The sequence below is a fragment of the Pelophylax lessonae genome, assembly GCF_965119305.1.
Source record: "Pelophylax lessonae genome assembly, chromosome: 3".
Classification (NCBI taxonomy): domain Eukaryota; kingdom Metazoa; phylum Chordata; class Amphibia; order Anura; family Ranidae; genus Pelophylax; species Pelophylax lessonae.
Genome location: NC_138770.1, coordinates 265,133,190 through 265,277,368, shown reverse-complemented (window position 1 = coordinate 265,277,368; position 144,179 = coordinate 265,133,190). Strand labels below are relative to the sequence as shown.

General features: G+C 43.2%; 2 protein-coding genes across 3 annotated transcripts in view; both read right to left on the bottom strand.

Annotated features, from left to right (window-relative positions):
- CLDN11 (claudin 11) overlaps positions 1–12,187 on the bottom strand; it is a 54,677-nt gene extending 42,490 nt beyond the window's left edge. Inside the window, exon 1 of the mRNA XM_082251899.1 lies at positions 11,868–12,187. Within this exon, the coding sequence (XP_082108025.1) occupies positions 11,868–12,093 (226 nt within the window). The 5' untranslated portion in view covers positions 12,094–12,187. The remainder of the gene's footprint in view (positions 1–11,867) is intronic.
- A 36,225-nt stretch (positions 12,188–48,412) lies between these two features.
- Positions 48,413–124,784, bottom strand: SKIL (SKI like proto-oncogene). 2 transcript variants are annotated; one of them, XM_082252437.1, is made up of 6 exons: positions 123,553–124,784; positions 88,698–88,792; positions 67,837–68,081; positions 56,894–57,051; positions 54,038–54,262; positions 48,413–49,074 (listed from the first exon to the last, which is right to left on the bottom strand). In XM_082252437.1, the coding sequence occupies exons 1-6, from the start codon at positions 124,660–124,662 to the stop codon at positions 48,913–48,915; spliced, it is 1,995 nt and encodes a 664-aa protein (XP_082108563.1). In that variant the 5' UTR covers positions 124,663–124,784; the 3' UTR covers positions 48,413–48,912. The 2 variants fall into 2 exon arrangements, with proteins under 2 accessions (XP_082108563.1, XP_082108564.1); XM_082252438.1 differs by having other exon boundaries at positions 67,975–68,081.
- Positions 124,785–144,179: the final 19,395 nt, after the last annotated feature.

Genomic DNA, 144,179 nt, shown 5'->3' with positions numbered 1-144,179 from the left:
TTGCTTAGAACGTTTGGTTTAATATAATGTTAAGATCACTGAAAGAACCATGCAAGCAATGTAATACTTTTGAGGATTACTTTGGGGAAAAGAAGAAATCTTATATAGCACACTCATCCATCAGAAAACTTGGGTGGGCCTCAGAGGCACATACAGTGAGGAAAAAAAGTTTTTGATCCCCTGCTGATGTTGTACATTTGCCCACTGACAAAGAAATAATCAGTCTATAATCTTAATGGTAGAGTTATTTTAACAGTGAGAGACAAAATAGAAACAAAAAGATCCAGAAAAACCCATTTCAAAAAAGTAATAAATTGATTTGCATTTTAATGAGTGAAATAAGTATTTGACCCCTTCGCAAAACATGACTTGGTACTTGGTGGCAAAACCCTTGTTGGCATCACAGAGGTCAGACATTTCTTGTAGTTGGCTACCAGGTTTGCACACATCTCAGCCGGGATTTTGTCCCACTTCTCTTTGCAGATCCTCCCCACGTCATTAAGGTTTCAAGGCTTTTTAAAATGCAAATCAATTTATAACTTTTTTTGAAATGCATTTTTCTGGGTCTTTTTGTTGTTAATCTGTCTCTCTCTGTTAAAATAAACCTACCATTAAAAATTATAGCTTGATAATTTCTTTGTCAGTGAAGACAAAACCGCAGAGCGCCTCTAAGTGCAGGATTTAATGTAACAATAAAATTACAATAAGTAGTAACTCACACATAAGTATAAAGTAGTAGGCATAGATAGCTCCGGTGATCCGAGAAGGGTGGAAAGAGTCCAAAAAAGTCCAGAGGAGTGGATTGTAACCAGCCGATGCGGTGGAACCGGTAGGCGGAAAGAAGCCGGCCGAAGATTCTTCCTCCTTCCGGGTTCGGCTGATGCCCGGGGACCAGATTGGAGCTAGTGGTGACACGACGTGTTTCAGAGCGTGCGCAAAGCTCACTCTGGGCATGTGCGCTCTTTTTTCAAGTGTAAGTAAGTACATTTCTTTGACAGCGGGCAAGCGTACAAAATCAGCAGGGGGTCAAATACTTTTACTCCCTCACTGTAACTCTTTTAACCACTTGCCGACCGCCGCACGACTATTTACTGCGGCGGTCAGCCCCTCACAGGCAGAGTGACGTAGGTCTACGTCGCTAGCCTGTGATGGTCTAGGGAGCGAGCGCGCGCCGCCGGAGGCGCGCTCCCGCTCCCGAGTGGTCACGGACCCCCCCCCCCTCGAGCGTGTGACCGGCGGACCCGATGTCCACCGGTCACTCGGCTATCGTCGGGGGAGAGGGAGAAAGGCAGGCGGCTATGCTGCATGGGAGAGGAACTAGGGAGGGAAATTAAAAAAAAAAAAAGTTGCACAAAACACATAACACATTTTATATTATATATATGCATATATATATATATATATATATATATATATATAAAAAATTATATTATTATTCGATTATAATTCATGCGTTATATATATATATATATATATACACACACACACACACACACACATATATATATATATATATATATATACACACACATATATATAATATATAACGCATGAATTATAATCTAATCAATAATATAATTTTATTATATATATTATATATTATATAATAAAATTATATTATTGATTTGATTATAATTCACGTGTTTGTGTTTCAAATTTATCACATATGGGATGTCTACTAGAGTCTTGTTTTGGTCAGGTTTAAGTCAGTAATTACTAAGAATTGTAGGCCTATAATACATAACGCCAAATTTCCATGAAAAGAATTGTACCGCTTTTGGTACAGAATTCCTGACAGAATCATACCGCCAGGGAGGTTAATGAAGATCATACGGTTCTACTATGTAGAACCGATGATCGCTGTTCATACATCTCAAGCCACAGCCAATCACAGTTAGAATCACGCCCCTAGGGACACACATAGCCCCTCCCTCTCAAAAAAAATTTAACCCCTTCACTGCCAGTGTAATTTTACAGTAACAGTGCATATGTATAGCATTGATTACTGTAGAAATGTCACTGGTAACCCCAAAAGTGTCAAAAATGTCAGTCAAGGGTCCGATCTGTCCGCCGCAATGTCGCAGTACCGCAAAAAAAAACGCAGATCGCCGCCATTACGCGTTAAAAAAAAAACAACAAAAATGACAAAAATCTTTCCCTTTGTTAGTAAACTTTTGCGCAAACCAATCAAAATACGCTTTTTGCGTTTTTTTTTTTTTTACCAAACATATGTAGCGTAAAACAAATTGGCCGAAAATGTTAAAAAATTTTGATTTTTACTTTTTTTTGGGGGGGAATTTCATATAACAAATAATGTGAAAAATATTGTTATTTTTGCAAAATTGACGCTCTTTTTTGTTTATAGCGCATGATCAAAAAATCGCACAGGTGATCAAATACCACCAAAAGAAAGCTCTGTTTGTGGGAAAAAAAGGACGTCAAATTAGTTTAGGTACAGCGTCGCACAACCGCGCAATTGTCCATTAAAGTCACGCAGTGCCGAATCGCAAAATACCCCCTGGTCTTTTAGCAGCCAAATCCTCCGGGGCTTAAGTGGTTAAGGATGGGCAGAGGTCCCAGCACCCATTTTCTGCTAGTTAACATCTATGTATTGATACCCATAGAGAACATGAACTCAGTATGGGCAAAGTGCTATAGGAAGTCACATCAACAACAGGGTGATGGTGTGTGTGGACTATTGTTTAAAGTGCCACTAATAAAATACTATATTCAAGTATGTATTTTTAAGTCAAAAAGTACCTTCCATATCTCTCAGCCTCCTCCAAATCTCCAAATTCCTTTTCACCTGCTGTGATGTGATGTCCTGTTAGAGGGTGGCTATGTTTGTTCTCCATGGTCCTACTGTATGTAGGAACACACCACAGAAAAACCCCTAGACAGTAAAACCTAGTAGGATTTTACAGGTACCACATCAGGAGTAGATTAAAAGTTAGTAAACTTTATTAAACCATTCCATATAAAATATTTAAAATAGCCCCCAAAAGGAGATGCGAAAAAAGAATATTGCATTTTGGCATGTAACAAATTTCAGTCATAGTACAAATTTTGTAGGACACTGACAGATAATATTGCCACAAATATAATGTTTCATAGGAGATTTCAACATCTTCTACATGTTTAGCAGGAGAAAGCCTGCTTCTTCTGTTGTGTGCCCGTTGCACATGCTGAAAGTATATATGCATTTTTAAAAACAAAGGTTGCTTCAGCGAATGCCACTTGTAAACAGATGGAGCGCTCAGTGTCTCTCACGTGGTTGCGGAGAGAGCTATACATACAGAGTCATTTTTGGTCATCACTAGTAAAAAGGAAGATTTCACCAGGTCATAAAATCACCCATGATAATATCCTCAACTTTCCATTGATGTTGCACCATCAATCCGGAGACTTGGCCTCAAAAAGAATGTCCCAGTTTAGAAATATAGAAGTTTTCAGTGACATATTTTAGAGCTGTTTAACTGATCTTTTAGTACTGTGTGAGTCACAGACCTGAAAAGTCAACGGGGACATTTATCAATGTTGCTTCATTCACTGTGTCCATAATTCGATTGTATTGTAGAAATTGATCGCAATTTCTTGACACTTACAATTTGAGAGCTTGTTGCATTACCATTATATACATATGCAACGCCACATGTGACAGTTGTATTTCCTTGCAGATGAGCAAGCTCAGGAAGCCCAGCAAGGGGATAGTGTGGGAGCCTGGGCAGGAGACAGTTTATGAGCCCTGCCAGGAGATAGTTCAGGAGCCTGGCCAGAAGACAGGTAAAGAAGAGACCTGCCAATGGACAGTTCGGGAGCCCAGACAGGAGACAGTTCAAGAGCCTAGCCAGGAGACAGTAAAGGAACCCTGCCAGGGGAAAGTATAGATGTCTGACCAGGAGACAGTTCAAGAGCCTAGCCAGGAGACAGTAAAGGAAACCTGTCAGGGGACAGTATAGATGTCTGACCAGGAGACAGTTCAAGACACCAGACAGGAGACAGTAAAGGAAACCTGTCAGGGGACAGTATAGATGTCTGACCAGGAGACAGTTCAAGACACCAGACAGGAGACAGTAAAGGAAACCTGTCAGGGGACAGTATAGATGTCTGACCAGGAGACAGTTCAAGACACCAGACACGAGACAGTAAAGGAAACCTGTCAGGGGACAGTATAGATGTCTGACCAGGAGACAGTTCAAGAGCCTAGCCAGGAGACAGTAAAGGAACCCTGCCAGGGGACAGTATAGATGTCTGACCAGGAGACAGTTCAAGACACCAGACACGAGACAGTTCAGGAGCCCGGCCGGGAGACATTTTAGGAGCCATGCCAGGGGAGAGTGTAGAAGCCCAAGAAAGAGTTTAGGAATCCTGCCAGGGGAAATTGAAGAAGCCGGGCCAGGAGACAGTTCAGGGGACAGTTTAGGAATCCTACAAGGGGATATCGTAGAAGCCCAGCTAGGAGACAGTTTAGGAATCCTGCCAGGGGACAATGTAGAATCCCAGCCAGGAGATAGTTTAAGAGCTTGGAAAGGAGACAGTTTAGGAGCCCTGCCAGGGGACAATGTAGAAGCCCAGCCAGGAGTTTAGGAATCCTGCCAGGGGACAATATAGAAGCCCAGCCAGGAGTTTAGGAATCCTGCAGGGGACAATATAGAAGCCCAGCCAGGAGACAGTTCAGGAGCTGAGAAAGGAAACAGTTTAGGAGCCTTGCCAGGGGACAGTGTGGAAGCCTGGCCAGGAAACAGTTCAGGAGCTCTGCTAGAGAACAGTGTAGGAGCCTGGCTAGGATAATCATAAAGAGCCTAGCCAGAAGACAGGTCAAGAGCTTGACCATGAGACAGTCCAGGAGCCCATCCAGCAAGCCGACTAGGGGCTTGCTCCGAATCCCATGTGGCAGACAGTAGAGGAGCCTGACCAGAAGCTCTGGCCGTAATCCTGACAGAAATCCCACCAGGAGTACTGTCAGTAGCCCGGAAGGAATCCCTGACAAATAAGAAACTTGTGTTACGGATTTTAAAAAATCTATTCACTGTTGTTTTATAAAAATACAAAAAAAGTTGGAAAAAATTAGTTTTCGGGTCCATGCTGCTTATACACGAGTTTGGGGGTTTTTCTTCAGCCTGTAGAAGCAGCTCCATGGTAACCCATGTGTCCATGCATATTAGGCAGTTTACAGGCATATTTTCAAAGGAGCATTTAGAGACAAAAAAAAGCCTTCAGAATCAAGTTTTAAGAGGAGCTTTCGGGCAGAAAAAAATGGTTAACGTTCATAAACACCCCTAAACGCACATAGACGTGGGAATGTTTTGGAAAAAAAATGCTTATAAAAGCAAATGCCCGTAAACTCTTGTGCAATATAAGCCACTGTGAGCTTTTTTCTGCCCGAGGTTTTGGCATTTTTTTCTGCCCCTAGTGTGCATGGACCCTTAAATATATTAGGATGAGCATAATAACATCTTGAAACATGCAACTTCAGCTTCTATATTTATTATATATATTATTATTACTATATACTATATATATATATATATATATATATATAAAATTACTATATATTTCTATAGTGTTCTGACAGGTTCCTTTAAACCTGTTCATACATCTGCAGATCAGGCCACCTGAAACTTCTGCTTGTCAGCAGACAGATGTAGGGGGTACAGGTACATGCAAACCACTTCTATTATGCAGGAGATGACACCAATGGTTGCCCGAGTACTGTGGACATCTGCTACTATATATACACATCTTCCCTCCTATAGGTAAACATCTTCCCTCCTAACAATAATCTCAGATTTAAAGAGAAAGCTAGGGCTCATTCACACAGAGGGCTGGGGGGGGGGGGGGGGGGGTGGTAAAATCAGTTTGTTAAGCCGCTGTTTTACCGCCCCCCCCCCCCCCCAACTGCCTACCTAAGGAAGTGCATGCAGCCCCTGAGGGCTGTACACATGGCATGACCGTAATGCTCTGCAGCAAAATTTAAACAGTATGTTACATTTACAAAATGATATGTTTGTGCAGCTGATGTCTAAATTTCCTCTCACTCCTAGCTGCTAGCATTACTTCACAAAATTAAAAAGATAAAAATAAATGTATTTATTATTTTAATTTTATTTTTTTAAGCATGTTACTTTTGGCTGGAGGTACAGGGTGTAAACCCATTTAGGTTTATAGCCCTGCCACAACCATCCTGCAATCATGTGTCATTGTTGTAGTGCAGTGAAACAGCATTTACATGGTTAAAACAGGTGGTGAAGAGGTCATATATCACCTCCTCCACGCCTGTCAAACACATCTGAAGAGCAATCCACTGCAGATCACTTTTCAGTGGGACAGCAAGGGCTGCTGCATGTATGAACGAGCCAGGGTTTGGGAGAGAAGACATAACACACAAACTTATTTAAATAAACCTGTTTGTAAATAGCCCAAACACTTAAACTCACTGCGCACGTTACAATCTGACTTCACAATCTTCTTCATGGTGACCATATATGCTTAGATTTCTTTTATCCTATCCATGTGTGATTGGATCTAAGTGATCAAATAGGCATAACTGCCCTTCAGACCGAACTTAGACTCAATTTAGATAGGATTTTATCAAACTGAGTTAATTGCCAAGGGCAATCAAAACGGTTGGGTATTGATTGGCAGCAATGAGATACTTTTTCATGAACTGAATCATGTTTTGATTGATAAGATTATGGGATTGCATAGGGAAAACAGGAATGTGATCGATAACCTTGTATCCTGAAATCATCAATTGAAATCCACTTTCCAGTGTGTGTCATATTGACTGAATGGGTTGTCAACTATACGTGGATTATTCCCATCAGGAGTGATAGGTCAGAGTATCATTCCAGGTTCAAACTTGAGCTGGAGCATTCTCCATATATTTTTCTAAGTGCTTCTCATCACGCCTGTGCATGCGTTTTTCAGGCTTGATTGTTTTTGTTTTAGCCAATGGAAAGCTAGATACTGTGCGTGTTTACAGGCTCTTTTTAGACACTCCCATTGAAGTCTATAGGACCCAAAACACACATCTCTTCCCCAAAGAAGCTCATGTGCTTTTCTGAGCTTTGAGTAACAAGCTTTTGGTATGATACTCAGGTGTGAACAGGAACTCTAGGACCCAATAGGAATCCTCATGTTGAGTGTTGAAGCTCTTCTAGAACAGTGAAAGACAACAACCTTGTGCATTACCACTAATGACATTGTGGACGCCATCACGCCATCACGCCATCCAGAAGTGTTCTGGAGGCGATTGGTTCCTATTTCCTACATGCATGTATACATCTTACATTTGTGAGTATAATGTATGCTACCTATCTGGATTTGAATAAAAATTTTTAGTGGTAATGCACAAGGTTGGTGCTGCCCTTCTCTTGTTGTTGTCTTTCAGTGTTTTTGGATACCCTCGGGCCTGAGGGGGCAGCAAGACCACCTCATCTGTGCTAAAAAGACCATTCAGACCACTCACCTTCCCGCATACCACCTGAGCGCAGGAGAGATACTGTTTTTGGAATCTTCTAGAACAGTGCCTAGGTGTGAACTGAACCTTGGAGCTATCAACAAACTTGTAGTCCAAGCACCTTCCTAAATGGATGCCAATTGGTGGGATACTTTAACCGGTTGCCGACCGCCGCACGACGATATACGTCGGCAGTCAGCCCCAGCCAGGCAAAGTGACGTATATATACGTCACTAGCCTGTCACTTGCTTGGGAGCCAATAGCGGGCGAGCGCGCGCCCGCGGAGGCGCGCTCCCGCCCCGGCTCGTTCCCCAGCAAGTCCGTGCGTGTGACCGGCGGACCCGATATCCGCCGGTCACTCGCCGATCGTCGGTGCAGAGGGAGAAAGTCAGGCGGCTGATGTAAACAAGCCGCCTGTCATTCTCCCCTGTGTAGAAACAGTGATCATACGGTTCTACTATGTAGGACCGTTGATCATTGTTCCTACACTTCAAGCCACAGCCAATCACAGTTAGAATCACGCCCCTAGGGACACACACCACCCCTCCCTCTCAAATAAAGTTAACCCCTTCACTACCAGTGTCATTTTGCAGTAACAGTGCATATGTATAGCACTGATTACTGCAGTAATGTCACTGGTAACCCCAGAAGTGTCAAAAACGTCAGTCAAGGGTCCGATCTGTCCGCCGTAATGTCGCAGTACCGCAAAAAAATCGCAGATCGCCGCCATTACGCGTTAAAAAAAAACCACCAAAAATGACAGAAATCTTTCCCTTAGTTAGTAAATGCAATAACTTTTGCGCAAACCAATCAAAATATGCTTTTTGCGATTTTTTTTTTCTACCAAACATATGTAGCAGAAAACAAATTGGCCAAAAATGTTAAAAAATTTTGATTTTTACATTTTGAAAAATGTTGTTTTTGCAAAATTTACGCTTTTTTTTTTGTTTATAGCGCAAAAAGTAAAAATTGCACAGGTGATCAAATACCACCAAAAGAAAGCTCTGTTTGTGGGAAAAAAAGACATCAAATTCGTTTAGGTACAGCGTCGCACGACCGCGCAATTGTCCATTAAAGTCACGCAGTAAAAATCGCAAACAAAAACCCTGGTCAGGAATGGGGTAAAATCTTCCGGGGCTTAAGTGGTTAAGTAGATCATCATATTACATAGTTTTGGTACTGTAGATCTACAGTTGAGTGTACAGAAATTGACCGAGTTTGAAAAAGGTTCCTGCACTACTTTTCTGTTAAATGAAGTCACATGTCGCAATTAAATCGCACTGGTTGGCAGCTTCTAAATTGCGCTAAAGTAGAGCAATTTTAAAGCCGCACTGTTGTGAACCAAAGCTAAGGGTTATCCTTATTCTCCAAAAATAATCTATACACATCCACTACTTGTTGACTGTAATTTATGAAATAGTGCTGTTTTTCTGCCTCCTGGGAACATCTTCTGTAAGCTTCTGAACCTCTCTTTTTCCCCTCATTTCCATTTGCTGGAAACAAGCTTTACACTTTAGCTGCAGCCATGTGCACTGCTCTGTGAACATTACAAATCCCATAGTCCGCAGTCCATCTCAGGAGTGAGCAAGAGAAGGTGACTACATTCCTACATACAGGGGGACCATGGAGAATGAACACAGCCACCCACTAACAGGACATCAGATCATGGCAGCACAAAAAGGGTTTGGGGATTTGCAGGAGGCTCAGAGCAATAAAAAAGCATTTTTAAGCAAACATACTTGAAGAGAATTTAATTTGTTTTGTTTTTTTAAACCAGAGTTTGGTGTCATTTTAAACACAGATTACTACAACCTAAATCACAGTGAACCCATGTAACTTAAAAAAACTCTCTTGATATTTATCTTAATCACATACAATTAATACTGTTCTTATTACTACTAAATATAAATAGGAGAAATAAAATATAGCAAACTATACTATATAAATAATCTATGGTATTAATAGGAGTAATAATAGTAATAAGTAGTAGAAGTAGGAGCAACAATAATAATAATAATGGTACTTTAAATAAATAGTTTGAGAACATATCATCCAAGTGTTGTGTTAGTTTTCAGCACAATTACATGTGATTATTATTATTATTATTATTATTATTATTATTATTATTATTATTATTATTAATAAATATAAGTAAGATAAATAAACTATAATATAAATATAACATTTAGTACTAATGGGTGTAACAATAATCACAATTAGTAGTAGTGGGAGCAATAATAATAATATTAATAATATTAATAATAATTATTATAATAATGGCACATGAAATAAATAGTTACAAAACATAAGATCCTAGTGCTGTCAGTTTGCAGGTCAATTACATGTGATGATTATTATGATTATTATTATTATTATTATTGCTCCCACTACTACTAATTATGATTATTTTTACTAAATATAAATAAGATAAATAAACTATAATGTAAATATAATATTTAGTACTAATAGGTGTAACAATAATAATAATTAGTAGTAGTGGGAGCAATAATAATAATAATAATAATAATAATAATAATAATGGCACATGAAACAGAACATAAGATCCTAGTGCTGTGTCAGTTTGCAGGTAATTTCCATGTGATTAATATGAATATTACTAAATATTAATAAGATAAATAATAAATAATTTAATTATAATATTTAGTACTAATAGGTGTAACAATAATAATAATAAGTAGTAGTGGGAGCAATAATAATAATAATGGCACATGAAAAAAAAAAGTTACAGAACATAAGATCCTAGTGCTGTGTCAGTTTGCAGGTAATTTCCATGTGATTAATATTATTATTATTAAATATTAAAAAGATAGTACTAAATATTATATTTATATTATAGTTTATTTAATAGGTGTAACAATAATAATAATTAGTAGTAGTGGGAGCAATAATAATAATAATAATAATAATAATAATAATAATAATAATAATGGCACATAAAACAAATAGTTACAGAACATAAGATCCTAGTGCTGTGTCAGTTTGCAGATAATTTCCATGTGATTAATATTATTATTACTAAATATTAATAAGATAAACTATAATATAAATATAATATTTAGTACTAATAGGTGTAACAATAATAATTAGTAGTAGTGGGAGTAATAATAATAATAATAATAATAATAATAATGGCACATGAAAAAAAAAAAAAAGTTAAAGAACATAAGATCCTAGAGCTGTGTCAGTTTGCAGGTAATTTCCATGTGATTAATATTATTATTACTAAATATTAATAAGATAGTACTAAATATTATATTTATATTATAGTTTATTTAATAGGTGTAACAATAATAATAATTAGTAGTAGTGGGAGCAATAATAATAATAATAATAATAATAATAATAATAATAATGGCACATAAAACAAATAGTTACAGAACATAAGATCCTAGTGCTGTGTCAGTTTGCAGATAATTTCCATGTGATTAATATTATTATTACTAAATATTAATGAGATAAATAAACTATAATATAAATATAATATTTAGTACTAATAGGTGTAACAATAATAATTAGTAGTAGTGGGAGTAATAATAATAATAATAATAATAATAATAATGGCACATGAAAAAAAAAAAAGTTAAAGAACATAAGATCCTAGAGCTGTGTCAGTTTGCAGGTAATTTCCATGTGATTAATATTATTATTACTAAATATTAATAAGATAGTACTAAATATTATATTTATATTATAGTTTATTTAATAGGTGTAACAATAATAATAATTAGTAGTAGTGGGAGCAATAATAATAATAATAATAATAATAATAATAATAATAATAATGGCACATAAAACAAATAGTTACAGAACATAAGATCCTAGTGCTGTGTCAGTTTGCAGATAATTTCCATGTGATTAATATTATTATTACTAAATATTAATGAGATAAATAAACTATAATATAAATATAATATTTAGTACTAATAGGTGTAACAATAATAATAATTAGTAGTAGAGGGAGTAATAATAATAATAATAATAATAATAATAATAATAGGAGAAATCAAATATAATAAACTATAATATAAAAATAATAGTAGTATTAATAAAAATGATAATAACAATCAGTAGTAATAGGAACTATTAATAATATAATTAATGGTATATGAAATAAATAGTTTGAGAAGATAACATTCCAGTGCTGTGTCAGTTTGCAGCTCAGTCGCATACAGTTATTAGTAGTAATATTATTTCTAAATAAAAAAAAAAAAAATTAATATAAAAAAAAAAAAAACAGTAGTAGTAATAGGAGTAGCAATAATAATTATAGGTAGTAGTAGGAGCAATAATAATACTAATAATGGTACATAAAATAAATCGTTTAAGAACATAAGATCCTGGTGCTGTCAGTGTGCAGTGGGTGACTGGGGTGGGAAGTACTTACCGGGTAGGGTGAGTATGTCAGCCAGGGGTTTGCAGTGGTACAGACCTATGGCGATGACACAGTCCGCCCAGAGCCCTCTGGAGCCCAGCTCATCCAGCTTCCTGCAGGTATTGATGCTGTAGTCGCATGTCAGCACCCAGTCATTAGTGGCAGTGGCGATCAGCACCCCGATCCAGCCGACAAAACTTGTGATAAAGCCAAAAAACTGCAGACAAGTGCCGGCCATGTCCTGTGCGGTTCCAAGGAGCTCGCAGACCGGAATGGAGAGGAAGCTCGGAGTGATGAAGAACCCCGGTCACTGCTACTGGATGATCCCCACTCTACACTCAGCGCATCCCATTCCTCTGACCCCGCCCACGGTCACCCAAAATACACTCCTAACCAATCACAGGACAGCAGGGGCAGCAACCAAGTGTCAGTGCTTCTGCAGAGCACCCAGTGGAGGGGGGGGAGGGGGGTCATTGAACTTGGATACAAGTGTACAGATGTGTCTGCCCTGTATTCAAGCATTCGTTTTATTCAATTCTATTTCTGTTCATCATAAATAAAAAATCATGTCTAATAATTTAGCCCGTGTGTTCCTTCTCAGAGAAATTCTGAGATTTGGACTTTTTATCTTCCCTCTTTATATAAAGCATTGCTAAACTGACAGAGGTGACAACGTCATGTGTCCTGAAGGGATGTCTATACACAGCCATGGACAAACAACGTGCAAGTGGAGACAACTAGTGGTCATTTTCTGTAATGCATAAAGATGTCAGTAACTTAGATGAGTAAGTTGCATCAGTCGGGGTCAATTTACTAAGATAAATAAAATACTGCATTCATGTTTTAGTTAAAATAACTCGTGCTGTATTTATCTCAGTAAATTGACCCCAATTTATACCCCAATTAACCCCGAAAATACCACATTCATTTTTTAGTTAAAAAAAAAACTCATGCGGTATTTATCTCATAAGTAGTACAATTCACTCAAAAACATCCCTTGTTTACCAAATGCGTTCCATATTTATGTTTTTTAATATTATTTATTCACCTAAATTTAGTGTTAGCTTTGGCATTTTGTTCACTTTTTTATATATATATATATATATATATATATATATATATATATATTCATTTATTTATTTTTATTTTTTTTTCACATGCCACACTGCACCAGAGTAAGATAGATCTGTAGAATGCACAAAGAAATATAATGAAACTGTGAAAACATTCTAACTGCTTTCAGGCTTTTCAGCTCATAAAACGCTCATCTCTGAAGTCTCAAAACGCCCAACAAGCAAAATTCCATTCGCCATTCAATTCATTTTGTCTCCTGAAGCAAAACGCCTGAAACTCAAAAAAGTACACGCGCTTCTTTTTTGTGGCAGATTACATGCGTTTTTGTTGGATGTCAATGCCTGCCTCCAAACACCTGCAAAAAACGACTAAAAAACTCCTAAACAAATGCCTGAAAATGATACGCTCAGGTGTGAACGGAGCCTCAGTCACAGAATGATCTCCCTCTGGTAAATGTTACAATTTATTTCCATTCCTGAGCTCAGAGCAGAACATTTCCACACTGATACATTGTATACATTGTATATTTTCAGCTTGCCGCCCAGTGCAGAGTTCCCCTAATTGTTATTTTGTACTTTGCTAAAATACCGCCTGCCTACTGGCAGGTAATACATATCCAATGTGTGTGTTCTTTAGGCTGCATTCACATGTCAGCGTATGATCGCGGGCAGAACCGCCGCGGTTCCGCCCGCGATTCGGAGATTTATTGCAAATCGCGGGACGCCTAGCGTTGCCCGTTGATTTGCAATAGCCCCCCCAAACGCCGAGCGATGTTGCCGCGATTTACGCCCGCCGAATCGCGGCAACATTGCGCAAACAAAATCGCGGGACGCAATACGCTCCAAAAAAGTACAAGAGCTTCTTTGGAGCGTATTGCGTCCCGCGATTTTGTTTGCGCGATGTTGCCGCGATTCGGCGGGCGTAAATCGCGGCAACATCGCTCGGCGTTTGGGGGGCTATTGCAAATCAACGGGCAACGCTAGGCGTCCCTGCGATTTGCAATAAATCTCCGAATAGCGGGCGGAACCGCGGCGGTTCTGCCCGCGATCATACGCTGACATGTGAATGCAGCCTTAGTGAATTGACTTTACCCATTTACCTACCTTCACCCCCTTCCTTCCCAGGCCAATTTTCAGTTTTCAGCACTTTAAAATGACAATTGCACGGCCATTCTACACTGTACCCATATGAAATTCTTGTCACTTTTTTCATACAAATTGAGATTCTTTTTGTGTTATTCAATCACTATTAGGTTTTTTATTTTTGCTAAACAAACAAAAAAAGACCAAAGATTTTGGAAAAAAAAATTCAGTTGTCATAGTTTGTTATAAAATTGTTATGCAAACAGGTAATTTTTCTCCTTCACTGGTTAGTGCTGATGATGCTGCACTGATGGTCACTGATAGATGGCACTGGTGGGCTCTAATGGGCATTAATATATTGCACTGGTGGACACTGATGAGGCACTGATGATGCTGCACTGATAGGCAGCACTGATGGGCACTGAAGGGCACTGATAGGTAGCATTGATGAGCACTGATATGTGGCACTGAAGGGCACTGATGGGCACTGATTGGCAGCACCGATGAGCACTGTTTGGCAGCACTGAAGGGCACTGAAAGGCACTGGTAGGTAGCACTGATGGGGCACTGATAGGCAGCACTGATGAGCACTGTTTGGCAGCACTGGTGGGCACTGATTGGCAGCACTGTTGGACACTAATTGGCAGCACTGGTGGGCACTGTTGGGACTGCACTGATAATCAGGGCACTAATAATAGGTGCCCTGATTATCAGGGTAGATGTCCCTTTAACAAAAGTCGGTTATCGCCTCTCTTCTCCTCTCCTCATGCTGTCAGCGTGAGGAAAGGAAAGTCGATAACCAGTTTGTGTTTACATCATGATCACCTGTCATTGGACAAAGCTGATCATGTGGTAAAGGGCTGCTGTGATTGGCCCTTTACCTCAATCTGTGATCAGCTGGGTCCAAAGGACTCAGCTATCACAGAGCATGCAGCCTGCACACCGCAGGGGGCACATGGGCAGCGAGATCACAGGAGGACATTAACCTACACCCTCCCAGCAATGTAAGCCGGCGTTGTAGCCGTCTTTTGGCTATAGCCCAGGCGGGAAGTGGTTAATAATTTATCTCCTTATTTTGGGATTTTGTAATTTTTGTTTTATTCAGTTATAGAGAATTTTCTTTTTACAAGCATTGCGATGATTATGCCGTGGGGTCACTATGTTGGATATGATGGGATGTCTGCGGTGGTCTGAGCGCCTCTCCTGGGTCCTTCATTGAAACTCCTACTCTGTTCTATCTACATGCAAGTCCATGACTGACTGTACTATTGTGTCCTGGAACACCAGGGGCCTGAACTCCTCTGTGAAGAGATCCCTGGTTTTCCAGTTTCTGAGTACTCATAGGCCCCAAATTTGCATTTTACAGGAGACCCATTTGGTGGGGAGTAAACTTCCCAGCCTAACAAAGTCCTGGGTGGATCACCAGTATAACTCCACATACACCAATTATTCCCGTGACGTTAGTGTACTAGTCCACAAATCCGTCGCCTTCAAATTGTTGGCACTGGAGTTGGACTCAGATGGCCGCTATGTCATCTTGTATGCCATGTTAGACAGACTGGAATTAGTTCTGGTGGGCCTGTACCTACCTCCTCCCGCCTCCATAAAACTACTTAACCAGTTAATAGCAAAGGTTATGTCTTAATCTGCTGACAATGTGTAATGTGTACTAGATGGTTTAATATGGTCCTGAATGCTGGGATGGACAGATTTTTCCTGGTGGCGGGTGCCCTTTTTGAATTGGCCGCCTGGGCGTAAGCCTCAAATCTTATTGATATATGGAGATGGCATCACCTCAAAGTGCGGGCCTACATGTGTCGTTCAGTCACGTATAAGACCTTCTCCCCCATAGACCTGGTATACGCTGAGGGGTCTGTCCTTTCCAGGGCCCAGGATATCTCAATTTTACCAATTTTAGGTATTTCGGAACATGCGCCACTTGCTCTGAAACTAAATGTGTCTACCGCCCCAGTGGATAGTCTGTGGCATCCGTCTCGGTTCTAGGTGTCCGACTCAAGGGTCCCTGAACCACACAAGTCTGACATGATTCTGTACTGGAATGACCTAGACCAATCTGTTTTTATATCCATCCATTGGGATGCCTTTAAGGCCTTCTCAAGAGGCTGTTTCCAATCCCACATACATCAGGTGCATTGGACCCCTCAGCCTCGGGGAAAAGTTGTAGAGAGCAAAGGGGAGGGTCACTGCGCTTGAATTGGAATACTCTTATACAAGGGGCCCTCCGGGTGTATACCTTATTTCAGGCCGCACTGTGGGATGTCCTTCTACTTCGTACTTCTGCCACCAAGACTCAATTACTGCATCAATCACAGTGCATCTTTGAGCAGAGGGAGAAGAATTGGCGTATGCTGGCGTGGTTGGCTAGGAAAAAAACATCATCCGTGTCTATCTCTTGCAATCGTGACCCCATTAAGGCAATACTGACTGACCCCACTGCTATTAATGCCTGCTTTGCCTCGTTTTATCAAGAGCTTTTTAGCTCCAGGATGGTGAACATGAATGAGGAGTTGTGTGACTATTTAGAGGCAGTTGAACTCCCTTGCTTAACCTTTGCAACCAGAGACAGGTTGGATAGTTTTATTATGTTAGAGGAGCTTCAGAAGGTGGTGGTCTCCTTGCAGGCGGTTAACCACGTCCTGATGGCCTTCGTGCTGAGTTCTTTAAAACATATGGGGAGGAGCTTCTTCCTACATACAGAGCAATGCTCCTATTGTCATTGGAGGTAGGCTACCCCCCCCCCCCTTTTCATGTCTGAGGCAGTTGTGGTGGTCCATCTCAAACCTGGCAAGCCCCCGAGACAATGTTCATCGTACCAGGCTATTTCCCTCCTTAATGTTGACGCCAAGATTCTTGCTAAAGATTTGGCCTGTCAATTGAACTCAGTGATCCCTCCTTTGGTTCATGCAGATCAATCCGGATTCATGCCAGGTAGGGGTACAGACATCAATATCCATCAGCTCCTCACCCATCTTTCTAGGGCTGATGGGAATGGCTCGGGGGTAGGCGCCTCTCTAGATACCTCTGGGCCGTCCGTCGTAAATTTGGGTTTGGTCTCTATTTATTGCTTGCATTCACCTGCTGTATTATAATCCTAGTGCCAGGGTCTGCACTAATAATGCTATGTCAGCTTCTTCCCCTCTGACTTTGGGTACCAGGCAGGGCTGCCCGCTCTCCCCCGGTCTTTTGGCCCTATCTATGAAACCTTTGGCAGAGCGGATTAGCTCCAAAAGAAATTTACGATGCTTGGCACCTTCTCCTGTGCTCAGAGACAAGGCTCTCATACTACTTCTGTCATGGGGAACATACTTGGCATCCCCAATGGCTAGACCTTGTTGCCCTCTACGACTGGGGTGGTCAATATAACACTGCAAACACAAACACAAAAAAGGGCACACCAGCCTTGCGCATTATCCTCAGTAAGGCTCTGAGGAAGAGACGTTGCCTCAAAACGCGTTAGCCAACATTCAAGACTAAGATTGTGGACTCTAATATCATGGACTTTGTTAGTCGGATCTGATGTGCTGGTTTACATCACCTGTTTGTGAGTAGACATCTTTTAATCTTTTATAAATAAAAGCCTTACTGAGGATAATGCGCTAGGCTGGTGCGCCCTTTTTATGTTTGTGTTTGCAGAGCGGATTAGGACTGCTTCATTGGTTAGGGGAATCCAGGTGGGGGTGGTGGAAGACAAGATATCCTTATGAGCTGATGATACCCTCCTGTTTCTGAAGGATACTACCTCCTACTTGCCCGCGGCCTTACAGATTATTTACACCTTTGGGTCCTACTCGGGTATTAGCATTAACTGGATCAAATCCATTCTGTGTCCTTTACACCCCTCTGGCCCTCTTCCTGACACTGGTACCCCACTGGCCTGGGTTACCGAATTCAAATATCGGGGTGTGAGGGTGCGGGCCCTCTTGTCTTTCTACTTTGAGTTAAATGTGCTGCTGCTAGTTAGGACTTTCTCCCAGAAATGTATGGCCTGGTGGTCTCTTCCTCTCACCCTAGTGGGAAGAATAAACTTAGTAAAGATGGTATATTTGCCAAAATTCTTATACTTTTTCTGCAACTCCCCTCTGTTGCTCCCAAATTCCTTCTTTGCTAACTTGAATGGCATCATATTTTCCTTTGTGTGAAGTCGGAGACTGCCTCACTTAGACCTCTCTACGCTTCAATTGCCTCTTTCACAGGGTGGGCTGTCTTTGCCCAACTTTCAGGCCTATTTCTGGGCAGCAGTCTTGGTGAGGGTAAGATGGTGGTTCTCCCAACCCAAGGATAACCCCGCTGTGAAGCTGGAGACAGCGATCATGGGCTCATATTTCACCTTTAGCAACCTGATATTTCAGGGAGCTGGATCTCATCCTGGAGTTACTAGCCTGTTGCACACTACTGTTTCTGTGTGGCATAGAGCTAGAGCCTGTTATCGCTCTCCAGGGACATACTCTCCTCACATTCCTAACTGGGGTAATCAAGCTCTCCCTCATATGTGTATTATCCCTGACCCACAAGTGTGGACTACCGGGGGGATAATAAGGTTAAAACACATAATCTCAGATGGCAAATTGCGTTCGTTCCCCGACTTGAAGGCTGCTTGTGCCCTACCACAGTGGATGCAATTCCCTTCCTTGCTCAATATAGAATCCGACCCAGTTGAGACATTACTCACGGCCAGGGCACTTGACAAACCTTTATCCTCCCTATACTTCCACTTATTCAATGCACCCGCTTCTAGATTGGCAAGGACCCTTGGCAAATGGCAGACAGGCCTTCCTGGCCTGACGAAGAAGGTGTGGGAGGACTGTCTAACCTTGTTTATTACTAATATGTTCTATGCCAGGGACCATTTTCTCCAACTAAAATGTATACATAGGGCCTACTTGACCCAGAAACGATTAACGGCTATAAACCCCTCCACTCCTGTGTCGTGATCTAGATGCGGCATGTTGAATGCCTCATTTCTATACATTGTCTGGTCATGTCCAATGTTGCGCACATATTGTACTACGGTTCTGGGTGATATTAGTTAAGTCACTAATTTGACCTTCGAGTCGGACCCCAGGGTTCTACTATTGAATATTTTTGGTGCTCTGGTTATAGGGAAAAAATACACCAAACTGTTTATAGGTTATGCACTTTTTATGTACAGATGGAGCTATTTCCCCAGTGGAAAGCTGCTACACCACCCTCAGTTTCCACTGGCGCACAGTGTTAAACTCTGTTCTTCCACTGCACAAGATTATTTATCTTAACCAAAATTGTCTGAAAAAAGTCTGGTCGGGCTGGATAAATGCTGTCTTGAATCATACTTTTCCTCATACTGTATGTTAAAAAACATTGGTGATTCCCCCCTTCGCCTACCCTTACCTCTTCCCTTCTACTCTCCTAGACCCCCCTTCATCCCTTGTGATGTTTTACCCCCCACCCACCCTAAAAGCTGAGTGTCCTATATGTGGTATTTATCTATCTGTTTTGCCTCCTTGCTCCTAGAATATTCTGCTGGTCTAAACAACTGGTGATCTCTTTATCAAGAATGTAGCAAACATGATTCATGTTTGTAGCACATTTTTCACACATTCCAGGAACGCACACAGAAACATATGTTTCTGCATGCATTCTCAGAACGCGCAGGTGTGAATGGGACCTTAGGTTGCATTCATGCTTGAGTTGAGCATCTTTGTTCATAGTGCAGGCTATTTTATCATTGTTGTTACCAATGTCTGAGACTTGAGCTTTTTTTCTTTTTTGTATCATACACTATAGGACTGTAAAAGACCTAGGACACCTTTGGGTGCCCCAAGGAGAGTAGTAATGTGGCGTGCGCAGAGAGCTGTGGCAATTTATAGGGTGTGGTCAAATTGTGTTAACAGTGGTAGGGGAATGATTAAATGAAAAAGAGCATTCTTGTATCCATAAAATATGCATATAAAACAAATGTCAAAACTATGAACTTAGCCTATCTTAAAAATGGACAGTGTCAGCCAGTAGAGCAGTAGACGGTGGGTGGATAGGGTAAACAGGGCGGAGGGTGGTGTGTGGACAGTGTCAGTAGGGCAGAGGTTGGTGTCAGTAGAGCAGTGGATGGTATCAGTAGAGCAGTGGACAGTATCAGTAGGGCACTTGACATGTCAGTAGGGCACAGGTTGGTGTCAGTAGGGCAGTGGATGGTGTCAGTCAGGCCCGGATTGGCTAATCGGGAGCACCGGGACTTCTCCCGGTTGGGGCGGTCGGTGCAAGGGCCGTTCTGATTCCTGTTATTAGTAATTCACAGCATATTATTTTAAGGCTGGAGGGGCGGAATTCATATGTCCTGGGGAGGCAGAGCTGTAGAGAAGAAGGCTGGAGGAAGCTGGAGGGGCGGAATTCATATTTGCTGGGGAGGCGGGAGGCGGAGTTCCGATCAGTTGCCTTAGATTTAAAAATTGCGCCGCCTGGCGCCAACATGTCACCGTGCATGCGCCGCCGCCGCTCAGGAAAGGCTGCACACGTTCGGCTATTCCTGGGAAAAGCCGAACGCATACAAGCTTTCCCGAGTGGCGGCGGCGCATGCGCAATGACGTGTTGGCGCCGGGTGGCGCCTTTTTTAAATCTATGGCATCTCTGGAACAGGTAAGTGAGACTTCTCCACAGTCGCACTACCTGCCATTATGCGGGGCTGCAGGCATACTACAAGAGATGCAGTGCTGCGGGCATAGTACACCTGTACCATGCCCACAGCACTGCATCTCCTGTAGTATGCCCGCAGCCCTGCATTCTCCTGTACAATGCCCGCAGCCCTGCATTCTCCTGTACCATGCCCGCAACCCTGCATTCTCCTGTACCATGCCCGCAACCCTGCATTCTCCTGTACCATGTCCGCCACCCTGCATTCTCCTGTACCACGTCCGCCACCCTGCATTCTCCTGTACAATGCCCACCACCCTGCATTCTCCTGTACAATGCCCACAGCCCTGCATTCTCCTGTACCATGCCCGCAGCCCTGCATTCTCCTGTACCATGTCCATCACCCTGCATTCTCCTGTACCATGTTTACAGCCCTTCATTCTCCTGTACCAAGCCCACAGTCCTGCATTCTCCTGTACAATGCCCACAGCCCTGCCTTCTCCTGTACCATGCCCCAGCCCTGCATTCTCCTGTACCATGTCCACAGCCCTGCATTCTCCTGTACCATGTCCGCAGCCCTGCATTCTCCTGTACCATGTCCGCAGCCCTGCATTCTCCTGTACCATGCCCGCAGCCCTGCATTCTCCTGTACCATGCCCGCAGCCCTGCATTCTCCTGTACTATGCCTGCAGCCCTGCATTCTCCTGTACTATGCCTGCAGCCCTGCATTCTCCTGTACCATGCCCGCAGCCCTGCATTCTACTGTACCATGTCCGCAGCCATTGCAAATTTATATTCTGAGGTTTTAATTACATTATTTTAATATAGTCAGTCGTGCACTAAAGTGGGCCGGTCTAAGGCATGAAACTCCAGGGCTGAAAATTAGTCCCTCTCCCACCCTGGTGTCAGTAGAGCAGTGGACAGTTTTAGTAGAGCTGCACACTGTGTCAGTAGGACAGTGAATGGTGTCAGTAAAGAAGCAGATGTGTCAGTAGGGCAGAGGTTGGTGTCAGTAGGGCAGCGAATGGTGTCTGTCAGCACGGTGTCAGAAGGTCAATGAACTTTGTCAGTAGGGGAGAGGTTGGTGTCAGTAGGGCAGAGGTTGATGTCAGTAGGGCAGAGGTTGGTGTTTGTACGGCAGTGGGTGGTGTTGGGTTTTCTTAGGAGTTTCAAGTTTATTTTTTATTATTTTTTTTACAACATTTTTTAAAATTATTTTTTACAATGTTATTAGGAACCCTTTTATTAGGAGCTTTGGTGAAATATCAAGGGCCTGAACAGACCCCTGATGTCTCACTTTTAAGACAGAGAAAGGGACTGAGGACAGAGATTCCCTAGTTCCTTTCTCTGCAGCCTCAGCTGCACTGGACAGTGAATGAATGGAAAGTGCTCTGTGCCAAGCTGCTTCCTGTTCATTCACAAATTAAAACATAGTAAACACAGTTTACTATGCTTTAGTTATAATTGAAAATAGTGAGTGATTGCTACTAATCACTTACTGTGTTCATTCAGAAAAGGAAGGGGTGGTAAATTTCATTTTACCAGCCCCTTTCCCTGCTCTCTATTCTGAGACATCCCCGTGTGGCAGTAGCAGCAGGCAGTGGGAGAAGAGGGAAGTTGGCAGCAATGTGGGGGGTGGGGGGGGTACACAGGGGAGGGGGTCCCAGAATCAGAGAGAATCTGTGCTGCATGTGGTATGTAGAGTGTGTCCAGGCACACCCCATGCGCACGCCTATGCTTCGGGAGCCACAGTCAGGTCTGAATAATGCATCTGGGTTTCAGGCAGTCTGAAACTTGGATACATGATTCAAAACCCAGACTGTCTGGGTGAATCCCAGACAGGTGGCAACTCTAGTCTGGATATTGACTGTAGGACTGACCACTCCTTTTTATACAGGCATATACTAGCAAACAGTAAGCCTGGGTTCACAATATTGCGAACACAGACATTGCATGTGATTTGCACCGCATTGCTTTACAGATCACATGCGATGTCTGTGCGATACATATTTGGCCTTTTCCCTGCACTAGAATCAGATCGCATGGGTGTTCCTGTCCGAATTCACAGTTCGCATGACATATGGGGATGTCATTAACTTTGCATTGATATCCGCAGCGGTTTGCAGAGGGCTGTGTGAACTGCCTGCGAGGGAGATGCGATGCAGGACCCCGTACTGGAATAGCGCTGGTTCCCACATCGCAAAAGTGTGAACCCAGGCTTAGTCCTGTTTCACACAGGCTTCAGGTTATATAAGGCTCCATTCACATATTGGCGTCCCGGATCATCCGAATGAAGGCAAATCGTAGGATGCCTGCGCGATTCCAGTCACTTCCAATGGCACCCCACTGATATAAGGGCTTGTTCACACTTTTGCAGTTCAGCATTTAACAGTGTCATTTTATGAGGGGGATCTGTGATGAGGGGGGTCTTTGATGGGGGGGGGATCTGTGATGGAGAGGGGTCTGTGATAGGGGGATCTGTGATGGGGGATCTGTAATGAGGGGGTCTGTGGTGGGAGAGGATCTGTGATAGAGAGGTGTCTGTGATAGGGGGGGGGGGGGGCTCTATGATGAGATGGTCTGTGATGAGGGGGGTCTGTGGTGGGGGAAGATCTGTGATGGAGAGGGGTCTGTTATATTTTTTTGCTTAACTTCTTTCTTCATCACATAAGGGACCAAAAATCCCCCATTTGATGATTTTTAGGTAACAGGTTAAAATGCTATTTTTTTTGGAAAAAATACACTTCACTGAATTAAAAATAAACTAAACAGTAAAGTTAGCCCAATTTTTTTGCATATTGTTAAAGATAATATCAAGCCGAGTAAATAGATACCAAATATGTTACAGTTTAAAATTGCGCACACTCCTGGAATGGCGACAAACTATGGTACCTGAAAATCTCTATAGGTGACGCTTTAAAAATTTTAATGGTTACCAGTTTAGAGTTACAGAGGAGGTCTTTTGCTAGAATTATTGCTCTCGCTCTGATGATGGCGTCGTAAGCTCACATGTGATTTGAACACCGTTTTCATTTGCAGGCGTACCTTACGTATGTGTTTTATTTTGTGCGCAAGCTCACAGGGACGGGGTGCTTTAAAATGTATTCATTTTTTTCCTATTTATTTTATTTAATTTTTTGTTTTTAACACTGTTTTTAAAAAAAAAAAAATCTGATGACTTTTATTGCTGTCACAAAAAATGTAAACATCCCTTGTGATAGTAAAAGTAAAAGACACCAGACCCTTCCACTGCACTTCAAAGTATTTAAAATGCCAAAATCTGCATTTTTGACTACTGACAGTTTTTTAAATCAGCGCCATTGGCAGCCGAGTAAACCAGAAGTGATTTTGTGACATCGTTTCTGGGTTAAATGATCCCGGCCACTCTAAAATGTGCAGTTCCACTTTATTGGGGGGTCCGAAAACCAGTCAGTATCTGGTGTGACCACCATTTGCCTCACGCAGTGCAACACATCTCCTTTGCATAGAGTTGATCAGGTTGTTGATTGTGGCCTGTGGAATGTTAGTCCACTCCTCTTCAATGGCTGTGCGAAGTTGCTGGATATTGGCAGGGCCTGGAACACGCTGTTGTATACGCTGATCCAGAGCATCCCAAACATGCTCAATGGGTGACATGTCCGAGGAGTATGCTGGCCATGGAAGAACTGGGATGTTTTCAGCTTCCAGGAATTGTGTACAGATCCTTGCAACATGGGGATGTGCATTATCATGCTGCCACATGAGGTATTGGTTGTGGATGTAGGCACAGCAATGTGCCTCAGGACCTCGTCACAGTAACTCTGTGCATTCAAAATGCCATCAATAAACTGGACCTGTGTTCATTGTCCATAACATATGCCTGCCCATACCATAACCCCACCGCCACCATGGGCCACTCGATCCACAACGTTGACATCAGCAAACCGCTCACCAGGGCCGGCCTTTGGGGTGTGCGAGCTGTGCGGCCACACAGGGCGCCATGGGCAACAGGGGCGCCGTGCGGCCATCACAGCTCGCAGATGATCAGGCAGCACAGCGGAAGGTAAGCGGCGACTGTGTGGGGAGTCTCTGGTGTAAGGGGGGCTTTGTGTGGGGGGCTCTGTGTGGGGGGTTCTCTGATGTAAGGAGGGGCTTTGTGTGGGGGGTCTCTGATGTAAGGGGGGGCTCTGTGTGGGTGGTCTCTGATGTAAGGGGGCTCTGTGTGGGGGGGGTCTCTGATGTAAGGGGCGGCTCTGTGTAGGGGGGGCTCTGTTGGGGGTCTCTGATGTAAGGGGAGCTCTGTGTGGGGGTCTCTGATGTAAGGGGAGCTCTGTGTGGGGGTCTCTGATGTAAGGGGGGCTCTGTGTGTGGGGGTCTTTAATGTAAGGGGGTCTTTGATGTAAGGGGGGGCTCTGTGGGGGTCTCTAATGTAAGAGGTCTTTGATGTAAGGGGGGCTCTGTGGGGGTCTCTAATGTAAGGGGTCTTTGATGTAAGGGGGACTCTGTGAGGGTCTCTAATGTAAGGGGGGCTCTGTGAGGGTCTCTGATGTAAGGGGGCCTCTGTGAGGGGTCTCTGATGTAAGGGGGGCTCTGTGTGGGGGAGTCACTGATGTAAGAGGAGGCTCTGTGTGGGGGTCTCTGATGTAAGGGGGGCTCTGTGGGGGGGTTTCTGATGTAAGGGGGGCTCTGATGTAAGGGGGGCTCTGTGAGGGTCTCTGATATAAGGGGGGGCTCTTTGAGGGTCTCTGATGTAAGGGGGCTCTGTGGGGGGTCTCTAATGTAAGGGGGGCTAAGTTATTAGTGATCATAAAAAAGAAAAGTCAAATAAAGTGCAAAAAAGGTGCAAGAAAATGTGCGGGGGGTCACGCGCACGGTGCGTGGGGGGGGGCCCACAGGATTAGCTCGCACAGGGCGCCTGAACACCTAAGGCCAGCCCTGCCGCTCACCCACACGGCGCCATACACGCTGTCTGCCATCTGTCCTGTACAGTAAAAAACCTGGTGTCATTCGTGGAGAGAACACCTTCCTGAAGTGCCAGACGCCATGGAATGTGAGCATTTGCCCACTCAAGTCGGTTACGACGAGGAGCATGCAGATGAGCTTCCCTGAGACAGTTTTTGACAGTTTGTGCAGAAACTCTTTGGTTATGCAAACCGATTGTTGCAGCAGCTGTCCGGGTGCCTGGTCTCAGACAAACCTGGAGGTGAAGATTCTGGATGTGGAGGTCCTGGGCTGAGGGGTGGTTACACGTGATCTGCAGTTGTGAGGCCGATTGGATGTACTGCCAAATTCTCTGAAACCCCTTTTGAGATGGCTTATGGTAGAGAAATGAACATTCAATTTACAGGAAACAGCTCTGGTGGACATTCCTGCAGTCAGCATGCCAATTGCACACTCCCTCAAAACTTGCGACATCTGTGGCATTGTGCTGTGTGATAAAACTGCACATTTTAGAGTGGTCTTTTATTGTGGCCAGCCTAAGCCACACCTGTACAATAATCATGCTGTCTAATCAGCATCTTGATATGCCACACCTGTGAGGTGGATAAATTATCTTGGCAAAGGAGAAGTGCTCACTAACACAGATTTAGACAGATTTGTGAACAATATTTAAAAGAGAAATAGGCTTTTTATGTACATAGAAAAAAAATCTTAGATCTTTGAGTTCAGCTCATGAAAAATGGGGGCAAAAACAAAAGTGTTGCGTTTATAATTTCGATCAGTGTATGTAATAGTTCCCATTTTCCACCGCAGCAGACAGACTTGCAGTTCACAATAGAAAATGAGTGTAGCAATTACCACACTCTTAGGCCTCTTGCACATGATAATCCTGTTTGAGCACTTGTTTAACCACTTAAGCCCCGGAAGATTTTACCCCCTTCCTGACCAGGGGGTATTTTGCGATTTGGCACTGCGTGACTTTAACGGACAATTGCGCGGTCGTGCGACGCTGTACCTAAACAAATTTGGCGTCCTTTTTTTCCCACAAACAGAGCTTTCTTTTGGTGGTATTTGATCACCTGTGCGATTTTTTGATCATGCGCTATAAACAAAAAAAGAGCGTCAATTTTGCAAAAATAGCAATATTTTTCACTTTTTTTTATATGAAATTCCCCCCAAAAAAAATGTAAAAATCAAAATTTTTTAACATTTTCGGCCAATTTGTTTTATGCTACCTATGTTTGGTAAAAAAAATCGCAAAAAGCGTATTTTGATTGGTTTGCGTAAAAGTTATCGCGTTTACTAACAAAGGGAAAGATTTTTGTCATTTTTGTTGTTTTTTTTTTTTAACGCGTAATGGCGGCGATCTGCGATTTTTTTTTTTGCGGTACTGCGACATTGCGGCGGACAGATCGGACCCTTGACTGACATTTTTGACACTTTTGGGGTTACCAGTGACATTACTGCAGTAATCAGTGCTATATATATGCACTGTTACTGCAAAAATACACTGGTAGTGAAGGGGTTAACTTTATTTGAGAGGGAGGGGCTGTGTGTGTCCCTAGGGGCGTGCTTTCTACTGTGATTGGCTGTGGCTTGAGCTGTAAGGACACTGATCAACGGATCTACATAGTAGATCCGTGTGATCAGTGTCTTTACACCGAGGAGAATGACAGGCAGCTTGTTTACACAAGCTGCCTGACATTCTCCCTCTCCCCCGCCGATCGCAGAGTGGCCGGCGGACATCGGGTCCGCCGGTCACACGCGCGGGGGGGTCCATGACCACGCGGGAGCGGGAGCGCGCCTCCGGGGGCGCGCGCTCGCTCCCTGGACCCTCACAAGCAAGCGACGTAGCCCTACGTCACTTTGCCTGTGAGGGGCTGACCGCCGACGTAGATAGTCGTGCGGCGGTCGGCAACTGGTTAAGCGACCTGTGTGCATAGGCAGATTACAATTAATGGGCTGTATTTTAGCTCAACAAAAAAAAAAATTTGTACTGAGCTTTTTCAAACTGCAGTGTGAAAGACGCCTTAATTCTTTGACATTTCCTTCAGCTATCTAACTGAAAGCCCGTATCTCTGACTGGCAAGAGAGCTGAAGAGTCTGCAGGAGCCTGGCATTGCACCTGCCATCCACTGCAAATACATGTACAGTAAAACCTTGGATTGTGAGCATAATTAGTTCCGGAAACATGCTTGTAATCCAAAGCACTCTTATATCAAAGCAAATTTCCCCATAAGAAATAATGGATACTCAGATGATTTATTCCACAACCATTTATTAATAAATCCTTTAGTTTATAGTCCACATAAAGGATTATAGCAACGTTATAGGTTGTGTAACCATATAATGTCCATCCACAAAAAGCAGCCTCCACAAAGGGGATTAGACGCAAAATTCAGGAGGGACTACAGTGATACCTCGGTTCACGAACTTAATTCGTGAACTGACTCTGGTCGCGAACCGAATTGGTCGTGAACCGAGGCACATTTTCCCATAGGGTTCAATGTAAATCCGGTTAATCCGTTATGACCTTTTTTTTTGGTTTTTGAAGCACAAAAATATGAAACAAATTACAATACACATTAGTACAGTATAGTAATGTATAAAGAGAGAACGCTAACCTCGCTTGAGATGACTTCTGGCATGGAGGAAGGCAGGTGGGAGGCTGTGAAATACAATACAGTAAGTACAGTATTGTACAGAAGTACTGTACAGTATTGTACAGTACAGTACTGTATGTGCTAAAAAGCACACCAAAAAGCAAAAAGTGTCTTCACTGTACTCACAGTACTTCTTTCTGCGTCTCTTCTTCTCTCCACAATCTTCCTACAGGAAGTCACGACCATGTGACAGCCTGGAAATAGCATTAAAATGGCCACGGCTCCTGTTCATGAACCGAAGCGGAATTCGTGAACCGGAGCATATTTTTATGAACTTTTCTCTTCATGAACCGAGTTGTTCGTGAACAGAAGCATTCGTGAACCGAGGTATCACTGTACAGTGTATAAAAGAGGCGCCTCTAAGTGTAGCAATATGGTTACATTTAATGGAGGTTCAACATTTAGCAACTCACATGCTTGATGATTAAAAGAGGCACATCTAAGTATGCAGGCAACTGGGGTAAAGCTGTCCACATAGACCGTCCTCCACACCGTCAGCTCTCACCGCCATCAGTCTGCAGTCGTGACCGTGACCGGGAAGTCTACCCTGAAGTAGAGCGATGTGAAAGCGAGCCGTGGAGTGCAGTGTGAAAGGGATGACGCTGACGGCAATGGGGAGGATGGTCTATGTCAAAGATCCTCAAACTACGGCCCTCCAGCTGTTGCAGAACTACACATCCCATGAGGCATTGTAAAACTGATATTCACAGCCATGACTAAACATGATGGGAATTGTAGTTCCTGAACAACCGGCGGGCCATAGTTTGAAGAGCCCTGGTCTATGTGGACAGCTTTACCCCGGATGCCTGCATACTTAGATGTGACTGTTTTAATCATCAACCATGGGAGTTGCTAAATGTTGTACCTTCATTATTGGTAACCATATTGCTACACTTAGAGGCGCCTCTCTTCTCTTTTATACGCAGTTGTGACATGACGCTACTTGTATATTAAGACATCACTCATTTATCAAGTCAAAATTAAAAAAAAAAAAAATAATTAGCTTGTCTTGCAAAACACTCTCACACCAAGTTACTCTCAATCCAAACTTTTACTGTACCTTAAATTTTTTGACCCAGTTCCTGAACAATTTTTATGTATTAACCACTTAAGCCCTGGAAGATTTTACCCTCTTCCTGACCAGGGCCTATTTTGCGATTCGGCACTGCATGACTTTAACAGACAATTGCGCGGTCGTGCGACGCTGTACCCAAACGAATTTGACGTCCTTTTTTTCCCACAAACAGAGCTTTCTTTTGGTGGTATTTGATCACCTGTGCGATTTTTTTTTGATCATGCGCTATAAACAAAAAAAGAGCGCCAATTTTGAAAAAATAACAATATTTTTCACATTTTTTATATGAAATTCCCCCCAAAAAAATGTAAAAATCAAAATGTTTTAACATTTTAGGCCAATTTGTTTTATGCTACCTATGTTTGGTAAAAAAAAAAAAAAAATTGCAAAAAGCGTATTTTGATTGGTTTGCGCAAATGTTATTGCGTTTACTAACTAAGGGAAAGATTTTTGTCATTTTTGTTTATTTTTTTTTAACGAGTAATGGCGGCGATCTGCGATTTTTTTTTTTTTGCGGGACTGCGACATTGCAGCGGACAGATCGGACCCTTGACTGACATTTTTGACACTTTTGGGGTTACCAGTGACATTACTGCAGTAATCAGTGCTATACATATGCACTGTTACTGTAAAAATTACACTGGCAGGGAAGGAGTTAACTTTATTTGAGAAGGAGGGGTTAAGTGTGTCCCTAGGGGCGTGCTTCTAACTGTGATTGGATGTGGCTTGAGGTGTAAGAACAGAGATCAACGGTCCTACATAGCAGAACCGTATGATCTCAATTCTTACACAGGGGAGACTGACAGGAGGCTTTGTTTACATTAGCTGCCTGCCTTTCTTCCGGTGTAACGGACGATCGCGAGTGCCCGGCGGACATCGGGTCCGCCAGGCACACGCACGGGGGGTCCTTGACCGCACGGGGGGTCCTTGACCGCGCGGGAGCGCGCCTCCAGCGGCGCGCGCTCGCTCCCTAGAGCCTCACAGGCTAGCGACGTAGTACTACGTCTCTTTGCCTGTGAGGGGCTGACCGCCGCAGTAAATAGTCGTGCGACAGTCGGCAAGTGGTTAAAATGCATAAGACGATATGCTTGTTTGTACCTACAGACAGGAACCACTTTGCAGACATCCCAAGCACCTGACTGAGGAGAAACTAGAGGCAACAAGCTGGAGAAAATCTGGTTGATTAACTGTGTATGGAAAGCTGTGTATACCCTGCTGCCAGGACACTGTATGAATCAATGCTGCTCATTCTAAAGATACTTATGTTACCTGGTTGTGTTTTCCCAAAGAGCACAGATTGCTGGTTTCAGTAGAGACCTTTACCTCTGTATGGACTATTACCAAAGGTCTTGGATTTCCGTTTTCAGTATCTTGTGCCCTAACCCTCTCTTCTTTAGTTTGTTGTGTCTTAACCACTTGCCGACCGCCGCAAGTACATATACTGCGGCGGTCAGCCCCTCACAGGCAGAGTGACATATCGGTACGTCACTAGCCTGTGAGGCTCTGGGGAGCGAGCGCGCGCCACCGGTGCCCGTGCGTGTGACCGGCGGACCCGATGTCTGCCGGTCACTCAGCGATCGTCGGGGGAGAGGGAGAAAGGCAGGCGGCTAGTGTAAACAAGCCGCCTGTCATTCTCTCCTGTGTAGAAACAATGATCATACGGTTCTACTATGTAGGACTGTTGATCATTGTTCCTACAGCTCAAGCCACAGCCAATCACAGTTAGAATCACGCCCCTAGGGACACACACACAGCCCCTCCCTCTCAAATAAAGTTAACCCCTTCACTGCCAGTGTAATTTTACAGCAACAGTGCATATGTATAGCACTGATTACTGTAGAAATGTCACTGGTAACCCATAAAGTGTCAAAAATGTCAGTCAAGGGTCCGATCTGTCCACCGCAATGTCGCAGTACCGCAAAAAAAAAAAAATCGCAGATTGCCGCCATTAAGCGTTAAAAAAAAACAACAAAAATCTTTCACTTTGTTAGTAAACGCAATAACTTTTGCGCAAACCAATCAAAATACGCTTTTTGCGATTTTTTTTTTACCAAACATATGTAGCATAAAACAAATTGGCCGAAAATGTTAAAAAATTTTGATTTTTACATTTTTTTGGGGGGAATTTCATATAAAAAAATGTGAAAAATATTGTTATTTTTGCAAAATTGATGCTCTTTTGTTTATAGCGCATGATCAAAAAAAAAAAAAAAAAATCGCACAGGTGATCAAATACCACCAAAAGAAAGCTCTGTTTGTGGGGAAAAAAAGGACGTCAAATTCGTTTAGGTACAGCGTCACACGACCGCGCAATTGTCCGTTAAAGTCACGCAGTGCCGAATTGCAAAATACCCCCTCTCACTGGCTCTCTGAAAGGCTGAGCCGGGTGCCGGTCCAGGCATGTGGCTTCAGCCCGCTGTCTGCTGAAAATGGGTCACAGGAATGCAGAACGAACTGCACTCCTGTGGTCCATAGGAGAAGTACAGCCAAACGAGCTTTGGCTGTACTTCTATAATTAGCACTCTTAAAAGTAACTGGCACCCAATATCTTCCTACTAATGAAGAGTCCAGGATTCTGTCCTGCAGTTTGAAATGCTAGCCCATTAAACTACCCAGAGGTCCCACTAAGCACTCATGAGTAAAGAGCGGTTACAAAAGGTACAATTGGTCTAAAGAAGATGTCTCCAAACTCGGGCCCTCCAGCTGTTATACAACTTCATGTCCCATCAGGCATTGTAGAACTGACATTTACAGACATTACTAGGCATGATGGGAATGGAGGTTCCTAAACAACTGGAGGGCCAAACTTTGGAGACCTCTGGTCTAAAGCTTCTTGAATGAATATAGACCCAAGATGCTTTTAGAAATACCCTTGAAATGTTTAGGAGTGAATCAAAGATAAAAGGATTCTAGAGAAAGGAATGTATTTTGAGAACTTGAGTGTTGGGTTTTGTCTGGTAGTTTTTTTGGTCACCGGGCACAGTGATCACTTTGTGACGCCCACCTTAGCACACCTACTGCAGTGTTTCCTGTTCTGTGCCATCATCTTTTTTTACACAGCCATAGAAGCTACTTTCTCATCCTCATCAGAGATCTGGCAATATTTATTCTAGTTTAAATCTTGCCATGGTTTTGGCTACATCAGCATCAACATTTTTCTGACATTTTGTACCCACTGAAAATCGTCTCCTGTCCAGAGTGTTGTAGGTTTCTCAGAATGCTGCAAGTCAGAGTCTCCTAGAAGTAATTTTATTATTTCAGATTTTTTTTCCCAATAATAGATATTCAGCCAGCGACTAATGAGCTAGTAGTTAAGGAAAGATATGTTTCGGTAAAGTCTAGAACCTGGTGGATGTTCAGGGGATCCAATTACAACCTTCATGCTCCCGTAGTAAACTAGAGGAATAGCCCCACTGCTCAAAGCCCTAAGAACAAATAAATATAGAGCGAACTATTCTGACAAGTGTGTCAGTGTATGCTTCTTGTGTGCACACATTATTCTGAAATTAGGCCAGGGGCAGATATAATCTCGGACTGTTCTGGTCCCAATCCAAAACACAATGTCACAGAGGAGGATGCACTTGTTAATATGTGATATGTGATGAGGTGGGCCATTCTAGTATAGACCATGCAGATGTGGTGGTCTCTCTCTGCCCAATTCAACCCTTTTTATGAGAACAGGAAGCTTTGACAAAAGCATTTGCGGAGCTTTCGGCAAACTTTGTTGAAGCTTTAAAGTACCATTCAACTCGAGTTTGTAATGTCGAACACAGATCCTAATGGGAGTGCTAATTGCCACTTTAAACAAGCTGCTAGCAGGCTTCAGCACTTCTTGACACTTGTTGAAAGCCATCTAACAGCTTGTGTAAAGTGGCAATCAGCATTCCCATTAGGATCTGTGTTCAACATTGACAAACTGGAGTTGAACCCTACTTTAAAAGTTTCAACAAAGTTTGCTGAAAGCTCTGCAAATTCTTTATCAAAGCTTGCTGTTCACACTGCTCTTATGCAAGCTGAAGTCCCTGTGAAACAGACTTTATTAAAGTAATTTGAAAGGATGGGGAGACCAAAGCAGCTACCTTGCCTAGAGCCCCACCTGGACCTACCTGTAGCAAATAGTCAGGGTGTTAAAAAAAAAAAAAAAAATATATATATATATATATATATATATATATATATATATATATATATATATATATATAAACACCTAACTCCTCAGTGCACACACAATGGAAAGAGGACTTTCCACAAACTAGAATGGTAAGGCACCTTTGGAAGTGCCATTACGCTTTATAGGAAGCTCACCCTTCATTACTAGGCATATGTCGGATGCAAGGTCCATGAGCAAGAAGTGAAAACTGCAACAGCTGCAGTTGCTAAAAACTTGGCTTTATACAATAACATGTTTAAGGGATCTAAAAAAGGGGGAGCAGTAAGCGCCCACTTTCATGGGATTGTGACCACCCACACTATGGATTTGTGGTTAGCAGCATTAGGCTCAGAGCAGTCAGGCAGAATTAGGTAATTATGAGGTTAAACTGCCTACTAGTGCTGGGGCAAGGAACAGCCAATGGGAAAGCATGTAAGTTTCTGGATCCCAGGGGTAAGTCTATAAAAGCCTGTACTGGTCTGGAGTGCTTCCTTTTGCAGCTGAAGAGCAAAGAAGAAGTTCCCCGCTCCCCCTCCCTTCTTGTCGCGAGCACCTTTGTGTGGTTGGGTCACCCTGGCATTCTAGGGGGGGCATTGTATTTTATTTGTTATATTCAAATTGCTGTTGCTCGAGTTCTAATAACTGAGCAATTAAATTTCATCTAGTTATTTAAAATGAGATTATTTTGAGTCATTTTCAAATGTTGTTTGATGTTTAAGAATGGATAAAACCAATAAAGTGTGCCGCAGCCTTTTTTTCCCAAAAATACTGCAAGTCTTTTGATTTATTTATTTTAATTAGTGTATCAGGCCCATTTAGGGCGGGAGAGTGTGGTCTACAATCCCACTGGGGTGGGGACTATTCAGATTTTGTGGGGTAAACGTCAAGTATACTTTTAGGCATAAGTTCACCCTAAAGGGGAGATTACACTTTATGCCTTCCTCTTCTATTTTTGGCATTTTTTTGGGAGGGGGGACCTAGTTATGGCATGTAACCGATGCCGAGAATCTGAAGACCGGCGAAGAACCAGTTCAGGTGAAGAATGCACTGGACCCCTGGACAGGTAAGTGTCCTTTTATTAAAAGTCAGCAGCTACAGTATTTGCAGCTGCTATCTTTATTTTTTTTTTTTCTATTAACCACTTGCCGACCAGTCACGTTGACTGCACTGCAACAAAGTGGCTCGATTCCGTCCAGCCTACGTCACTGGACTCCTCCCCCTGTAGGAGGCACGCTCCCGCTGTTTTCAGTCACAGCGTGACTCGGGCCAGGGGAGGAGCGGCGGCGATCGCCGCTGCTCTTCTACGATTGTCGGGGAATCGAGTTTGGAGATCCGCCCGCTTGTGTAAACAGAGCGGGCGGATCTCCTAAGTGACAAACAGTGACAGATTGCAGGGTTCAGCATAGCTGAACATGCGATCTGTCCCTGTGTCACTCAGTCACCTCCCCCCACACGTTAGTAAGCACCAGGCATACATTAACCCCTCCCTCTCCAATAAAATTAACCCCTTCCCTGCCAGTGTCATTTTTACAGTAACAGTGCATATTTATAGCACTGATTACTGTAGTAATGTCACTGGTACCCCCAAAAATGTCAGTCAAGGGTCCGATCTGTCCGCCGCAATGTCGCAGTCCCGCAAAAAAAAAAAATCTCAGATCGCCATTACTCATTAAAAAAAAAAAAAAACACCAAAAATTACAGAAATCTTTCCCTTAGTTAGTAAACACAATAACTTTTGCGCAAACCAATCAAAATACGCTTATTGTGATTTTTTTTACCAAACTTAGGTAGCAGAAAACAAATTGGCCAAAAACTTAAAAAAATTTTGATTTTTACATTTTTTGGGGGGGAATTTCATATAAAAAAATGTTAAAAATATTGTTATTTTTTTGTTTATAGCGCAAAAAATAAAAATCGCGCAGGTGATCAAATACCACCAAAAGAAAGCTCTGTTTGTGGGGAACAAAAGGACGTAAATTTTGTTTGGGTACGGCGTCGCACAACCGCGCAATTGTCAGTTAAAGATGCACAGCGCCGAATCGCAAAAAGTGGCCTGGAAGTAAGACAGCAAAATCCTCCGGTGGTAAAGTGGTTAAACATGGTGAAGAACCGCTTTAAGAAATTTCCTCCCACCTTCTCTTCCATAACAAGGGGACAGGAATGTGCCCCCAATAGACAAACAGTTTTGTCTGGGGCAGAGCTGGTGCATTTTCAGTTATTGTGTTGTGCAGGTTGTATTAAAGCTTACAATAAATACAACAGCAGAGTCACCACATCATGTTTTATTAAGATTTTAATCCAACATTGGTCTTCATTATGTACAGGAATGACAATGGAAAACAACACAAAAATACATTTTGAGGTATAAGCAGAAAGCACAGTATGTAATGTTGCAATATATATCTATATATATTTTTTATTTCCCACATTTTGTAAACTGATTGACCAGATAAATGCATTTTGTCATTTCAAACCATATAAAACACCTGTTAGTTTCTTGTGAGGTAGAGGACAGTTCTGAGTCATGTAATTCACAATCACAGTTACTTAAAGCATGATATCTATTTACATCATTGGCAAATATTCTAAACCGCAGAATCCCGCCGCCAGTGAGCAGCATTTTTCGTTTTAGACATTTTGCAGTCATGACAAAGTCTGCATTTTTTTTTTTTTTATACATGCTCTTTATTCAGTAGTTCACATTTTACATTATGTTATCATGCAACATAAATAACTTTGAGGAGTATGCATGAGAACTTAATATAGGTTTATGGAAAAATAACATCTTTCTTTATCTTCACTCTGGAATAGGTCTCTTGCTAAAAGGCATACACATTGAAATCATTTATGATGAGCTACTGAGTAATTCTATGTGTGCATTATTTAATGCAGGAGTGCCAAGTACTTGTGCAAATGTGCGTTAATCTGCGGGTTTAATGGGTTTTTAGGCTGCATACAAGAAAAGGTCTGTTGTTCATGGAACACAAAATATGATGAGTTTTGCTCAGCAAGTAGCTATATAGAGCACATGCTGCAAATGATCTGCGCTCTCCATGGCAGGCAATACAAATACTACCCTTTCTTATTACCAATGCAAAAAGGAAAGTGAGAACTTGAATTTTGCTGCATGGGATACACAGACACTACTGCTATTTTTATTGATTTATCTAATAAACCAACACACCATCTTAATGGTAATCACAGTATGATCTCTATACAGCCAGCTGCTGAACAAAGATCAGGTTGAGCACATTACAAATGCCAACCAGCTATTGTGCGTGCACAATAGAAAAGCAAAGCAGCAAACTGTATCCATATCTTAACTATTTAACAATAGCAAGGAAAAGCGGGGTGTGAACTATGTGGTCATATTGCACATCCATATTTATACACATAATCCTGTAACTACCATATTATCAAATATCTTCAAATCAGAAAAAAATATACATTAATTAAAATAATATGCCTTTGTATTTCCAAAGGTAAAATATCAAATCACATTAAGATAAAATAAATAAACCAAATACACATTCAATATATTCTATAATAAAATAGACAAGAAAAAAAAAAAAAAAAAAACTTACCACCTCCTCTAATATGAATTATGGCTTTAAAATTTAGGTGTGCTACTCCATGTCATGTTTCTTAATTATTCTCTAATTGAGAAGCGTTGTGAATGTGTATGCATGTGTTGTCTTCAGTTCATGTGAATAGCCTAGCCGTCCTAGGTCATAGGTGCAGATTTTCTTTAAAGGCCTAGTGCACACTGGAAGTTATAAAAACGCCAGCAGCGTTAGCTGTAGCGTGAGTTTTTCAGTGTTTTAGCAATAGCGTTTTTCAGCTTTTTTTTTTTTAAGCAATGCTATACTCACATAAAAGCTTATAGCTCAAAAAAGTCATAAGCTTAGACCTTGCACACTGGTCGTTTTTACAGTTGCTGTTTTTGGTGTCAGATGTTTTTTTCTGCGGCCAGTAAACTGCACAGCATGTTATCCTATGTGTCCATGCACATGTAGGCTATTTTGGCAGGGGCATTTTCTGGCTGGAAAAAAAACAAGAACTAGTGGAGTTTTTTAGCTGTAAAAATTCTCTAACTCTGATAAAAGCTGAAAAAAGCTTAAAAATGCCAAAAAACGTAAAAGACTCTGCAATTCGGCATTCATCAGCATTTTTGAGCTGTTATGGGAGTAAAGTTTTGCTAAAAAAAAAAATAAAATAAACGCTACTGCTGAAAAAAAAAAAAAAGCCAAAAACTGCTACAAAGCGCTGAAAAACGCTACTGCAAAAATGCTGAAAAGCTCACGCTACGGCTACAGCTTTCCACAGCCAACGCTACTGGCTTTTTTAGAATGTCCAGTGTGCATGAGGCAGGTTAAATCTGTTGAAGTCAGTGTATCTATATATACATATTTGATAGCCATCTGAGAAGTAGCAGAAGAGGGACAGCCCGATTCAATAAGGCAACGCAAAAAAAAAAATGATGTGCAAGGTACAGTAATCCAAGATAACCAGCTTCCGTTATGCTGCGAGCATATCTGATTCTTTCTGGCTGGCTGCTATGCCGCACACTGCATTGTGCTATATGCTGTTAGGATAGGGTTTGTGAAAACCCACTAGTGGTCCTGGCTGGCACACTGCTAAATGTTTACCAATGGTTTTCATATGGTAGTTGCCAGTTCCAAATAGCACCATGTTATTTACGCAGCCAAAAGCAATTCTATCTATTTGTTTTGTGTCATTTGCTGATGAACAAGAAACAGCACCATGTTTGGGTGGAAAGATTCAGAGGGTTACTCATTAAGGCAGGACAAAAAGCAATGACTGCATGCTAAGTTCAGTTGGCCATAGCAACCAATCAGAAATCATCTTTTATCAGATAGATTAGAGATGGCTTCCTGAACTTTCATCATTCGTCCTAGCACACCTAATGAAATGATGTTATCCAAACACTCAATGCAAATTACATTTTAGTAGCTTGAACTGAATAACGCACTTAAACTGTATTCATTAGGAAATCATGTGATTTTGCTGCTGTTAAATCTAGAACACACGAGCTGGCAATATAGCGTATTTAAGTTGTTTTTTTTATATTAAATCATTCCAAATTTTAGAAATCGTGACCATTTAAGCTCAACAACGTAGTACAAACTACTTGAATAGAATTAAATTGCTACAATAGCATTCCTGTTTCACAGTCCTACCACATGGGCTTCACCAACAAGCCTACCAGGCCACTGTCATTTAGCAAGACTGAATGAGCACTGTATCTTGAATCACAATAACTGAGGTACAAGACAAGTATATGTCTGGGTGTCATTAATTAGGGGAAGAACATTCTAGCAAACAACGTAATGCCTCAACATAGGTAAGCAAATGCACAAAACTAATTTGTGAATACACTGCTTTTAAAAATGGAAGCACAGCATAAAAAGGAGGAAAATGTCAATTAAAAAGAGGTTTCTTTTCTTAGCAGCACATACAGTATCTATATCTTTAATAGCAGAGTATTGGTCTCCAGTATAGTCCTGTATTTCCTATTTTCATTCATATTTGAATAAAAAGACCACTGTGCAAGAACATGTACTCAAGCATCGGCTATTTGTACGATGCCCCACAGTGGCAGTCTATGGTATAACGGTGAAATAACCGAATGAATATAAGATATAGTTTTTTTATATACTGTACAAGTCTTCAGAAAAATGAAAAAATAAAAAATAGTTATAATCTGGCTTTCTTGTGTATAATAACCAACAGGGGGTTAATACATTCTTCACTTTAGGAACCTTTGTCCGTCCACAAAACGACACAAAATATGTATTAAGAATAAAATGCATAGAATTGCATATTGTAGAATCCTAGTATCTTTACTAAAAAAATCGGAATATTGTGAATACTGGAGCAAACATGGTGCTAATACCTATAACAACTAAATTCCTTGTTCAACTTTACAAATGATACCTTGCTGCATGCTGTAAGTAATAGCTCCACTTTCCACATTTGTTCCATGGAATTCAATCATATACACTAATGCTAGTATTTTTTACAGGCTAGAACTATAAGGAGTTCAGAAACAAAAAAAAAAAAAAACAAGTACGGCTTAAAAGCAACATATTAAAATAGAAATAAGAGAGCTACCTTGCTGAAATGTTTTTCAAGGTTAAGGAGACCGTCATTGTGAATCGCATCTCTCACCTAGAACAATGTGTACATATCAGTTGTCCCAATGCTTCACTGGATGCATGCTGGTTTAAAATGAGTGAAATACTATGTAAGAACGATACAAATGACAGCCCTGCAGCTCGAACTTCCAAAACAGCAGCTGTAACACCCCTATTTTAAAAAAGTCACTAAAAAAAGTACAAAATATATATAAAAAAAAGGCTAATAAATCATGTTAACTTATGTCAGATTTTTTTTGTTTTGTCAGTGTTTTTGTCTGCTGAAGACTTGTAATTATCTGTTTTGTCTACACCTTTGTATAACTTGGTTAATTCTGAAAGCTTTAATAAAATATTTGAACAAAAAATAATGTCAAATAAGTAAAAGAATATGTGGCCTGAGCTGCTGCGTAATCTATTTTGTAGTTTAGTGAAACAAAATGTACATACTGTACCAAACTAAGGCCTCATACACATAACGTCTTCTAAGCTTGGCTGTAAATGTAATGTTACAGTTCTATTTAGCACAACATAAATCAGTCTCTCAACCAGAGTAGCATGTGAGTGTTTAAAAAGTGGTCTGTCCTGGGTGTCAAATACTCAAACTTATCATTTTTATTTAAAAATTGGTACCTTCCCAACTAATTGCTAATTTACCATGAGCAGTAATTACATTTTAGCAGGGGTTCCCAGAGACCTCAGAATTACTTTTTTTTTTTTTTGGGGGGGTTCTTACAGGGTAAAAAGGTTGAGAAAGGCCTATCTAAAGCAAGCTTGTGCACTGGTGAGTTGACCACAAGTAGAGGGACTAGTACTAATAGGAGTTCCAAAATCTATGGTAAAATGCAGAAGACACCAATTTTGGTGCCCAAGTGTACGAGGCCTACCAGTTCTTGAAATAATCTGATTATTCTATAAGTCTACGACCACTACAGATAAAATAGGGACGACATATCATAAGACAAACATTGCTTTGTGCACAGACCTCAAATATATCCATTGTCTCCTATAAATATTGTGTCTGCCTAAAGCAGGACCTTTTATTTGAGTTTATGCTACAGATTTTATGCAATAGGGAAAACATACAGTCATACAAAAATAAGTACATTTAAATTGCCCCCATTCTTCTTAGCGTGCATAGTTGTATTTCTAAAATATTGACTTGAAAAATTATAGTGTGGGTAGCAGCCATTTCACTTAATTTGGGAAATCAGCTCAGGCAGTGTCATTTGTAGAACTAGTTAGCACTACATGTGTAATATATGCATTTATATCATACTATTTGGCCAACAAAAACAGCCACGTGTATGTAAAGAGGGCATTGTGAAGCTCCCGAAGCTGAAAGGCTGTCTTATTCAAACCGTGGCTCCCAAGATTTGTAATTTTACTAGTCTCAGTGTGGCCTATGGCAAGAAGAAAAGCTCAGGTGTTCCCTTGTTACAGATGGCACAAAACAAGAGATGATAGGAGTCACAACAGCTCTGCCACTAGTGAGCATGAGGTTGATCAGTGGCTAGGCCCTATTTGTAACACAACCTACAATTGTCCAAAAAGGTGAAGTCACTAAAATCTTTCCTTTAGTGTACAGAACAGTAGGCCTAAGAAGGAGCTAGCCGTAGGCTAGCAGGCCCTGTCTACGCTACAAGAGGGTGCTGCCGAGAGCACAGACCCAATAAAAAAAGTATGCAGCTTTTATCTCAAGTGAAAAAAGGACACTACTTCCACTCATTCTACAAGATTACATAAAATGCTGAATAAAAATTCTGTTTTGGTATTAATGTAAAAACTACTGAAAACTACAAACCACCAAGTATTAGCAGCAAGGGCCTGTTCATACAGCCCCATTATACTAAATCAGCTTCAAACGCTTGCACAACTATCTTTTCTTCAGGTCTCCGAAGAGGCACCTTACAAAAAGGAATCCTTCAAGAAGAATTTCAAAAAGCAGGAAGGTCAAGGGCTGACTGGCCATGGGAAGCTCTGACGTTACATTGGTGCTAACAGCTAATTAGCAAATTGTCAAGTAATTTTAGTGGGCATCAGTCACGGGGCAGTTTTGATGCCTTCGCAGCCCAAGATTCATAAATTTTATTAGAACATTACACCATCCAATATGGTTTCCTTTTAATAGAATATTAATATGGCTAATCTAGATCCAAATAATTTTCACATTAATAAAAATTTTCATATAGAAGTATATTTTGAGGACACAAAACGCCTCACTGAATTATAGAAAAATAACCGACTTTACAACATAGCAGACAACAGATCTGTCCTATATTATTATCTGAAGCCTTCAAAGGCCAGTATTTAGGATGTTGGAACACATGAAAGTGCTTATTTCCTGCTTCCCTGAGTAAATAAGTCAGTCAGTCTGCTCACTGCACAGCCTCTGATTAACCCATATTGCAGTGCTTTATTGCCATTGCCGCCAATAGTGACGTCATTTTTTTTTTTTTTTAAATCTTTTTTTATTTTTTTTATTTGCCTAAGTGAACTCATGTCCATTAGTGCAGTTTAGATTTCCTTTCTAATCTAAATGTCTGGCCAAAAAACGATTAGAATACCCAACTTTTACTGGGCAAAAACACATTTCGCAAACAAGCAAGCTTATTCATACATTTTTTTATAAACTCCTGAAACTAAAATATGTATGTACGCATATTGCCAGAAAAGTATATTAGGTGGTCATTAATACCCAGCAATATTAAATCTCATCACTTATATATGGAGGGGAAAAAAAACAAAAATGGCACATCTGGCTGAAAGTATATGGTGTGTCATTTAGTTTTAAAAAATCAGTGGCTAAATATGAAGTTCTGGGGTGTAACAATAGCCACAGCGAACCCCCACAACACTGTTAAGGGTCCCAACTACACAGAGTACATACAAAGGTCGCAGTGGGGTAACTTATTCAGTGTGGTAAGGGATGTAAAAGGCACAAAAGCCTTATGATCATGTGTCTAAAGAAATACCAGGGTCTCATTTTCACTCTGTTACTTTACTAGAGTAAACAGAGGAAGAATTTGGTTGCTACAGACAACAAAAACAGCAAGGCCACCAAAAAAGGTCCGCTGTCATATGTGGGTAAAAGGATGAGAAGGTTGGGATTTCATTTTTTTTTTTTCAAGCATGAATTTAAAATTTGAAATGGTTGTGTATCCTTCTTCCTACCTAGTCACCTTTAAAGACAACAAAATGATCATGACATTTCAAGCCTCTTCCCAATTCGGGCTCGTCAAACCAAACGGTTTTATAAAACAAAACTAAAGCACTGACAGAACTTTGCATTGGTCTTGAAAATACTGAATAAAACCATTTCCACTTTACACAAATATACAAAAAGAAGCATGCTATAACAAATACACCACATAACGATATAGCCAATATTGTCCTTACAGCTGGCATATAAATGTGCCTGAGGCGAATAAAACACATAAGCAGTCATGGTATGGTCTGACGCTTTAAGAGCAAGGTCATCTCAATCCAGATAAAACTTTATAATATATACAATTTTACAAAGGCAAATAAAATGTTAATCAACAAGGAAATTAAAACAATGGCACCTATATAAGTTCAAAAGGATAATTTGTATATAAAAAAAAAAAAAATAATGACAATAATTCACATTATTATGCTACAATAAATCATTGTGTATATACAGAAATTATTGTAATAAATAGTACAAAAAATAGTATTCATATTTGAAAAGGGAAACAATGCACGGTGTAATATTGTAAATAGACTAATAATATTTAATAAAAGCAGTAATAAAAGAAAAGGAAGTAAAACTGGACTGGGTATAATAAAACGTATGCAAAGAGCAATGGCTAATATTGATTAGTACGTCTTTTTAGCCGCAAACACTGCTTAGCAACATTTTCAGCAGTCAAATCAGGTTTGGTTAATGTAATTCTGGTTTTGAGTAATGAAAGCAAAACTAATGGGTTAGTATTGGCTATCATTTTTTTTTGTTTCACTTATAATATAAGGGGGAATATCAGATAAATTCTTTATGCTAGTCTAAACAATAATCTTAAAAGGGAATAAATATGATGTTTTTCTAATTGTATTTAATGCTAAAAGTAAAATATTAAAAGAAAAACATTTTTTTTAATGGATAAATATATAATATTTTTTTTCTATTAGTTTATTTTTACCATTTTGCAAAAAGCAGGCAGGCAGTTACTTTCTCCAGTTCATTATAAAGCTCTGCTTTGAAATAGCCAGGAGATGAGAAGAGACAAATTTCAAAGTTAGAGGCAGCAGAGACACACTCCCTCTCTGTACTAGCAGAAGCAGGCTGTTTGGCCTGGTCAATTTATGCAAAACATTTCATTTTACACAGCATGCTTTGCTAAGTGTCATTGGATATATTACCGATAACCTGGTCATTTGTGAAATAAGGATTTTATAACCAAACTGACACCAAAGGCAAAACCTGTTTCTTTAGTTTTGCACAAAGTGGAGAGGGATTAGAACCCCTGTCATTTTTTTTCTTGTGGTCTGTGCACCCTTTAGGGAGGTGCACACTCTCAAAAATGAAGTAAAAGAAAATCCCAAATTTTGGTTTGAAACCAAAACCCCTGTTTTTAATGTGAACTGTTAGACAGGACAATTCGGGCTTGTTACAGGCTAGTTGGTAAATTAAGCTGGGAATTTTTCTTTGTTTTTGTTTGAGGTTAAGGCCAGTTATAGGTTGGGGCAGTTGCCATTTGTCTGTACCGTTTGACACCAGAACAGTGGGAAAACGTTCCAATGGAGACACTAGTTCTGGTGACCCTGTTGGCATCCCGGGAATCCCTCACTTTGGAGGAATTTCGTCTCTCTTCCTGCTTTGTTTTGGGACAGAAGAGATGAGAAATCCCCTAAATGTGACACAGATGGTGGAAAAAAAACTGACAGGGGTTATTATCCTCCATCCAAATTAAAAAAAAAAAAAAAGTACCTTTAGTTATACGACTTAAAAACATGTAACATTGGGTTATTGAAAAAAAACAACAAAGAGTAAAATAAATATTTTCCCTTAAAAAACAGCAAAGGCTGTGTTTTATCATATCCTTACTTATTGTGCGAATAGAACAAAAAACATGGCCAGTCCAGTCCTAAGCCTAGAACACACGAGCCGGATGTCAGGTGGCATCGGCTGGTTCAAAAGAAACCATCCGGCATTAGTCCAGTGTGTATGGCAGCCAGTCTGACAGAAGCTGGCCGTGCGGCCGGCCGAAAAAGGTCTCCTGACTGGCTCCCGATGATCGAGAGCGCTGACCGGAGTGTTCTAGTGGGGGAGGGGGGGTGTTCGAACACAATAGCACAGCATGAGAGATTGCTGCACTAACAAACAAATATCGGATTGTTAGTAAAGTGGCTCCGACCTGAACTGTTAGGCCCCTTTCACACGGAGCAGACCGTATTGCGATCCGCTCCGGCACTTTTTTTTTTTTTTCTCACGGACACGGATGACATTTGTGTCATCCGGTCCGTATGTCTGCATATCATCCCATCCGTTTGCGGATGATATACGGACATAATGTATTCCTATGGGGATTGTGGATGTCAGCGGATGACACCGCTGACATCCGATTTTGCGTCCTTTCCGTTTTTTGAACGGAAGAAAAAATAGGGTTCTGTTCCGTTCCAAAAAACTGAACAGAACTGAAAGGACGCAAACAGGATGTCATCCGCTGACGTCTGCAATCCCATTGACATGCATTATGTCCGTATATCACCCGCAAACGGATGGGGTGATATACGGACATACGAAACGCCCGTGTGAAAGGGGCCTTAATTTTTTTTTCTTTCGACTGAAAAAAATAAAAAAAAGTGGTGTGTATGAAGCTTTAGTGGCTGCAGATCGAATCAAGCAAAACCCGACTGTGTGTAGCCAGCCTAATGCCCATCTGATATCACCTTGGAGTTTAAACTTAGTTGTACACAGACCTGTTTGGAAAGAGCTTTCCAGAGACAGTATTCTAATGAGTAGGACAACGGCCAATAACCAGGTACTAAAGAGTTGAGGTTTGGTAAGGTAGAATATTAAAGAGACTTTAAGATTAGCAAAGACTTATACCAGAGTCAGGAAATTTAGCATAGAATTACACTGGAGTCAGGAAATTTAGGTATATTTTATCTAAATCCAACTGTTAATTACACCCAAACATCATCAGAGCACCTGTCTTTTATGGTACCAACAGACAACAATCTTCTGATATGGTTATCTTTTGTCAGACTGGGTGACTATTTGTCTGTGACCAGCTGCTCACTGCTGGAATAAAACAGTTGGTCTAGCAGGTTGGAAAACCCATCCCATTCCATACAGTTCCACTGCTAAGAACCTGGACTCAGCTCTCACTCTCCTCCAACCCACTCTAATGAGGATAATTCATTGAGTTCCAATGAGCTAAACCTGCAAGTTTGGAAGGCAAGTGACAGCTTTATCGAAGTGTGACTGGATCATGCCTGCATGATCAAACATCTGAAGGCTATTAACAGCTTTACAGATAAGAGAAGAGCCATTTTGTGACTTGAAACCTCAAGGTGCATGTATAAGACAGGTGCTCCTTTTGGTGTCACTGGTGCTCCTTATGCTAAGAGACTGGTAATTACTATCTGGTTACAGTGATGGCCAGACACTAAAATGTAATAGCAGCACGACTCGTCCTTTATATATGCCTGTACCTTGTTTTTGTGTTTTTTGGGCTCTGGGAGAGCATTCAATGTCCAACTTAACATCTCTTTAACATGTCTAGCACCAAATACCCTTACAAATGAAGTGTCTTGTGCCACCACATCCATGAATCAGGATGACTGTCAGCAGATCAGTGAAGCACAAAATAAGGTAAGGAAGACTTAATTTTGTGAATTTGGCATGTCCAGCACCATGTTTCCAAAACATGGTTATAATTATCTGATGGAGCTGGGGTTGTCATTTGCAGAATCGCTGTCACTTTGCTTTGCATAGACAAGATGAAAATGTCTCTTTAAGCATAACCTGTAAAGGCCTGCACAAAAGCATAATCAACTTTGATTACTTCAGATAATAAGTAAACAATGTCACTAAAAATTATGTCTATAGCCATTTTGTGTATTGTCAAAAAACGGCAAAGATTGGTCATAAATTATAGATGCATTTTTTAGTGCATTTATTTTGTTCCTATAACGCAATTCAAAGCAGAAAAACTGGGTGGCACACTATTATCAATGCACTTGTATATATTTTGTGTTCTTTTTATTGGGTTACTTGGTAAATTAGGCAGAGCAGCCCCAAAATAGCCATGACATAAATTTCACTCTCTTATTTATTGCGAACTTCAGTGCAGCAGTGACAATAAACTGGTTCTGCAGACAGTCTTCCTATACACAACACTTCAGTGATATTACTTTATGTATGTATTCAGCACAAAGGCAAAAGGCAGTGATTTTTCTTTTTGTAAACCAGAGTAATCCTAGGGCTAGATGGTCAATTTCTATTCTTAGAAACTGAACAAAATCTTCTAGTGCAAAAAAAAATTACTCTTTTGTGCTACTACAGAAGATTGTTGGGTGATAAGTCTCATGAGATTGATCTCGCTGTATACACGTAAGTGGCAAAAATTGCCCAAGAATCTCCTAAATGAATGATTGCTAAGCAACATTGTGCAATTGTGAGAGATTGATTATTCAGTGGGGATACTAAAAATCTCCTATGTAGCAGCCCTCATTAAATTGATTGTGATATAAGCAGAGATCAATCTAATCAGATTTTAGTAGTGTGACTGAACTAATAAAAGATCATCCACGTAGCCCTAGGGTAGGAGGTTCTCTATTTAAGAGTGAATCCTTTCTCCAATGTCCTCTTTATGAAGGGGCCCCCACCTGCCACCTGTTTCTGAAAAAAACGTTTGATCCCAGTTAACTCTCCATTGAAACACAGCTATAGAGTGTCATTCATATAAGAGTAGACACGTTTTAAAACAGGAGATAATGATTGCTACAGGCAGAGGTTTTTTTTTTTTTTGCAGTAGTATATTTTTTTAAAGCTAAACTCCAAACCACTATTAAAAAAAAAAAACCACCAGATTACTGCATTTTTTTTCATTACAGCACATAGATTGAAATATTGAGGGGCAGCTCTAGGAGCCAGCCAGGCCCTGCTGTGGAGCACACATGTCGACAGTAGGAGAAAGCAAATTTGATGAAGTCTTCAATTTGTTTCTGATCTTTCATTGTCCAATTAGCAGGGGCTGTTTTTCGAAACTAAGCCGTATTGTTGCTGCTGGAGTGGGCAAGTATCTGGTTGGGCCGTGTGACACAGGTGCCTGGATTGCAAGACAGGCTGAATGGAATTACAAATCCTTTGGTAGGTAAACAGCTTGCATATAAATGCATTTTAATTGTGTATTTAACCTCTGTCCCTGGAGTTCAGCTTTAAAGTGCAACCTCTGTAAAAAGAAGTCATTGAGCATAAATTTATACATTTGTCTTAAAAAAGTCCAGGACTGCAACAGAAACCATAAAATATAAATACCCAAGTTACTGCATGATAGAAGGAGCCTGTGGCAAACAAGTTGTTGATCACTTCATTATAACATCTGAATGTGAAGGATTACATGGTGTACAGGGTTAGTATGGCCTACTCCTAGCGGTCATTATAAAACATTGGAAGATGTCTATTGTACTTTTATAAATGCATACAAGCCCATTTGGCTTTCTGAGCTGGAGAAGAACATGTCTCAAAGAAAAAAACATTAAAGCACCCCATACATTTGGACATAGTCAATGAAAAATTTTAGGACTTCTTATATCAGGACGAAAAAATTAGATCAGCAAAAAAAAAAAAAAGAAGAGAAATCTAGTAGCAGCAATATGTCATGGCTGGTCTAAAAGAAAGTGGGACTGTCCAGTAGCTGCCACACATTTGGAAAAAGAAAGTGCACACAGGATGCAATGCTGGAGTATATGGATCCTAAGTCTCATCTGGAGAGCACAAACCAGTAGTCGCCCATTTGAACTATGTTGGGTGCTGCAACTCTGACAATATCAGGGATAGGCTTGTGATGCCAGAACTTTACTGCACATTACAAAGAGCAACACGAAGAGAAAAAGTGGACAAGGTTCTTTAGCTAAGAACAGTTGAAAAATACTCATGAAACTGGCAAGTATGCCAGCCTTAGAGTAGTTAAGAACCATGTATATTTCTGATGTCTTATTTCTAAGTGGCAGTAACCCCTCTATTACGGTACACAGCAAAAAAAAAAAAAAACTGCTCACATCCTAGTCCACATCAAAATATAAACCCTGTTTCAAATATGACTGGTCTGTAAGCTGTGCATCTACTCCCCGTTAACAGTCTTAGCTGATTTCAATATCTGAAGCTTCAGATCTTTTATCATGAGCTCGAGCTTCTCCCTGGCTTCCCGTTCTCTACGCAGCTCATCCTGCAGCTCTCTCCGATCAGCTTCAGCTTGGTCCAGTCTCTGTCGCAATTCTAAAAGCTAAAAGGAAGATACACAATGTTATTGTAAGTAACCATAAAAGTTTCTAGCTTGTATATTAGGCAAGGGGCTGTGAAAAAAAAACATTACTTTTTACTATGGTAACAGTAAAGGGTTAAGTACCAGCTTATCAGTAATCTTTTAAATCACAATGAGCCTCATTTACAAACAAAACTGAAAATAGCAGCTCTCCATATTACCCATAGGTACCAGACAGTCTCATTCTTCCAGTCAAGGGGGGAAGAATAGAGAAAGAACTGGCTTGGTTGTTAAGGGCAGACTCTAAAGCCTAGTACACACGCAACGATTTTCCGCCAACCGGTCGTCCGTCTTTTGTCCAGAGTGGTGTTTTGTTGGTTGGAATGTCGACCGACAAAATTCTACTTCAGAAGTGATGTCATGTGTTGGTTTGCTATCTTTGTGTTCTTTCTTCTCTGAGCATGCCTAGTCTTGCTCATAAGATTTTTCCCTGTCTAAATCTGTACTGACAGCACGAAAATCGGCCGGGTTTTGACGGAGGACAAAAATATTATAGCCTGCACACCAGATTTTTTCGGTCGAAAAGTCGGAGTCGGTTGTCGGAAGCATCATACTAAAAGCCGAAAATCGGCAGATCGGTCGTCGGACGAAAATTCCCTGCCGAATTTCGACGTGTGTGTACGAGGCTTTAGTGAAGGCCCACGGTCATACATATTCGCAAGTAAGCTTTTTAATTGTAAATGTGGGAATATAGATAACATTAAAAGCAGAGGACAAAAGAAAACCTAATGACAGTATGCAGCTTGAATATTTGACACTTCCATGCATGCAGCTCCTTATAAAAGGACCCCTCTAGTGGTCAGAAATAGGCACTGCATCTGACCTAATGTAATAACTTAATTCATTACAAATGTTGCTCATTTATTAATCTGACTGTATGGTCATTTTAATTTATTCATCATTTCTCAATAGTAATGACTGTATTATAATGACTAATATTGTATTTATTTTGACATAAAAGAAAAAAAATCATGTTTAGAGAATTTGTTTTCCTAAGTTTTATCACATTGAAACATCTGTGGCCAGTCCACACAATTATATTCAATATTCACACACTAAAAGAACACTTTTCTTTCCTAATCCTACATTACAAGAAACAGGCTCTCTAAATTTTAGACCAATGGGATATCCAAATTAGTGTAACGGAGGGGTGGGCAACACAGCAATCAAACGCCAATAGGCCCAAGTAATAAATGGGTCAAAAAAGGGCTCAAAGGAACTGAGAAAGCGGCTTAAAGCACCTTACGAAAACCAGCATCTGAAAAGCTGGGAAACGTCCACTTCATAAAAAGTGGCTGCTTTGCAAACCTGGGAAACAGAGGCCGGATGCTGAAAAGATGAAAAAGATGTAGTGGAATGTGCACAGACAGCAAAGGGTGAAACCTTACCCTTAAAACTATAGACTTGAATGAGGAGACAGTGAATCTACTAGGAAATAGCAGAGCAGGGTGTCCGCTACGGTGGCTCTTAGAGTGAACCCAACTGTCTAAAATAATCTGTAGCAGAAATATAGACTTGAACAGCACAAACCACCTCAAGACAGTGAAGAGAAATTTCCCTGGGATGTTTGGGAGGACAGGAAGAGGGAAGCACAATGAGCTGGTTAAGGTGGAAGGAGGAACCCACCTTAGGAAGAAAAGAGGACTCATCACAGGATAAAGCACACAGAGGTAATCGCAACCGAAAAGGCAACCTTAAAGCCCCTTTCACACGGGCAGACCAATCAGGTCTGCCTGTCAGCTTTTTAGGCAGACCTGATCGGTTCTTTCAGTCTCCTCTATTGAGTGGCAGGTGTCAATGGACATTTCTTTATTTACTTCCTGGTTTTCATGCCTAGAAAAATAATGTCAAACATCCCAGAAGTGCTCAGGAAAGGAGGAGGGGTTTTCCCAGCTAAGCACACCCTCCTGTCTGTATGCCTTAGCTAAGGGCTGATGGAATCCAGGAAGTAATTGCTACATGAATCATCTACCCTTACTTTAGATGTCCACAGCCAGGAATTCTAGGGGGGTGTTTTTCTAAGTGATATAAAAGCATTGAGACCTAGATGGACGGGGGGTTTGCTTTGAATATTAGAAATTATTTTTTAATATAGCGCTTTGGGCTATATTAAAGTGTAGTGTAGTAAAGTGTAGTAAAGTGTAGTTCTGCTTTAAATATGAGTTCTAAATAAACCCTTGCAATCAGATTCAAAGTACATTTCAGGGAAAATCTTGCTAAAAAATATGGGGCTATCATGACTGACCTTTTGGAAATGATAGTTGGAGGTCACACCAATTCATTGGCATGAATACTTTGAGTGCCTGACCAAGTAGAAGTAGGCAGATCAGGAGTTTTTACTTCAAACTAAGTTTCCAATCTGCATACTTGCTTGGGACAGAAAATACAGAAGTGAGAGACAGCAAGTTTCCTGAAATACATTAGTCCTCAAAACTAAAAAAGCTAATTCAAAAAAGGAGACTACATGTTCAACATTTCCAGTTAGTAAGTAATATAATTCATTCTCTGTAACAGCTTCCAAGTTCTGTAACGTGTATAATTTACATCTGATTCAAATGTACACATCTCCAAGCAGTGCATTAACACTCCAGAGGTTACACTTTCACACACTGTCAGCTGTTCAGAAAGTGTAATAAGCAGACTTTAATTCTAGGATGCAAGCCCAACAAAAAAAAGGCATATATTGTAAAATTGCTTTAAAAGCAAAGCTGTACTCAATTCCCCCATTTCTAGCAGTGGGCATACATCCCAAATCTTTTGCCGAAGCCCAAAAACTGATGCTGTGGTTGGATACAAAAAAAGAAAATTTATACACTTATGGGCCATACACACTATAAGATTTTCTGAAGACTTTTTCCTTTAGACTTATCAAAACTAGGGATGCACCGAAATTTCGGCCACCAAAATTATCGGCCGAAAATGAGCCTATCCCATTTCGGCCGATAATGGGTTAACATCGCCGAAATGAATATGGCCGCCGGGAGAAAGGAGGAGGGCGCAGCGTAGGGCAGGTTTTAAAAGTCCCGCCTCTGGCCGGCCGGCCGCCCGCCTCTCAATGACGTCCCTACTACGATCTGTGCATGAATGAAGGGACATACCAGGCGAGAGGGCGGGGCGAGCGGCCGCTAATAGATACAACTATGTGAGCCTTCACTTCACTTCCCTGTCAGGCATGTATCTCCTCTGACAGGGAAGTGAAGGCTCACATAGTTGTATCTATTAGCGGCCGCTCGCCCCCCCCCCCCCCCCCGCCCAATGTCAGGTCAGTTCTCATTCACACACAGTACCACTGAGCTGACAGGGAAGGATCACATAGTTATATCTATTAGCGGCCGCTCCCCCCGCCCCGAGTGTCCGTTCATTCATATACATCGTGCCGCTGACAGGGAATTGAAGAGAAGTGAAGCTCACATAGTGACAGCTATTAGCGGCCGCTCGCTCGCCCTCCCTCCCGCCCGGTGTGTCACTTGATTCATGGACAGATGGTAGTAGTAGTGACATCACCGGGAAGCGGGCCGCCGGCCAGAGGCGGGCCTTTTGAATAATGGACACCGGAGGAGCTGAGTTAGTAGGAGAGGGACGCTGAGGCTGATGCGGGGGGGGGGGGGGAGGGAGGAGGGGTGATAGCTGAGGCAGCTTACGATTGGTATTAGTATTAATTATGCAGCATGAGGGGGTTAATGTATTGTCACTGCTGGATTAGTGACCGACCAGTGGCAGTTAATTAACCCTTTTGTGCTGCAGTAGTGCAACCAGTATCAGTGTTAATTAACACTGATACTGGTTGCACTAATGCAGCACAAAGGGGTTAATTAACTGCCACTGGTCGGTCACTAATAGATGAGTGACCAGCAGTGACAATACATTAACCCCCTCATGCTGCATAATACAAATACCATTGGTAATTAAATTAACCTATTGCCAACCCATCACAGTACATATACTGCGACAGGGTGGCAGCGACAGGTGTACGTCGCTGCCTGTTTTTGGTGTATACCCCTGTTCCATCTAAAATTATTTGGGGGAAAAAGTCATTTTCGGTTTTCGGCCAAGGGCATCCTGCATTTTCGGTTTCGGTCTAAAATTTTAATTTCAGTGCATCCCTAATCAAAACCATATAATATGAGGTCAAACCTAAACACTTTCAATTTGTATGCAATCTGGCAGGCCCTTGCACTACATAGAAAAGGTAAATCTGAAGGAAATCTAACCACAAACGTTGGATAGTGTGTATCCAGCTTTAGGCTGGCCATAGATGGATCGAAATCGAAATTCAGGCAGTTCAGCAGGACCAGCCAAATTTCAATCCAACTGTGGCCCTTCCCGTTCAAGAGAAGTCGTTGTTATGATCGACTCCTCTTGAATGGGACTGTTGGTAAATTTTCATTTAATCAGCACTTGCAGTCAATCGGCTGCAGCACTGATCTAAGAACATCTAAGAATAACAAAACCATTTTGGGTAGACTAACCTTTTAATTCATTTTCTGCTTAGAACATAAAATGACCTGTGTATAGAGGAGAGGAGATCCCATCCGCTGGACTCACAGACTCTATTTTAACACCGTTTATAAAATGGAGGCTGTGGCATGAAGCATGTGGTGTCTTTTGAAGTTCTCTCTGCCTAGTACGGCAAAATTAAATTTGTAATTGAAGGGGAGGCCAGTTACATGATTTTGACAGGTTATGTGACCAGGCTTTCCTCCTTTCAGCTTCCCCATCCCCCATGCATTCACTCAAGTGGTGATTCCGTAATAACTGCATTTGAAAAGCACACAATGGTGCCTTATACATGTGCTGTTTTTTTTTGTTTTGTTTTTTAAGCAGCAGTCTGGCTATGGTAAAGCCATATTGCTACTTTATAAACTTAGCCCTAAATGTTCCAGAGAATTCTCTGAACTGTTGTAGTATTCTCCTCTTTTCTCACCTGGTTTGCATATTGGGTTTCCTTATCCCTCTCGAAACTGGAATCACACAAGCACTTCTGCTTCTTTACTTGTTTTAGCTTTTCCTCCAAGTCCCGCTGCTCATTATACAATTCCTCCATCTTTTGCATATGTTCAGTCTGCAAGCACTCAAACTCCTTTTGCAAATTCTGCTGCTCAGTCGTCAGTTCTTTCATAGTTTTTGAGTTACTCAGCATTTCAACCTCCTGCAAAAAAGGTGACAACCAAAACAGTAAAGATGCATGCTCCCACCATTCAAAAGAATTGCTGCTGATAAAGAACTAGTGCGCATACATGCCAGATTTAGCCCAAACACGCAACACACGTAAAAGCAATATATTTTTTTACACCATATAATGTTTTCTATGCATCCTTCATTGAGGTCTCTTCCTGCACAACTCCAACCTGATTTGTCATGTGCACCAACAGGCAAACACTGTACTATTTTTTCCAAAACAGGTAAGCATTGATGAAAAAATTATCAATTCTCCCTAAGCAGCCAATTTAAGCTGACTCTAGATTGTTAAAATTTCAGCAAGTTCACCAGGGACCAGTCGAGATTTGAACCATCTATGGGCAGGCTGATTATACCCAAGTGGATCCATCGATCAAGCATGCAGACCAGCATGACAGATATTTACATGTGATTATTGCCAGCAGTAATAGCCCCCAGCAGTAATCACAGTGTTCTCCCAGCAGAGATGGCTCCCCGTGCCCCCCCCCCCCCCCCACCCAGAGAACATAATAGCTTTGCGGGAGGGATTCTCTCATCACCACTGAGCTCATAAGAGAAATGAGTGATTTTCTATCCCGCACCACATGGCTTTAACCTCTGGCAACAACCGCATGTAAATATCCAGCATGCTGGATGGATCCACTTCGGTACAATCAACCTGCCCATAGATGGTTCTAATCTCGGCAGGTCCCTGCTGAACTTACTTCTTATTCAGTTTTTTGTGTGCCTCTTCTAAATCAGTGTTTCTCAACTCCGGGCCTCAGGGCACACTAACAGGCCAGATTTGCAAGAAAACTGAAATGCATCACAGGTGATATTTGCTGCTCAGTGATTGCAGTACTCTAGTCTGCATCTTCCCAAGGTAATACTCTGGCCTGTTAGAGTGCCCTGAGGACCGGAGTTGAGAAACACTGTTCTAAATAAAAGGAAGCAGGATTTATTTTAGCAGCTCAGCTGTATCTTCTGGTGCCAATACACATTTCCCTTTTTAATAGTTAGGTTCATCCAGACCCATGGTCTCCCTTCCTCAAGTGAATCTGAAGAATTGGAGGCTTTCAGTTTGACAAAAGTATAATCAGACAGCCTCATTCAAGACTGCTAAGGTATTAGCGGCTGAGTCTTTAAGTCTGAAGTCCAACATACCTTTAAAATGAACCTGTGGCCAGGCTATGTAAATTCCATTATGTACACATTCTTAACCAGTTTAAAAATGAACTTTAAAACAAGCCCTCATTGACCTCCTGGTGACAGGTACTGTAGAGCAGTAATTCACAGTGCTAAGGTCCTTCAAGCCCTTCCCCCCCCCCCCCCCCCCCCAAGCAACTCAGCTTACCCTGCTCTCCCTCCCAGTAGTGACTCGGCAGCCTGCTATTCTCTCATTTAAATACAGAGCAGTACTCTTCTCTTCCTAACTGTAACAAGATTGGATCAGCCACCTCACCTTGCCAAGTCACTGTCTGACAAATGGTATGGGCAAAATCAGGTACAATGTTATCAGCAATAAGGCAGCCCATAGAAGTTATTTTTTTCATTCAACCAGTGGGTTGAACAAAAAAAAATGAACCCAGTTTCCCCACCCACACATTCAATCCTCCCTGCTGAGTCACTATATTCTTACAGCGGGGGGACTCAGAATATACAGATCAGCTTTGCAGGCCTGCAGCGTTGATCGAGGGGGGAAAATCCAACAGGGCAGCTGTACAGAAGTCAATCAATGGATTGACTTCTGTACAAAAACAATGCTCATAAATGAATTGAAATTTGGCTGGTCCCTGCTGAACTGGTCACAATTCAATCCATGAATGGAGATCTTAAAGCGGAGTTCCACCCTAAAAATTAACTTTCCACCGTCTGTTAGCTTAAAAAAACCTGAAAAAGAATAGGAAAATTAAAATTTTGTTTTTTGTTTCACTTACCTTGTTTTTAATTAAAATAAACTTATCTTCCTTCCTCCCTCTGCGGCCCCTGACGTTGCTTCCTCCTTTGCATTGACTCCTGGGAGATGAGCGTCATCAATCCCAGGAGTCAATGCGCCTGCACCGGTGTCACTCGTCACTTCCGGGGCAGGCGCATCATTCCCTGCTCAAAAGCTTCTGGGCATGCGCAGAACCAGCTGCGGGATGACGCGTCTACCCCGGAAGTGACGAGCAGGGCATTCTGGGACTCCGACATCACCGAAGAGGACATGAAGAGGGACGCTCTGGCTTCAGCTGCCCACACCTGAGATGGCAGTGCTGGACAAGACATTTTCAAGGCAAGTATTTCTTCTTACAGGTAAGTCAAACAGGGGACAGCTCAGAGGCAATCGTTGCTTAAATGCACTAGCCCCGACTGTCCTAGGGGTATTTTTATCTAAAAAAAAAATGTTTTGCCCGGAACTCCGCTTTAAGTATTTCAATGGAGTTCTGCAGTGAAAGGATAGCAAATTTACAGATAGTCTGCTCTATAATTGTCCCTCCAAGGATGTCTGCCAGACACACAAATTACAGATGATTTGCTCGGCTGTTTTATGACAATAAAGCTCAAACTTTCAGAGAATGATGGGGAAATATAGAGGTATAGCACCTGGTAAATTACTATGCATTTACACAAGCTTTCTTACCATCTGGATTTGTTCTTTCTTCTGTAAAATGTAATTCAATTTTTCTTGTTGCTTGAGAAAGGTTTTCACTACCTCTTCCATGATCTGACCCTTGTCATCCTCGCACAGTTTGTCCTTGCAGGGTGTCCCCTCTTTCTCTCTCTCTCCAGAGTCACGGTCTGTGGCAAATTAAAAAAAAAAATCTTGGTTTTAATATAGTGGAAAGTATGTGACACTACACATTTACATATAAAAGTGGCATAAAGGTACAGGGGGTCTGGCGTTTAAAGTTGTCTGAAAGTGCCTTAATTATGCCGGCCATAGACAGATTCCAACCGTGTATGGGCAAGTTGAATGTACCAAGTTGATCATCCAATCAACTTGGGTACAACCAGCTTGCCAGATTTTATTTGTGATTATCACTAGCGGCTGCAATAGCCACTAGCAAGAATCAGAAGAGGCAGCCTCCCCCACCACCCAGCCCCCACGCTGGCAGGATACAATGTCTCGGCAGGAGAGATTCCCCTGTCAGCACTGTCTGTGTTGATGGAGGAACCTGTGGTTGTAGAAAGGAAATTCGCACGGTCTATGGCCTGCCTAACTCACAGCAACAAATATGATTATTCAGCTGCCATGTGCAATTAAATACTAAAAAGATTATCTGCTATGAAAAGTAAAGCAGAGTTTAATGTTTCAGACCAAATATTTAAATATCTCAGGACAATCTTTTTGCACAGACATACAGTATGCATACACTTACTTTGCATCAACAAAAGTTAAATACAATGTTACAACACTTGACTCTTGCATTGAACATTTTAAAATAGTGTAAATCAGGCTAGGGAATTGGGGTAATCTTGCTAAAAAGTGAAAAGCTCTTTATAGAAGGGTCATCATTAAAATCTTTTACAGATCTGCTCCTCATGGTACAAAGTACATGTAGTACTTTGTGCTATGTTTTAAAGAGGAAGTAAACGCTTCCGTTTTTTTTCCCCCCTGCAAAGTAAATGCATAATGTGCTAGTATGAATCGCATACTAGCACATTATATGACACTTACCTGCAATGAAGCCCGTGTTGTCCTCGCTGGCGGTCCCATCCATCTTCACCTGTCTTCCTTCCTGATCTGCGGACTGCGGCTGTCTGGTCGGAGCCGCGTGACATTACTCCCGCACATGCGTGCGGGAGCCGCCGGTCACGGCACAGGGCTCTGAAGAAACAGCACGGGCAGCCGTTTCTTCAGAACGCATGTGCCGATGATGTCATTGGCTGCATGCAATGTAAATATCTCCTATACGGTGCAAGTTTAGGAGATATTTACAGTACCTATAGGTAAGTCTTATTAAAGGCTTACCAATAGGTAAAAGTTATAAAGGTGGGTTTACAACCACTTTAAATGCTTGCTAACCCTAGTTATGAGTACTGCCCTCCCCATCCACTCTCCTGCAATGGACAAACCGACATTAGCTATAAGTCAATTCATAGCTGCACCTTCTCTTGGCTGTGAACACTTTACTGAGACAAGCAACGGCAAGAGCAATGCAGAGGGAGGGGGAAGTGTCATTCTCTGCTTTCCTTTTGTCCTTGCTTGTCTTGGTATCAACTGTCTTTCATAGCAGTGGTCAGCAGAAAGGGGCAGGGCGGATGCTTAGCTAGGGTTAGAAAGCACTTAGAAACAAGGATACTGCGTGTGCTTTGTTCCATGGGAGAAAGAACGATAAATGAGATAAAGTGCATTTAAATCCAGTCACTAAAATCTAATATAATAAAGTGGAACTTTTTTTTTTTTTTTTAATAGGCAAAATTGGAAAAAAAGTGGAAGTAGAATTTTAGTCAGAAAATTAAGTTCTGCTAGATTATATCAGGGTAGCCCCTTTCGCAGGTATAGCTATGTAAAACATAAAAAATAAGTGCCTATACCAGGGGTCTTCAAACTATGGCCCTCCAGTTGTTAAGGAACTACAATTCCCATCATGCCTAGTCATGTCTGTGAATATCAGAGTTTTACAATGCCTCATGGGATGTGTAGTTCCGCAACAGCTGGAGGGCCGTAGTTTGAGGATCCCTGGCCTATACTGTTTAAAACCCAGTAATACACTGTCTCACCCTGCTCTGCACATGCTCAGTTGCTCTCAATTTTTTGGTGCTGTGCCTAAAATGTAGAGGCTGATCTGCTGACAGCCTAAAGATTTTCTGCTGCTCAGGGACTCTGGGCTTCAGTAAAACGGCAGCCTCCAGCAAGAAGAAACCGGAGCAATGCTGGAGGCAATTTACACCCACACTAATTTTTGTTGCATAATTATTAATGTGGAATGTATGTTCTCTGCTAAAGATCAATATTTTTTTATTAAATTGTGTATGGATAAAGTTCATCTTTACCATATCAAAGTAATTTTGAAAGTCCTTTTTTATATTTTTAAATCTAAAGGTTTCAATAAAATAATATCTGGCATTTCTGCCATGAAAGGGATTTTTAAGACACTTCCTGTTAGAGTGACAACGCTCTGTCCCTGTCTCCCAAGAACATTACTGCATTATCACCCTGACACATACGCTTTCGGTGGAAACTATAAGCAGGTGTGCCAATGATCACTGTATAAGCATTTTTCGCTTTTCTCACAGGAAGCCTGCACTTAGCAATGCCAAGCAGCCTCCATGCCAAGCACATAGCTCAGGAAAGGCTTCCAAAACACTGGAGAAAATTAGTACCAGTGATGAAAAAGGTGAAAGCATTTTCCAAAAAAAATAGAAAATTAATCCAGTGTTTACATCCTACAGGAATGCCTGGCAAATAAATAATACCTTTTAGTTGCCTTACTGGGCAATAAAGAAGTAGCAAAACACAGAAGAGTCATCAACTCTGCTCCCAAAATTCTCTTCTGCTGTCAGAACATGCGCATGCAGCAGGGTATGACTGCCTCCTAGTGCTGCCCGTCCCTTTCCCAGACTGATGCTGAGCAAGGATCAACAGAGGCTGATATTCAGACAGATTCTATATACTGTATATATTACACCACATATATTTAGCCGTTTGGCTGCAGTTAAACCTAAAATGTTTTATAGGGTTCAGATTTTGAAAGGATTACTATGAACATAAAGGGCAACTCAAAGCAGCACATTTGAAACAAATACTTCTAAATAACCAAAGTAATTTGATAATCCTGTATTGGTTGAGAAGCAAGGCTGAGCAGCAGCTGTGCTTGAGAAGGGGATATCGGGAAGGCAATAAAGGAGAGATGTTGGGAGCAATACATTCTCTTCATCTTTTATAGCCTGTGATTGTTTAATAAATCTCTTTCAGACACATGCCTGAGATCATAAAATGACCACAGACTAGGAAACCTGTATTTTATCGTTTACGATTGCCAAGGGTACAAGAGGACAGTAATAATGCAGGCAAGGCTGTGAGGCCAGAACGAGGCACTAGAATCAGCAGGCAGCTTATACTTAATCTCTGCTAACTACCCAGACAAACAGCATTTGTGTTTTATCATTTGTGAGCCTAGGATGTTCCAATCGTCATTTCTGCTGCCAGAGAACTCACAATACCTCTCCTATGACATAACACTGCTAAACCATGTCATTGTTCCCAGATCAGGACTAACCCTGGCCCATAAGCAAGCACATCACTTGCCAGATACAACAAAAGATCATATTAACCCGTACAACATACAGGAGGTAGCGAAACATCTTCCCCATCTTTAAGTTTCCCCAAGTTACTACTGACTAGTATACAGTTATCTTCTGAACTGGAAGATTTTCCCCCTTAATGACCAGGCCATATTTTGTGATTCGGCACTGCGTTACTGTAACGGACAATTGCGCGGTCGTGCGACGCTGTACCCAAATAAAATTGACGTCCTTTTTTCCCACAAATAGAGCTTTCTTATGGTGGTATTTGATCAGCTCTACGGTTTTTATTTTTTGCGCTATAAACAAAAAAAAAAAGTGACAATTCTGAAAAAAAAAAATTTTCACTTTCTGCTATATAATATTCACCAAAAAAAATTGAAAAATCAAAACTTTTTAATATTTTAGGCCAATTTGTTTTCTGCTACATATTTCTGGTAAAAAGAAAAAAAAAACGCAATAGGCGTATTTTGATTGCTTTGCGCAAAAGTTATCACATCTACTAACTACAGGAAAGATTTATGTCATTTTTATTGTTTTTTGGGGGTTTTTTTTACTAGTAATGGCGGCGATCTGCGATTTTTAGCAGGACTGTGACATTACGGTGGACAGATTGGACCCCTAACTGACAATTTTTACACTTTTGGGGGGACCAGTGACATTACTACAGTAATCAGTGCTAAAAATATGTACTGTTACAGCCCATTCACACTGATCCAACTTGGACCGCGACTTGGTCAGCCTGACAAGTCGCGGTCTGTCGCGTCCCATAGTGTAGTACAGGAACGGTTCTAATAGGAGCGACACAAGTCGCTCCGAGTTAGAAAAAGGGTCCTGTACTACTGCGGGGTGACCTAGAGCGACTTGCATAGACATTCATTTTATGAAGTCCGTGCAAGTTGCGCCGAAGTCACGCTGCACGCGACTTCACAGGTCCCCCCGAAGTCGGATCCGACATAGTGTGAACGGAGTCTTACTGTAATAATAACACTGGCAGGGAAGAGGCTAACACTGGGTGGTCATGGGGTTAAATGTGTACCTAGGGGCGTGTTTCTAACTGTATGGGGGTTGGGCTTGTGAAATTATCACAGAGACCTGTGATCCTATATAGAATCCTCGCTGCCGTGTGGGGGTGGGAGCGTGTCGCAGCGCTTACCCCCTAGCTGCAGGCGCGCGACCGACATAGACCTACATCGTTTCGCGCAGGAGAGCCACCATGCCGCAGTAAATTGGCGATGGGCGGTCCGGAAGTGGTTAAAGGCTCATTTAAAGGCAACATACAGTGGTTTGAAATAGTGATTGACCGATATTGGTTTTTTGTTGCCGATACCGATATTTTGGCAAATTCATATCGGCCGATATTGGCCGATATTTTTGAACATTTAAAAGACTTTTTTTTTGATAGGTACTTTTGTGGAGGGATCTGGGGGTCTAAAAGACCCCAAACCCCTCCTCTGCACTTAAAAGCATTCAAAACGCCAAGTTTGGCTGTTTTGAATGCGGTCATTTTATTTTAACCTGGAGCCAGACAGTACCCGGAAGTGATGTCACTCATGACATCACTTCCGGGTTTTTGCATGGAGACCCGATCAGAGCCGAATGTGGCTTTGATCGGGTCTTCGTCGGCCATGCAGGCTGGTTGCCCAGGTCTCCCGGTGGGACAGGAGACCCGGGCGAGCCGCGGTAGGGGGAACGTCCCCTCCCACTCCTTGTAATGACAACCGAGCGGCTTTTCAGCCGCATCAGTTGTCATTACAAGACAGCTGATGTTGGCTATGGACGCCGGTACCGGAGTGATGCCTCTAGCTGCAGGCATCACTCCGGTACAAGCACTTTCCCAAAATATTGGCAATATCGGTCACCTTGGTGGCCGATTCCGATATATCGGGGAAAGTGCATATCGGTCCTCGATATATCGGCTTTGCCGATAATCGGTCGATCCCTAGTTTGAAATGTATTTTATTTATTATAGACAAAGTTAACAACACATCAATTTTTTTGTTTTGTCTAGTATACAGTGCATCTGGAAAGTATTTACAGCGCTTCACTTTTTCACATTTTGTTATGTTACAGCCCTATTTCAAAATGGATTAAATTCATTATTTTCCTCACAATTCTACAAACAATATTCCATAATGACAACGTGAAAGAAGTTTGTTTGAAATATTTGCAAATTTAATAAAACAAATGAGCACACAGCCAAGTTAACAAAGGAATGGCTACGGCACAACTCTGTGAATGTCCAAAATAGGTGTGCCAAGCTTATAGCATCATACTCAAAAAGACTTGAGGCTGTAATTGGTGCCAGAGGTGCTTTAACAAAGTATTAGGAAAAAACGGTGAATACTTCTCTACATGGGATTTTTTTTGTTTTTTTTATTTTTAATAAATTTGCAAAGATTTCAAGCAAACTTCTTTTATGTTGCCACTATGGGATATTTTTTGTAGAATTTTGAGGAAAATAATGAATGTAATCCATTTTAGAAAAAGGCTGTAACATAACAAAATGTGGAAAAAATTAAGCACTGTGAATACTTTCCAGATGCACTGTATATGAACTATTGCAAAATGATTATGTTGTCTTCCATAGAGCCAGAGTTTTACAGACCTGTTTACTTAATGGGACATTACAGAAGTGACTCATCTCTTATCAGGTGGTTTATGCTGCATTCATGTCACATTATTAATTTACAGGATTTATATATCGCCAACAGTTTGTGCAGCGATTACAATGAAATCATCATCTTGGTACTTCTGCATGTAATATGCCATTCCATTTATGAGCACATCCTGTGAGAATCTGTCTAACTAATCACTGTGCTTTGTGGAGAAGAAACAGAATGCTTGTTAATGCTAGGGGACCGAGGAATAAGGTATAAGACCCCGTTCACACTGGGGCGAGCTGACTTTGCCGGGCGACCTGTGAAGTTGCGGTGCGCAGCTCGCACCGCGACCTCGGAGCGGCCGGCACGGACTTCATATCATTGAAGTCAATGCAGGTCGCTCTGGGTCGCCCCAAAGAAGCTCCGGACCCTTTTTCTAAGTCGGAGCGACTTTTGTCGCTCCTATTAGAACGGGTCCACAGCTTCACTATGGCAGGCGACCTACGGCGACCTGTCAGGCGACGACCTGTCAGGCGACCAGGTCGCCTCAGTGTGAACTGGTTCTCTAATACTCACCTTATTCCTCGCTCTGGTAGCCTCCAGGAACTCTCCCTTTCTCCCATATGCTCCAAGTTGTAGGCAGTCCCTCACCATCCCTATGCACAATACAGGGCTATTCGTCAGTGTGCAACCACTGGCCAGAGCGTCTAAAGCTGGCTACATATTATAAAACGTTCTGCTTCAATTTTTCTTAAGGCTACGTTCACATCTAGGCGTTGCTATTTTATAGGCGTTTTTCAGGCGTTTTGATAGGCGTTTTTACAAGCATTTTACAGGTAAAACGCCTGTAAAATGCTATATATCGCCTTTCCAGCGTTTGCATTAAGTCTATGGGGCATAAACGAAGAAAAGAAGCGTTTTGCTCAAGGCGTCGGAACGCTCAGATGTGAACAGGGGCCGTTGAAATGAATAGGATTTGTCTTGTTGGGCGTTTTTTTTTGAGCTGATCCTTAGAGTTGAAAAATGCCCCAAAACGCCTACATGTGAACTTAGCCTTAGATATACCAAAACCATATAATAGGTCAAACCTAAATACTTACAAATTGTATGCAATCAGGCAGGACCTTGAACTACATAGTTGAAGGTAAATCTAAAGGAAATTGAACAATAAAAATGGTATAGTGTGTAGACAGCTTAAGAGTATAAATATACACCTTGTTCCTCTGCCCCTTAACAAGAATTTAACCCTCGCAATGCATAAGGGCCCGACTAAAAGGGTAATTTCCGGAGTTTTGATAACGATGGAAGGTTGTATTTTTCGTATTTGCGATACCATATGAGTGCAGCAAAATTTACAAAAAATTGTAACCAGACAAAAGGAGAGAGAAAGCAATCTTTATCTGCTGTGCTGGCTCCTTAGCCAACTCATAGTGCTTTAGAAAACCTTTGTCATAAATGTAATACATTTTATTTTGTAAAAAAAAATGGATATGATGAAACAAAAGATACAAAACAACAGGGAAACCAAACTAGAAAGAACAGGGAGGAGTGATAACACTATTTTGGAAAGAAGTTAAATAGGAATAGTTTGTGCATGAGGGTCCAGAAAAGAACATCTTTTTTACTTGTCTAGATGCTTTGATGTAATGTCCAGATCAAAGAGGCACTACTGATCTGCTCATAAATAAAATACAATAACACTGTTGCTGGGCTCCTGCACACCGCAGCTTTAAAAAGCTCAGTACCAGGGATTTTTTACTGATCTAAAATGCAGCTCATTGTTTATAATGTGTCTGTACGCACAGGTGCGTAAAAAAGCACTGCGTATGCTCCAGTAAAAAATAGAATAATCTGCGTTCCCAGTCAGTATTTTGCGCTGGTACGCGTGAATGAGCATAATTATTAATACATTTTCCCCAGGAACATACTGTGCACGCAAATACGCGCACAAATATGCACAAATATGCTCAAAACAATATGCCTGAAATTATATCCAAAAAAGCAGATGCTCAAACATCAGTACCATGGACAAGAGGCCTTACAGGGTTCATTTACACAAGAAGTGCTGACTACACTCCTTTGAGGTATGCCAAAGGTAGTTAGAAGAGATGGTTTGGCCATACATTAATAAGTAAAGGAAACAAACACTCCGTTTGCAATCACATTGTCTCGCTTCTGTAAAACCCAAATTAAGTTTTGCAACTTTAGTCCTTCACCAGTATATTTTGTGATTTTTAACAGACTTTTACTTGGAAATGCCTTGAAAACCTTTTCCTATTCATGGAAAAGGTCTTACTGCCAGTTCTATATGCTAGCATAGCTGAGGAGCAGCCACACCCTTAGCACACGTGTCCTTACACAGACCTGCAGGGCCCATTCACACCAGCCCAGTCAGCTACAATGTATTAAATGCATGCATGTCAACGCGTTTCATTAGGCCCCTTTCACACAGGCGCACCGCCCGACGGAGTCCGTTCTGCTAAGCGGGGGATCGATCCACCGATCCCCACTGAGCAGGAGGATGACAGCTCCGTCTCCGCTCTGTGTGCAGAGACGGAGCTGTCAGATCCCCGCTGTCCTCTATGGGGATCTGACAGCCCTCTTTAGGGTTTTCCATCCATCTGGCTTTCACGGACAGAATCGGAAAGCAACGGTGTCAGCGGGGATTTCTCCGCTGACACCCACTGCCCCATAGGGGATGCATGGAGCATCCGATCTGGTCCGCCTGAAAAACTGACAGGCGGATCGGATCGCCGTGTGAAAGGGGCCTAAGGGTAGCCCATTCATTTTGAAGGCTTGCCCAATGTACCACGATTAACTAAAAGTAGGGTTCTCGACATTTTCAGCAGCACACCACATTCTAGTGCGCTTCCACGCATTGCGCAGAAACGCATGTGCGGTAATGTGTGTTTGGGTGTAATTCAGAAAAAAATGCCATGTGTTCCCACCCTGCGATGGTGTGAACTTACCAGCCATGTAGAGAAAAAAGGGGCCCTGTCTGACAAGTTATGTTAGATTAGGGAATGCAGAGAGCAATGCATCCATTTTGGTGCCTACTGGACTGTACAGTAATTTTCGACACACAAAGCAAATGTTAGAACAGGGACATGGAGGTAAGACTATGAAAATTAAGGCCACTGCTAAAATGTAGTTCTGTGACTTAAAAGAATTAGAATCAAGGCCATCTTACCGAATGGGCATGCTGGGCAGTTGCCCGGGGGGCCCCACCTGCCCAGCCCCCCTGCCAAGCATTAGTCCCGATTCCCGTGTGCATCCCGCCTCCAAACTTAGCAGGTGGCAAGCGCCTGTCAGGCCTGCGCTGCTGTCAGGCCACTTGGGCCATGGAGGGGGAGCCCACAACTGCAGGAATGCCTGTCCACTGCCAGAGGAACAGGTGCACACAGGACAGTGGAGTCTGAGTCCCATCCGTGTGTGTTCACCGGACCAAACCGCCGAACTTGGAAGCCGTCATTAGCCTGGCACTGCCGTACCAATAAATATTGCCTTATCGATAATTTGCATTTTTATTCTCATGGGTGATTGTGTAGGCAGGGCCCCAGTGCACTGCATTGCCTGGGGCCCTTTAATGCTCTTGAGATGGCACTGATTATAATTGCAACTAACACTGATGGAAAAGATTACTAACATTTGATCTCTCATTCATGCATATAAAAAAAAAAAAACACTTTTGCACCGTTCATTATAGACAATTTACACAGTCTGCTGACAAAAACACCATAGATATTTTATGGGAAGCTCACTTATAGGGGGTCCTTTACAAGTCTAGATCACATGAAATACACTTTCACCTGAAGATGGTCGCCAGGTATTATCTTAGTTGCATTCTTACATTGGTACCGCTTGGACCAATGCAAACAGTCATGTTTTTCTACCTATGCGGTCACATTTGGGAAAATCCCCCTATATGTTTGTTGTGTGTTCCCATTCATGCACACATTTTTTTTTTTTTTCATTTCTAACCTTTTAGATGTTTCTCAAGGGAAAGTGTCATGGGTTACTACAAAGTTTTTTAAACAATGTTAGAGTGAGTCTGTCCCAAGTCTGTCTTCATTAACATACAATGCAAAAAGACTAGCCCTTAAGCTTTCAAACCTTTGTTAGGACAGACTCTGTTGCAAATAAGATCTGTCTGCACAGTACAGACAGGGGTAATTCTAATGAACACAGCTGCCTAGTCCCCTCTTAAACAAAGAAAACTACCTAGGATTTTTCCTCGTGAGAGGGTCAAGGAAAGAACATTTAAAAAAAAAAAGGTAAGTTGCAATTTTTAAATATTTTTTAGTTATGCTATGTAAATATATAAAGTAGGTGGTATCCTAATATGGCTTCAAAAGTGAGAATACACTTTAAAACACTCATTTAGACATGGCATCTAGGGGAACTATATCTGCAGACATTTTCTATGATAACCAGGGTCAGGTTCTTTTTTTTACATTCAGAATTTATTGCAAAATAAAGAAATACACTGTAAGGAATATAAAAGAAAAAATCCATTTGGAAAAGGTCTGCAGAAATCCTTTAGTTGTTGTTACAGTGTTCACTGGGACTGCTGTACAGCAGGTTTAATGTCTTATCATAGCGTTTTATCACATCCCCAGGGACAACAACGCAATTAGGGAGATAATTCCACATATCAACAGAAAACTAAGCAGTTTATCAGGACATCTTGCCTTAGTCCTGGCAGGAGGAAAGGTTCACATGCTTTACTTACGCTGTCTATTACTGCTTTCTGTATCGTATTTGTGATCTACTCTCTCCTGTTCCTCTATGGAGAGGTCAGGGTGTGAGGTAACAGATTTATGTTTGGTGCTTCGGGCCTGAATCTCCGACTCTGCCACAGATTGCTTACTTGTCTCAGTCTCTCTTCTCACAGGCTTGGAGTCCTTGTTTTGTGATAATGCAGCAGAAAGAGACACATTTGGCGCCACCACTTTGTCATACATGTAGAGATAGTAACTGCATAAACAGAGAAATAAAAATAATTTGTTACAATATGAGAAATCAATAATAAATACGGAATCAAAAGCCAACTTAACCACTTTAAAACCGGGATTTTTGACACTTGGTGTTTACAAGCTAAAATCATTTTTTTTTTTTTTTTTTTTGCTAGAAAACTACTTGGAACCCCCAAACATTATATATATTTTTTAGCAGAGACCCTAGAGCAGGGGTGGGGAACCTACGGCCCGGGGGCGGCATACGGCCCTCGAAGTCATTTGGTCCGGCCCCCCGTGCAGCTCAGTCTGTCTCTCGGCTGATCTGTCAGAACGGAGCCGATGCTTCCTGTATAGTTACGGCTCTGTTCTGACAGTCTGAGTGAGGCACAGGCAGAGTGATATCAAGTGCACTCCGCCTGTGACCAATACAGGAAACATCGCCTCTTCCTCCAGCCAGCATTTCTCACCAGCAGCACACACAGCAGTACCAGCCAGAGCCAGCTGTACCAGCCAGAGCCAGCAGTACTCACAGCAGTACCAGCTAGAACCAGCAGTACTCAAAGCAGTACCAGCCAGAGTCGGCAGTACCACCCAGAGCTGGCAGTACCAGCCAGAGCCAGCGGTACTCACAGCTGTACCAGCCAGAACCAGCAGTACCAGCAATACTCACAGCAGTACCAGCCAGAGCCAACAGTACCCACAGCAGTACCAGCCAGAGTCAGCAGAAGCCACAACAGTACCAGCCAGCAGTACCTACAGCACAGTACCAGCCAGCAGTACCAGCCTGAGCCAGCAGTACCCACAGCAATTCCAGCCAACAGTACTCACAGCAGTACCAGCCTGAGCCAGCAGTACCCACAGCAGTACTAGCCAGTAGTACCAGCCTGAGCCAGCAGTACCCACAGCACAGTACCAGCCTGAGCCAGCAGTACCCACAGCAGTACCAGCCAGCAGTACCTACAGCACAGTACAAGCCTGAGCCAGCAGTACCCACAGCAGTACCAGCCTGAGCCAGCAGTACCCACAGCAGTACCAGCCAGCTATACTCACCAGCAGTACCCGCCAGCAGTTCTTTTCAAAACTTACCACCACAAAGTCGACTGCGCTCCAGACTGACCGACGCAAACCATGAAAACGAGTTGCAAGTAGCAACATCATCAATACCAGCTAACATCACACACCTCACCAAAGAGAAGCAGTTGCAGCCATCACATTAGGGGTGAGTTAATTACATTTTTGACCAAATATAACAGGCACATTTTTAAGTTAATAATTTTGTACGGCCCCCAAATGATTTTAAAAATACCCAAATGGCCCTTGGAAAAAAAAAGGTTCCCCACCCCTGCCCTAGAGAATAAAATGGAGATCGTTGCAATATTTTTTATCACACCGTATTTGCGCAGCGGTCTTCGAAGCGCAATATTTTTTGGGAAAAATTCATTTTTTTTAATTAAAAAATAAGAAAACAGTAAAGTTAGCCTATTTTTTTTCCATAATGTGAAAGATATTGTTACGCAGAGTAAATAGATACCCAACATATCATGCTTCAAAATTGCACACGCTCGTGGAATGGCGACAAACTTTGGTACTTAAAAAAAAAAGGGCTCAAATTATTGCTCTCGCTCTAACGATGGCAGCGATACCTCACATGTGTGGTTTGAACACTGTTTACATATGACTTCCGTATGCGTTCACTTCTGCGCACGAGCTAACTGGACAGGGCGCTTCAATTTTTTTTTTCCTATTTATTTTATTAATTATTTTTACACAGTTTTTAAAAAAAAAAAAAATGTTGATAATTTTCTATTCCTATTACAAGGAATATAAACATCCCTTGTAATAGAAATAGGCCTGACAGGACCTCTTTATTGTGAGATCTGGGGTCAAAAAGACCTCAGACCTCACATCTACACTAAAAAAGAAAAAAAAAAAAAACAAACGGCCTTTTAAACCGGTTTGGTTTAAACCGGTTTAAACGTTTGGTCCTCCAAGACCATAGAGTCAAGTGAGGGCCATCTTGCCCTCACTCGACTTCCTGTCTCTGAGGATCCGGGACCGGATCGTTTTCCCCGCTGCCGGCGGGTCCGGTAAGCGGGGAAAACGGCCGGGATGAGGCGGGGTGGCACCTCTTCCACCACACTGTAAGGGTGGTCCGGCGAATCTGCCACTGAGACCACCCTTATCTGAAAGCCGATCGTTTGTCGTTTTCAAAAATATTGGGGTTATGGCAACTATTTGCTGCCATAAAACCGGTATTTAGCGTCAAAGGTCCGATGTAAAACTGTGGCGGGTGGTCGGTAAGTGGTTAAGAGGCCACACATACAAGTACTGTAACATCTTGAATTGAGAGCGTTTTGCAAAACAAGCAAATTTTTTCTTTATAAATTTTGACTTGATAAACAAGCAATGTCTTGATATACAAGCGTCATGTCACAACTGACTATAAAAGAGAAGAGAGGTGCCTTTAAGTGTAGCAATATGGTTACATTTAATGAAGGTAAAATGTTTAGCAACTCACATGGTTGATCAATAAAATAGGCACATCTAAGTATGCAGGCATCCGGGGTAAAGCTGTCCACATAGACCATCCCCCATACTACCATCGACATCATCCCGTCCACGCTGCATTCCACGAGCGATTGAAGCCTTGCTTTCAGATTGCTCTACTGCAGGGTAGTCTTCCCAGTCATGACTGCAGACTGGCAGCGGTGAGAGCCAGCGGTGGAGGATGGTGTATTTTAGCGGTTCTCATCCTGGGGATCGAATGACCCTTTCACAGGGGTCACATAAGACCATCAGAAAACACGTTTCCAATGGTCTTAGGCAGGGAACGCACCGCAGCACCTGAAAAAAAAAATGGCTGCGGCCAGCCCGACAGATACAGTGCACATGCGCCGGCGCTGCTCGGGAAAGTCCGTACACGCTCGGCTATTCTCGGGCAGATGGCACATGCACGGTGACGTGTTGGCGCCGCCATTTTTAAGTGCAAAGCCAAGGCGCCTCACCAAACGGTAAAGTGAGACCCCTCCGCAGCCCCTGCATCTCCAGTGCTGCGGGGAGAATCTCCTGTACCATGCCCGCAGCACTGCCTCTCCTGTACCATGTCTGCAGCTCTGCATGTACCATGCCCACAGCCCTGCATCTCCTGCACCATGCCCGCGGCCCCTGCATCTCCTGCATCACGCCCGCGGCCCCTGCATCTCCTGCACCATCCCCGCGGCCCCTGCATCTCCTGCACCATGCCCGTAGCCCCCGCACCATGCCCCTGCACCCCTGCACCATGTCCGCAGCCCCTGCATCTCCTGCACCCATGCCCACAGCCCCTGCATCTCCTGCACCATCCCCGCAGCCCCTGCACCATGCCCCTGCACCATGCCCGCAGCCCCTGCATCTCCTGCACCATGCCCGCGGCCCCCTGCATCTCTAAGCACCATGCCCGCAGCCCCTGCATCTCTAAGCACCATGCCCGCAGCCCCTGCATCTCTAAGCACCATGCCCGCAGCCCCTGCATCAATTTGTAAAAATGAAAATACATCCTGCATATCATATATTTACATTACAATTCACAACAGTAGCAAAATTACAGTTATGGAGAAAAATAATTTTTTGGTTGGGGGGGGGGGGGGGTCACCACAACATGAGGAACTGTTTTAAAGGGCCGCGGCATTAGGAAGGTTGAGAACCACTGGTCTATGTGGACAGCTTTACCCCAGTTACCTGCATTCTTAGATGTGCCTGCTTAGACCCGTTTCACCCTACTCCAACTTGTCAGGCGACTGGGTTTTCCAGGTTTTCCACTAGAGCAGAGGAAGACTCCGCTTGCAGAAGGAGATCGTACAAGTAGCCCATCTACTTCTTATGAGCGGAGAAGGAAGGCCCACATCTGCAACGAGGTTCCTTGCCCTTAGTAGCCTGCTGAAGAAAAGTACTCTTCTCCCCTGTGAGATCTTTTTTTTTTTTTTGAAAAAGATTTTTATTGAAGTCCAACTTAGGCACACAGTGCAACAGAAACATTACATAACCAGCATAGCACAACAGCCTCCAAGGGGTAAACATCCAGAAACAAAAAATGTTCCATAACACATATGGTATACAGTAAAAAAGGCAAAAACCCCTCAGACAGCCGCCGATCAGCTCGCACTAACCATGCGCCCAGTAGGACCCCAAGTTTTGCATTTTTAAAGAAAAACAACATCCCGGAACCCCCCACCCCTCAGCCCAGAACCAAGAACCAGGCCTCCCCACCCACACTCCCTTAGGAGGAGCAGGCGAGCTGGCCATCTGAACAAACCCCCCACAGGTGACAACCCAGAGAAACCCCCCATACCAATCCACCAGGTCCGTGGCAGAGCACACCAATCACTCAACAGTCACACATCAGGGGAATGATCTAAGCCTCAATCCGCCCCCCATATCGCTCCAGACCCATCCTAACCATTAACCTGCGGTTCCACTAAAGTAGCCTCCGAGTCCACCCATCGGTACCACACCTTCCTAAACTTCTTAGGTGACCCCCTAGCCTCATAAGTCATCCTGTACAGTACAATGTCGGCATTCACCACCCGTATCCACATCCCAAGAGTCAACTCCGCAGTATAGATCCAACTCCTGGCGATCAATTTCCTAACGCAGAAAAAAAGAATGCGGAGAAACAGCTTGGTGGCCATATCTAGACCCTCCACCTCCACGACCCCCAGTAAACACACCAGGGGAGAACAAATATTCGGGAGACCAAAGCTATCCGCAATAAATTTCGTAACCTGAGACCACAGTGGTCGCACCTTAGGGCAGTCCCAGACCATATGCAGAAAGGAGCCTCGATCTCCCGAACACTTGTGGCACAAATCAGTATCCCTCTTACGCATAGAGAACAGACGAACCGGAGTATAGTAGGTCTGGTGTAGATATCTCAGCTGTATCATCTTGTCGGTCGAAGAAATAACCGTGCCCAAATAATTCTCCAATACCTCCTCCCACTGCTCCTCGGTCAAGTCAGGAATAAAGGTCACCCACCTAGCCCTGGCCCTATCCACTGCCCCAGAACCCCCAGGACACAGCGCCCCGTAGTATCTGGAAATCCGTTTCATCGGCTCCGGATCCATTAACAGAGCTTCGAGCGAGGGGTTAGTCAAAACCACAACCCCCCCCCCAAACTGCACCCGCACCGCGTGCTGAAGTTGTAAGTACCTGAAGCGCCACGTCCCGGGGATCCCAAAGGTCTCCCTCAGCTGTGTGAAGGACACCAACCTACCCTGATAGAAGAGCTGATGTAGGTACTTCAGACCATATCTAGCCCAACTACCCCCATCTTGCATACGGACAAACTCCTTCAGCGCCGGATTAAACCACAAAGGGCTATTCGGCGAAGTCACCAAAGAATCGTCCCCGATCCGCGCGGCACAAAGCCGAAAGATTTTCCCCGGCAAACGCATCACCGACCCCAGGTCCCGCCCAGGAGCCCCCCCCCCGATATAGGACATTAATCAGCGATTCAAAGGAGGAGGCCAGGGCCGCCTCCACCTCAACCGCTGCGTTAGGCACCTGCGGAAAATATCTCCAATGTAGGAAAACCAACTGCGAAGCAAAATAATAAGAACGCAGATCCGGCACCGCCAGTCCCCCTCTCGCCACCGGGCATTTGAGCACCGACAAGGCCACTCTAGAAGGTTTATTACCCCAAAGCAGAGTAGTAAGAATAGCATCTATCCTCCGGAACACCCCTCTAGGAACATAGACCGGGGCATTAGAGAGTACATACAAAAATTTGGGCAAAAATATCATTTTAAAAATGTTAACTCTGCCCAGCAGCGAGAGGGGGAGCGACCGCCACCGCTCCACTCTATCCCTAAAAGCATTCACTATCGGAACAAGATTATTCTCCAGAAACCTGGAGATCGGGAGCTGAAACACAATCCCCAAGTACTTAAACGAATCGGTCAAAGGGATGGGGCACCCAGCCGGAGCCACAACCCCTTCGTCCAAGGGAAACAAGGAAGATTTGGTCCAATTGATACAAAAGCCCGAGAACTCCCCGAACTCCTGAATCACTCGGATGGCATAATTCAAAGAAGGCCCCGGATCCTGCAAATACAAGAGCATGTCGTCCGCATATAGAGAAACGCGCTCTTCCATGTGACCCACCCGCAAGCCACGAAAGACCATACTCTCCCTCAACCTCATAGCCAAAGGTTCCATAGCCAGGGCGAACAGCAGGGGCGACAAAGGGCACCCCTGCCTGGTCCCCCTATGCATCCGGAAAGATTCAGAGATCTGCCCATTCACCCTAACCCTCACCGTAGGCTCTGTGTACAATAACCGCACCCACGACCGAAAGATAGGGCCAAAACCGTACGCCTCCAACACCCTAAAAAGATATTGCCAGTCGACGGAGTCGAAGGCCTTTTGTGTATCCAGAGAAGCCACAACCCTCTCCCCAACCACGTCGTGTTTTGCCTGAAGGTTAACAAAAAGTCTCCGCACATTCATTTGCGCACACCGCCCCGGCATAAACCCCGTCTGATCCGCCTTAACCAATTTCAGGATAACCGTCTGTAACCTTAAAGCCAGGACCTTCGCCAAAATTTTGGTGTCTACATTAATCAGCGAGATTGGTCTGTACGCCCCACATTCCCGGAGATCCTTCCCGGGTTTCGGAATAAGGACCACCAGCGCTTCCCTCATAGAAGGGGGAAGAACCCCACCCTCCCTCGCAGAGTTATACAGAGACAGCAAACGGGGAGACAAGACATCCCGGAAGGTGTGATACCATTCCGACGGCAGACCGTCCAAGCCGGGGGATTTCCTGGGGGAGAAGGACGCAACTGCCTTCTCAATCTCCCCCACCGAAAACCCCCTATCCAAAAAGCCCCTGTCCTCCTCCGACAACTGCGGGAACTCAACACCCTGCAGATAATCATCCAGCTCCGACTGCTCCCTAATCGAGCAGGACTTGTACAAGTCCTCATAATAGTTGGCAAACTCCCGGAGGATACCAGCAGGATCCGTCACCTCCCGTCCCTGTTCCCCCAGAACACACCCCACATGCACCGGAACCCGATCCGAGCGGGCCAGGAAAGCCAACAATCGCCCATTTTTGTCCCCAAACTCAAATACCCTCCTCCTCTGGGCCAACATCGTCCTAGTCGTCTGGTCAGTCAGGAACAGTTGTAAGTCCCTAGTCGCCTGTCTCCACCTAAGCAACCCAGCTGGGTCTGGAGCATCCACATAGTGCTCTTCCGCCCCGGAAACTTCCAACTCCTTCTCCACCCTCGTAGAGGCCAGCTGACGTTTAAAACTTTTTAATTCAGTCATGTAAACCCCCCGCAAAGTAGCCTTAAACGCCTCCCATTGAAGCGGGACCTCCCCATACCCCCCATTCTCCCCCCAATAGGCAGCTATGGCTTTGGAACAGGCTATTTTTATGTATTCCTCCTGCAACCAACTGGCCTCCATCCTCCACTGACGAACCCCATCCCGAAAACCCACCCGAAGAGAGAGGGCCAGGGGGGAATGATCCGAGTGAACTCTAGGTAAATATTCCACCGAGTCCACCAGGCCCAACCCCGCCTCTTCAGCAAGTACCGTGTCCACCCGAGACAACGATTTATGCGTCTCCGAGTAGCACGAGTACTCTCTAGCCAACGGGTGCGCATATCTCCACACATCCCGAAAGCCATAAGTGGTCAACCACCCCGCAAGGGGGGCCGGAGAACCAGCCACAGCTCTCAGCCTGTCTAGTTCAGGATTCGAGACAGCATTGAAATCCCCCATAAAAAACACCAGACCCTCCGCCACCTCCATAGCTGCTTGAAATATCTCGTCAAGGAGAGCCAGGGAGAATGGAGGAGGCAGATACACATTCACAATAGTTAGCACCCTCAGGCAAACCTTAAAAACCAGAACGACATATCTCCCAAACACATCCGTTTTAACAGTGCGCACCGTTATGGGCAACGCTTTTGTAACTAAAATGGAGACCCCCCTAGCATAGGAAGAATAAGTAGAGTGATACCCCTGAGCAATATGTGCCCTTTTTAGGGAGAGGATCCTGGAGCCCTGCAAATGAGTCTCCTGCAACAGAATCAAATGAGGCTTATGCGTTTTCAAATAATCAAAAATCAACGAACGTTTGAACTTAGAGTTCAAGCCCCGGACATTCCAGGACACCAATTTCAGCCGCTCAGCCATCATCTGAATGTACCGCAAGCAGAAGGCTCCCGCCCCTGACCCCATCCAGGGCCCTACCGCCAAGCAAAAGCTCCAGGAACCTCACCCCCGAGCCCCAGAGAACCCCCCAACACAGCATCACAGTAATCATATGCCCCCCCACAAGTCCTGGCCACAGTAAAGCCTCCCTGGTCACCTGAAATGAAAAAAACAAAAACAAAACAAAAACCCGTCCCAACTCCCTTCCCACCCCCCCCCCCTGCACCCAGCCCCAACCCGCCAAGTGCCTCATCCCGTAACACCCAACAGTACAAACAGGCAGAGTCCCTCTCCTAAAAGAGGACCATACACCCCAACTCCAGTCCCAAAGACCTAGTAACCCAACATAGGCAGTCTCTCAGTCTCCGAAAAAAAAACAAAAAACACAGCCGGTCCCCTCCCCCCCTGCAAAAAAAACTACAGGGAGACCAGGGGCGGCAAAGGGAATGGCCAGGAAAAGGAAAAAAAAACCCTTCTCTTTTTCCCCGACCAAAAAATCCAACAATACAAACCCCCCCAAAAAAAAAGGGGAAGGGGAGCAGCAAAAATCGAACCAACCAAAAAGAGTCCGTCTGTCCGCCTGCAAAAAAAAACAGTTCCACATGTAGGTGCACAAACTCCAGTTGACAAGCTTCAGTCCCAATCAGCCTCCAGACCAAAAAAACAAAAAACTCCTTCAGGATCCCCTCGCATCCAGCCACTCAGTCGCCTCCATAGGGTTGTTGAAGAAATGGGTCTTGCCCCCATCCAGCACCCGCAGCTTAGCCGGGTACAGCACGCTGTACCCCAAGTTGAGCTCCCTAAGGCGCCTCTTCACCGGCTGATAGCTAGCACGCTGCTTCTGCGTAGTCGCCGAAAAGTCAGGATAAATGGAAATGCGGTAGCCATTATACTCCAACGGAGGGCCATTGCGTGCCACCCTCAGAATGTTCTCTCTGTCCCGGAAGTGTAGCAGCTTCGCAATCAAAGAGCGAGGGATAGCCCCCCTCGGGGGAGCCCTGGCAGGTATCCTATGGGCCCTCTCAATGGCAAACAGTCTGGTAAAAGTAGCGGAATCCATGTTCGCCTTTAACCATCCCTCCAAAAAGTCCTCCGGCTTCCCAGCTTCCGCACCCTCAGGAAAACCCACAAATCTGAGATTATTGCGGCGCATGCGATCCTCCATGTCAGCCAGCTTCAATGTATGATCAGATATATGTTGTTTAGAGACCTGCACCGTTGTCTCCATAGGTCTCAGTACAGCTTCCACATCAGTAATCCTCCTCTCTGCAGCATGAGTCCTGTCCCTCACCTTTGCCACATCTTGTTTGAGAAAGGAGAATTCAACCTTAAGGCTATCAATTTGTTCAGTAAGGGAGGACCTGCAGAACTGTATGGCCTCCATGATCTGGGACAAGGATGGTTCCCCGGGGGCCGAGGGGGGGGAACCCGGCAGCCCTGCACTCACCGACTCCACATGTCTGTCCAGCGATCGCCCCCTCTGCTTCCCTCCCTTCCTAGGAGGCATAGGAGCGGGTATAGGAGCCACTGGATCATCCCAGACATCCCTGCCAGGGTGCGCATCGTCCCGCGCCATCGGCGCCTCCCCCGCCCGATGGCCGGCGCCATCTTGAGCTCCCCATGCGAACCGAGCCAGCCTGTCCCCCGGGGCCGCTGGAGGCACCTTCCCGTACTTCACCATCACAGGAGTCACCCCGTCGATTCCAGGGAACCCTCCCGAGCAGCCAGCAGCAACTGAAGCCAAGTTTGTGCACAGGATAACAGCAGGATCACAGGCACACAGACGGAGCTCTCCCCCTGTACGTCCTCACATGCCGGCCGTTGGCTCCGCCCCCCCCCCTGTGAGATCTTTAAGGATGTAGCTCCAAACAGGCAATCTCCTTGGAAAGAAAGAGCAGTCAAGGCCTTTTTTGATGTCTGATCCGCAGACCAGCACTTGAGCCAAAAGACACGCCAAAAGGACCACCACCAAAACAGAGGCGAGCCATCAGGGGAGCCTCATCCAAAGAGGCGTCACAGATAAACTGCAGTCCCTGGACCAGCTGGTCCACCAGCTCGGCAAAGGCAGGGGGGAGCGGTTCTCCCTCCAGGTGTAAGAGCTTAGCCCACTTGGTCAGAGTTTGCGACACTAGAGCAACGGTGAATACCGGCCTCCGCCTTCTGGTCAGCCGAATCCTTCAACCAGAATCATAGTTGCCTTGTTTAATCTGAAAACTGGAGGGTCCACCACCGGTAGAACAGTTCACTTCTTAAGAAGGGGCTCCTGGTAGGGGTAGTAAAGCGCTTAGGAACCCCACAGGGACGCTTTGGTTGTCCCCACTCTTTAGCGACAATTCTGCCAAAATAGGCAGGGAAAGGAAACACCTTTGCCGCTTTGGATGGCTTGCGAGTGCCAAAGGGTACCTGCACCTCCATCGCAGCTTCAGCTGCGTCCTCCATCTTTAGGACTTACGCACAGATACAATCAGGGCACCCACCAGCGCCTTATCATGCGTGGTCGCAGATGTGGAGGAATGATCCTTACTATCAGAGGATTCCAGGTGCATGGTTGCAGACCCATCAAGGTGACCCACGTCCATGATGGCCAAATCAGATTCAGGATTTGATGAGACAGGGGAAGGCAGGGGGCTTTTTGCTAGCCCGATGCCCGAAAGCCACCTCAACCTGTGACACAAGGGACTCCCAGACCGCCATCAGTGCATAGATAGATGGTTGGTACCCGGAGGGACCCACAGCCTCAGAGAGGGGATCAGGTGGGGGAAATGTGCTCCAAAGACTCTGAGTTACCAGGGGGATCCCTCAAAAAGGTATTTCCCTCTCAGCATCTCTCATTTCCCTCTCAATCCCTCCCAATGCAGGAGGGATTTTCCTCTCAGCACTGTATGTGTTGATGGGGGACTCGTGAAAATTTCTATCCAGGAAAGAAATTAGCTCTATCGCCAGCATTAGGCCCCTTTCACACATACGGACCGTCCGTCAAATTTTCATCCATCCGTTGATGGATGACAAACAGATGACAACGGATGAAAAACTGATGACAAAGGAAAAAAAACTGATGTGAAACTGATGGTGACTGAAAAAAAAACTGATAACAGAAAAACGTGACTGAACTGATGAAATGAATGGTCTGTATGTGTGAAAGAGGCCTTAGGAAGAAAAAAGCCTTGTAAAAGGAAACTAAGGGCTCTTTCACACAGGCGGACCGTTCAGATTCGCCTGTCAGTTTTTTAGGCGAATCTGATCGGATGCCCCATTCAGCCCTATGGAGCAGCGGATGTCAGCGGTGACATGTCCGCTGACACCCGCTACCATCCGCATCCGATCCTGTCCCTGAAATCCGGACAGATGGAAACCCTATTTTCCATCCGTCCTGGGGATCGGATGAGAGCGGACAGGCGGTACGCTCTCATCCGATTCCCCATAGAGAGCAGCGGGGGCTGTGACACCTCCCTCTCCGCACTGCAAGCGTAGACGGAGCTGTTGTCTGCCAGCTCAGCGGGGATCGCGGATCGATCCCCGCTGAGCAGCACGGATCCGCCTACGGAGGCGGATCGTGTGAAAGAGCCCTAATGCAGCCAACACATTCAAGGACTGGTAAGCTGCAGTACATTACATTTATATTTAAGTTAGGGCTAGACAAAATAACAGGCAGTCAACACTTATATTTTTGCAAGTGCAGTACTATTTCCCTTAAAAATCATTGCGTGTAAATAGCGTAAAATTTGCACGGTCTATGACCAGCCTAGGAGTCTGTAGATTGTCACTATGAAACTGCTCCCTTTGTAGCTGAGGCAGCAAGATGTCACTCCTGTCACTAGCGATCAAGATTCAGCAGTGTTCAGGCCAGCGACACAGCAACATCCCCCTGCATCTGGCTATAGGAGGTAGCAATTCCTCTGTGTCACACAGTCAGCCTCTTTAGTACTCCAGATTCTGGTGAATTGTCTCTAGTGGCAGAATCGCCCTTCTGACATCAGCCTTACTAATTAGAGTTTGTCATCTTCTGTATCTTTATTGTATGCCCTGGTGCACAGTTACCTATAATATAATATAGCATATATTGAGAGCATCAAAAAAAAAAAAAAATCGATTTTAAAATATTGGCAAAACCATTTGCGTCCACTTTCACAGACACACAGCAGACAGGTGAATATAGAATATCAATCGTAGCTGTCTGAAATCTGACAGCCCTGTTTCCGAAACAACCATCCCTAAAATATACAATACCACTTCAAACATGCAGCCACATGTTGGTTAAATACAGGTAAATAGTAATTTTCTTCCCCAGACATCTCCAAAAAGACATGATTCATAATTGGGTTATGTTCGAATGGAGAGGAAAGTATTCATACGCCTTTTAAACATGTAATCAGATTTAAATATTCATTCAAGCCATTATAGGTACAAGAAGACATTTCTTCCAAAGCGTTTGTATCACTTCAGGTGGTCAGATGTAGAAGCTTTCGCATCATTTACCAAGGGAAACACAAAGGGAGGGGAGAGAGGGAGAGAAAGCAGACGTGAACTGAAGAAAGAACAAGGTTTAGGATAGAGGAAGATACGGAATATGGACGACAAGAAAAGGGGGGGGGGGGGAAATCAATCGCTACCACCAGCCGTTTTATCACCAACATCAAAATGGATATTCAATGTAGACTGTTCATGGTGGGGTTTTATTATATTTTTTTCAGCTTTCATAATTCATAAATCTATTTGGGGGGGGAGGGGGGGGATATAAAATTAATTACCTACTATTCAAAGGGGATAGATAAGAGGTCATCAACACACCAAAAAGCTTGTTTCAAAGTGCAAAGCTCCTTTAGAGACGCAAGATTTAAGGACTAAGCAGGGACCCTATGGCCTCTTTCACACGGGCGTTGTGCATTTCCGTAAATCATCCCATTTTTTTTTTGCGGATGAAATATGGACATAATGCATGTCAATGCGATTGCGGATGTCAGCGGATGACCATCCGCTGACATCCTATTTGCGTCCTTTCAGCTCTGTTCCGTTTTTTGGAACGGAACAAAACCCAATTTTTTCTTCCGTTTAATAAACGGAAAGGACGCAAAATCGGATGTCAGCGGTGTCATCCGCTGACATCCGCAATCGCATTGACATGCATTATGTCCGTATATCATCTGCAAAAAATGGGATGATATGTGGACATACGGACCGGATGACATCCCTGTCCGTAAAAAAAAAAGTGCTGGAGCGGATCGCAATACGGTCCGCTCCGTATGAAAGAGGCCTAAATCAGGAACGGGATCACATTTATTTTATTAATTTATGTATTACAGGTATTATATAGTGCTGCCAACTTACACAGTGTTTATATTTGTCCCTGCCCTCAAGGAACTTACAATCTAAGGTCTCCAACTCACATTCATATATACACACACTAGGGCTTACTTAGACACGAGTCAATTAACCTACAAGAATGTCTTTGGAGTGTGGGAGGAAACCAATGCAAACTCCAGGCAGGTAATGCCAAGGTTGGGATTGCAACCAAAGACCGTAGTTCTGCTAGGCCTAAGTGCTAACCACTTAGCCACTGTGCTGGGTCCCAGCACAGTTCTTCTCTATGTGATCATGTGATAAAAAGAGATTTTCAGTTTGAAACAAGCTTGCTCATCATAGTTCTGCAGTCAAAAGTCGTAGCACCCTTTTAACTACACGGTCAATTCCAGTATGGTGTGCAATAGGAAAAGAATACATCTTCTATTCAATGGACACCCTAAGGTCAGCCATAATCACAGTGCTCTGGTAAAGACGAATTGCAGGCAATCAGATGAAATACATACACGAAAGCGGTTTTACTTGCCAAAGAATTTCTATTTCCAGCCATCCATTCCTGAGATGTACACAGATCTTGCCCACCCCGACCTTGTGATTAAAATGTGAAGGAGATTCACAATCAAGCAGACTGATATGTAAATCTCTGTGTCACTTTGCGGTCACCTAATGTCAGCATGCTCCTTGCGCTATAGCAGATCCAAAAAGCTCCTTGAGCTGCTTCTCCCTTGTCCTATACACTGTACAATACGCTGCAAGAGGCTGATACTTAAAAAGGACAAGTACAGCCAAAGCTCATTTGGCTGTACTTCTCCTGTACATCACAGGAGTGCCATTCATTAAGCCAACAGCGGGCTGAAGTCACAGAGCCCGTCCAGGCTGGGGGGGGGGGGAACAATCCTGACCAGGGGATCCCCCCAGGAGCCTGGACTGACACCTGGCTCAGCCTGTTAGCTAGCACCCGAGAGCCTGAGCCAGCCGTCACAGTTGCAGGAATGGAAATCCCTTGATGCCCCCCCATCAAAACAGTGTTAATGTGAGAATCCCGATCATGGAGCTACTGTCTTTTCTAAGGGGGGGAGGGGGGTGCAATACCATTTTAAAGCACAGTTATGTTTAAAATGTGCCTTTAGAAATGCTTTAGGTCATGGGTGTCCAACCTTTAGGTCTCGGGCCGCATATAAAATATATACTATAGTTAAGGTATATAAGTAATAAAATGCTGCTGCGCCCTTCCCGCGCCGCCGCGCCCCCCACACTAATTTAACACAACTAGAGGATGATCAAATGAAATGGAATCAGTATACAGAGGTTTACTTATTCTGAGCGATAATAAAGGAACACTCTAACCACCATGACCACTTCAGTTATTTAAAGTGGTCATGGTGGTAGGAGTCAGAAACACTGCACATGCTCGCCTCCCCCCTCTGAGGCAGCCTCTGCCTACCGTTAGTTGGCAGCTGCTGTGGCCGTGCCCCCGACCTGACTTCCTCCCCAGCAAAAAAAAAAATTGTCAGGGGGCAGTGGGCCGCATTGCCTGAGGTTCCGGGCCGCATGTGGCCCCCGGGCCGTAGGTTGGACATGCCTGCTTTAGGTCATTGCTACAAGATGGATCAGGAGTGTCAAACTCAATTTCACTGCAGGACGCATCAGCATTATGGTTGTTCTCAAAGGGCCAGTTGTATCTGTAAAGCTAGATGTCCAGAGCACTTCACTCCGCCTTACATCGGATGTCAAGATCCCCCCCCCCCCATCCCTTAAATCAGAGTGCACCCCCTGATGGAAAGATGCTGGGGCAGAGCTGGGAAGAGGAGAGTGTAGGGTCTGGAGGACGACCAGAAGAGGGCTGGAGTCAGCTACCGAAGCCTCCTAAATGTTGAGACAAGGGGGTGCTGCGGAGAACTGCAGGATCTGCTTGAGGAGTTATGTCCTCTTCTCTGCTGCCAACTTCTGTGACAAGGTGGAGGTGAAGATGAGGGTGGTGGTGCAGCTGCAGGAGAGATGCAAGGGCCACATGAAATGGTCTGGCAGGCCGAATTCGACCCGCAGCAGGCCTTGTTTTTACACATGTGAGATAGATGATAGAAATTCACCAAGAAGTCTAAACACTGGTATATCTTGGCACTGCCTGCCTGTAAACTCAGTGCCGAGATGCATGCAGCAAGCAGAAGAAAACAGGCATTAGGTTAACTCGTGCAATACTCAGCAGCCACATCTTATTAACCCCATCCACTTGACAGGACTGCAGTGATCACAGGAGGTGCAGCTGTATCTGGGCCCCTGAGGCTGGAGTTGGACCAAGGTAATGTCTCCACTGTGACACAAGGACAGTCTGGGAGTACAATAATAGTACGGCAGCTATACTGGAGCCCATCAGGCAGACTGAACACTACGGATTTTCACACATCAGTAAGCTATACTAATCCTGACAACTAGAAATGTGTCAATGCAATTATTTACATATATAAATGACTCTTACTATGTTCAAATTGAAGGGCTTGTATAATGTAACAGAATTAGAAGTATGCCACTTAAAAAAAAAAAAAAGTCACATGTGAAGTCTCTGAGACATGCCATGCTCCCAATTCAGTACAGGTTTAATAAGGCATTCCACGCAGAAGACCAAGATGGAGACATTGATGGACTAGCAAGTTCTCTATCAGTTTTGACAGGTATTGCTCATTTTCCCTAATGCATTTTAATGCATGATCTAAATATATGACAATGTGTGCGTAGAGGAGAGATTAAATTATAGCAAGCACAGCAGTTATAAAATGAGAGGTGTTATCCCACATATTAATGTATTACCAGAGCTCAGACATTTGACACATACCTTACAATTGTAAAAATGCGTGCAATGTAACTACCGAGTTCAACATTTTGCAGGCTTGCTGACCCCCCTCCCCCCCCCCCCCCAAAATGAAACAAAGAGCATAGGAACAAACATTATTAAGCTACTCCCCAGGCACATTATGCAAATATGTCAGTCCTGATCTAGAAAACGGGCTTCTGGGTAATACCATTTACCTACAGCTTCCCACAAGCACAAAAAACATTTAGTGCAAAGATGTCGCTGTTCCCTGTCAATGCTGTGGGTAGCCTGCAGAGTGCAATGATACAGTAAAAGATAGGGGTGTCAGGGGACATGGGCTGTACTGATGAAAATAAAAAAAGGACTCAAAAATGTAAATGCATTTGTTCCTTGTTTTTGGACTGTAAGCTGCCTTGGACTCAATAAAACCTGATAAAACCATACTATAGTTAAATGGAAAAAAATAACTTATCAGGACTTCCCTACACAGGAGCTTATGGAAGCAGAATATGAATGTCTACAAACAGCATGCTAGTAAATAATAAATTGTCTATGGAAAAGGGATTTTTCAGTTTTTAGCAGATAACGGTCAACCAAATTACCCACAAATGTTACTGTATTTCCCCAAAAGTAAGACATCCCCCAAAAATAAGACCTACTTGCAGTTTTGCCTCTCGCTGAAATATAAGGCACCCCCCTGAAAATAAGACCTCCCCCAAACATAAGGTCTCCCCAATAATAAAACCCACCGAAGCTACCGTAAGTCTGGACTCTGGACCGTAGTGGCGGACGCCACCGCGCAGCTCACTGTTGGCTGCAGCACAGCCGGAGCAGACGGGAAGTGCGAGATCTCTTTTAATCAGAGTGCCGCCTGTTGCTCGCTCTGCTCTGACGGAGTCTGGCTGACTCACAATTAGACAGTGAGTCGCACGGGGCAGGAGTCGGGCACATTGTGTGGACACACAGGGGGGACTGAGGTAGGGGGGAAATGTCTGATAAAGGGGTGGAGGGGGGGGGATGTCTGGTCGAGGTGTCCACTGGCACAGGGGTGGGGGGAGTGGGATCACTTAAAATGACACAGGAGGATCAGAGGGGGCAATCAAAATGACACAGGAGGATCAGAGGGGGCAATCAAAATGACACAGGAGGATCAGAGGGGGGCAATCAAAATGACACAGGAGGATCAGAGGGGAGCAATCAAAATGACACAGGAGGATCAGAGGGGGCAATCAAAATGACACAGGAGGATCAGAGGAGGGCAATCAAAATGACACAGGAGGATCAGAGGGGGGCAATCAAAATGACACAGGAGGATCAGAGGGGGCAATCAAAATGACACAGGAGGATCAGAGGGGAGCAATCAAAATGACACAGGAGGATCAGAGGGGGCAATCAAAATGACACAGGAGGATCAGAGGGGGCAATCAAAATGACACAGGAGGATCAGAGGGGAGCAATCAAAATGACACAGGAGGATCAGAGGGGGCAATCAAAATGACACAGGAGGATCAGAGGGGGCAATCAAAATGACACAGGAGGATCAGAGGGGGCAATCAAAATGACACAGGAGGATCAGAGGGGGGCAATCAAAATGACACAGGAGGATCAGAGGGGAGCAATCAAAATGACACAGGAGGATCAGAGGGGGCAATCAAAATGACACAGGAGGATCAGAGGAGGGCAATCAAAATGACACAGGAGGATCAGAGGGGAGCAATCAAAATGACACAGGAGGATCAGAGGGGGGCAATCAAAATGACACAGGAGGATCAGAGGGGAGCAATCAAAACGACACAAGAGGATCAGAGTGGGCAATCAAAATGACACAAGAGGATCAGAAGGGGGGGGGGGAATCCAAATGAGACAGGAGGATGTCATTTGCTGGTTTGTGATGACAACTACTACCGTGCCGTATACAGATAATAAATTTCCTTTTTGTTCAACAAAAAATGTGTACCGTATTCTTCTTCATGAAAAAATAAGACATCCCCTGAAAATAAGACCTAGCGCATCTTTGGGAGCAAAAATGAATATAGACACTGTCTTATTTTCGGGGAAGACGGTATCTACCTTGTTTTTCCTAATAAGAACTCCTCCACACCATGTCCGCCTGCGTTCACATCATACATGTCTGCAATTTTACACACCACCACTCTCCACACTATGCTGCACAAAGTGTCATTGGATTAAACAGAAAAGTAAAGTGTGATGCATTATAACAAATGTACACCAGAACAGATGCGTTTTGGAATGCAGGCTGGTGTGGACAAGCTCTTAGAACTAGGAGGTGTGATGCATCCAAAACAGAACATAATGGGCTGGTTCAAACTAGATTCAGTCCAGTACGATTTATTCTGCTTAAAAAAAAACGCATGCACAGTGTTTAACACTCATTCCAATGGCTCTGTCCAGTCCGTTCCAGTGCAGTCAACAACATGCTTCTTTTTTTACTGTTATGGAACACATCTGGAACATGGCTAAAAGCATCAAAAATGCACTGGAACACACGTGTCCTCAACTGTCCTTAAAGTGGAAGTAAAGCCTTTTTTGGCCTGTAGATACAGTGAATATTTCCTAAACCTGCACGGTTTAGGAGATATTTACACTGCATGCAGCCGAGGACATCTCATGCTCCCTGAAGGGACCGCATACCCTTGCCGTCCTTTCAGAGCTCTGTGCCGCAGTCAGTGACTCCTGCACGCATGCACGGGAGTGACGTCATCATGGCCAATCAAACGTGCAGATAACGCAGACGCATAAGGAAAACCTTGGGTAGACAGGCGCTGGAGGGCTTCATTTGTAGTATTTTATAAAAAAAAGAAAAAGAAAAAAAACATTTTGGTGCAGTTTACTACCGCTTTAATTGTGTTAAAAAAAAAAGAGGAAAAAATGCATTCTGGTGTTTTTTTTTGTTTTATGCAGTCCACTGCATTAAAAACACACATGCAGAAACACATCCAGAACGCAGAAATTGTGATGTGAACTGGCCTATAATGTGGAACCTAAATCTTTAACACAATACAGAAAAACCTTGGTTTGAGAGCGTTTTGCAAGACAAGCAACATTTTTAAAAAAAATCTGACTTGATATACAAGTAGTGTAATGTCACAACTGAGTATAAAAGAGAAGAGAGGCGCCTCCAAGTGTAGCGATATGGTTACATTTAATGAAGGTTCAACATTTAGCAACTCACATGGTTGATGATTAAAACAGTCACATCTAAGTATGCAGGCAACTGGGGTAAAGCTGTCCACATAGACCATCCTCTGCACCGTCATTGACGTCATCCCGTTCACGCTGCGCTCCACGAGCGCTTCAAGCTTCGCTTTCAGATTGCTCTACTGCAGAGTAGTCTTCCTGGTCATGACTGCAGACTGACAGCGGTGAGAGCCGGTAGTGAGGAGGATGGTCTATTGTGGACAGCTTTACCCCAGTCGCCTGCATACTTAGATGTGCCTCTTTGAATCATCAGCCATGTGAGTTACTAAATGTTGAACCTTCAATAAATTTATTCATATTGCTACACTTAGAGGCGCCTCTCTATTCTTTTATACTCTGTAGCTCCTGCTGGATTTTGCTCCCAATCCCCTTGTGGAGGCTGCCATTTGTGGATGGACATTTTATGGTTACACAACACATTGCTATAATCTTTTATATGGACTATAAACTGAAGGACTTCTGAATAAATGGTTGTGGAACAAATCATCTGAGTTTCCATTATTTCTTATGGGGAAATTCACTTTGATATAAGAGTGCTTTGGATTACAAGCATGTTTCCCGGAAAAAATTATGCTCACAATCCAAGGTTTTACTGTATAATCGGGGAGAGTAGAAAGGGTTACATTAAAGCTGCAGCTCATATTTACAAGAAATCTGTAATGAGATAACATAATATACCACCGATGATCTTATGCTTGATGGCCATAATGATAGGCTGCCATATGGAACCTCTGCCTCCAACAGTTCAGAAATGGCAGTTTGACATATTTCTGTTGAGCCAGGTTTTCCTTTACAGCAACCTTTCTTTGTTCACAGAAGAGACAAAGCTCAAAAGGTAGCATCTCCTATGACATGGTGCCTAGAGCTGTGCAAGGCTTCCTAGCAGCCGATCTGAGACTCCCTAGAGTAAAGTCACCACAGCCCGTCTAGCCAATGGGCTATTCTTAGCTTGACAAAAGGAATGAGTTAGGGGAACATGGGAGGCAAGCAGAGACAAAAAATCTTCCATAAGCTACAACTTGATGAATGAAATACACTCAAACAAAAACACAGGGACCAAACATTTTGCATTTACTATATTAAGCTTTATTATTTCTTTTTTACCTGGGATGCAGCACATGTGGTCGACTGGTGCCATCATCTTCCTGTTTGATTAATGGGTACCAAGCAGGCAACTCCAGGGCCTGTATATGTTCTGTCTGAAAATAAACACATGAAACAACTGAATGATCTCTACAGAAATGAAAGAAAGAAAGAAATCAAAGAGTTGCCATACACTACCCAGGGCCTGAATCTGCGGCATCGGCAGCAAGTTATGTGTGGACTGAGACACAAAACATAATTCAGGGGTTTTACTTTGAGTCACAAAGAAATACATTTATGGAATTCAGCAGCTGAAGATTATTTAAAAATGGGCAAGCTTAAAGGTTGAGTAAAAAAATATGTTTACCCAGATACAAATGCGTCAAATTAAAAAGGAGGTGGCAAAAACAAACCGATAAAGGGAACGTATAGTCTTTTAAAATGTGTATTTACATTTATATATATATATATATATATATACACACACACACACACATATACATACATCTATACACACACACGGTCATGGGCAAAAATATTGGCACCGCTGTATTTTTTGACAGATAAAGCACCACTTCGCACAGAAAATTGTTGCAATTACAAATATTTAGGCATTCTCATGTTTATTTCTTTGTTTGTATTGGTAGGACCCAAAAAAGTGGAGAAACAAAAAGCCATATCTGACACATTCCATGCAAAACTCTAAAAATGGACTTAAACTTTTTGGCACCCTCAATTTAATATTTGGAAGCACACCCCTTGGAAAAAATAACTGAAATCAATCGCTTCCTGTAACCATCAATGAGTTTCTTACACCTCTTACAACTCTCTACTGGAATTTTGGATCATTCTTCTTTTGCCAACTGCTCCAGGTCTCTCAAATAGGAAGGGTTCCTTTTCCCAACTGCTGTTTTAAAATCTCTCCACAGGTGCTCTATGGGACTTAGATCTGAACTCATTGCTGGCCAGTTCAGTACTCTCCAGCACTTTGTTTTAAACCCTTTCTGGGTGCTTTTTGACATGTGCTTTGGGTCATTGTCCTGCTGTAAGACCAATAACCTCTGACAGAGACCCAACTTCCTGACACTGGGCCATACATTTCACCCCAGAATCCTTGGGTTGTCTTTAGATTTCATAATGCCATGCACATGGTCAAGACATCCAGTGCCTGAAGCAGCAAAGCCACCCCAAAAAACATCAGTAAACCTCCACAATGTTTGTCTTTATCCTTTTCTGTAAGGGCCTCATTTCATTACAAAATAATGGGCTTTACCAAAAAGCTGTAATTTTTTTTTTTTCGTCTGTCCACAGCACATTCTCCCAAAAGGATTTTGGCTTCCTCGGGCAAGTTTTGGCAAACTCCAATCTGGCTTTTTTATGTTTCTGTGTCAGCAGTGAGGTTCTCTTGCATCTCCTACCATAGTGTCCCTTTTCATTCAGATGGCGATGTATAGTGCAAGCTGAGACAGTTGTACCCTGTGCCTAAAGGGCAGCTTGAATTTGTCAGGAAGTTGATTAAGGTTTCGTTATCCACTATTCGAGCAATACTTCGTTTGCACTCTTTGATCAATTTTTTTCTTTCGTCCATGTCCAGGGAGATTAGTTACTGTGCCATGGGCTGTAACCTGCTTGACAGTGTTGCACACACATTAAGAACATTAAGATCTCTGGAGATGGACTTGTAACCTTGAAATTGTCTGTGCTTTTCCACAATTTTTGTTCTCAAATTCTCAGACAATTTTTTGCTGCTCTTTCTCTTCTCCATGCGGCACATAGAGACATACAACAGAAAGGTTGAGTCAATATTTTACCATTTTAACTGATTGCTGGTGTGATTTCTATATTGTCCGCACCTGTTAATTTGATACAGGTGAGTTTAATTACAAATTACAGGAGCATCACAAACTTAGAAAAAATTGCTTTCCTGCAATTTTGAGAAGAATGTGAATAATTTTGTCCAGTCCTTTTTTGAGTTTTGCGTGGAATGGGTCAGATTTGGCTTTTTGTTTCTCTACTTTTTTTGTGGTGTCACACCAATACAAACAAAAGAAATATGAGAATGCCTAAACATTTGTAATTGCAACAATTTTCTGGGGTGAAGTGGTGCACTATCTGACAGAAATGCAGGGGGGGCCATGACTAATTTTATATATATATATATATATATATTATATCCCATCTTATGTAAGCACCCTTACCAAAATTTAGAAATAAAAAAAAACACTGTTTCTATGTATAGTTTGCAGTTTATATGTTCATGGTTGCAATCACATTTAATTATTATAAAGGCTCTGCTCCCTGCTTGTCAATGCATTGATTGTGCTTACTTCTGATTGTGGCAGTCTGCTAACTTTCGGAAAACAATGCACACTCCATGTGGCTGAATCCCAAAGTCCAAGAGAAACAATAAGGCTACATTTACAGAGGCGGCTAGAGCCACATGTGTATGCAACACTATGGGCTGCATACAAACTGAATGAGTAGCTGTGTCCAGTTTGGGTGCAGCCAGAAATGCTGAACCTGGGCGCAAAAAGTCTCAAGTGCATGCAAAAAGTACATGCAAAAAGCTGCGAGGGCGGCTTTTGATCTGTGCCAAGTACAAATCTCTCTGTGCGGCTGCTGGCTGCAAAATGACCACACCGCTTGTGCATGTGGCGGAGCTTCTCTGCCTCTGTCTGCCAGCAAATGTGTCTGGCATCTAAGGTGTGAATGTAGCCTAATCAAATATTTGTTTTACAAATAAACATTCAATACATACTGAATTCAAAAAGTATGGGTTCATAAACAGAAATTTATAAAAAAAAAAAAAAGCATGGGTTCAAGAGAGCAGCAAAAAAGTGAGGGTAATTATTCACTGCCATAGTATCCAGTTTTATGTGTAAGTTTTATATTGAGCTACTGATCTTTGTAAACCATCTGTTTTTTTTTTTTTTACCTAGCGGGTGAGGGTATCCTTGAGAACATTAGTGTGCCACATGCTGCAGTGAAATGAAAATACTTAATATCTATATTAGAGCTGCACGATTAATCGTAACAGAATCGAGATCGCGATTCACTCCCCCTGACGATCTTAACATGACACTTGCTCGATTCTTTACATAGCTGTGAGGGAGCAGCTGTCAAAAAAGAAAAAGCCTCCCACAAAAGCCTATCAGCATTAGTCTCCCACTGAACTGTAAACACAAATGATTACATTGTATCTTTTGTTTCCCTCTGCCGAGGAAGGAAGTTTATCCGCTTAAAGACTAAACCTTTTTCCTACACTTGTTGCTTGCAAGTTAAATCAGTTTATTTTTCCTAGTAGTTAGAACCCCCAAACATTTATATATTTTTTTTTTTTTTTTAGCAGAGACCCTGCAGAATAAAATGGTGATTGTTGTAAATTTTTATGTCACACTATATTTGCGCAGCAGTCTTTCAAACGCAATTAATACACTTTAATGAATAAAAAAAAATAAAACAAAACCGTAAAGTTATCCCAATTTTTTTTATAATGTAAAAGATGTTACACAGAGAATCGTGATCTTTATTCCAAGCAAAAAAAATCGTGATTCTCATTTTGGCCAGAATTGTGCAGCTCTAATCTATATGCAATATTTCATATTTGCCTAGCACAAAACAGCACTACACCAGTATTAAAAATAAGAAAGCAAGTTTGGTTTCCAGGATACTGTTTGCAAGACAAAGAGAACCCTTAGTCTTTTTCCTGATTTTCAATCCTACTTTAAATCTCCCTTCAAAGTCATTATTTAGTTATCTACAAATCAACACTATGCCAATTCCATTCTGAAAATCCTATTGACCCCATTAAGAGAGCTTTGTCTAAGAGGCCCTAAACACAAACATTTCATATGAGACACCTACAGACATTTAAACACTATTCTTACGGACCCCCTTCATTAACATAAATACAGTGGGTATAGGAAAGAATCACCCCCCTTTAAAATAATCACATTTTGTTGCTTTGCAAATAAAGACTGTATATGCTCAAATGGGAAAACTCTCTAGATCAGCGTTTCTCAACCTTTTTACAGCCAGGGCACCCTTTCAAATTATGCACCCTCTTGGGGCACCCCATTCTAAAATGTAAAAAAACTAAACTAAAAAGTTTACATAACCCAGCAACATTCACACACTCAACAATAGAGGTAATTTATTCTTCCAAACCACACTGGCACTGACTAGTATAACAAGGTTTCTCTTCTCCCTCATTCAGCTAATATGACTCCAGTGCTGATGGAGAGGGGCGAGGAAGAATGCTGTACAGGTGCCCAACAGCTGGAAAGGTTGTAATGGTGCACAATTAAAACCTGTCACTTTATGTAATTAAAACGGCAAGCTTGAGCCACCCACTGGCTTGTATACAATTTTGGGGCAAATTTTAGGTGTTTTGCCAAGGCACCCCTGAAGAAACCTGTAAGCACCTCAGGGTGCATGGGCACCCTGGTTGAAAAAGGCAGATTTAGATCATACTCTAGATTTAGAGGAATGGCAGGAGAAATTAAATGTCAACAAAATATCTATGTACTCTATAAAAAAAAAAATCAATATAAAATATTCAATCATTGGCATCATGCTCCAGAGCTTTTTCATACAATTAACCCTACAACCCTATCTATGTGTTGGAGATGCAACATCCCATATACAATTTTTGGGAATGCTGTAAAACAGAAACCTTTTGCAAAATCGCTGTTTGACATACTAGCCAGCCAATTGCTCTGGACCCCATTTCTTTCAGGCTTACCCATACTGGCTATGACCAAATTAATTATCCAACCATTCTTGGACTGCAGCCAGGTGCCTAATTGCATTAAATATGCAGCAATCAACAGCACCCTCTAAAATAGAAAATAGGACCAGGCCTATTTCTGACACTTGTTTACAAGTTAAAATCAATATTTTTTGCTAGAAAATTACTTAGAACACCCAAACACTATATATATATATTTTTAACAGAGACCCTAGAGAAGGGGTCTTCAAACTATGGCCCTCCAGTTGTTCAGGAACTACAATTCCCATCATGCCTAGCCATGTCTGTGAATATCAGAGTTTTAGAATGCCTCATGGAATGTGTAGTTCCGCAACAGCTGGAGGGCCGTAGTTTGAGGATCCCTGCCCTAGAGAATAAAATGGAGATTGTTGCAATACTTTATGTCACACCATATTTGCGCAGCAGTCTTACAAACACAATTTTTTTTGGAAAAAATACACTTTAAAAAAAAAAAAAAAAAAAGGTAAAGTTAAAGTTAGCCCAATTTTTTTCTATAATGTGAAAGAGAACGTTGTTACGCAGAGTAAATTGATACCGAACATATCATGCCTCAAAATTGCGCACACTCGTGAACGGTGACAAACACTGGTACTTAAAAATCTCCATAGGGGACGCATTAAAATTTTTTACAAGTTACAAGTTTAAAGTTACAGAGGAGGTCTAGAGCTAGAATTATTGCTCTCGCTCTAACGATCGCGGCGATAGCTCACATGTGTGGTTTGAACACCGTTTACATATGTGGGCACGATTTGCGTATGCGTTCGATTTTGCACGCGATCTCAGAGGAACGGGGTGCTTTAATTTTTTTTTTCTTATTTATTTTACCTTTTATTTTTAAACTGTCCCTTTAAAAAAAAATTTGAGCATTTTTTTCCTATTACAAGGAATGTAAACAACCCGTGTAATAGAGATACGCATGACAGGACCTCTTTAATGTGAGATCTGCAAGAAAAAAAAAATGGGCCCTTTAACGCCAGTGGGCGTGTGACGTCGCTCCAGTCCTCCAAGGCCACAGAGTCGAGTGGAGGCCATCTTGCCCTCACTCGACTTTCTGCCTGGGGCTGGAACGGACCGATTCCTTTTCCCCGCTACTGACGGCTCCGTTAAGACAGGAAAACGACCGATAGTGGTGGGAGGGGGGTGGGCACCTCTCCCGCTGCCCATAAAAGTGATCCCGCAGCAAATCTGCCGCTGGGACCACTATTTTGTGAAAGAGGACCGCTGGCCGTGTAGATAAATACCAGGTTATGGCAGCTATCTGCTGCCATTACAGCGGTATTTAAGGTCAAAGTAGCAACGTAAATTAACGGTGGGCAGTCCAGAAGTGGTTAACAAAAAAAAAAAATCTGACAGTAGTTATCAAGTATAAATAACGCCAGAAATATAATAGGCACATGTATAAAAACAGAAGAAAAGCACAGATGATACAGTAATCAGGTTCTAAGTGCTACTTTCCTGGAGCAGACTGGAAAATAAAAGCAATATGGTTGACTGGTTCCTAAGGGCAACATCACTTCTCTCTACATAAGCCCTGCACAGCGGATGAATTGCAGTGATATATGTGCAATCTGAAAGGAGAATTCAAGCCTAAAGAGACTCTGTCACCAGCATAAAACACTGCACAGACAAATGGAAGCAATTTAAATGCTTACGTACATCTTCTTTCCTCTTCATTAACAATTTTTTATTCACTTCACCATTGAACTAGCAAATCTAACTACTTCAGAAAAGAGCTGCAAAGATTGTTGCTAAATGCTTGCCTATCAATACTACTTGGAGCGTTAAGAAGGTATTGCCCTGAAAGTTGTCCTGAAAATGTAACCGGTTCTTTAGACTTGTGGCTGGGGGTGGAAAAAAAAGAGGCAGTTGTGTTGCAGTTTTATCAGCCCCTAATCCCCCAACCTCATTTATTATTACACTCTAAATATGGCTGTAACATAAAACATTAAAAAAAAAAAAGTGGACGTAGCCATTAATGCATGTGAGTTACATGATCCTGGCCCGACCAATCAAGATTGTCAAATACTCCAAACGCGAAGTTGGAAGCACCAGTGATGCAGCAATGAGGTAGACTGTGGGTGACACATTGCCAGAGAACAACACTTTGCAAGGTAAGCCTGCCAAAATAAAAAGCTCATTATTGCAAAAGCTCTTGGGGGCCCGAATTTTCTAAGCAATTTAGTTCCACTTCAACAGCTGGGAAAGTGAGCCTTGCAACATTCCCAAGCAAAAAACGAATCCTTTGACATGTAGCTGCAGATGATTCATTTTGCAGTGGATGCTGGTTGGGGGTGAGGGCATCAGCGTGATGACAACCCCAGGACACAGAGGGTGAGCTCATGAATAACTAGCCACATATTCAAACCAGGGGGGGGTTCCCAGTACACCACCTTACCTCAAATGTGGAATTTTTTGTCAGCCGTTGGGCCCAATACATAGCAGCAAAGCTGTAAGCCCTGGACTCCCACAGAATGCATTACAAGTCGTGGAATGTAAAAGTTCCAAAATGTAAGTGGCTTCCCACGAATTACTAGCCACATATTCAAACCGGGGGGGGGGGGAGGGTTCCCAGTACACCACCTTACCTAAAATGTGGAATTTTTGTCAGCCGTTGGGCCCAATACATAGCAGTAAAGCTGAAAGCCCTGGACTTCCACAGAATGCATTACAAGTCGTGGAATGTAAAAGTCCCAAAATTTAAGTGGCTTCCCACTAATAACTAGCCACATATTCAAACCGGGGGGGGGGGGGGGGTTCCCAGTACACCACCTTACCTCAAATGTGGAATTTTTGTCAGCCGTTGGGCCCAATACATAGCAGCAAAGCTGAAAGCCCTGGACTTCCACAGAATGCATTACACGTCGTGGAATGTAAAAGTTCCAAAATGTAAGTGGCTTCCCACGAATAACTAGCCACATATTCAAACCGGGGGGGGGGGGTTCCCAGTACACCACCTTACCTCAAATGTGGAATTTTTGTCAGCCGTTGGGCCCAATACATAGCAGTAAAGCTGAAAGCCCTGGACTTCCACAGAATGCATTACAAGTCGTGGAATGCAGAAGTCACAAAATATACCGTAAGTGGCTTCCCACCCCTGATGGCCACAATGAACTCACCTGGAGGTCACTTTTCCCATATTCACCAAGCCTGGTCGTCTACAAGCTGTGTAAACAAGCTGTGTCTACAAGTTTTATGTAAACCAGTATTACATTCTAGGTCAATATGACCTAATTATGGAAATCGCCTGCATCAGACATCATCTACACAGTGTGACTTTGTGCCGCCGATGAAGGTAAAAGCTGAGGAACCATATGGAGGTTTATTGTGCCCATTTTCCTCATCAATGCTTAGAATGTGCAGCTCTTAACAGAAGAAAGATATGCTTATATAAAAAGGAGAAAGTCACTAAAGTAACACAATGTGACACTAGTTAAATTGCTTCAAAGTCAAAATGACCTTTTCATGCGCCTCTAGATCTTTCGCAGCCCTCAGTGAGCACAGCAGTCCTATGGGAGGAGAGAAAGGGGGCTGCAGCTCTATGACTCTGAATCACACGCTTTCAGCTACTGACAGGGAACATATGCTCACAAAACCAATTCTCTCCCTATACTGTGTAACTGCCATAGCATGGTCACAATATCCTTGCCTAATGATTCAGGACAATAGCACAAACAGGGTTTACCAGAACCATTCCTGTATTTAGGAAACTCTTCTTTCTCTTCTTCAAATATTCAAATAAAATGGATATACTGTATACATGCACACGACTAGATACTTGGCGTGTGTGTGTGTGTGTGTGTGTGTGTGTGTGTGTGTGTATATATATATATATATATATATATATACACATACACATACACACACACACACATATATACATACATACACACATATACATATATATATATATATATATACATATATATATATATATATATATATACACATACACACACATATACATACACACAGTGGTAAATTAGCACAAGTGTAGTACTTCTAAACACGCAGACCACTCACTAAGGCTGGGTTCACATATGTGCGGCCGCAGGTTCGTGCCTTGGATCCGATGCGTATCTGTTCACAGGTCCAGGTGTAAATCAGGTCCAAATTTTTGCCTAAATTCGCACCTGAACTGGACCCAAACACGCACATGACCCTTTAGCAACCCACTCTGCGGCCGACCCCAATCCTGTGTGAACCAGCTCCATTGAGAGCCGGTCACACTCACGTCATGCAAATTGGATGCGGGGAAACACACATCTAATTCGCATATATATTTAAACCCAGCCTAAATCTTCATTTTCACGATGTTTTGCGCACTTTTAATAAAGGAACAATTCACTGAAACACAATGGGTTACCCACACAGGGGTTGTTCAAGTGGATCTTCACTACGTCTGAGCAGCACAAACCAAAAACACTATTTAATTAATTTTTAACATTGAAAGCAAACTGCCCCCCATCCATGTCTCTATGATTTATTTTGCTGAGAAATAACTTTGAAAAATACCGAACTAGCATTTCTAGCCGGGGCCATCTTGAGGAAGGGCAAATGATTTCTGTAGCATTTACTTCCTGGAATCCATCTGCCCTTAGTTCAAGCATGCATACATGAGTGTGTGCTTAGTTGAGACAACCCCTCCTCCTCTCCTGAAAACTTCTGGGATGTATGACATCATCTGCCTAGGCAAGAAACTAGGAAGTAACTGGACAGATGTTTAAAAAAAGTTTAAAACAATACAATATACTTTCCTATCTATTTACTAATGTTAGCAGCAGGATGATTAAAAATCAATGTTGATTGGGAGAGGGAAGTTCCAATAAGCATCTCTCTGCCATAAGCAATTACTTCAGGCTTCTGACTTTCACTTTGCAGGAGTGTTTCCCTAGCCGTCAGCCTTAGGCCCCTGTCTTTATCCTCCAGAGGAAACCCCTAGCCATCAGCCTTAGACCCCTGTCTCTATCCTCCAGAGGAAACCCCTAGCCATCAGCCTTAGGCCCCTGTCTCTATCCTCCAGAGGAAACCCCTAGCCATCAGCCTTAGACCCCTGTCTCTATCCTCCAGAGGAAACCCCTAGCCATCAGCCTTAGGCCCCTGTCTCTATCCTCCAGAGGAAACCCCTAGCCATCAGCCTTAGGCCTCTGTCTCTATCCTCCAGAGGAAACCCCTAGCCATCAGCCTTAGGCCCCTGTCTCTATACTCCAGAGGAAACCCCTAGCCATCAGCCTTAGGCCCCTGTCTCTATCCTCCAGAGGAAACCCCTAGCCATCAGCCTTAGGCCCCTGTCTCTATCCTCCAGAGGAAACCCCTAGCCGTCAGCCTTAGGCCCCTGTCTCTATCCTCCAGAGGAAACCCCTAGCCGTCAGCCTTAGGCCCCTGTCTCTATCCTCCAGAGGAAACCCCTAGCCATCAGCCTTAGGCCCCTGTCTCTATCCTCCAGAGGAAACCCCTAGCCATCAGCCTTAGGCCCCTGTCTCTATCCTCCAGAGGAAACCCCTAGCCATCAGCCTTAGGTCCCTGTCTCTATCCTCAAGAGGAAACTCAAAATCTTGTGCCCACATGTACCATTTTTAGCTGCATTAGCTCCTACATGACCCCTGGGTGGAGACCTTCTTTTACCTGAGTGCAGCCTTGAACTGTTGTCAACATCTATAGTAAAAGGGTCATGCACACCTGTACAATACATGTGTTTGTCGACAACAAAACATGGACCCAAGATCCCTGTCATGTTTCTACAAAGTCCCTTAGCTCCAGGAGCTATACCAGGACTTGCCATTCTCAGAGGACACTGAACAACCAGTTTCCTCTGCACCAAGCATACAGGGGTTGGACAAAAATATGGCAACACTACATGATCTGTAGGTGAGAAAGTGACGTTTCGCATTGAAAGCGGAAGCCTCACTTTCATCATTCATTGTGTGTGCTGCTAGTAATACGGAGAGCTTACCGAGCTTTGAAGTGGGCAAATTGTTGGTGCCGGCTTAGCTGGTGGCTCTCTTTGCCAATTTATTTGCATTGTCCTGAGGTACAGTATCAAAGGGTTATGACGGGAAAACATCCTCTGATAAGCATAAGAGCAGTCGACATGGTCAGACCGAAAGAGACAAAAGGACATTGCGCAGGATTGTGACCCAGGTTTTTGCATGAAGAGTGGTATCAGATTCCATTATCCACCATCCAAGACTTATATTTGTCACTTCCCAGGAGAATTCAGGCCATCCTGGATTACAAACTCGGTCCAACACCATATTCGGTAAAGATTTTGTTCTTTTACCATACTTGTTTCCATAATTTTGTCCAACCCTTGTACATCCTGGAATTGGTCATACTTTTCCTACATACTCATACAAACATTATATGGTCAAAGGTTTGTGAAAACCTTAACATAATAGCTATAGAAGCTCGTTGGACATCAAATTTCAAACCATGAGCACTGATATTGATTAAGCCCATTTTGCAACCAGAGCAGCCTAACATTCTTATAGGAAGGTTTTCCACAAGATTTTTTAGAGTGTATATGGGAATTGGTGCCCATTCAGCCAACAAAGCATTTATTAAGTCAAGAACTGATAGACAAGGACTGGCTAGCACTCAGTGTATCAATTCATCCAAAAAGTTTTAATTTAGGTAACTATAAAGGATAGGATCTATCTATATCTATATATTTTTTCTAAATATTACTTACCTGCTCTGTGCAATGGCTTTGCGCAGAGTAGCCCCAACCCTCCTCTTCTGGGGTCCTCCTGCCCTTCCAATTTCCACCCCCCTAGCAAGCTAGGAGGGTACCCATGCAGGCTTGATCCTGAGCAGCACTGTGTGCATCTACTGACCAGTCCAGTGTTGCTCCCTCATCACTGGGTTTGACTACAGAAGAAACCAATGGCTCCCGCTGCTCTCACCGAGTCCAGTAAGGAGGGACAGAGAGAGAGCAAAAGCTCACACTTTGAATGCCAATTACATATTACCAGTACTTTCACGGAAAAACCTGAACTCCGTTTGAGGTGGGGAGGGTATGCAATATAATATTCGCACTATATGGTCAAAGGAAAAACCTTTGACCATATAGTGCGAATATTATATTGCATAGTTCAGGGATCACCAGCGCAGCCTTATAACAGAAACAGACCATTTTTCCAAAAAAGGCAAACAAACAATGCTTCCAGCAGCAAATGGAAATGGCTTTTCTTCAGCCCGAAACCACAAGATCTACTTGTTTTTAAACATAATACCATAAAACAGTGTCCCACCTAATCAAGGCTTTTACCCACAGGAGGGATATCACATTCCCAGAACTTTTGGATATTTCCCTGCAGAGACACAGACCTCGGCAGTACTCAACAATTTAGCAGCTCAGTTTTTTTATATACACCAGTCTAATCCTCAGCTTTTACAATGCTGCTCTGTAGAGTTTCCTATATTTAAAAATACCTCATACAGGTCCATTAGCCCCTTTAAGGAGCCATAACCAAGAGAGATATATGGAAGATAGATCGCCCATCATGTACTAGATCTAAAAAAAAAACGAATTATATACATTTTATCAGTACAAATTTTAGGCACTTGCAAAAAAAAAAAAAAAATTCACCGAAAAACCCTGAACCAACTTAAGTTTTGGGGTGTGCACCTGTAGCCTTTAAAAGAAGATCAAGAGAGCAGCCTAGAAAGACAACCATGGCTCCCTCCAGAGAAACAGTGGACAAGTGACATAACCATCGAGGGATAGAAAGTATGTTATTTATAGAATTACCAGGTAAATATACAGCAAAACAACCTTGAGAGAAGAAAATAAAAGCAGCAACTACACCAACGACTAGTCCACTGCAATTTCCGATATTTTTCGTTTTAGGTTTAGATACACTTTAGATGATATAGAAATTAATGTGTGGTTAAAAAAAAAAAGAAAAAAAAAATAATATCTCTTTGGCCCATTGTGCTTAACACCTTGGAGCCTAAGGCCCCTTTCACACATGCTGTCTGTTTTTCATACATCCGTCGAATGCAAAACAGACATCAATGCATCTCTATGGAATAACAGATGTAAATGGATGATCATCCATTTACATCTCCATCCACATCATTTTTTTTCCTTTAACTGATCAAAGCTCTATTTTTTTACGTTAAAAAAAAAAAAAAAAACGGATTGGACGAAAAATGGATGTAAACTGACAAATGGTCAGTTTATCATTCGTTTTTGCATTGGCAGTGGATGTAAAATAAACTGATGAAAAACTGATGAATACTTCATCCATTTTGACATGACTGATCTGATGAAATAAAATGATCCGCATGTGGGAAAGCAACTAGAAAATTACTTTTTACGTCCAATTAAATAAAAAAAAAAAAATTAACAAAAAAACTACACAGTAAAGTTGGCACAATGAAAGATGATGTTACGCCGGGAATCCTGATTTTTATTCTAAGAACAAAACTTGAGATTCTCATTTTATCCAGAATCATGCAGCTCTAATATACACATACAAAAGTTTGAGCTTTGAGGGGCATACCCTAATGCAATAGGCTACCTACACCTGTAAGTGTGGCACTGAAACATGTTTAAAAAAAAAAAGTTTACAGGGGTTTTCCAAAAACAGATACATTGAATATTTAAATTTTTAGATTTAGATTAATTTTTAGAAATTTTCCCAAAAAATACTCTCACAAATAAGAACATTCCATTTACTAAGCTATGATGATTGATATTCACCATGATGGGAATTATTTTCAGCAAAGAGCTGAAAATAAAACATTTTATGGCAAATACCACATGTGTTATAGCTTAGTAAACTAAGCCTAATGTAAAGTTCTGTGCAGAGTAGTTTGTTAAACAGAACAAAGTACTGGCGTAGGCAGGTGAATTCAGCAAGATATCTCTTTACTGACAGCATGATTTCACACAGACAGGTAAGTGTGAAAAATCTTTCCAAAGCTACCCTCTGCTGCAAATGAGCAATTAATAGTCAACTACAATTTTAAATATAGACCCAACATAATGAACACTGCTCATTAATTAGCATGGGAATATAAATCACCTACATGCTGCAGGCAAATTAATTGGAAATGCCAGGTAAGGAACAAACCAGCAGTTCACCTGTAGTTAAAAGACAGAGAAGAGAATGGGCTGGAACCTCTGCAACGCCTTGAAAATAGAGAATTTCAGCAGCTATTAGAGGGCTCAAACCTTTAATCTAGGTACATGGTAGCAGCATTACACATCTGATCACACCTAAAAAATCAGCTCTTGGTACATTCATTAGCTCAGCATCTTAGGATAAGCTGAAGAAGCTTTATTTTTTAGAAGTGCATAATGTGTGTCTAAACTGCAATAGTTTCTGCAGGCTTTGAGGAATATCTTCCCTGGGTAAAAAGCATGCAATGCTCTCATATATATATATATAATATATATATATATATATATATATATATATATATATACACAGTGGGTACGGAAAGTATTCAGACCCCCTTAAATTTTTCACTCTTTTTTATATTGCAGCCATTTGCTAAAATCATTTAAGTTCATTCTTCTTCCTCATGAATGTACACATAGCACCCCATACTGACTGAAAAACACAGAATTGTTGACATTGTTGCAGATTTATTAAAAAAGAAAAACTGAAATATCACATGGTCCTAAGTATTCAGACCCTTTGCTGTGACACTCATATTTAACTCAGGTGCTTTCCATTTCTTCTGATCATCCTTGAGATGGTTCTACACCTTCATTTGAGTCCAACTGTGTTTGATTATACTGATTGGACTTGATTAGGAAAGCCACACACTTGTCTATATAAGACCTTCCAGATCACAATGCATGTCAGAGCAAATGAGAATCATGAGGTCAAAGGAACTGCCTGAAGAGCTCAGAGACAGAATTGTGGCAAGGCACAGATCTGGCCAAGGTTACAAAAAGATTTCTGCTGCACTTAAGGTTCCTAAGAGCACAGTGGCCTCCATAATCCTCAAATGGAAGACGTTTGGGACGACCAGAACCCTTCCTAGAGCTGGCCGTCCGGCCAAACTGAGCTATCGGGGGAGAAGAGCCTTGGTGAGAGAGGTAAAGAAGAACCCAAAGATCACTGTGGCTGAGCTCCAGAGATGCAGTCAGGAGATGGGAGAAAGTTGTAGAAAGTCAACCATCACTGCAGCCCTCCACCAGTCGGGGCTTTATGGCAGAGTGGCCCGACGGAAGCCTCTCCTCAGTGTAAGACACATGAAAGCCCGCATGGAGTTTGCTAAAAAAACACCTGAAGGACTCCAAGATGGTGAGAAATAAGATTCTCTGGTCTGATGGGACCAAAATAGAAATTTTTGGCCTTAATTCTAAGCGGTATGTGTGGAGAAAACCAGGCACTGCTCATCACCTGTCCAATACAGTCCCAACAGTGAAGCATGGTGGTGGCAGCATCATGCTGTGGGGGTGTTTTTCAGCTGCAGGGACAGGACGACTGGTTGCAATCGAGGGAAAGATGAATGCGGCCAAGTACAGGGATATCCTGGACAAAAACCTTCTCCAGAGTGCTCTGGACCTCAGACTGGGCCGAAGGTTTACCTTCCAACAAGACAATGACCCTAAGCACACAGCTAAAATAACGAAGGAGTGGCTTCACAACAACTCCGTGACTGTTCTTGAATGGCCCAGCCAGAGCCCTGACTTAAACCCAATTGGGCATCTCTGGAGAGACCTAAAAATGGCTGTCCACCAACGTTTACCATCCAACCTGACAGAACTGGAGAGGATCTGCAAGGAGGAATGGCAGAGGATCCCCAAATCCAGGTGTGAAAGACTTGTTGCATCTTTCCCAAAAAGACTCCTGGCTGTATTAGATCAAAAGGGGGCTTCTACTAAATACTGAGCAAAGGGTCTGAATACTTAGGACCATGTGATATTTCATTTTTTCTTTTTTAATAAATCTGCAACAATGTCAACAATTCTGTGTGTTTCTGTCAGTATGGGGTGCTATGTGTACATTCATGAGGAAGAAGAATGAACTTAAATGATTTTAGCAAATGGCTGCAATATAACAGAGTGAAAAATTTAAGGGGGTCTGAATACTTTCCGTACCCACTGTATATATACACACACATACATACATTATATATATATATATATATATATATATATATATATATATATATATATATATATATATATATAGTACAATTGCCACAGCTTGCTCTCCCCATCAATTTTAGAAATCACAGATAACCAAGTAAATGTTCAGGTGTGATTTCACAAAGTGTTTTGTGCTAGGATTAATGTTCCCCATTTGTGAATCATAAATACGTAATGATACATTTATTGGCAGCCAGGATCTCTCGCCTTTATTATTTTTGATAGCTAATAAGAGAATATCTGAACCTTACACTTCTGTGAATTATCTTATACCTTTTATATTGCTGCTCTAACTCATTATGTTTTATTAAAGGATGTTTCATCTAAAGATTTTTTTTATCCATTTTTAGTTTTTTTTTTTTTTTTATTTAAATTAATGGCAAAAAAAATTGGCAAAAAAGTTACCTTTGTACAGTGTGATCAAAGATAAGGGCTTCTGTGGTCTGACCTTTGGAGGATTACATGTAGTATATTTTGGTAATACAAGTTAATAATAATTTATATATAAATATAATATTTAAAAGGAATTTGAAAAATCAGAAAGACTTCTGTGTGCAGCAGCCCCCCTCTGCCCCCCTAATACGTAATTGAGGTCCATCTCTGTCCAGCGATGTCCATGAGTCCCTCTGCCGTCCGGGACTCTCCCTCCTGATTGGCTGAGACACAGCTGCTGTGTCACTGGCTCCCGCAGCTGTCAAAGTCAGTTAGCCAATCAGGAGAGAGGGGGCGGGGCCAAACCGCAGCTTTGTGTCTGAATGGACACACAGAGCTGCAGCTCGGCTCGGGTGCCCCCATAGCAAGCTGCTTGCTGTGGGGGCACTCAACAGAAGGGAGGGTCCAGGAGCAGCAACGAGAACCCGAGAAGAGGAGGATCCGGGCTGCTCTGTGCAAAACCAACTGCACAGAGGAGGGAAGTATAACATTTTTGTTAAAGAAAAAAGGAAACTTTACAATGACTTTAACCCAAAAGCTATTATTTTTTAAATTGCAGCTTACCAGTTCTTAGATGCTGCATGTGTTTTCTTTCTTTTATTGTCACCTGGTAATCTGGCCAGTACATCTGTTGTTTTCTTAACAGAACAGGCTGTCCTGTAGTTGTAGCAGTTAGAAGATTTAGATAAACCATTCAACTTTGACAGGAGTGCTTACAATGATCATCTTTTATCCATTTATGTAAAATCTTTATCCCAAAAGGAAAAAAAAACTGTTACTGTAACTGTTTTCATAGTGTTAGCTGGAGTTTGGCTTTATATTTGTTAGTGTATCTAAATCTGTTAGTACATCAAACACCCCCTCCACCTAGCCTGACAATGCTGCTTTTCAAAGGCGTCTCTGTGCTCCTTCATCCAGAGTGTTACTGGCCAGATCACCAGGTGAAAACAGAGGGGAAGAAAGCCTAAAAAAAGAAAACTACTGCAGCCATCACATCTAAGGATTGGTAAGCTGCAATATATTACATTTTTGGTTTTGAGATTAATACTGCTTTAGGGCAAGTGTGGACTAATAAACATTCAGGTGCTGCACACTGCTTCTGCCTGCCAGCCACTACATTACCAAAGAACACAGAAGCAACATAGCAGCTGGGACTATAGCACACAGTCGGGGGGGGGGGGGGGGGTTGTTGCACCCAACACACTTAAAATTATTGAGTATTTGAGGCTGACATAACTCTGAAAGAGAGCAAAGGGGCATGTCTAGGATTGTTACAGACTTGGCACATCTTTGCACACTTAAAGTGTTACTAAACCCAGTTCTCATCAGCTGTATATAGCAGTTAGAGCAATCTTGTGACTTGTATCAATGAGAGTTGATTTTTTTTTTTTTTTTTTTTTAAGGAGGAGTTTCATTTCTCCCACAATTGTCCTATCAAGCTTCAAGACCCTTAATTCTCTGTCTGAACGTGTTTGGACAGTGCTGATTGGCCCTGTGCTGATCACATGTACCCTCCCAGGGAAAAGAAAATCATCCATCAATCAAGATGGAGGGAGGGAGGGACTGGACTGGGCTGTCATTTAGGATCTGTTTACACGCCCAAATGTGTGATGTTAATACCATGTGACCTGAAAAGCTCAGCTAAAACCAGAAAATATTCTATCCAGCAATAGAGACCAAACTGAGCATGTGCAGCAGAACTACACTTACTGTGCTTATCTGGACTTGTCCAGAGTGAACATGTAGGAGGGGGAGGATCTGTGCATCCAGGATCACACAGCCTTTTTACACAATGCAGAGGAGTATTCACTTAAAGCGGAGTTCCAGCCACAAAATCGACATAATCAATTTTGTGGCCATCCGCTTGCTTTTCTTCACCTGAAAAGGAATTGGATAGTTAGGTTTTTTTTTTTTTACTTAACTTGTTATTGTAGAAAGAAATACTCACCCTCCTTCCACTTCCTCCCTCAGCGGCCGTGGCCTGCGCCGTCACTTCCGGTTTGCAATGATTCCTGGGAGCTGAACGTCATCGCTCCCAGGAATCAATGCGACGGCACCGGCCCCGCTCATCACTTCCGGTGCGACCAGAAGCTGTGGGGGAATGCGGCGCCGCACGGGAAGTGACGAGAGGGGCCGGTGCAGGCGCATTCTGGGAGAAGAAGACACAGAAGAGGACGCAGAAGAGGATCGCGCTGGCTTCAGCTGCCCACAACCGAGATGGCAGCGCTGGAGAAGAAATTTTATTTCTTCTTGCAGGTAAGTGCGAACCGGGACAGATCAGAGGCTAGCCATTGTGGAATTTACTAGCCCTGACTGTCCCGGGGTATGTTCATTGAAATTTTTTTTTTGTGGCTGGAACTCCGCTTTAAGTTACACAGTGAGTATAACAATCATGCTATTCTGCATCTATAGACAGACAGATTTTACTGTTGTGGGTTTAGATACACTTTAAGGAAGGGTAATGATGCAGCATGCTTAGAGCAATGTGGTGATCAGTGGATATGACAAATAAAACCTGAGCCTGCTCACTGTAAGCACAGTAAAATATATGCCAAAGTCCATGTACTCAGACATATAATTCCCAGCACAATCATTTTTTTAAAATTAGGCATTTCCGTCACATAAGCATAGAACCCACCTTTAAAAAAAAAAAAAAAAAACTTGCAACTATGGGACAATGTACACTTTTGGTCAGGAGTATGTAATGGACAAAACAGTGTCTTTAGTGCACGAGTATGTAACGCATACAGTGCAGGGGTCAGGGGGTGTATAATTCACAGAGTGCAGGGGTCAGGGTACGTAACATACAGTGTGTTTGGGTGTAGAACGCAGACATGTAGGGTCTGGTAACAACCCACAGAGTGCAGGGGTTCAGAGTGTTTAATGTAAGCAGTGAAGGGGTCAGGAGTATGTAACATGAGCTGTCAGAAGTACTTTGTGCACAGAACATAGGAGTCAATGGTGCATAACATACATTGTGCAGAGGCCAGGAAAAAGTGAAAAAAGTGTATAATGCAAAAAAGCAGGGGTTTGGAGTATCTAATACAGAGACAGCAGGGGTCAGGAGTGTGTAACGCACTGTGGCCAGGGATGTGAAAATACAGAGGGCTGGGGTCATGGATACATAACACATGGAGTGCTGGGGTTCAGAAGAATTTAAACGCACAGAGTACAAGAGTCAGGAGGGCATAACACACAGAGTACATAGGTCAGGAGTATGCAATGCACAGAATGCAGGAGTCCAGAGTAAATAACACACTGCGTGCAGGGGTCAGTCAGGACTGTGTAATACAACAGTGCATAACCAAGGCTACATCTTTAAGGATTTAGGAATATTTAGCATACAAAGTCCACGAGGTTGGAGGGGAGCGTCAATACAGTCTGCGGGGGTAAGGAATGCATAACGCAAGCTTGCAGGGGTGCACAACATACACAAGGGCCAGGAGTACTTAATGCAAAGAGTTCAGGGGTCAGACGTACATAACACACCATTGGCCCACCCCCTCTTGAAGGCCTATGTCCCTTTCTAAGGGGTGACGCTCATGTGTCACCCAATAAATGCCCAATTATTATTCTTTTATTTTTTTACATGCTGGCTTTACCTTTTGGTGGGTAGTGACAAGGCTGCTTTTAAACGTGAATGTCATGATATTTGTTATATTTATACTTCTATCAACTACTTCCTGAGAACCTGAATATGGCAATACAAAATATCCCACATTAATGGTGGCCATACACCTGCCGTTTGAAAAATCTGTCATTTGGTCCGATCGTTCGTTTTTCGTCCAGTTAATGGGCACAAATAGAAAATCGTTTTCAACTTTTTAGAGACGAAAAATTGAAGGAACAGTTTTGAAAATCTGCCGGCCGAACGATAAACGAACGATAAATTGAAAGGTTAATGTGTTTCTCGGCCGACCTGTTTGCACTAGATATATGTGACAAACTGAATAAATTTATGTCTATTGAGCGATTTATCGTTCGAAATTCGGTCATTACATGATGGCACGATCGTCTGCTCTCACGGCCGATTTTTCGTTTTTCGAAAATGAATTTGCCCGATATTTCGGCTAGCGTATGGCCAGCATTAGGCACTGTCCATAGAGACCAATCAGAACCCAGGAACAATTATTTTACAGCCAATTAGAACTTTTTTTTTTTTATTTAACAATGCTGCTTGTTCTTTTGTTTTGTGTTTATAGTTTAAAAAAAGTGAAAAGTAGATTTCTATATATAGCTTCGTGATATCTTGTTTTTCTAAAATATTAACGTTAAGGGCTCTTTCACACAGGCGGACCGTTAAGATCCGCCTGTTTGTTTTTGAACGGTCCCCCCATGCATCCATATGGAGCATCGGATGTCAGCAGAGACATGTCCGCTGACATCCGATCCGTCAAATCTGGACGGATGGAAACCCTATTTTCCATCCGTCCAGCGGATCGGATGAGAACGGACCGACGGTCCGTTCCCATCCGATTTCCCCCATAGAGATGCATGGGGAACTGACAGCTGTGTCTCCGCACACAGCGCGGAGACAGAGCTGTCATCCTCCTGCTCAGCGGGGGATCGGCGGATCGACCCCCGCTGAGAAAAACGGACTGCGTCCGACGGACGCAGTGTGTGAAAGGGGCCTTAATCTGTCTTCTAAATTTACTCGATTCAAAGTAAAAATAACCAAGGAAATACTTTAACTACAACATTTATATATAAAAAGATTATTTGTGCCAGATCCCTGCTGGATATTTATTTAACTCATAATTTTCCCCACTGCAATATGAAAACAATTACGCCCTTCTAGTAAACACTGCTAAATAGAAAAAAAATCCAACCAGAGCCTTTGACACGCAAATTTATAGATTTCCCTGTGATTGTGCAAGGTTACTGCTTGTGACTATATAATTAATATTTCAATCACAATGCAAACAGAATAGTACAAAATGGCTCTCACTACCTATAGTGGCAGGGTAGGAATATAAATTGCTTGCTAGAAATCCCTCCATATTACTAAAGGAATATTTACAAAACTGTCTAAAAAAAAAACACTAAGGCACTAAAATATATCTAGACAAAGATTATTCTTCAATTTCAGATAGAGTAGGTGATGGTTGAAGACACAATAGGAAGTCTCTCCAAAGAAAAGGAAATCCTCTTCTAAAGGGCTTGTTCAGACTACGTGCAGAGACTTGCTTTTCCCTGAAACCTCTTCAGTGTAGGTCTCTGCAAGGCCACATAGTAAACAATTGATCTCTATCTGCCCTATTATCACCAAAATGGAACAGAGTTGTGGAAAAATGCATTGGAGCTAGCCTGAAGACTTTTTCCGTCTACACCAGGCATGTCCAACCTGCGGCCCGGAACCGCAGGCAATGCGGCCCACTGCCCCCTGACAATTTTTTTTCTTTTTGCTGGGGAGGAAGGAAGTCGAGTCGGGGGCACGGCCACAGAGGCAGCCTCGGAGGGGATTGTCCACTAGTTGTGTTAAATTAGTGCTGGGGGGGCGCGGCAGCACGGGAAGGGTGCGGCCGTGTTTTATTACTTATATACCTTAACTAAGAGTATATATTTCATATGCGGCCCGAGAAAATTTCTCTACACTCAATGTGGCCCAGAGATGCCAAAAGGTTGGACACCCATGGTCTACACCAGGCATGTCCAACCTGCGGCCCGGGGGCCACATGCGGCCCGGAACCGCAGGCAATGCGGCCCACTGTCCCCCTGAAAATATTTTTTTGCTGGAGAGGAAGAAAGTCGAGTCGGGGGCATGGCCACAGAGGCAGCCTCGGAGGGGATCGTCCACTAGTTGTGTTAAATTAGTGCTGGGGGGGCGCGGCAGCACGGGAAGGGTGCGGCCGTGTTTTATTACTTATATACCTTAACTATAGTATATATTTTATATGCGGCCCGAGAAAATTTCTCTACACTCAATGTGGCCCAGAGAAGCCAAAAGGTTGGACGCCCATGGTCTACACTAAAGGGCATAGAAATGAATAAAGTGTAACCTTGTGAAATCTCAATAAAGCTAAAAAACAAAATATTGGCTTGCATTTTAAAAACACAATGCAGTGTCCATACAGGACAGACAGCAGCCTGCATGCTAAAATTAATTATTAAGAGTGCAGGCTGGTGCGAACAAGCCCTAAAAAGTAAATATTGGATTTAGAAAAAAAAAAGATTTATACTCACTTAGGTGGATGCAGCGTCGATCCATTGATGCATCTCTTCCCCCACCGGCTCTGCACTGAGATCTGAGTGATCAAGGACAGCTGATGACTCAGTTCTCAGCATTCTGTGAGCAGAGAGCTGGGAACTGTCAGTCACCGGCTCTCTGCTCTGCACCTCCAGCGCTCACTGGAGCACCGGGCTATAGGAGGGGCAGGCTTTGGCTCTCTGCGGCTCGCTGAGAGGCTGAGCCAGCTGTTGGTCCAAGCTTCCGGGAGGATCCCAAACCATATGGTTAGGATCTTTTCAGAGCCTGGACCAGCTCTGTGATGTCAGCCGACAGTGGGCATCAGCCCGCTGTTGGCTGAAAACGGATCACAGGAGTGCAGATTTAACTGCACTCCTGTGATCCCTAGAAGTATAGCCAAAACAGCTTTGGCTATACTTCAAGACTGTTGTCACTGGATTGATGTCCCCATTGGAAATTCTCTTGTAAACCCAGGCTGCATGAATACGCACTCCCAGGGGATGCATCCGGGGTGGCTTGGGACCAAAGGAAATGGTGTGAATGACTCTAGGCAGGATCAGTTGCCAGTGTGTAGGGGGTGCACTTTAGCCTAGAAATGGAGAGTAGTGCTTTGGAAACTTTGGATTATTTTTTCCTTTTTCTAAAGTGGAACTAATCCCTTCTATAGTTTACAGTCAAGGAAGCTACCATCTCAGCTTTTGTTTGATCTGCAGTTGCCATGGTGCTTCACATATGATCAGTTATGACACTAGCCATATGATAATTTGACAGTTCAGTTGAAAACACAAGTAAATGTGACAGTTATCATACACAGCATGCTTTGAATGCAACTGTTTTGGAACACCGTTAGGCCCCCTTCACATGAATGATCCGATCAGATCCGCCTGTCAGTTTTTTTAGGCGGATCTGATCAGATCCTCCATGCATCCCTATGGCGAAGAGGATGTCAGCGGTGACATGTCCGCTGACACCCGCTGACATTCGATTCCGATCCTGTCCATGAAATCCGGACGGATGGAAACCCTATTTTCCATCCGTCCAGGGGATCGGATCGGATGAGAGCGGACAGGCGGTCCATTCTCATCCGATTCCCCATACAGAGCAGCGGGGCTCTGACACCTCCCTCTCCGCACACAGAGCAGACACGGAGCTGTCACCTCCCTGCTCAGCAGGGATCGGCGGATCGATCCCTCGCTGAGCAGAGAATGGACCGCACCGGACAGCAGATTGTGTGAAAGGAGCCTTAAGGTGATGGGTTTCGTTTCGCTTTAATATAAAAGATAAAACCTAGCTGATCACTATCATAATTTCATTTCTATTCTCTTTTTTTTGCCCCAGCTTTAACAAATACTTTATTTGTACTCATATCAGTAAAATGTAAAGTAGCCATTTTACCAATTAACTGCCCTCTCATTGCAAAGAATGTAAAAAAAAATCTCTTTGGAGGGTAGGCAGAGCCGGATTTACTACTGGGCACAATAGGTGGCAAAAGGGGCAGCTTTACACTGCAGTGATCAGTTTTTTCCCAGTATAAGTAGAAATCCATTCATTTCATGCAATCATATTTATAGCCTGCCAAAACATTCCAAAACTGAGAGCAATAGAACCGTCCTGTGTAACAGAGGTGATCCTAGCAGAAAATCAAGGTTTTCAGCACTTAAGGCTGGATATGCCCACAGGCTCCCATGATGGAAACATGGCCCCAGTTTAAAACGGTATTAAACCTAAAAGCAAAGACCTATTATATTGCATCTTATGGTTTCTTAGATGTGACGCTTACATTAGTTTTCTTTTTTAGGCTTTCTTTCTTCTATTCTCATCTCGTGATCCAGACAGTAAGTCTGTTGTTTTCAAAAGAGCACGCTCTACAGCAGAATGCTTGTAGAGTGTAGAGGCAAACCATTTACCACACGCAGGGGTGTTTACAATAATCAGCATTTATTGATGCAAAGTTTTTTTCCTTTTGGGATAAAGGTTTTACAGAAACTACTTATAAAGTGTTAAGCCCCCGTACACAGGACCAGAATATCGTACAAAAAATACCACTTTCAAAGCAATCGTACAATAATCTGATCGTTAGTACACAGTTATTGTCCAAAATGTTCTGAAAGGACAAACGTGAAAATGTCTCTTGTAGGATACCAGATTCGTCCCAAAATACAATACAAATACACTACAACACATTACATCACTTCCGAATTTTTATTCTGTCATACGAGAATTTTCGTACTTTAGTAACTTATTTTGCTTAGCATCCCAAATAAAAAAAAGGACGACGATCATTGGTCCAATAATCTCATTGTGTGTACTAGGCTTTTGCTAGAGTTTAACTTCAATTTCAATTTGTTAGTGTATCTAAATCTGCTAGTACCTCTAACCATCCCCTCCCCCCAGACTGACAATGGTGCTGCCCAAAGATGTCCCCTATGTTCCTTCATCCGGAGTGGGGGCACTCTAATACAGATGGTGTGTTACTGGCCAGATCACCAGGTAATATCAGGGGGGGAAAACTGATGAAGCCACTGATGAAGCCAATAAAACTGCCATATAATAATACATTTTTGGTTTAGAGTTTAAGGATTTAAACAGCTGCCTTTTTTTTTTTTTTTTCAAAACATGCAACTTTAACCACTTTATGACCGCCCACTGCAGTTATACTGTGGCAGGCAGCTGCTCCTGCACGAACCGCCATAGGTATACGTCAGTTGCGCACAGACAGCTAGGGGGAGCGCTCCCGCCCCCCGCTCGTCAGTGGGGAAGCTGATGCATGGGGCAGGCTGCTCCGATTGCCACCCGAGACCCGCGAACGTTCCCCGCTTAGAGAGAAGAACGTTCAGCTGTTGTATACACAGCTGACCGTTCTTCTCTCTGGAATGATTACAGAGCTCCTGTGATCCTTCTATATAGGAACACATGTCTCTGTGATCATTTCACAAGCCACGCCCCCCCACAGTTAGAAACACGCCCCTAGATACACATTTAACCCCTTGATCACTCACAGTGTTCACCCCTTCCCTGCCAGTATCATTAGTACAGTGACAGTGCATATTTTTAGCACTGATTACTGTAGTAATGTCACTGGTACCCCCAAAAGTGTCAAAAACGTCAGTCAGAGGTTCAATCTGTCCGCCACAATGTTGCAGTCCTGCAAAAATCGCAGATCGTCGCCATTATTAGTAAAAAAATAAATAAAAATGATATAAATCTTTCCCGTAGTTAGTAGACGCGATAACTTTTGCGCAAACCAATCAAAATACGCTTATAGCGATTTTTTTTTTTACCACAAAATATGTAGCAGAAAATAAATTGGCCTGAAATTTTAAAAAATTTTGATTTTTAATGTTTTTTTGGAATGTTATAACAGAATGTAAAAAATACAGTTTTGTTTTTTTTCAGAATTGTTGCTCTTTTTTTGTTTATAGCGCAAAAAAAAAAAAAAAAAAATTTGCACAGATGATCAAATACCACCAAAAGAAAGCTCTATTTGTGGGGAAAAAATGACATAAATTTTATTTAGGTACAGCGTCGCACGAACGTGCAATTGTCCATTAACCTAACGCAGCGCCAAATCGCAAAATATGGCCTGGTCATTAAGGGGGCAAATCCTTCCGGTCCAGAAGTGGTTAAATGATATTCTCTGTGGTTGAATGCAAAGCGTATACTGTATATATGTTATTTCCACCTTGCATCATAAGCAGTAGCAGCAGACATTGCTATGGATACAGCCATAGACTGCGCTGCTGGACAGAAGGTTATGGTGCAGACAGGCGCTAGGGGTTACTCACCCTGCTCTGTCTGATCTAGTGCATCATATACATTATGAAACAGGCGAATACACTCTACACCATCAGAGCACCGAGGACACAATGAGTACTGGGACAGCCAGACATGTAATTACCAGGTGAATCACACATGCTTTGTTGTCTTTTCCATTCTGATTTGTCGGTCTCCAAATCCCGGGCTATTAGCCAGTGCGTCACTACAGATGGAACATGAAAAACTTCTCACAAAGCTATATATAAAATTCATAGGGATTTCTAGGATGAGCTCACTATATTGGTTTTTAATTTCCTTTGCCTGCTGTCTCACTGTGCTATGCGGGATGCTAAGTCATATATCATGGATTCTACATACACGGCTCCCTGAGAGAGTACAGCTGGTACATAGGAAGCTGTGGATGGCGGGCTGCGGCAAGCAATGGAAGCAGAATGCTGGCGATGCTCTGAACAAAAATGCTAACAGGATCAAATTTGTTAATACAATTCAAAAGATAAAGTTCACATAATGCCCCTTCAGCCTTGAATCAGGCAGGATACACTGCCAGAAGAATCCATTTTGGAAACAATAACAATGCAATATGGAATCACCCTTCCCTATAAGCGCCCGTTCACATACACGCGACGCTACTTCCCGGGGCGACCTCCGAGATTGGGGTGCGAGCAGCGCGCCGCGACCTCGGAGTGGCCGCCACGGACTTCATAACATTGAAGTCTATGGCGGTCGCCTCCTGGTCGTCCCAAAGAAGCTCCGGACCCTTTTTCTAAGTCGGAGCGACTTGTGTCGCTCCTATTAGAACGGGTCCGCAGCTTCCCTATGGGAGGCGACCTGCGGCGACCTGTGAGGCGACCAGGTCGCCTTAGTGTGAACGGGGGGTAAGAGAGCTTGGACAGGGGAACATCTACCATGGTAGGGTAATGACCACTGCCATGCCGTTTTTCCGATATTATCCGAGAGATCTTCAACCTACACAGGCTTTGTTTCAGAATGCCTCGTACACACGCAACGATTATCGGCCGACCGATCGGCCGTCTTTTGTCCAGTGTTGTTGTGTTGGTTGGAATGTGCCTAGACTGCACACGAATTTTAGCGGCCAACAAAAACCAACTTCAGAAGTGATGTCATGTGCTGGTTTACTTTCCGTGTGTTTTTTCTTCTCTGAGCATGCCCAGTCTTGCTCATCAGATTTTTGTCTGCCGAAATCTGTACTGACTGACGGAAAATCGGCCGTTCTGTTGGCGGCCAACAAAAATTTTATAGCATGCACACCAGATTTTATTCGGCCGAAAAGTCGGAGTCGGTTGTCGAAAATACCATACTAACAATCCGAAAATCGGCAGAGCGTTCGGACGGACGAAATGTTACTTCCAATTTTCGTATCGTGTGTACGGGGCTTAAAGCAACCCATAGGATGAATCAATTATTTTCATTCAACCAGCAAGTTGAACAAAGAAATAACTGACCCAATTCCTCCCTGCTGACCCAGCCAAACTTCGATCCATGTACGGCTGGCTTAAAGCGGATCTTCACTGCATTTGAGCACCACAAACCAAAAACACTTTTTAATTTATTTTTATTATTCAATGCAAACTCGCCCATTCATCCATCTTTCCATGCTTTAATTCATTGAGAAGTCACTTTGAAAAACCACCCCCCTAGCATTTCTGGCCATGGCCATCTTGAATAGCGGCAAATGATTCCTGTAGCATTTACTTCCTGGAATCCATCGGCCCTTAGCTCAGGTATGCATGCAGGAGAGTGAGCTTAGCAAAGAAAACCCCTCCCCCCCTCCTGAAGACTCCTGGGATGTATGACATCATTTGCCTAGGCAATAAACCAGGAAGTAACTGATGTAAAAAAAAAAAAAAAAAAAAAAAAAAGTAAAACAATTATATACTTTCCTATTTACTATTAAGCCCCGTTCACACTTGTGCGAGTGCCGGGTTCGCATGTAATGTCGGAGCGCACTGCTCCTTCATTACATGCGATCGGCTGTGCGGTGCGAGTTTAGCCATACAGTTTGTATGGCTAAATTCGCACCGCAGCCACAGCAAACATGCACAGGACCCTTTTTGGAAGCCGCATCAGGATCGGATCGCACAGCGGTTCACACTTGTGCGATCCGATCCTGTGCAAACTGCACGATCGCACTGCGATATGCAATCAAACTGGGGGTGTCGTTAAGATTACATTGACACCCCCAGCGTATCGCATATGGCAGTGTGAACTGCCGGGGGTGCGTGTGCGATGCGGGAACAGGCTGCGGATTCACAGCCTTCCCACACTCGCATAAGTGTGAACCGGGGCTAAGGGTCCTTTCACACTGTCCACATCCGCCGGTGGACTCCGTTCTGCTCAGTGGGGATCGATCCGCCGATCCCCGCTGAGCAGGGGGATGGCAGCTCCGTCTCAACTCTGAGTGCAGAGAGGGAGGTGTCAGATCCCCGCTGTCTATGGGGGAATCGGATGAAAGCGGACCGCCTGTCCGTTCTCATCCGATCCGCTGGATGGATGGAAAATAGGGTTTCCATCCATCCGGATTTCACAGACAGGATCGGATAACAGCGGCTGACATCCGCTGCCCCATAGGGAAGCATGGAGGATCCGATCAGGTCCACCTAAAAACTGTCAGGCGGATCTGATCGGATCTTTCGTGTGAATGGACCCTAAGGATTAAAAATAATCAATGTTAATTGGGAAAGTGAAGTTCCTCTTTAAAGCAGAGCTCTAGCCCCTCCCCCCCCAAAAAAAAAATAAAACTCAGAAGCTACAAATACTGTAGCTGCTGACTTTTACTATTAGGACAGTTACCTGTCCAGGGATCCCACAGTGAACTCACCCAAGCTGATTCTTGAATCGGCTCTCCGGTGCCACCATCTTGAATAAGGGAAACTAGCAGTGAAGCCTTGCAGCTTCAGAGCCGGTTTTCTACTGCGCATGCACGAATCGCCCTGTACTTTCTCAATGGCCAGCTGCAGCGAAGGCCAAACTTGCAGCGAACTCAGCAGGAAGTGGGAGCAGGTACCTGTCAAAACCAGATACCCGCTCCCCCCCCAAGGTGCCATTGTGGCACTGGAGGGAGTGGTGGAGGCAGACAAGCTGAGCTTCCCCTTTTGGGTGGAGCTCCACTTTAAGACTGGACAGTGAAAGGAGAAGCAGCACAGTGATAAGCCCATCTTTGTCCCATCAACCTGCTCGTTGCTAGCACATTATTGGCTTCTTTTACTACTGCTTCCTCTCACTCTCCAATCCCTCTATACATTGACCACAAGATAATACCAGGTCACATTCAGGAACTTCTACTGCTTGTGTTAAAAAAATATTTTAATGCTGTATTGATGAATACAGTGCTGCCTTAATTTGTCTTTATATCAGCCTTGGAGTTCAGCTTTAAATATAACACTTGTAAAAAAAGATGATTGATCAATATATAGATGCATGCAGGCTAATATGAATCTAAGCAAACACATTTTATTTGGGTAAATATATGTAGTAGGTTCTGCTCTCTGCTTAGGTCACATCTATTTTCAGATTTATTCAATTTATGGAACATGCTCCCCTTCTAAACATTTACACTTTTATTATTCTTCCAGATTACAGATCTATATCGGGGGCTTTTTTGTACAAATATTGCTTGAGCTTAACAAATACATCTCTGACAAGCTTCAATCTGAATGGAGCACCTTGGACAGCTAAATCCATCATGATTAGTAATGAAATCTTAAGAGGTTACCTAACATAATACAGACATTGATCTGGTTTGTTCAGATGACAAGCAGAACATTGTCAACAAACAGGTTAAAGGGATTTCTCACGTGTGTGCAATACATTGGTAGCATGTAGAAAACAAACTAAGGCCAATAAGTGGGCAATTTCTGCTGCTTTACACAACCATGAAAATCAATCTTACAAAACAGTAAAATGTTCAACTGAATTATAAAAATAAGACACAATTTGAAAAAAAAAAAAAAATCACAAAAGCAGAATTTTAGAGTTTTATAGTAGTAAATGAAGGGTTTTTTTTTTTTTTTTTTGGGGAGAGTTACCAAATGGAAATATTTATGCATTTATATATACGGTGCGCAATGTGCTAAAATGAATCCATCAGACACGTAATGATATATGGGTGATCACTAAATGTCTAAAGGCAAGTAGGTGCCCATTGACCATTACTGGGGTGGAGTTAGGCTGTAAAGTAAATGAAAAAAATAAAAAAACTGTCCCAATTATTACGGTTTACACCCAAGATTAGCAATGGCACAAACTTACCAAGAAGACCCTGAGATTGTGCATGTGTGCGAACATGCCCTCGTCAGTCCATGACCACCTTAACAATGGCATTGTATCTGAACATTTTCCACCAATATCAGTGGGTCAATTCCATAAAAACTGGAAATCGCACTCACAAGATGTCGGTAGATATTGAGCCTTTGCTTGTTTGTGGTCAATGTGTACTAAATCTTGCTGCACAAATAAAAGTATTAGGCTCTATATACACTAGCTTAAAAAAAAAACTAAAAAAAAAAAACGTGCTCTCGGCAGAAGAAAAACGCAAATTTTGACAGTTTCTGTACCAGAGTTTGAGCATTTAGTGTTTTTTTTTTGTCTCTAAACACTGAGCTTAGAAAACCCCTCTAGACTACCTAATGTGCATGAACACATAGGATAAGATTGGTTGCTTCTACAGACTAAACTCCTCTAGGAGCAGCGTTTAAGCCTGTGTGCATGGAACCTTAATATTGCATTATAGTTTCCTGCTACCACTGTGTATGTTAAGCCCCGTACACAAGTACCGATCGTCAGCCAAACGATCGGTCGTCTTTTGTCCGAGGGCTGTCTTGTCTGTTGAAAAGTGCAAAAGACTGCACACGAATTTTGTCGGCCAACAACAGCCGACTGCAGAAGTGATGTCATGTGATGGTTAACTTTCCTTGTCTTTTTTCTTTTCTGAGCATGCCCAGTCTTGCTAATCGGCTGTCTGTCGGCCGAAATCTGTACTGACTGGCGAACAATCGGCCGTTCTGGTGTTGGCCAACAAAAATTTTAATGCTTGCACGACAGATTCTGTTCGGCCGAAAATGCGCTGTTGGCTGTCGGAAGCATCATACTAACAAGCCTACAATCGGCCGATTGGTCGTCGGCCGAATCTTTACGGCCGACAATCAGTACGTGTGTACGGGCCTTTAGAGTACTCAAAGAACATATCAAAATGTTGTCTATTACAACAAGGGCCTACACCATATGCATCGAGCTGTGCAGGGCAGCCTTGCCCAACACAGTCCCAAAACACAGACAAGGCAATATGTCTTGAGCCCTAAGGCCCTTTTACACTGTCCGCTCTGTCGGCGGACTCAGTTTTTCTCAGCGGGCGATCGATCCGCCGATCCCTCGCTGAGCAGGCGGATGGCAGCTCTGTCTCCGCTCTGTGTGCGGAGACACAGCTGTCAGGTTCCCACTGTCCTAAATGGGGGAATTGAATGAGAACGGACCGCCTGTCCGTTCTCATCCAATCCCATCCCATCCGCCAGACAGATGGAAAATAGGGTTTCCATCTGTCCAGATTTGACGGATCGGATGTCAGCGGAGAGGTCTCCACTGACATCCGCTGCCGCATAGAGATGCATGGGGCATCTGTTCAGATCTGCCTAAAAAACTGACATGCGGATCTGAACGGTCCACCTGTGTGAAAGGGGCCTAACTGTTTAGTTCACGCGATGCAGTGAAAAAAAAAAAAAAAAAGTAGGACATGCTCTTCTTTTTTTCAGCGCAGCATGTTGCGACATATTACACCTTATTACAACCCTCTGCAATGAATAAAGATGTTGCTTTGTGGCCTTTCAATAAAGTGGATTAAAAAAAAAAAGAAGGAGGGAAAAAGTACACAGTGCAACACATTGGAAATACACACTAGTACCCATGGTACAAAGCGGCCACTGGCATGAACGAGCCCTTAGGGAATGATCATCTGAAAGTTCTAGGGGTTCCATAATCCCTACAAGACAGGCCAAAGAAACTCCCGCAAAAAACTGGATGAGATTTGACAAACATAAATGCAGAAACCACTTTCACACCGTTGCTTGGTTTAATTGCCTTCAGCAACCAACGAGTTCACTGGAAGCCCCACTCAGGACAAAAAATGACTCTTCATGCCCCCCACCACTTCCTCCAACACCCTTCTAACCCATCCTGTAGGTTATACAGGTTCCTCACTGGTGCTGGTTCCAGGTGTGGGGGGAACTGCAGATTGTCCCTCACCTTGCAAGGACATCGCCTCACTTCCAGATCCTAAGAGCCCCCACACCACTTTGCAGCCAACAGAAGTGTCCATGTCACACAGACAGTGATATGGAAACCCAAAGAAGGATCCTGATGGATGTAAACAAAGGAAAAGGGAGGACTCCATACAGGAAGATCACAGGACTGTGGCTTTAGGCAAGTAAAATAGGAGTTTACATAGGGTTTTTCTTACTGCCAGCGATCAGTTAGCGAGGGTTGGGAAATGTAGGAAGGTTCACCGTATTTGAAAATTGCTGAACCTGCTCAGTTAATGTTCCTAAGGTTTTTCCTTCTGTGCCCAAGAGCCCCGCCAATCCTGAGCATATACCACAGAGAATGGCCATCTCAACTTTCCTGACAAGGAGCTCTTTAGGCTACATTCACACCTGAGCGTAGCGTTTTCGTGCGTTTTTTACCGCGATTTACAGGCGTTTTTTGTGCAGGCGTTTTTAGATTGAATAGAGACCAATGGAAAACACCTGTAATCTGCCCAAAAAGAAGCTCATGTACTTTTATGAGCGTTGGGCGTTTTGCTCACAGCGTCAAAACGCTCAGATGTGAACAGGGGCCATTGAAATGAATAGGATTTGTCTTGTTGGGCGTTTTGAGAGCTGATCCTAGAGCAGAAAAACTCCCCAAAAACGCCCCAAAACGCCTACATGTGAACGGAGCCTTACTAAGGGCTCAGCATCCTCTACTTTTGATCCACATCTCACTTCCCGCTAACCCTTTCTCCAATAAAAGCCACCAAAGGGGGCTTCTAATAGACAAGGTAAAAAAAGTAAAATGCAGGATTCAATTAACCAAAATTTTGAAACAGCATGATATTTTTAACTAGAAATATACACATCCATTGATATGAAAAATAAATATGACTAACATAGAACATGGTGTTCTCCCGGCAGGGGAAGCCATCCTCGCTGGGAGAACACAGTGATTATTGCTAGCGGCTATAACAGCCACTAGCGATAATCGCATCTAAAATCTGGCAAGCTCATTGTACCCAAGTTAATCGAGAGATCAACTTGGGTACATCCAGCCTGCCCATACCTAGTTCGAATCTCAGCCGGTTCCTGCGGAATCAGCCAAGATTCAAACTGTCAATGGCTGACTCTATTTTCACCTACTGATCTTTGCAACAACACATGTCCTGTTCTAGGGGGACAGCAGTCACATACTGTTCCCTCTGTGGAGGAGAAGGCTTGTCACCCTAGGCTGCTTTCCTGATTTGGACTAATATGACCTACCCCTCTCCATCACATAGGGAGAAGGGGGTTTGCTGTTTACAGAAAATCGCTTGGAAAGCTGATAACACTAAGATTACAGGACAGTAGACAGGAAGTTATAGGGATACTAAACAGCTTGATAGGAGGAATCTCCCCTGCTGACTCCTGTACTCCAACAGCCAGCACCCGTGGCTGTCAGAAAACCCAAACAGTGGCTGCATCTGATTGGATGCAGCCACTCTTCAGAAGACAAACTGCAAAGGATGTCGGGTGGGAAAATGCAGACAAGGCCACTCATGGCTCAAATTTCAGCTGGTTCATTGGGCACCACACAAAATTTGCTGTGTATGGCCAGCTTAATTACACCAGCAAGGGGGGTGACCTTCTTATTTCTGCACCGCCACCAATCTCAGGTCTTCATTAGTATCAATTTAGTACACAGCATACACATTTATGTGAGAGTTTTTCGGGAAAAAGGAAAGATTGTATTGGTTTCTAAAGCATAAATCTCACTACTAGCGGTCTATGGGCCCATTAAGGCTAGGTTTGCACCAGAAAAGTCTTTGAAAAGCAATCCATGTTAGACCGCTTTTCTGACGCCAGCCAATCACTGGCTTCTGGGAGCTCTGAAGGTGATCCTGCTGTCTCCTGAATTCCTTTTTTTATGTCAAATTGCAATTTTGAATGAAACGAATGCAAGCCAAACAATTGACTCACACTTAAGACATGCTCCCATTGACTTGAATAAGGGAATTTGACTTTGAATGAGTGAATTGGACAAGCCGCAGTTAATTTAGCGAGGCATGTGTACAGTCCCATCCAGCTGTATGCAGTATTTTAGTGGGTGGCCTGAAGCAGCTCAATAGACTGTTCACCTGTCCCCTGGCCACCATCCATGTGAAAGAGGCCTTAAAGGAACAGACGTAGAAGACATCATTTCGGCAACTCCATCAACCATTTCATATTCAATTCAGCATTCAGTATTAAAGATCATACAAAAATATTACAAGTAAATTGATGTACATTCAGCACATTTTGTAATTATTAGCTTTTTACCAAGAATATCAAAATAAGGACAAACTGTAACTTACTTTGGGTTGGATTCTCTTGGGTTGGTTCTTCTTCCTGAACTTCTCCTTCATTTCTTCTAGAAGACCTTTCATTTTTTTGCCTTCCGGAGAGTTCACATATTTTGGGCTCAAATGAAGATAACACTGCCACTTGGCAGATTCAAAGCCCCAATGGCAGGTCCTCTTATCTGGCGATCGGTGAGAGTGCATGACAAACGTCTGTGTTGAAAACATCCCATAGCACTCCAAACATTGAATGCAAGGGGCGTCGGGCTGGGCGTAAAGTTGAGGTGCAAATAAACCCTGGCACTTTCCTAAACAATCGTGTTCAACTTCAAAGGCACTACCTGTTTCCTTTAACTGAGCCAAAGAGTTTTTTGCAGGCAGCAAGCTGCCATTTTGTGGGAAAGTATGCGGCCGCAGAAGAGCATTGCATAGTCTCTGAGCGTCTGTCAATGTGATCAGTCCACAGGACGGAGCGTTAAAAGGAAGAATCCCCAAAACCTTTAAAATGTGAAGCTGGTCTGAAGTACAGCGCGAGCAGTATATGTACATTTCATCGCACACAATATTAATCTGCTGGAGTGAGAAATCCCGCAGTACGGAGTTCAAGACTTGGGGCAGGCACAGTCTCTTTTCACCTCCCACCATGAAACACGAAATTGATTCCCCCTCCAGTTCAGTCTGACTGAGCTCTGTTGAACTGTCCGATGGAATAAGAAGCGGCCCAGGGTGAATTTGCGGGGATGGGAGAGGCAAGAACACTGTTGGCGACATGTTTTCTTGTGAAAAACGGGCAGAGAAGGCAGCAGGCCCACCCAACGAACTCCGGCTGCTTAAATTGAACTGTGCCAACGTGTGCTTGAGTCCGGGGTTCAGCTCAGAAGACCCGCTAAGCGGTACGCTACTCGGCTTGACAATGCCCTCTTTGTTCTCCTCTACAGCTGTCTCTTTATAGTCATCCACTTCCATTTTGATTGCTACAACCTTATTTGCAACATTGGGAACATTTAAGTTAACTTCGCTTTCTTTAGCCAGTTTCTTTAAAGGGGGGCTTCCGTCTTCCCCCATTTTTGCACTTTGTCCAAATATCAAAATTCCAATTTTGAAGCAGAATAAATTTTTACGCATTAAAAGCTGCCATTATATCAAAATGAAATGTCATTACCAAAATGCTAGCAAGCTAGAAAGAACATGTATGCTACAGAACAGAATTATACACATACATAGTTAAACCTTTCTTCACTTAAAAAATAAAAATTGCATATATATATATATATATATATATAAGGGCCTTCCAAAAATTCATAAAAAAAAAAAAAAAAAAAAGGGAGTTCAAATACCTTCAACCAGCTAAGAGTGCAATGTGCAAGATATTGTAAAAGGTGTCCATGTCATGTACTATTGACTTTACTCCCACCCATGAAAAATGGTTGATTTTCTTTTTTTTTTTTTGGTCGCAATCTATGTTACAAAATTGCATCCAGGTTATGGCAGTAGTAAAAGAAAAATGTAGGCAGCTGATGAAACCAAGATCTAATGTCGACAGTGTTTTGAGCGATGAGTTATCTAGGAAGCAGTTAACGTGAGTTATATCTAAACATGTATCCAGGAACGATCAGCCTTCTGCCTCTGCTGGTGCGTTATTTCAATAAGCCATCGCCTCATCTAGAAAAGAAGAAAAGCATAGATGTTCTTTAACACAGTCAAGGTCAAATTCTTAAAAATGTACACGGGCTTATCACCTTTTCACAAAACGATTACATTCCCAAAAAATTAATCTTCCCTTTGCACATGCTGCCATGCAATACAGGTTAGGGCTTAGAATCTGGGAAAACGGGGGCTTGGAACAGAAGGTCATCCCGATTATCCTTTGTGCTGGCTTTTTAAATGATCTCAGGCATATCAATCGCTATGCCAAGCCTTGCTTTCTCTAATCTAAAAAGCCATGCTCCAGATCACCAAGCTGGATTTCAAACACACAATAAAGACCCGTTTAATGACAAATGGCGAAACGTGACTGCAAGCCTAAACACATGAAAAAGACTTGATGGAACCCAATAAGTGGGAAGGAAGAAAAATCTCCCCGAAGACTATCATGTGATAATCCTTATGTAGTCAGCTTACAGTTCACTGCAGTCCAGCAGGAGGCTGAGATGCTGATGGCAGGACCCCAGGAAGGAGCTTCCCCCATCCTCCCCTGACTGTGCAACTGTAAACATCGCCCTGTGCTATGCTAGCCCCCCCAAGCCGCTTAACCCTTCCGCGGCACCACTTCTACACCAATCAGTGGCGGCATTGACAGGGATGGATTTGCCTTGTCCTTTGCTGGATTAGATGTAGCTTTAAAATGTCATTTAAAAAAAATAAAACACAATCCAAAAAAAATAAATAAAAAAGCCACAATGCCATAATGCAAAAAAAAAAAAAAAAACACAATAACAAAAAAAAAAAAAATAATGATAGTTATCCCTGTGCTGGATGAATGGTGGTAATTTGCCAAAGCCGCACGCTACAAAAGAATAACAATAATACCACAATAACATGAAAACCGCAAAATAATGATAGTTATCCGTGTGCTGGATGAATGATAATTTGCCGAAGCAGCACGCTACATGTGCGCAGTTTATCTAGGGAACAAGAATGCAGCGACAACAAATTGCAAACCTTATCAATACGTACAATCCAGATATTAAGATTTACTCCAGCCACAGGGCAAAGTTAAAATAATTGTAAAGAGAGGTGAAGCATGGGTGTTATTTTAGTGTTAATATAATAATAAGGGTACAAACAACAGCCAGGAAATAAATGTGCCCTGCGATGCGATGCGATTTACCATGGTGTACAATACTATGGGAAGTGTGCTCTGCTCACATTATAGTGTCATTAATAAAGCAGAGAGGAAACAATGGGCTAGGGAATTCCCATGGCATCCAGGCATTTAATTCCACCAGCAAATCAATGACTGATGGCTGAAAGTCTAATGTGATGGGTGTCACAACAAAGAGCGGCCAATCACTGACCACAGACAGGACCACTCTGGGGTCACACACACTTCTTCCATGCTGTACTTCTCTACAGCCCCTGGCAGCAGCACTGACAGTGATCAGAGTGCTGAGCCTCAGTACTGCATTATAAGGGCAATGCCAGCCTGAGCCCAGGGAATGCCATCAGCTGGGGAGACAGGGGCAGCCCCTTTCCCTCCACCTGCCATAGAGGAATCCTGGCAGCCTCTGTGTGCCCTCCATAGATTGGCCCCCTGCCTGTTACCTGCTGTCCAGGTGTCCCAGCAGTGACAGACAAGCACACACAACTGTCCTGCTGTCACCTCCAGGGATCCCCTACTGTACTGCTCACACTCGGTGCCACTCATTGGTGATCAGCTGTTACCTTGGCATCTCCGGTCACTCCGCTCCTGCCTGGGTGCCATCGCTGCTCTGGCTCGATGTCAGCCTGTCTCTGTCCCCCCCCTCCCCTCCCCAGTCTACGGCCCGTGACGTCACCACTGCACACGAGCCGCCTCCCTCCTGCCGTCTGTCGGCTCAGTCTGCGGAGCGCAGGAAGCAGTAACGTCACTGGGAGGGGGAGGAGCGGGGGCGAGGAGGGTGATGAGAGGGGCAGACGCGCCTGTCACGTGATGTGTGTGTCTGACTGTGTGGAGGTGCTGGGAACACACACTGAGTGTAGGAGGATGGCGGGGATGAGCTGTGCACTAATCCCACCAATCACAAGTGCCAGACTGGGGGCATCCATTCCAGGAACTCAACGGAAGGCTGGAACCTCTTCTCATTTCTATAGATTGCACAATGTCTTCATATGTAAGCTAGGGTTGTCATCTCATCCCTTTAAACCAGGACACACATGAATTACACAGGTTCTGAGGCTGATGTGAGTTTATTACCACCTTAATCAGCCACATAACCTGTGTAATTCATATGTGTCCTAGTTTAAAGGGATGAGATGGCAACCCTAATGTAAGCTGGCTGTATAGTGACAGTCCCTGGAATTCATGGTGTCACAGATACTGTCACATGGTAGTGCCACAAATGGGGAAACATGACTGATTCATGGGATTGTACACATCACATGTCCACCCCAAGCTAATTATGACATAGAGCCGGTGTAGCGTGAGAATTACCTACCCCGTGAGAATTACCTACCCCTCGTCACTTCCGGCCAGGAACAGCTGAGCAGCGCAGCAGTGCGCATGCTCACAGGGCCGGATACCTAAAGGGACGACAGAGGAGCAGACTAGTGCGCATGCGCACTAGTATGGAAATAGCACGGTGTACCGTGGAAAAAACCTACCCACGCGGCGGTTAAATAAAACAGCGGGGTTGCAATACGAATCATCTCCGCTCCTGTGGCTGTCACTTCCCTGCTCTCGGCAAGTAAATATAAAAGCGGCTGGCGTCTCCGTGATTTATCTTTTCATACAGCCGCCGCCGCTTTTATATTTACTTGCCGAGAGCAGGGCAGTGACAGCCACAGGAGCGGAGATGATTCGTATTGCAGCACAGTTGTTTTAATGTAACAGCTGCATTCCATACAGTGCCGTGAACCGGAAGTGACGAGGGGTAGGTTTTTCTCACGGGTAGGTAATTCTCACGGAACACCGGTTCACACTGAGGAGACAGGACTCCTTACTACTTCGGGGGCGACTTGTGCATTACCATGCACCACAACTTCGGAGCGACTTGCAGGGACTTCACATAATGGAAGTCTATGCAAGTCGCACTGAGGTCGCCCCGAAGTAGTACAGGACCCTTTTTCTAAGTCGGAGCGACTTGTGTCGCTTCTATTAGAATGGGTCCTGTAGCGGTCAATGGACCGCGAGGGAGCACGACTTGTCAGGCTGAAATGTGAACCGGCTCCTAAAGTGATTTTTAACCTCATTTATTTCTTTTTTAAAAATAAAAACACTTTACTTACCTTCTCTGTGTAATGCTGTTGCACAGAGCAGCCCAGATCCTCTTCTTGTGGGGTCCCCCACTGGCGCTCCTGGCTCCTCTTCGGAGTATACCCACCATAGGAAGCTGCTTTCTATCGATCTCAAGCTGGCTGCCTGCGTCTATAGACCTAGTCAGTTCGGCTTGGCCCTGTTCCCTCCTCACAGGATTTGATTGACAGCTGCAGTAGCCAATGGCTCCCACTCAGGAGGGTGCCTACTGCAAGGCATACAAGGCGTTAGCCAGGGGCGTAACTACAGGGGTTGCAGGGGTTGCAATTGCAACCGGGCCCCATGCTGCAGGGGGCCTGTTCGGCTCCCCTGTACACCTGGATAGGAGGGGCGGCGGGGCAGCATGTAGAGAAATCATTGTCCTCCTTTTTCCTCCTGTAGCTGCAGGTGGAAAATGGAGGAGATTGGTTCCTCTGTATGCTGCCCCCGCCGCCCCTCCTATCCAGTTCACTTGTGTTCTGCTGTCTCTGGGCCCCTGTGTGCTGCCCTAGCTGCCCCCCCCCTCCCTCTACTGTGCTGCTCCCCCCCCCACTGTGCTCCCTCTCCTGCCAGCTGCTGCAGAAGGGAAGAGCCCCAGGCTTGAAGAGAAGGGCCCCGGCCAGGGGTCAGGGGGGCCCTTCATGGTTTCTTGCACTGGGGCCCTGAAGGTTCTAGTTACGCCTCTGGCGTTAGCCTTGGGCAAAATTTTTCAGGGGGAGCAGCACAGCCACCTTTGTTCCTGGCTCCTCCTTTTTAGAGTATACCCACCATAGGAAGCTGCTTCCTATCGATCTTGAGCCAGGCTGCCTGCGTCTATAGACATAGTCTGTGTGGTTTGGACCTGTTCCCTCCTCACAGGATTTGATTGACAGCTGCAGTAACCAATGGCTCCCACTCAGGGGGGTATCTAATGCAAGGCATACAAGGCATTTGCCTTGGGCAAAATATTTCAGGGGGAGCAGCACAGCCCCTGAGTCCACAGCCACCTTTGTTCCTGGCTCCTCCTTTTCAGAGTATACCCACCATAGGAAGCTGCTTCCTATGGATCTTGAGCCATGCAGCCTTCGTCTATAGACATAGTCAGTGTAGTTCAGCTCTGCTCCTTCCTCACAGGACTTGATTAACAGCTGCATTAGCCAATGGCTCCCGTTTAGGGGCGTATACAGTGGGTACGGAAAGTATTCAGACCCCCTTAAATTTTTCACTCTTTGTTATATTGCAGCCATTTGCTAAAATCATTTAAGTTCATTCTTCTTCCTCATGAATGTACACATAGCACCCCATACTGACAGAAAAACACAGAATTGTTGACATTGTTGCAGATTTATTAAAAAAGAAAAACTGAAATATCACATGGTCCTAAGTATTCAGACCCTTTGCTCAGTATTTAGTAGAAGCCCCCTTTTGATCTAATACAGCCAGGAGTCTTTTTGGGAAAGATGCAACAAGTCTTTCACACCTGGATTTGGGGATCCTCTGCCATTCCTCCTTGCAGATCCTCTCCAGTTCTGTCAGGTTGGATGGTAAACATTGGTGGAAAGCCATTTTTAGGTCTCTCCAGAGATGCTCAATTGGGTTTAAGTCAGGGCTCTGGCTGGGCCATTCAAGAACAGTCACGGAGTTGTTGTGAAGCCACTCCTTCGTTATTTTAGCTGTGTGCTTAGGGTCATTGTCTTGTTGGAAGGTAAACCTTCGGCCCAGTCTGAGGTCCAGAGCACTCTGGAGAAGGTTTTTGTCCAGGATATCCCTGTACTTGGCCGCATTCATATTTCCCTCGATTGCAACCAGTCGTCCTGTCCCTGCAGCTGAAAAACACCCCCACAGCATGATGCTGCCACCACCATGCTTCACTGTTGGGACTGTATTGGACAGGTGTAGTGGGTGCAGATCTGGAATTGGAATGGATACAGTATGGTCAGAGATCATAGCCGAGCAGTGTCACTGCTCTTCAGGAGTGCTGCATCTCCAGTGTCGGCACAGCGATCCTGTCCCCACCCTTGTCCGTTCTGATGGACTGGGGTAGTGCACACTTTTAACCTGTGGACACGTGGAGGAGGTGATTTCAAGGGCAGGTTTGGAGTGCACAGAGCAGCCAATGTTCCTTCCAGACCACGGCTGGCTGGAGGAATTCTTGCCCAACCGTGATACACCTCCACCACTATATTAGGGAGACCCTGGCTCATCCACCTATCCTGCAGCAATCCCTCTGCCTTTGTTTCTTTGTGTCATGCAGTGGCACCTCCTGATCTTGGCTGGGCCCCCTGGACCTGGAGAGTGGGGGAGCAGCCAGCCCAAATGTGTGAGTACTGAAAGCTTGCAGGATCAAGAGCATAGTGAGGCTGGCCGCTGAGTTGCTGGTGAAACTTCTACTCCTCACCCTGTACATCACTGTGCTGGGGGGGAGGGCCACCAGTCCAGCCAATGTACCCCCCCCCCCCGTCCCACTGTCCCCTCTCTCTCCCCCCCCACCTCTAAAGAGGAAGGGGTGGATCTCAAACAGGAAAGGGTGGGACAAATTTCAATAGGGGGCTCCTGATTTTAGTCTTGCCTAGGGCACCACAAAACCAAAATACACCACTGCTCCCGCTGCTATCAATCTGCCCTGTGAGGAGGGAGGGAGCCGTATGGGTGGGGGGGATCATGGACACAGGTTCTTTTACCTTAATGCAGAGAATGCATTAAGGTCCAAAACCTTAAGGCTATAGAACCACTTTAAACGTACACCCAGGTGAGGTGTTCCTGTGTGCTAGGTGCCCCATTTGTCTCAATTGGGACACAGCTGCTGCTCCCAATTTGTGGGTGCAAGTGTATGTCCCCAAACTCACACTGCCTGCATTAAGGAACACATTAACCAATGTAAAATTGGGAGCAGCAGCTGTGTCCGTGCAACCACTGCGTCCCAATTGATGCGAATGAGACTGCCTGCATGTGGATGCACGGAACACTGTGCATCCCCGTGTGCGCAAACATGGGTGTATGCTTAAAGTGAAACTACACTGTATCTGAGCACCACAAACTGAAAACACTTTTAATTCATTTTTAATATTTGAAGTAAACGTCCTTATCCTTCCATGTCTCCTTGCTTTATTTTCCTGAGAAATCACTTTCAAAAACATCCCTTTAGCAGTTCTGGCAATGGCCATCTTGAGTAAGGGCAGATGACTATTTACTTGCCGACCACGCACTGTAGATTTCTTGCTACAGTGTAGGCTGGCTGCACAGAGTCACATGTGTATATATACAGTACATGATTCTGCATTTCCGGGTAGGGGAAAATGCACCCGCTGTGCGCCCGCCCGCCCGCCCGGCTGTGCTGTGATTCGTCACAGCACATGCTGATCACCGGGTCCTGGCCAATGAATAACCACTGGCACCCGGTGATTGGCTCAGATTTTCCCTGAACACAGCTCTGTGAACGTAAACAACACAGAGCTGTGTTCAGTGAAGGGATCTCTTTGTTTTTTCATTACCTGTCAAGCAGGTCATTATCATCATTACTAGTATAAAAAAAAAAAAAAATAATGCATAAATAAATAAAAATTTGAATATATACTCCAGAGTTTTTAAACGCTATAACTTTCATACAAACCAATCAATATACCTTTATTGGGATTTTTTTTCTATATCAATAACATAACAGAATACATTTTGGCCAAAATGTATTAAGAGATTTGTTTTTTGTTTTTATGAGATGTTTTATAGCAAAAATATTGGTTTTATTTATTTTTATTTTTTTTGTTTTGTGGGAGATTAGCTCGGTGGCGGGTGTGGATGACCCCTTGGGGGGGTTCGTTACACAAGGAGATAGCCGAGAAGTGGTTGCAAACAACAGTTTGGTTTATTCATGCAATTTTCTTCACCAGACTGCAAGCGTCAAAAACATCCAAAATAAAATAAAACACAAAATAAATCCTTGCCACTGTGGGCGGCTACCTTCTCACACACAGGAACCTATCTAAGGAAGTCTGTCCCCAACCTACTGTTGGGCAGACTTGGCTGATCATACAGCAGACTATCAATAGTCCATTTATTATCTCTTCACATAGAGAATGTCCCTTTTCTCTTCACACAGCACATGTTCATTGGACTTTCCTTTCATATAGAAAACATCCATTGGTTTTTCTCTTCACACTCTTCACATAGAAATAGTTCATTTTCTCACCTTGAGAAGTCTTCACACTTTTTACCCTCCTCAGCGCACATCGCTCCAGGAGGTCTTCCCCATGCTCACACAGCTTCAGGGGGCATTCCTTCTCCCATGCTCACACAGCGTCGGGAGGCGCACATCCGACTGTCCTCCTCTCCCCAGCTCACATAGCGTCAGGAGGCAGCAATCCTTCTCCCATGCTCACACAGCGTTGGGAGGCACACATCTGACTGTCCTCCTCTCCCCAGCTCACACAGCGTCAGGAGGCAGCAATCCTTAGACTTCCTCTGGACAAATTATAGAGGCCTTAATTTCCTAATTCTGAACAGCTGAAGTCTGTTCAACTTCCTTAAGCCGTCCTGGCTACCTTTTCAGCCGACACCCTATAGTAATTGGTGAACTGTCTAAACCAAGCAGAGATGTATCTCCTGTCTGTGACAACATCCACAGATCCACCTGACCTCCTGTCACAGTTTATATAATAAAACAGAAAAAAAACAGAAATTATCAAATACCACCAAAAGAAAGCTCCATTTGTGTTTAAAAAAACTATATACATTTAGTTTAGATGCAGCGTTGCATGAACGCACAATTGTCAGTTAACCACTTTACCCCCAGAAGGTTTTACCCCTTAATAACCAGGCCATTTTTTGCGATACGGCACTGCGTTGCTTTAACTGACAATCGCGCAGTTGTTCGACGCTGTACCCAAATAAAATTTATGGCTGTTTTTTTCCACAAATAGAGCTTTCTTTTGGTGGCATTTGATCACCTCTACGGTTTTTATTTTTTTGTGCTGTAAACAAAAAAAGACCGACATTTTTGAAAAAAAAACAATACTTTTTACTTTCTGCTATAAAACACAAGCAATAAAAAAATGTAAAAAATCTAATTTCTTCATCAATTTAGGCCAATTTGTATTCTGCTACATATTCTTGGCAAAAAAAATCCCAAAAGGCGTATATTGATAGGTTTGCACAAAAGTTATAGCATCTACAAACTATGGGATAGATTTATGTACTTTTTATTTTTTTTTAATTGTTTTTATTAGTAATGGCGGTGATCAGTGATTTTTAGCCAGACTGTGACATTGCGGCGGACAAATATGACACTAATTGGGACCAGTGACACCAATACAGTGATCAGTAGTAAAAAAAAAAAAGCACTGTCACTGTATAAATTACACTGGCAAGGAAGGGGTTAACATCAGGGGCAATCAAAGGGTTAACTGTGTTCCCTAGGTGTGCTTTCTTACTGTGTGGGGGATGGATTGACTGGAGGAAGAGAAAGATCTGTGTTCCTGATTAGCATTGTGTACATAGGCAGACCGCCGTTCTGTCTCTCCTCTAAATGATCGCCACCGGACCCGCTGATTGGCTCCCCCTGTTTCCAATTACAACGAGTGTGCAGTTCCAGTGGCACGTGCGTGCGCCCCAGAGCCGACGATAAGAATCACGTACAGTTATGTGATTTTGTGCTTAAGGCCGCCCTGCCACAGTAAATGTATGTGATGCGGTCACTAAGTGGTTAAAGTAGAGCAGTGCCGCATAGCAAAAATGGCCTGGTCGTGAAGGGGGTAAAACCTTCCGGAGCTGAAGTGGTTAATGTAGCATTTACTTTCTGCAATCTATCTGCCCTTAGCTCAGGCATGCAGGCAGGAGGGTGTGCATTGCGGAAAAAAACCCTCCAGAAGACTCCTGGCATGTATGACATCCTTTGCCTAAGCCTAGAAAACAGGAAGTAAATGAAGAAATGTAATAAAAAAAAGGTAAAACCGGTAAATATTATATTTTTTTCCCTATCTTTCCTATCTATTTACTAATGCTAACAACATAAGGATTAAAAATAAGTAATGCTGATCGAGAGAGTAAAGTTCTGCATTTAGTACACCCCTGTGAACAAAGCCATACTATATAAATAGACATACAAACCAGAATGTGGGAAACATTAAGCAGCAGCTTGTGTATATATTAATAATAGCTTTAAAGTGGTATTAAAGCGTCTTTTCTTTTTTTAAATAACAAACATGTTATACTTACTGGCTCTGTGCAGTGTTTTCGCTCAGAGCAGCTCAGATCCTCTTCTTTTTGGGTCCCCCACTGGTGCTCCTGGCTCCTCTCCCTCAAGCAGTGCCCACAAAGGAAGCCGCTTGTCCTCAGGGCACTGCTGCCTGCTCGCTCCTGAGCCGCTGCTCTATGCGTCTATATAGACACATAGAGCCACAGCTCGGCCCCACCCCCCTGCTCTCTTCATTGGCTCACTGGCTGTGATTGACAGCAGTGGGAGCCAATGGGCTCAGCCAGTGAGAAGGAAGAGTCTGAGTACAGCCGAGGCTATCGTGAACATTGCTGGATCAGAGGGAGCTCAGGTGAGGATTGAGGGGGGGCCCTGCACATGAAAGGTTTTTTACCTTCATGCGTAGAACGCATAAGGCCTCATGCATGCTGGAAGTTTTTACAGCTGCTGTTTTTGGCATCAGATGTTTTTTTCTACAGACAATAAACTCCCCAGCATGTTATCCTATGTGTCCATGCACACATAGGCTGTTATCAGCAGTTATTGGCAGGGGCGTTTTCTGGCTGGAAAAAACCCCAAAAACTAATTGTTTTGAGTGGCGTTTTTCAGCTATAAAAACGCTCTAACGTCGATAAACGCCAAACGTTTTGATTCCATTGCTTTTTTTAAGCCAAGATTCTGTTTCGAGGTGTCGTTCATGGAACATAGCCTTGGTTTTCACTGGTGCTGAACACCGCATGTGATTTACACCCAAAAACGCACCGCATTCCTGTGCTCATCACATGTAATGTCTGTGCGATGCGATTTAAGCCATATATTTTTTATGGCTCAAATTGCATCGCATTTGCACCAAAATGTTGTAGGACCCTTTTTTTCTCCACATCTAATCGCTCCTGAACAATGCAATGCTCCTCTCTCCTCTAGTGCTCTATCTGGTCTGAAAATGGCGACTAAACAATTAACAAAGGCTATGCAGAGATGCATTGTGGGAAAGTGGGAGTTACTAAAATAGCAGAGAGGTGGTTTTTAGCTAAAAACACAAAAAAGCGCTTAAAAACGCTGAAAACGCCAATGCAAAAAAAGCTAAAAAAAAATGCTAAAAAACTCACTACAAAGCTACTGGTGTTTTTCTAACATTCAGTGTGCATGAGGCCTAAGTCCCCGTTCACACTAAGGCGACCTGTGAGGCAACCTGGTCGCCTCACAGGTCGCCTTAGGTCACCTTCCATAGGGAAGCTGCGGACCCGTTCTAATAGGAGCGACACAAGTCGCTCCGACTTAGAAAAAGGGTCCGGAGCTTCTTTGGGGCGACCCGGAGGCGACCGCCATAGACTTCAATGTTATGAAGTCCGTGGCGGTCACTCCGAGGTCGGTCGACCCCCCAAGTCGGATCGCGGCAATGTGAATGGGGCCTGAAGGTAAAAAACCTTCAGCGTTTACAACCACTTTAACTAAAACTTATAAATAACGATTTCAAGCAATAAAACCAAAGCGTTTCACCTTTGAGACTCAAGCTGGCTAAATTAAACCATAACAACCATACTGTTGCAGACAGCGTCCGCTCACAAAGTGGGGTTCATTACCCCATAAAGTTTGACCACGACGAAGAAAATAAGAAAACCGGGAGGGTTGAGGGGGGGAAAGCGAACCAGTGATTAGATGAAGATTCTGAGGTAACTGCTGACAGCTGCTCTAGGGGCATATATAAAGGATAAGGGTCACAGAGATTGGACAGCTGTTTTCCCTCCAAAAATGAAGCACCAATCCACTGGACAGCTGAATACGCGCTCTGTTTGTTGAGAGCCTGCAATCTGTCCAGTGACAATACTCCTGCCCAGTGACTCAAAACTGCCTGTACCTGAAAGAGAAGCTGAAAGAACCAGAAAGCAGCCCAGAGATTTCATCAAAAATAAATGTGTAATATAATTTGCAGGATATAATCAGTGAACTGACTAATAAAGGAAATAAAAAAGGGGACGGGATGACAATGCCTGGTGGCCACTTCCTTATTCTTTCTGTGGCCCCAATGTGATGTCAGTAAGATGAGGAAAGATAACACCTCTCAGGCTAGTCAAAGTCCATGATTCAAGGTGGGTGCTGAACCTCGGCTCCCCACCAGGAGAAGCATAAAAGAAGAAAATGGTCGCACACCACCACGGAATCCAATGAAGAAAAGTTCCTTTATTCACATAAGTGGTACAAGGTACAGCAGGGTAGGACAGTAGACGCGTTTCACATGACTGCTATGTGCTTCTTCACTACCGATGTCAGTAAGATGTACTGTATATGAGCCAGGTGAAAAAATCTGTTCCCAGCACACCTCAGTCTGCAATATTGACATTCATTCAGCATTTCATACAGCAAAGTGCAACGTTTCTGTACCCCCAAGGGTCCCTTCACTATGTATCATGTCACTGCTGTATGACGTGATGAATAAACGTCAATGTAGGCAGTTCTTATTGCAGAGGATTGAGGGTGCTGGAAACTTTTTCATTCAATTGTTGTGGTGTGTGTGTGTGCTACTAGATGTGAGAGTAGGCAAAAGCATATTTCTTGCCAGGGATACACCGGAGTCACTGAATCTGGGTCAGGGTTACTAGAGGCCAAGGCTGGATGACTCATCCTAGCAGCTCTCTGGTGCCGCCCCCTGTTTTCTGGGATATTGGAGAATGTTCTAGATCTAGTGGGTGGAGGTTAGGGGGGGGGGCTGCTATGAATATTTATGAGACCTCCACATGTGGGCTGGCAGGGGGACTGAGAAATTCCCATAAATAGACATGAGCCATGGGCACTCACAGCTGTCAGAATATAGCGGCCACATCCCCTGATTTTGAAAACATTTTGTCAGCATGTCATTAAAATTATTCACTTCTGTTGAGCAGGGACTGACACACACTGATTGAAATTTGACAAAGTCAGCCTGCCTCTCTGACTCAGAAGAAGCTTTGTATTCATTGATAGAATACAAAGCTGCCTATGAATGGATGCGCACCTATCAGACTTTCACCAATGTGTATAATGTGCATGGATCAACATCGAAATCACCCGATGCATTTCATAGCCTATGCAGCTTCTTCCTCAGGAGTGTAATATGGATACTTGGTAATTGGATTTACGCATATTACACCCCTGAGGAAGAAGCTGCATAGGCTTTGAAACGCATCGGTTGATTTAGACGTTGATCCATGTACATTATACAAATTAGTGAAAGTCTAAAAGGTGCTCATCCATTCATAGGCAGCAAGTACTATTGCACATTCCATGTATTTTTGTAATTGTAAATGCTTTTATTCTTTGTGATACAATAAAATGAAACTTTTTATAGAATACTGTGGAAAATTCTATTAGTGCCTACAAAATTCCACCCAAAGGGGAATTTTCTATGCTTCATATATGCAGGGATGTGGCACATATAAGGAGAACAATCACTTTGATTCTAATAAATATATGTAGCCTCAGCTACATACAGTTTTTACAGCACACCCAGTGGCTGCACATGCTAGTGAGGGAGGTTTGTTTGGGCCAGCTTGGCACGATCAAACTAAACTGAAACTAAAGTTGGAGATAAGCGTTAAGGGTGATTGGACATGTAGTAGTCATGTGACCTTTTGGTGATGTTTACAGTGCATGCCCTTTCGACCAAAGTTTTGGGGATACGGAACTGAGTAATAGGGAGGAAGTGGCTTTTAAAGTGTTACTGAACACAGGATCCTGTTTTCACTATATCTGGTCTCCCACAGTACACAGAACATGGAAATGTAATCATTTCAGTAAATATAAACTGCAGTCTTGTGACTTCTACCTGAGCATTAGTTAAAGCTTGTAGGAGGAGTTTTCATACTGCACTGAGCTGTCCTATCAGGATCCAGGACCCCTGACCCTCAGTCTGGACAGTGATGATTGGCCCTGTGCTGATCACATGCACTCTCCTAAAGAAAAAGAAAAACCTCTAGCAATATGCACCAAACTGAGCATGCGCAGCATGACTCCAAAGGCTCTGTCTTATCTGGACATGTTCTGGAGTAAGTGGAAGAAGAGGAGGATATGTGCATACAGGATCAAACAGCCTTAGGTTCCACAGTGAGTATAACAAGCATGCTTTACTGCATGTACACACAGATTTGACTGTTGTGGGTTTAGTAACACTTTAATGTTTTCAAAAGTAAGTGACTGAACGTGTTGACAAAAAGAAAAAGAAAAAAAACAACATTCTAGTATAGATTTGCAAGGTGGATAGAGTATTTTAAAGTTAACCTCTTGTCGACCGAGTACCACATATATGCAGCAGCTAGAAAACATTAATACCCAGCCACTGCACATACACGAGTATAGCACATAAATGAGGTTGTGTGCTGAGAGCATGATCCCAGCACACTGTCTAAGCTGTTAGTAACAGCTATCAGTCACAGCTTCGAATCAGGAGCCAGTGCGACAGGCTCCCTATCATGTGACCATGTGAGCAGTCACATGATAGAGAAGCTGTGTCTGCTTTTTTTTAGTAGGAACGCAGGGGAATGCAGTTACGGCACCTCCAGCACAGAATGTATGTAATGTCAAGGGGTGCTGGGGTGTTCTGGAGGGTTTATTGATGCTGGGCGCTGGGGGTTCTATTGTTCCTGGAGGGGTTATATTTTTTGCATGGCGGTCTATTGTTGCTAGCGGGGGATCTATTGTTGCTGGGGGCAGTTGTTGCTGAAAGAGATCTACTCTTGAGGGAGGGGTCTATTGTTGCTGGCAGCTAGGGGATCTATTGTTGCTGGAGAGCATCTATTTTTGTGTGGCAGTCTATTGTTGCTGGGGGGGTCTATTGTTGCGGGTGGAGGAATCTATTTTTTGTGGTTGGGCTTATGTTGCTGGGGGGTCAATTATTACTGGGAACAATCTACTGTTGAGGGAGGGGCCTATTGTTGCTGGCTACTGGAGAGTCTATTGATTCTGGGCTGGCTGCTGGGAAATCTGTTGTTGCTGCCAGAGTCGATTGTTGTTGAGGTCCACTGTTAGTAGGGGTCTATTGTTGCTGGGGAGAGTTTGCTGCTGCTGGATGCGGGGTATCTACTTTAATGCTTTTCTTGGTATTATTCCATGTAAATGACTACACAAAATGATACCTCTGTTTCCTCTAATGATAGTTCTGTATTCTCTAAAAGGGGCGGTACTTGGAGTTAGGTAGGGGGTGGATCCAAGGAATGGTGCTCGGAGGTGGGTAGGGGGTGGAGTCAAGTGACCCAGAATGGTTCCTGCACCTGTTCGCTGGGAAAAAAAGACCTGATTAGGGGTTTGAATAATAGGAGGGTTTAATACTGCTTTATTTTTCAGCCCATAGACACTAGAGGATGGTAAGACATATAGGCATGATCCTGTTGTCCTCCCACCATCTTTCACCCCACACTCCTATAACCAGTACAAATGGCTTAGCTGAAACTCCATGTTTTTTCCTGTGGACAGGAGACATAGAAGGAGCAGAGTAGTCATGCTGCAAGTGCCTCCTATCTTTGGAGAGACGCTGTAACTAAGGTATTTTCCACAATAAAGTTACAAAAGGAGAAACACTGCACATTATATAATCTTTTTACAAAACGGATTACATCATTTTCCAATGACTTTTATCAAGGTTTATATTTGGAATAACAGAACAGGGCTGTCTTACTGCATGGGCACGCTGGGCAGTTGCTCGGGGGCCCCACCTGTCCGACCACCCAGCCCCAGCCAAGCATTAGTCCCGACTCCCGCGTGCATCCCCCCGCCGATCTTAGCGGGGAGCAAGCGCCTGTCGGCCCTGTGCTGCTGTCAGGTCTCTTGGGACGTAGAAGGGGAGCTCACAACCGCAGGAATGCCTGTCTGCCTCCACGGAAACACGCACACACAGGACAGTCGAGTCTGACTCCCATCCGTGTGTGTGTTCACCGAACCCAGCCGCCGAACTTGGAAGCTGTCATTAGCCTGACACTGCTGTCAGGCTAAACGGGCCATGGAGATGTGCCCACAGCAGCAGGAGTGCCTGCCAGCTTCCAAGGTCCGCCAGGAGACAGGCACACACCAGGACAGCCGCAGCGCAAGCCGCTCGGGGGCACTGCTGTAGAAGCCTAAAGTGTAAGTACTAACTTTTTTTATGTGCAGAAATGAATATTGTCTTTGTATGCTCAGAAAGACAAAACATCTGCATGTCACCTTTATTTTGTATACAATGATGCCCAAAATATTAAGGATATCAGTGTATTTAATTTTTTTTTTCGATTTTTAAAAATAATTTATTAATTTTTTTTAGCCTTTTTTTCAATTATTTATTAATTTAATGTTTAAAGAGGAAGTAAAGTCCCCCAAAAAAAAACAAGAAAAAAAGCCCTGTAAAGAGAAAGGCATAATGAGCTAGTATGCATCGCATACTAGCTCATTATGTAGTACTTACCTTAAAACGAAGCCCCCGCCGTGCTTCCACCTCAGCGACAGGATGGCGACATGTCCGGCCGTCCTGCTTCCGGGTTCGCGTCCTCCGACCATCTGATTGGCCGGAGGCGCGATTACATCACTCCCGCGCCTGCGCGCGGGAGCCGCCGTTCACGGCACTGAGCTCTGAAGGAACGGCACGGGTGGCCGTTCCTTCAGAGCGCCTGCGCCGATGACATCATCGGCAGTATGCACTGTAAATATCTCCTAAACGGTACATGTTTAGGAGATATTTATAGCACCTATAGGTAAGCCTTAATATAGGCTTACCTATAGGTAAAAGTTTGTGAGGTGGGTTTACAACCTCTTTAAACACTAAGTTAGCTTTATCGATAATTTGCATTTTTATTCACGTTGGTGATTGTATAGGCAGGGCCACAGTGCACTGCATTGTTCGGGGGCCTATAATGCTCTTAAGATGGCATTGTAACAGAACGTTATATGGCTGACTCCTGAGCTGAGAGGGGGGAGAGAAGACAGGGTCAAAAAAACTTTTTTAAAAACATATTTTTTATTCCAGGTTTTTTAGAACATTGAGAGGGGTAAATGACACAGCACAAGCACTGTGCTGTCTATGATGCTTTAAAGCAGGGATATGCAAACTGTGACCCTCCAGCTGTTGCAGAACTACAAGTGCCATGAGGCACATCAAGACTCTGACACCCACAAGCATTACACCCAGAGGCAGAGGCATGATGGGACTTGTAGTTTTGTAACAGCTGGAGGGCCACAGTTTGCATATCCCTGCTTTAAAGGATCAGGATATTCATTCTTTTTTTTTTTAGGGTTACAACCACCCTAAGATCGTGATGATGACTGTATTTGAATAAATGTAGATTATTGTACATAACATAAATAATAAATAAGACATCCCCTGAAAATAAGCCCTAGTGTGTTTTTTGTAGCCAAAATTAATATAAGACCCGGTCTTATTTTTGGGGAAACACGGAAGGTACTGGGAGGCAGGGCTAAACAGGCTTGTTGGAAATTTTTTCATGATCAATGAGCTGCAGCAGCTGATCAATGTATTCTGAGAGCCTAGAGCCCCACTGTCAGAATACAATGTGCCAGTGGCGAGGATTACTCTAGCAACCTTGCTATGGATGGAGTAATCAGTTTGTTATTTTTCAGCCAACAGGCTAAACAAAGAAAAAAAAAAGTGAATCATTTATGGCCAGCTTCAGTTCAGCTTGGTCCTTTTCTTTAGATTTTTGGATATAGCAGCACACCTGTGTATCATCCACTTACATTTTCTGGACAAACAGTGTAAAGTAGGGTAAACTTACACACAAAACGAAAATCATACGAAAATTCTTTGGACGAAAATGTTCGCCCGATTTTCTTATAATGTGTACGAGCCTTAAGACTGCCCCATGACATTTCCTATGTGATCACAATTGCTCAGGGATCAGAAGCTTTGGGCCCCAAGGAGAAGTTACATTTGTTACTGCTAGCAAAATCTTTCATATCTGCTTGTTTTGTCATGTCATGTCCTGCTAAACTGCCTGACCAATAAATGTCAGTTTTACAATACTATTTCAAATTTTGTTTAGTGGTAGCCTCAGATGATTAACAGAGGGTCGCTTTTAGCACTTATATCCCAACACGTAAATCCTACTGCCCCCAGAATACTGAATGAAGTGTCATTCTACTATAGTGTTGCTACCATATCTTCATGAATGTCCTAGAGCTCTATTACTTGTTTTTTTTTCTGATACTTGAATACAAATGTGAGCTGTTGCTTCTCAATTTCCCTTCCTTGGCTAACACAGTCACTTTCTAGGACATACAGTGGGGATCGAAAGTTTGGGCACCACAGGTAAAAATTTGTATTAATGTGCATAAAGAAGCCAAGGTAAGATAGAAAAATCTCCAAAAGGCATCAAATTACAGATTAGACATTCTTATAATATGTCAACAAAAGTTAGATTTTATTTCTATCATTTACACTTTCAAAATAACAGAAAACAAAAAAATGGCGTCTGCAAAAGTTTGGGCACCCTGCAGAGTTAATATCTTGTACTGCCCCCTTTGGCAAGTATCACAGCTTGTAAATGCTTTTTGTAACCAGCCAAGAGTCTTTCAATTCTTGTTTGAGGTATCTTTGCCCATTCCTCCTTTGCCCAGTCTTCCAGTTCTATGAGATTTCTGGGCTGTCTGTCGCGTACTGCTCTTTTAAGGTCTATCCATAGATTTTCAATTATGTTGAGGTCAGGAGATTGTGAAGGCCATGGCAAAACCTTCAGTTTACGCCTCTTGATGTAATCCCCCGTGGATTTCGAGGTGTGTTTAGGATCATTATCCATTTGTAGAAGCCATCCTCTCTTTAACTTCAGCTTTTTCACAGATGGCATCAAGTTAACATCCAAAATTTGCTGAAATTTTATTGAATCCATTTTTCCTTCTACTTGTGAGATGTTCCCTGTGCCACTGGCTGCAATACAACCCCAAAGCATGATTGATCCACCCCCATGCTTAACAGTTGGACAGAGGTTCTTTTCATTAAATTCTGTGCCCCTTCTTCTCCAAACGTACCTTTGCTCATTCCGGCCAAAAAGTTAAATTTTAACCTCATCGGTCCACAGAACTTGTTTCCAAAATGCATCAGGCTTGTCTATATGTTCATTTGCAAAGTTCAAACGCTGATTTTTGTGGTGAGGACGTAGAAGAGGTTTTCTTCTGATGACTCTTCCATGAAGACCATATTTGTACAAGTATCTCTTTATAGTGGAATAGTGTACCACAACTCCAGTGTCTGCCAGATCTTTCTGGAGGGATCGTGCAGTCAAACGTGGGTTTTGAATTGTTTTTCTCACAATCCTGTGAGCTGTTGTGTCTGATATTTTTCTTGGTCTTCCAGATCTTGCTTTAACTTCCACTGTTCCTGATGACTGCCATTTCTTAATTACATTCCGAACAGAGGATATTGACATCTGAAAACGCTTTGCTATCTTCTTATAGCCTTCTCCAGCTTTAGTGGATTTTAAACATATCTTAAATGTAAGTAGATCCTGAATAAATTGTCACCCTATGACTATTCCTTCAGGGTTAGACTGAGAACATTAGGAAGAGCCCTTGGAATATGCAAAATCTGCTCTAACA

Coding starts and splice junctions, on each gene's coding strand:
- SKIL (XM_082252437.1), bottom strand. CDS start 124,662: ATGCGTAAAAATTTATTCTGCTTCAAAATTGGAATTTTGATATTTGGA. Junction 68,082..88,697: donor CCACATGTGCTGCATCCCAG/GTAAAAAAGAAA, acceptor CTGTTTATGCAG/TTACTATCTCTACATGTATG. Junction 54,263..56,893: donor AGAAAGAACAAATCCAGATG/GTAAGAAAGCTT, acceptor CCTTTTTTGCAG/GAGGTTGAAATGCTGAGTAA.